Consider the following 144,179-nt stretch of genomic DNA (forward strand, 5'->3'; position numbering starts at 1 on the left):
AAGGAAGTATACCTGTTGTGAGATGTCATCATCCATTAGAGGACTCCAATTCCCTTGGTCTGTCTTCTCACAGTATCGTCTATTATCTTCTTGTTCTCTTTTTGTTTGTAGGTCAGAGGTGGATTATTAGTAATTTCAATAGACAAGGGGTGCCCAGTCTTGTTCTTGAAGATCTACCTACCTACAGAGTTCAGTTCTAACCCTGCTCCAACACACCTGTCTGTAATTACCAAGTGCTCCTGAAGGTCACTGTGAAATCTGTGAGGGGAAATGTTTTGATATATTGAAATGACATGACTTCACCAGTTAAATTTAGCAGAGCAGTGGTAAATGTGTCTGGTAATCCTTTTTAACTTGTTTTATTAAAATGATCCGATTTATAATAGTAATTTGCTTGCAGATAGATAATATGGGCTCACAGGAAATACTGGTACACACTCTCAAGATGTAAGTAACTATCGGCACCTTAGATGATGTCTGACAAAACCACATTAGGCACGCTTTTTTCTGTTTTTTTTTTTTTTGTTTTTTTTAAGTTTTTTTTAAGTTTTTGTTCTAGTCACAGCCTTAGTCCTGTAGGATACTTCATAAGAAATCAGAAGTGTTCACATTGCTCTCCAAGACTCCTCTTCAGTTCTTATGAAAACATAAAGGCTTTCCTTATTAATATCATGGTGCCTGTTGCACAGGCAAAAAGAAATGGGACATGAATAATAGTTATTGAACTCAGCTGAAGTGATTTTACTTGGAACACTCTGCCTTTATTTAGTGAGTATTTGTGTTGGAGTGAGAGAGCCTCTACTGAAGGACTCAACTGGTCTATGGAGACATGACTGTTCCAGCAAGAGTACAACTGAACTTCAGAGTTTGACGCTCTGTTATTGTAACCTCTCTTTCTATGTTGCCACTCTGTTTTCTGACATGTCTCACCCTCCATAGTGACCTCTTCCCACCTTTGATTACCCTCACCACAATAATCTAATGTTCTGATGTGCAATTTCAAACTAACATTTGTAGATTCCCTTTCATGCCTCAATTGCTGCCATGATGAAACGCTTGGAGCGCATTTGTGGTCTAAACTTCTTTCTTCTCCAGGTTTTTGAAGCTTCAACCTCAGCGTAGCTGACACGTTAGCTAGTCAGCTAACTAGTGAGATACTGCTTTATTAATGCTTTATTAATGTAAAGTGATTCAGTCACGGTAACAAAAGTCATGTGAATTAAAAGTGCAAATGTTTATTGCATTTTTTTCTTCAATCAATGAAAGTGTATATTATAGGTGCTATGACTGGTTCCCTCCTCACTAGTTCCTAATTTAAAATAATTTTAGATGGCATTTGGCACATCACACTGCAGGGCATGTCAGCTTTCCAAAAGTATCTCATGTCCGCTATCCGATTTCTAACTACTGCAATTTGTAGTATGTCCTTGGGTAGTACAGACTGACTGGGACAGTTGATTTGCCCCTTCACAAGTCTGTCCTTCTGCCGCAAAACTGGAGACATGAACATCCTGTAATTTAAGCATTGCACTCTAATGGAAATCAATTTGTGTCCTCTGAATACTATGCATGGGAATTACCAACGGTGACACGATATGTAATGACATCAGAAGTTTGGCCATTTTTCCTGGTACAAAGAATCATGCTTTTGGCCCTGGATTCTGCCACGGCCCCATCTCGCCCTATCTCTCACCTCACGGTCTTTGCCATTGATGGATCAGGTATCCACTCCAGAATTGGCAACTGAAATACCCAGTAATGGAAAAGAGAGAGTGGTTGGAATGATAGTTTTTTTCATGTGGGATATAGTTACGTACAATTATGGCCGCTGACTCAAAGATATTGTACTCATTGCCAGTTTGAACTGAAAATCACATGTGGATGCTTCTCTTTCGAGGAAAAGCATTAATTCTTCAACAGAACTAGAGCTGTGTGATGAGTTTTAAATAATGTAACAAAAAACAGGACTGCGGAAATGGACTGAAAGATTTAAGCTGTGGGACAGATGAACCAAGCACTTTGTCAGGGAGCATCTCACGGGAACATTTAGTTCCTTTGTTTCTCATATCAGGGGGCACTGCTGTAAAGTGGTCAAATGCATCTTGTGGTCAACAGGGACGCTTGGCTATATGACATCACCAGTATCATCACCATATTCCCCACCGATGGCAAAAAGTCCAGGCATGGTCCTATTTTGTTACACACGTCATCACAAACCATACGTTTTCATTTTCCAAAGATGTTAAAACGTGGCTTTTGATCATCCTTTGGGAAACCAGGAGATTTTTCGGTCGCGATTCCAAGATGGTCTCCCCATTGATCAAGTTACCAGATTATTTTCTTTACTCGTCTGTTGTTTGATGGTGTAGTAAATGATGGGTTCAGGGCAAAAGGGGCCAATGGGGGCTCAAGCGGGACCATGGTGGACCAAGATGGGGTTGGCTTCTTTGTTACCCAGAGAACAGACCATGGTTTCCAGGAACAATGCAGCTGATGAGAAACTCTCCAAGGAAAATATGGGTCTGACATCATGGGTTCTTAAAGCTCGCAGCTAAGCCAACACTCTTGCCACAATCAGCTTCCAGTGAATTTCCACTGCTGAGGGAGGGAGTGATCTAGAGGTAGAGGGTGAAAGGGAGCATGTTGGGGCGTGGATGTCGCCTGTTACCTCTTGTACATGTGTAGTGTTGTATGATGACTGTATGTTGCATTTGGGGTATTACTGCAGGTCTATAGATATCTATAGATCGTATATAAAGAGTTAAGTTCTGTGAATTGTTCTCTTAATTAATAATACTTTGTCTTTTTAAAAGCATGAAATGGCTTTCACAGTTCATTTAATTTTAATGATGCAACAAGTTTCAGGGTCAACGGGATATGCAACATGAAATAATGTAGCACTTGATTTTATTCATCAGGATTTGATTTTGTTGTAAATGAATTTTTACATCACTAGTGGCACCAAATGCAACTGCAAATTGTTTTTACTGCAGGACTGTTTGTTGGTTGGATGAATGGATGGATGGATTGCTTTTGATCTTCCACTTGATTGGTTAGCAGAAAAGTCATTTCAAAGGCAGAAGAAAAATGGATGAATGTTTTATTTTATGTTTGTTTGGTGCATATATGAATCACACATACGATCAGGTGTGTATTAGGTAGTGCTATTTTAGTATTTATGTGTTATAGTATTAATATTTAGAACTTTACTCTTTCAATTTGTTTAATGTTGTTCATCTAATGTTTTATTTCATTTCAGCTTCATTTCAATGAACAAAAACAGTTTTAGTCTTAGTTAACAATAACAGCACTGGTACTGGAAAAATCAAGTAGATCGATTTCATGTTGTCATTTTAAATGTCAGGATATGTATTATGTACTGTATATAGGCTAAATAAATAGTAAGAGACACCATGGAGGAATGTGGGAGGATTGTTGTTGTTTTGAGGATTTCAATAGGCTGCCACCATTTATGCATTGTAGCCTACTAGCTGTCTGTTTACTAGTGCAAATCATCTTGTTTAACTTTCAATCACACAAGAACATCTGTTTTCCACATATTCATTGTCCTTTCATCAAAAGCACAGCTGCATTTGTTAGAAAGTGTTACAGCTTGTGTTTGATTGTGGAACTGGCAGTCTGTCACTACCAAACATCAGAAAGCGGTCAAGTTCCAGTACACACCTGAATCTGATTATGATTTCTGAACACATGGTGTTTGAAATGAATGTGATACGTTTCATCAATGGTTGTTCAAGCACGTATTGTAAAGCTGCCAGATGTTGCAGTGCACCTGTCCAGAACAAAAAAAAAAACTGTCAAGACAGTGTTTAAATACTTGCTGCACCCTAACGAATGCTTAATATAATTATTTATTATTGCAAATCTTCATGCACCGTCTGTTCCAGCAGGCTAACTCATACCTTGTATTCATTAGCGGAGAAAATATGGCTTTTTAGCCCTACATTAATTATTTTTCTTCTGAAACTACTGTGGGGAAGTTTGGGAAATGGTAAAAAGAACTGAATTAGACCACAAGGTCATTGAGAAGACAATAGCACACGTAAGTTGAATGGGCTCAGAGCTTCAGTTTCAGGGTTAGGTCCAGGAACCGTGTCCTTAGATGCACTCGGCACTCGGAGAGCTACTGTAGGCCCGGTCTGGGGAAAATACACAAGCTTGCTTTTTAACTAGAATCCCTCTAAAACTGACCAGCAGATGGGAAGCTGCTGCCTTCAAACAGCTGTCCTTGGTTACCATTGCTGGATGGCACATGGAATGGTGGTATTGGCGTGTCATGTGTGTAAGAAATGTGCATTGCTGTTGTCATAACAGAATAGAATGCCATTGCAAGATTTAATAGGAGTCAAAGTACACTGAGTGTTTTTGTGGAGTGTGGTTTGGAAGTGCATTATCTACTGATTGTTTGTTTTTGGCAGCCTTTTTTGTTTTCTTTACAACAAACGTACCTTAGGGAACACAAAAGGAGATGTTTTGAAGAATGTTCATGTAGATTGTTTTCTTAATAGAGAACAGTGGTGACCTAAAGCTCCTAAAATGTCAAAAAGCATTATAACAGTGGTTCAAATGAGATATAGAAACTATGGTTTTCTATAGTTTTGTGTTTGATAGTGATGCCAGAAGTCATTTTAGTATTATTTATACTGTATGCTATTGTAGTATTAATTATATTTTGAATTGGCTTTTATTTTGATATTTTCATTTTAAGTTAATTCTTTGTTTTAGTTATTTCATTAGTTTTTTTTTTTTATTCTGCTGTTTAGCTTTATTTTATTTTTGAAATAAATTTTATTTAATTTTTATATCAGTGTATAATGACTTAAATTGTATTTTTTGTTCAGACAAAGTTCAGGTTTGAATCATCTATTACAATTCTTAGAAAGGTTATTCAATGGTTTCTCAGGTTTTTCTGAGAATCCAAAATAATTTGCAGACTGTAATTTATTTAATTGGGCATAATTGATTTGGTATTACCAAGAAAAATGGATGAAAAAATATTCAAAATACCAAAAAGACAACGCTTGCCAGTTGCCTGTTCCACATTTCAAATTATGGCTGCTGAACCTAAGCCAGGTGGCCAATTTATCTATTAAAAGGCTTGATTGTTCCACTATATATCTATAAAAAATTGCTGACAGATTGCAAGAGCTTTGTCCCGTCACTGAGTACCTCCTAGAAAGAGCTGAATGTGCAGCCACAGCCTGATTTGTTTGTCTTGGCTGAACATTTAGGAAGTATCACTTTGTCGTGTGGTGAATAAGCATTAATGTACAGCTTGGTAAATGCTATACCTTAATTATCTTTTAGTATTCGAAGTGCTTTGCAAGGGGCAGAAACATTGCTTCTCTGCTTGAAAGACTGAGTTTTAGTCTGTGTGTTAGCTTTGAGTTTACAAAAAAAGTATTTTTCTTCTGGGTAAACAGATGAATAGATGACTCATCCTGCACTAACAGATTTTTGCCCAATCAAATGCTCTCAATAAGCAAAAAGCCCCTCCCCCTTGAAACTGGTAAATAATCAACAAATATTGGTTCATGGCTGTTATGTAACTAAAAAGTATAGTTCCTGTTATTGCAATAATCACTCATTGAGACGTCAGGTTTTGACAAGTGGTTTATTCAGCAGGAATGGTGAACAATCTGTCAGTATTTTCATATTTTGTACAGAAAGCAATTGAGCACCAGTAAAGCCTCACAATCAAAAGAATCCTTTAATGGTCAATGCCCAGAATCCTCTAATATTTGTTCTTCCATACTGTTTCTGTCTCTGGATTTATGTTCTGATGACAACTATCAAACTCAAGCAAAGTGTCGCAAATCTCCGCAGCAGTCTTGAATCCTACATTCAATTTAATGGAAACAGAACAACTTCAAAATAAGCACAATATTTCTATCTTTAGTGCTGCCCATATTTGCCATAACCAACAAACCTTAAATATTCAAAGTCTTTGGTAGTATGTGAGGACCTTTTGCTGGAGGTCTATTACATCAAACTTGTGCACATTATATAGACTTCTGGGTGGCTATTGCATGATTCTACATTAGTCTATTGTTTCTAAATTCAGATTGAGATGATATAAAACGCATACTGCCCAGTTCAAAAGTACAAACACTTAAAGACCCAAATTTAGGTTGTCCAGAAATGGATAGTTACCTTTCTGAAAATGTTATCCTTCTGCATCATCTTGTTTATAGATGATTTATCTTCGAATGGTTAATGTGCTGCTAGTTAAAACATAACCTTTCTTCATAACACTGATGGTGTAATTTACTTAATTTTGGTGCAATTTTCCTATTAAACCTCCCCAGATATATTGATAAGTATAAACATAGGCAAGTGAAAAAGAAAAACAATAGTCCTGAATAGAGTCGTACAGTGTTAGCCAAATTACACTGTTACTAACTGGTTGAATTGTACTGTAACTGTGTCTGTATTACATTGAAGACTGTTTTGCACCATTTCCTTGCCAGTTACAAATACTTGAGTTGTAGAATCAGTTCCAGGATGTCTAAATGAATGTAGTGCGCATGAAAAGCTACTTTGTGATGGTCAAAATCTTGGTAATGTTAGACATTTGCAGTTCACAGTACTCTGTCAAGTTTTTTGGCATAGGGACGTTATTGTTTCAAAAATAATAATTTAAAAACCAAAGTAAACAAAAACAGCAATTAACCATCTTGGGCCTTTTTCCATGCATTCACAGCTCTCACAAAAATACTTTAGCTCGCTTACACTGTAACCTTATTGAAATAGCTTAAAAATAAAAATAAAAGAATATTATTACAATGGTGGCCACAAGGCTGTGCAAAAGGGAAGACTTCCAACATAGAGCTTCATGTTTTCAGCCAACCCCTGCAAGTAACAAACTACAAAATAGCACCATTATACAGTGGGTTGATCTTTTATATGGTTCCGCTATATGATGGCATCACATACGATTATGGTTAGAGAATGCAAAGGTTAATATAGGTTGAGTATAGATACAGAGTAAACTGTGTGCGTTGATGTGATCCATTGGGGTCAGAAAAGAGGAAATCACCATGCAGAGGGACTGTGAAAACAGCCTAGGTGTAGAGGGATAGTTCACCCAAAAACAGATATTCTGTCATTATTTGCACCTTATGTCATTTTTATTAACCTGTGTTCTGGTATTTTTCTTTTTCAGATTGAGAAAAAAAAAAATTCTAATATTTTCTGTACAATCATAGTTTGTAGCGACCACATCTGTAAAGCTTCAAAAAGGACAGTAAATGCAAATAAAAGATAATTCCAAATGATCGGTGCTCTGCAATCCAGAAATTTAAATCAATATTCAGTGATAAATTTCACCTTTTTATAAACCCATTTCCGCTTCAGCGAATAAAACAAAATAAAAAAGATAGTTGTGTGATAGTTTAAAATAGTCACATATGAGCCATAAGGCTGTTTTATGCAAAATAAAGTCACAACTGCCTTTTACCCAGCAGAAACGAGCATCAGAAATGGACTGAAAAAGTCATAGTGTGAGTAAACCCATGAGAGGGTAAAGTAAAAATGAGTAAATGACACAATTTAAATTTTTGGGCGAAGTATCCTTTTAATACAGCTATTGAGTTGCAGTTATGTCACCAGTCTTTTGCTGTAAATATGCAAACCTGCAACTTCCTATTTGATAAACAGTAGCTGCTAAACCAGATTATGTTCTTCTTGATGGTATATGTTACAATAGCTAGTAATTTTTTGCATCTGTTGTGGTTTCTGTTGTCATCCCTCTGTCTTTCCTGTGCGTGCTGATACACTGGTGTAAATGCATGCGGATAACTGTTCGAGTGAATGGCTTTCACCTCCCATATTCTAAAGAAGGTAAAGCATGCAGTTAAAATTATTTTAAAAAAGAAGCAAAGATCCCTCACACACAATTTAAAAAAAAGCACACACAAGGTGTTTTGCAGGATGTAGGTCGTGTTCCATCAATCCTAAATGTGTTCTCTAGAGCACCTCAGCACATCTGCATAAGGCTTTTATATAATCCCCCTTGATCTGGTCTTGCACAACGATTCAACTACGAAAAGACTGATTTGTATTTTATACGTCATCTCTCTGTGCAGCCGTAGTTCGGTTTTGCAAGGGTTCCAAACGGTCTAGACAGCCTTTCTTGTCATCACGGTCTGTGATCTCACTCCTTTCTGTGCCCGCAAGCATTAATATTTTGCCACTATAAAAAGCTTTTGGCATCCATTAGGTGCAATCGTTCACACGAGGAGGATAAACAGTTATCATCTGACTTTTTTAGCAGCTAATTTAATATTTTCCCCCAGTATGGAATGGTGCAGTGTATGGAAATCATCAGATTTTGTTTGTCTTAACTTGGGACTTTAACAGTATCCAGTATCTTGTTGTTTTTTTAAATTGTATTTTTTAGTATTTTGTTGTTTTTTTGTGATGTTTTTTACAGTGGAGCACGTCCCTGGAAGACCAGTCTTTCTTTCCTCTTGTTTTCCGCTGTCCATCAGTTTCACTTGTCTCTCTCAGCCATTCGCCCTAATGTCCTCTACATGCGATAGTTTCTGCCCCCTGTATTTCCTCGGCTCGAGTTCTTCTGATGGACCTCCTGAAAATAAGAAAGAGAAAGGCAGTAAACTTAAGTTTAGATTATGAGAAGTAACGCAGAAAGCCGACCCAATGAGAGCGGAACGGCTGCTGCTGCCCATAACAACACAGCTGTTTGGTGAACGGAGTGTTATTTCATAATGCTGAGGAAATCTACTGTCAGAGCAACACCTCAAAGGTTTCACTGCAGCAAGATTAATAAGTGTAATTCACGAGCTGGGAATCAAACCGCATGCAAAGGCTGGTGTGAAGGGCCAGACTCTGAACTCAGCGTGCAGACATCTAAGGTGACCTTAGATTCGGCTTCCAACGCATGACGTATGGGTGCAGAAATATGTCTGTGGAGAGCACATGCAGGTCTACCACAAAAACCACTTAGGCAGTTCACTTGCTAATGGTTTTCTTTTTCGAGAGAGGACGACTGAGAGCACTTAAAAGGATGGCCCACATTTGGGCAGCGGGGGTTAGGGAAAAGCTGCTTTTTCCTTACGTATGTATCACAGCACAATGTACCAGCATTATTTGCTGAGCTCTGAGATGAGGTAAACGAACAGCTCACCCAAAAATGACAATTCTGTCATCATTTACTCATCCGTTTCAAGCCCATATGACTTTCTTTCTTGAGTGGAACACAAAAGGAGACATTTTGAAGAATGTGCCTGTCAGTTTTTACCATGCAATTGCAGTAAATGGGGAATGGAGCTGTCAAGCTTCAAAAAGAATGTGAAAGTAACTTAAAAGTGGTCCATATAATATGGACATCTATATTAAGAGTTAGGATGGATAAATAATGACTTTTTCACACAAATCTTTAGAAGCCCTTTAACAAAGAGTATGAGTTGTGGAAACCACTTTTATGGTTTGTTTTTGGTCCTTTTGGAGCTCAGAAATTTACCAGAAAGTCAGTCATACAGGTTTAAAAGTGAGTGAGTAAATGACTGAATTTTATGTTGTGAAGTATTACTTTAATACAAGTTCCATGTCAGAAAATGCGCTAATCTTGAATGCTATTATATAAACATTCAAGAATCATCATGTTAATTATGGCTCATTTTCAGACTGAGGGAAGACTTACCTTACAGGAAGAGTGGCTATGTCCACATGTAGGTTTCTGCAGGAGATAAAGTTCATATGACATTTTGTGAAATTGGTCAGCTGATACTGCAATCACCATTATGTATTCATAAACCATTATCCATCACGAGGCTTTACAGAAATGTACAATTGTGTCAAACATTCTATTGACCCTTCGCTAAGCCCCGCCTTAAAATTTTACTGACCAATGATACTTTAGCATCCGCCCACCATCTTTTTTTGCCCTTTCTATAGCGTAAGTTGGAAGAAATCCTGGGCTTTTGGAAAGTTCTAAGCAGAATTTTAATGAAAAATATGGTAAAAGTTGTTGCAATATTGACACCAGGAGCACAGAAAGAAAATATGGAGTGTTTTTTTTTCTCTCTTTTGCTAATCTTTGCATAAATCTTGATGAGACTGAAGTACACATTTTCTTCTATGTTGCTTCATAATATCAGCTTTTTAATGGAAAACAAGACAAAAAGACATTATTTTTTTGCAGTGCAAATGACATTAGCCGAGAGGGCGGATCTTAGCGAAGGGTTAGTTCTGACATCATCAGGATGGCTGCACACCTTTGCTGTCCTGGGACTGTCTGTGTGCCGTAGCGTTCGTAGGGATCGTGGAGATTTGCCGGGCTTTACGGGTGCACAGTACATCTCAAGGCGCCTTAGCTCACAGCTCTGAAAGCAGCATTCATCCACGATGCCGCGATTGTGCGACCGTCTCGAACTAGGCCCATATCCTGTCGGTTTGCCTGTTGGATGCATAGAAATAACATTCATAAATAACCATTTGGAGGGCAAGATACGCATGCGAAAAGTGAAAGCACTCCTAAATCACTGCTGTGGGGGAAGGCCAGCAATTAATTGCATGCTCAAATTTTGTCCGAAGGTACGTTAAATAAAGCCTGTCATCACATTGAGTTCAAGCCCTTTATCCATTTTATTCTTGGCATGGCACCAGCTCATGAAGAACAATTACAGCCTGCAAGGTCATGCTCTGAAACGCTAAATCTCTAAAACTTTCGGTAGTAACCTGTGGTCATGAGCGCTATAATAGCTTAGCGTAGCAGCCAGACCGTAGCTGTGATTCTTCAGATATATGGGCGAGTGAATGACATGAATTTCTTCAGCGTAAAATTTACAGGGTGTTGCTTTGCACAGAGCGGACCCTTCTTGGCAAGCCCCCCAGTTAAATGGAGGTCACACTGACCCGAAATGTTGAGAATGTCACATTTTGCAGTTTCAAACCTGATATCTTTAAACTTGATTGCTGGTTTGGGAGGCCAAATCCGGCCCTTGTGAGGGTCAAATTAACCTATGGAGAAAAACCCCCTGCTCTGTTGAGAAGAATGATGTTCCAGGATGAACCGTAAACTTTTCCCAGAGTGGTTGTTAATGCCGCTGCTAAACTAGGTGATAATTACCCATGTGAAAGAACATGAAACTGCCTCATGCATATCAATTTTGTGTTCTGTTAATGAAGTCAATGCACTATTATGTCCTAGACATAACGTTTAACAATGAGGTTGGACTACTTACATGTGTAGAATTCAGGATTTGGGATGTCTGATCCCAAACGGATTTGTGTTAAAGGTAGCGCTGAGACACCTCACTAAGTTAATGTTTCTTTCTCCATGTCGCCAATCTCCCGGTGGCCTTAAAAAAATATCCCACTCTCCATTTACAAGTCGCCACTCACCTAGAGCAATATAGCTCCGATAGGCTTTTCCCTGTTACCAAATGAAATAATAATAATTTAATATGGCATTTACAAGGAGGAAATGCCTTTCCCTTTCAGAGTTAATAGCTCTTGGCTCGCAGGGCTGCCAGTGCTGACAAAATGCATTAACTTCTGCCTTGCACTTGCTGCATTCTGACAGCGTTGTTTTGGAAAGAGAGGTGCTCTAATTCTGACAAACATGCTCCCCTGCAGACTGCATAACTCTTGGGTGCCGAACAGTTCTGGGAGATTAGGGGGCGCTGCTATCTTTCAATACAGTAGGGTCATTTTGAGAGTTTTATGTAGGACACTAATGGTAGAATTGTGTTCACACACTCATTTTTGGACACTTTTGATGGCCTTCAAATTGCCTCATTGAAAGAGTGACCTTATACTGTAGATTTGAGATTAATTAGAGATAATTTAGACTTTTGTGGCTTTTATTCCGTGTCTAAACCACCTGTAGTATATGCTAAAAAAAATATATGTTTTTCTCTGAATCACCATTTGTATTTGCCAAATAAATGCTGTTCAAATGACAAAAAACAAGAATTATTTTGCAGTAAACCAGTCAATCAGATTGTTACAACCCAGTCAGATTGTTTTCTGGATGATTTTCTAATCCGTTTCTACAAAAAAAGAAAGAAAAAGACAAAACAATCCTCCCAAAATTAAAATCTGCTGTTTTTGTCAAAATAGCTCTTATGACCCTTCATAAAATCCATTGAGTGGTGGCCCAAGAGGTGCAATATACAACAAAAGCACATCTTATAATGCAGTATAATCAGTTTAAATGGCTTTTCAGAGATTTGAAGTGCTGAATTTTAAGAGATCAAAGTTGTATTCCTAAAATAAGGTATTATTGTTAGATCATCTATGAACCAACACTGTTCTGCAGGCCTGTTTTCATGTTTTGTTCTTTTATCAGTAAAACAAGCATATTAGTAAGTACTTTGTGTTTTTCATTATCCATATAAATTGTCCACAGATTAGGTCATGTATTTATTGAAGATTGTAGCATTGTGGAATAGATTATCTATCAGCTCAGCTGGCAGTCTTCAATCCCCTCACCCAGAAAAACCATCAACCCATTCACAACATTGTGAGAGAGCTGTGAAAACTGAGCAGAGCAACACGGTGATCAAGATCAATGTGCCGTCTGCTTCAGTGTTGCAAAAACACAAACGTTAACACACAAGTGTGTCCTAACACCTTTGGGTAGACACCTTTGCTTCCAACTAAACATCATCATGCATCAGAACATGTACATTCCGATGAGGAACACCGCTGGAAAGAAGCTGAGTTTTATAGCCATGCTCAGGTTATTAAAGAACAGGGAGTTCTTGTAGCTGTTGCCATACGCTGCCTGCATAGTGTCAGGAAGTTTACTGTTCACTGGAGACTATGAAAGCTGCTATAGTCCTGGAAACTGCCTCTTTATCAATGGTACCACAAAGAGTTTATAGTAAGATGAAATGTCCTTCCAAGTTTTTTTTTTTTTTTTTTTTTTGTCTCCTGGCTCTTTTTGCCACTGTTCACTATGCAAAGAGATGTCGGCTCTTGCAACATTAACAATTGAATAGGAACTGTTAGTGGTGTTTAAAGGTTGTCAGCAGCCAAGTAATGGTTTGCTGTTTGTCACAATGTTTTGAAATTTTCAACCAAGGTGTTTTGCTGTTATACATTAATAGAAATTAATTTTTTTATATTTTTGTGTCTGTTTGATAGATATAGATTTTAAAAATACTTTTATATATCTATTTAAAATTATCTATATATCCAGAGTTATCTTTATACATAGATAAAGATTTAATTTTTAAATATATTTATTGTATCTATTTAAAAGATTTATATAGGTTATGATTTATAACTTGAACGTTATATTAAAGGGGTCATGAACTGAGAAACCAAAATTCCCTTGGTCTTTTGACATATAAGAGGTCACTGTACTATAAAAACATCCTGTAAGTTTCAGAACTCAAGACTTTTTTGTTAGTATAAAAACAACTTATATTGAAGCCAAAAACGGCAGCTTTTGGAGTGTTCTACTCTATGATGTAATAGTGTGGATAAGCACTGCCTCCACAGAAGAAGATCAATGCCTGCTTCTACATCGCTACCTGTTTAGCCCCGCCCACCGACACCCAAACATGTAGTGTTTACGAGAGAGGCAAATGCACAGGTCTAAGTACGCAGAAACCAAATGATAAAGATGGCTCAGAAGACAAGAAGACACTGTGCAGTGCCAAGTTGTGGAAAACAGCATTTGGATTGCCTTCTCTCTGATCCCAATGTTAGGAAAGAGTAGATGAACTTTAGATTTAATGAAGTTCCAGACCGCGTTAAGAAGAACTAGGTACTTTGTTCACTTCATTTCAACGCAGATTCGTTTACAAACAAGACACAATGCAGGATTTTCAGAGAGACTGAAACTGAAAGACGATGCTGTGCCGACTATATTGGATCCGACAGTAATGTTGCAACACACAAGTGTGAGTAACAGAGCGTTCTGATGAGGGGGGTTAAAAACGGGACAGAAAATAGCCTGTTACTTCTAATTTATGTTTTTGTGAGGTAAAAATCTTGATAACATAAGTGGACAGAGAACAGTACAAAATAACAAATGGAGGCAGTTAAAGTCCCCTTTAAAAATAATAGCAATTTTTCTCCAAAGGTCATGTGAGTTTCAAGCAACAGGAGGGTGGGAATATGATGACAGAAGTTTCCTTTTAGACCAAATGATCTACAGGTACAATTTAATTGGATTGACCAAAAAATGTGAATGGGAAAGATTGATTCTTGCACTTGGCTCAAAAATCCAAATAGGCACGTTTCTCTAGATGAAGTCTTGGTTCATGCTTGGATTTAGTGAGAAGTCTTATTGTCTGCGTGTCTTGTAATTCAGACAGCCAATGCTTATATATTAGGCCTTGTGGTTAAAAAACACTTTCTTCTCACTAGAAAAGTGTTGAACCCAGAATACCCAGTGCCCTCTGCAACGTGTTTGTGTCCAGTAGAACAACGGTACGGGAGGGTGCATCCTGATCATCCTGTAATCCCCTATAATCCGGTGCTGCTCTAGGACAAGGGCCAAGCCTGACTGTGTGCTGTTGATGTGTTCTTCTCTCCAGCTGCTTCAAACATAATGAAACCAGACGAACGGAATTGAAAAGTAGTCCTATCAGTGATGTTTGTGACAGAACTTCCATTCTGTTTTGCGGTCTTAGCTACTGAGAGGAGATGACCTGCAATCTTTTCATCACCGATTGATTAATAAAACTACTTAGTAATGTTGGAAGTATATATTTGCAAGTTGATGGCATATGAACAGCATGATAGCATATGTGATTTGCCAGACTTTCTAAGTTGAGCTGATATCAATTAAAGAATTATGGACAAAAAATCTTTGGTACTGATCATACCATATCATAATTAAATGCGGTGGTACAATTTACCACCGCATTTAATAGGCATTTTGTGCTCTGTTGATGAAAATTAGCAATAAAGCTGTCCAGAAATGCTATATATTCAGCTGCAATATTTGCACTAAAAAGCTTCCTGTTTTGTCAGAAAGTGAAAAAGATATATGAAATAGTCCATAAAGTACATTTTATTCTGACCAAAATCACTTGAAAGCACAGCATGTCCAGACATGACTAGAATGCAACATAATTGCTTTCAGGATTCACATAATTCTATGAGGCAACCTTCAGCAGATGTTCACCTGTCATCCTGAAGTGCCAGATCACTAGAGGTCCTTCCAAATGTGTGAGAGGATACTTGCACCCACCTCTGGACAAATTGTGTTTTTACAGCGCATACTGAGCCAAAACTTTCCGCATTCCTGGTATGTTTGTGTCTGGGGAATGGGAATGCATCCTGAGGTGCATGTTGAGCCTGTTGGTAGACGTCAGAGGTGATTTGCAGGAAAAGACTACACAACCATGGAGGGAAAGGGCAGCTCTGTGTCAACACAAACACTCCTGGCCACAAGGTGTTCTTTGTAAAAAAAAAAATGAATTATGTGCTTAGATCTGCATCAATCTTTTCGGAGCCCCCTTCCTTTCCAATAACCCAAGACAATGTGGGATATGGCTGACACTGAGGCATTTCAAAGACAACTGAGGAATTCTAGGTCAGGCTAACAATTGGGAAAAAAATGACTGCACTGTCAGTTTCTTCTTCTGTGTCGTCCTCTTCACTGTGTCTTTAAAAAGCCACATTTTGTTTCAATAAATTTCCACCGAGTAATATTTTCCAATTCGTTGGCCATTCTATCAAGATAATGAAATCTGAAGTTTTGAAATATGAGAGGAGTTCCACTGGCAGTAAGGGCACTGACGAGATGGGCTGCATTGCAGCTGTCACTGAACACAATGCCTAATTGTCACATAATCCAGTTTATTTATTATTGAATTCACGTGTTTGAGCAAAAACCCCCAACAAAAACAGGTTTTTGTACAACAAAACAAACAAAAACAACAACAAAAACACAGGTTTAGAATGACAAATGCAAAATAATATTAATGATTATATACAGTATAATAAGAGTTAAAATGATGGGGTTGTACAGTATGTACCCCGGTTTTTATACTACATACTAGGTCAAAGTCAAATGATCTGTATAAAATCATCTATTTGCTCTTCACCGAATCCGTCATGCTGATGCAATAATTTCATGGAAAGTTCAGATTAGCATAAACGTATTTATTTTGGGCTCTGTACTGACAAAACAAACACTTGGCCATTGACAGCCATGAGCGATCCAGCCAGATCCTTTGTGACCACTAAAAGCTCAAATGTTGTTGACTGGAAACTTAAAATGTCAACTTTAACTTGAAGTTCAATCTCGCTTCGCTTTTAAAGTAAGTGAATAAAATGTGTCTCCACAGAATCAGTGGGTTCTGTCCACTTGTCAAAATAAACACTTCATACGTCATCATCACGAGACTCTCATGCTTCCTTGAGCCATTTGCACAACATAAATATCTCATTGGGTAATTCAAACAGATAACTATATATGTGCAACATTTAAACCATCATAGCTGCACATGGTGATGTAACTAGTCTCATTTGGTACACTGAAATCGGATGTCATAGACAGGACAATTGATTTTACGAATAGTCTAAGATTAGAAACTTTTTGATCTAGTTACTACTTAGTAGACATTGCAAAATAGTTATGCAGTTTGAGTTTTCAAACTACTTGTCCTTAAAGATACAGTTCACTCAAAAATCTCACCCATGTTGTTTGGAACTAATATGCTATTCTACATTTTGCTGTTAAAATGTGGCTGAAGTAATGTCAGTGGTAGAACCATTCAGCATGAAACTTTTTAAATGTACAAATCATCATTTGAGATGAGCAGTTTGCACATTCTGCTAAATATTTTACTTTGTGTGAAATGGAAAAAAAGTGACCTGTGGGTCATTAAATAATGACAGAATCTTCATTTTTGGGTGAAAAGTCACTTTAAGCCAATGTTTCATGAATTGATAAATTGATTGGTTGATTGATTGATTGATTTCAAAATAAATACGAGAAAAATAAATTAAAAACTATTTATTTTATTATTTTATTAGTACGCAAATAGATCACCCTGTTAGATAAATTGACAAATAAACATTACAGAATAAATTTCAATTAGCTGCATGCTCAAGATAGGAAAAGTGAGTCCACAAAGTGTATGGACAAAGTGTAAAAAGCAAGTCCCATCAAGGTCTAGAACTCCTGAATCTCTCCTACTGCTGATTGGGACAACCCAAGACTCAGCAGTTCTCATGGCTTGTGGAAAAAGAGAGATTTAAGTCTAGGATTCAAAATGGTTTTCTTTGGGTAGTCCCCAGTATTCAGTTGGATGTACACTACATTTATTTGCCCTGCCTACTTGTGTCCGCCAAATTCCAGCAACCTCATTCTGGGAGCAAAGCAGCTGGCTGATCTTCTTTAAATGTAATACACGAGCATCAGTCACAGCATTTTTTTCAGCTGCCTCTTCGGCATTGCAAGTGCTCACCTTACAATAATCTAAAGTGAAGTGGAATTCACAACCTATTTTACTTCCATAATGACATCTTTTCAGGCTTTATCTTTTTTTGGGGGGGTCTTTGAAAAGTGATTGGATCATGAAAAGTGGGCATTATATACGGTACCAGAATGGACCCCTGTGGTTTGAAAAGTGAGGGATTTGTGAATAAGTCATATTCGAAGCATGTTCATATATACAAAGGTTTTTTTTTATTAAAGCATATAAACATTTATATTTGGTATAACATGCACTAATGAATCATGCATAATATGTCTAAAAACATGCATTGACAATGCAATGCAAAACAAGTAGTTTTTGGCATCAGTAGATTACTTGAATTGTAAACTTTCTATCCAGTATAACTGAGACAAAGCAAAAGCAGAACGGAGGGAAAATTTTGGAAAATTGGACAGCAAGACATGAAAACTGATGCTTTTCTTATTTATGAGTGGCGCATTAGTGCATGGGGAAAGAGAAAGAGAGGAAGAGAGAGAGAGAGAGAGAGAGAGAAAAAACAGCAGTTGATGAATAAATAAAATGTGCACTTACTGAAATAAAAGCCCCTGTCTCCACACACAAACTGCAGCGTGTCTACAAGCTCCGCCCCGCACAGCGTCTCCGGCCCCGCCTCCAGTGTCGCGGGAGTCAATGCGAGGACGCACAGCACCAGTGAGAGGGTGTGGGTGCACGAGAGACAGCGCATGGCACACTGCATCTCAGAGAAAGGGAAACCAGAAATACATTACATTTATGCACTGAAACACTAACGACAATGTACATTTTTATTTACCTTATTTATTTATTGTCTTTATTTGTTGATTTCTTTCTTGTATTCTACCTTCTTTGCTTGTGTTTTCTATCTATCTATCTATCTATCTATCTATCTATCTATCTATCTATCTATCTATCTATCTATCTATCTATCTATCTATCTATCTATCTATCTATCTGCCCAGATGCTACTTATCTTTCATGTTTCTAACATCTTTTGAATATCAAACAGCCTGCAGAGACAGGTGCCTGGATATTGAGGTACTTCTAAAAGCAAAAAACGATAAAATGCTATCAAAAGTTAAACCGTTCTATGCACCTGTCTTTTGCGCGCGTGCATTTACTTAAATATTTACTCCCATTCAGATGTATAACTCTGTTTCTGTGGTGGCTTTACAAGTCAGTGTCCTACCTCTATCCGCACGCAATCTCGCTAAACCAGAGCACGTTATTTCGAGGCACTTCTCCACAAATGCGCGCGGAAATGTCTCCAGCGCGCGCTTTGAAGCGCCTAGTACTCCCCCGTGCCAATAGGATACTGCTGCTTGAACTCAGTGTCCGGTAAAAGAAGAGCGCTTTTGTAAACCATGCATTTTTTTGGGTTGCTTGGATAAAACATTGTGGTTCACCTACAGTTACGTGAGGTGGAACTGGAAAGCTGCAAAGCCGCCAAACCCAAATAGGAAGCACTTTACATAATAAAGAGAATATAATGCGCAACCACACAACGCACAAGTATGCTGCAAAACCTTCTGCCCGAGCCCTTAATCGTGTCAACTCAGCAATATTTACTTTTAAGGGTCGTGATATACAAGTTGGTGACTTGTGCACTGCGCAAATGAACTCCCTAGTGCATCATGATATGACTCACCATGCACATCATGAAATCTGTCGTAAGTCTCAAAAGTTTGCCATATTACAGCTGTCAGATCTTTAATGTGACATACTTTTGCATGCACAGTCTAATGTCATGCAAAGATGCAGATTGTTCATTGATTAAAATTATTTTGAAATTGAGTGCAAATTTTCTTTAAAATATCATTCAGTCCCTATATGATCTATATTATAGTCTATTGCTTCAGTCAGAAATCAATAATGGTTAGTCCAAGGTACCTATTTGCTTTGATAGGAAATAGGTTAAGTTACCTTAAAGACATCACAATGCCCCTGGAAGAAATGACCGCTAGACATCCCCTTGGGTCTCCAGCAAAAGACCAGCAAAAAAGAACTTGTTTGAAGTCATTAAAAAGCGAGAAAGAGGATGAGATGCGGGCAATGTCACATCTCAATATTCCGACTTTGTTCCATTGCGCAGGCTCGTTGTGGAGAAGTGAGATTTAGCGAACAGGAGACGGATTTGGAGAGAAAATCCCTCACATTTATCTACATTACAGAGACATTTTCAACAGGAAACAGCTGGGGCAGCATTTGCCTTCTCTTCTTTCTAAGTTACTCATTAAGGATTTTGGGCACCCTGTCAAATAACGTCATCTGCTTCTTAGAACAGGCTCGAATTTGGATCTTTCTAGGACTTACTAACAGAACAGAAAATATTGCATTGTAGAATGAAAACGAATAAGAGAGTTAGAGAAAGTGGTGAGTTTTTAGAAAGGGACAGAAGTTGAATTCAGAGACACTCCCATGCGTAATTTGCACGGTGTCTTTGTCATCTCTGTATTCTCAGCCGACGTTTAACTTTTTAAATCAATTTTTATAGTATATTAATTGCGAGGCGCAATTAATTGGGATAGCTAAGTGTTAACCAAAATATTTTAAAGCTGAAAGTTCTTGTATATATTATGTGTGTGTGTGTGTGTGTGTGTGTAGGCTATATATATATATATATATATATATATATATATATATATATACGGCCTATATCTGTATGTGTGTGTGTGTGTGTATGTATATATATATATATATATATATATATATATAGATAGATAGATATAGAAATAGAAATAGATATATACATTTTATGGCACAATGTGCATGTTCAACTGAAGACAGCAGGTAATGTTAAAGCTCCTTATTTAATACTCAAATCAAACATGGAAATAAATTAATAAATGAACACACACACATATTGATTTATTAGCCTATTATGTCGAGAAGCAAAAATAAAACTATATTTAATAAATTAATTTTGCATATTGTGCAAATAGTTGCAAGTTTATTAATGCATTTTCATATTTGTTTAGTGTATTAAATAAGGAGCTTTAACATAAACTGTTGTTTTCTGTTGAACGTGCAAATTATGCCATAAAGTAGCCAAGTTTAGATTAGATATTGATAAAACAATATATCACTTCAAACCGATTATCGGTCTATATTCTGTGTAGTGCGAGTATATTGTGCATATAGTGTACAATATATGTACAATATATTTTTACTGTGCGCATATTACGTTGCATATTGTGGTTTGATATCTGTCACTACACCGCTGCATTGTTTTTGGAATACGCACCCAAGACTTTCATCCATCATCGCTGTATATGGTGACGTGACAATAAAATGATCTGATTTGATTTAGAAACCGAACCACATTATTCACACTCATCAGCGCATACATGTGTAAAACACTGCAATAACATAATCCATGGAAAAGGGGTTGTCGAGTATTTATTTGATATAATTCCTGTCTAGATGATTGATGCTTAGCCTGGCTTCATGGGTAAGTTTTGTCAAAATACGGTCTGGCTGACCTCAGAGGAATGAGCTCTCTCATTGCTTCGATGAACAGACAGTGCATTCACTGAGACTTGGGAGAAGATTTCCCTCCACTAATACCATCTTGTAGTTTGCAAGATGGGCCAATAGGAGTGCTTGCATAGTAGTCTCTCTCACACACTCACAGAAAAGTAGTTAGAGGGGACACAGTAGTCAATGTGAAGGGACATGGCCAGTATAACTGGTTCTGGAAGCTTTTAGAAACCACCCAACAACCTCCTGCTGTGTGTGGTCAATGTTCACTGGGCAAAAGAGTGAGACTGGCACAGACATTGCTGAAATGTTTTTCTCATGTTTTCATCAAAACAACAATGTTCACTGATGATGCCAGCAATGGGTCGGCCAGCAGGATGAGGATTTGTTCAATGGTTAGCGGCGTTGTTGAAAAACCATTGCTACAATATGCACATGGAGAGTTAATCTGACCCTTGCAAAATTGATTTAACCATACACTTTTCACTGTAAAAATATTGTTCAGATAACAAATTATAATGTATTAACGTAAGAAAATGGGTTTAATCAATCATTATGTAATGCCAGTATACTAATAAGTTTATATAAATAGTTATAATGCTGAGTCGACCTGTTATTTGCAGTAAAATAAAATCTATATTTGCTGAGCAACAGTGGACAATGAATCTAATTAGTATGTACAGGATGAAAAGAACATTGCAAAACTCTTACTGATCTGCAAAGCCAAATGAATGGTGAGTTCCTTAAAGGTCTTTTCAGTTAAGGTGACATTAGTGACATTTTAGTACCATGGTGTTCCTGTAGATTAACTTGAACAGCATGGCCTAGCAAACTTCAAGGTCATGATTTCAAATCCCACCCTTGTGAAAAGAAGTGCAAAGAATAGTAATGAAGAGAGTGTATTATATTTGCAACACGCTTAAGTACTTTATTTAAAATTACATAATACATTTTTAATGTTTTAATAATCTTTTGTCATTTTTATAGTATAGTACACTGACTGTAATGGGATGAACAGCAAACTGAAGCACATATACTTGATTATAATTTTCACTGCAGTGTTATTTGATATGGTATTAAAGGATAATATATTTTAAATGTACTAATTTGCAACTTCATATTTTAAAAAATGTGTAATTGCAGATAAAAATACATGACATACAAGTTTTGGTTGAAATAGTATTAAAATATATTTTAGTTGACCATAAATGCATTGTGAGTACATGTGATTATATATAATTTAATTTATATTAATGTTGAACTTAAGAGTGCTTTTTTATGTACTTAAGTAGGAAAACACTCTTAAGTTTAACTAAATGCATTTTATAAAATAAGTTTTTAAAAAGTTTCGAAAATCTTTTACATGTATATAAATATATAGTACTTTTAAATAATATATATTTTTAAATCATACACATTAACATATCAACAGTCTTATCTATAACCATAAAAGCTGTTTCATTTTACACAGAGTGGGTTACCTCATAGAGGCCGCCATTTTGAAATCACATGCCCAGCTGGATACTATTTGCATTATCTCTGTGTGTGATCTTTTGTTATTATCTGCTTTCTATCACAAAATAGATAATTTGGTGCTGCCTTTATATACAGCATTTCTACAATGACTGCTACATTCAGTATCAAGTAGGCCTAAGTCCAGGTGCACGTAATGAGTGCACAGCCAACTAGAAATTTCAGATGGACTCAATCACTGAACATTTTTTAGTTGGAGAGATATTGTTTTTTTAGTAATGTAGGCCTACTTTATATGCACAGCCATGTATCATATGAGAGAAGTCATGCAATCACTTCTGATGCGTGTAAGTACTTAAGGATAAACCCTTTGACTGTGTTTCTTCTCCACAACAGCTGTGAATGGAGAGTAACAGTAAGCTGAGTTCAAACCACAAGATCGTGTTTACAGAATGAATGAATTAACCCACCAAGTGTCGTGAGACGGCTAGATGTAAAGTAATACAGTGGGTTTTGTGCTGATGCCTCGCTGTGTGTTTGAGCGAGTCTGATGCAGTGGGCTGACCTTCTCTCTCTCCTTTCTCCACATTGGGCAGCACTTAGATTCATTGTACCTCTGCCAACTTGCTCTTCTTTGGAGCCGTCTGCCTGCCTGTCTGTGTGAACCCACTGACCAGGAAAAAAGGGTTTTTCACCCTCTCCAGACTCTAGAGAGACAATGTCTGACAGTGTTATCTGTCTGGCGCGACCTGCTATGCCTGCTGACTCTGAGACAGTGGTTCTTGCTTCATTCAGGGACAATATCAAATGGTCTGAAGAGGATTTCATGTTGGCCCTGAACCATTTGGATGGTTTAGACACAATAATATGTTGATTCATGCTGGTACCATGGTGCAGTGGGTGCTTGCAACATATAAGCATCATAAGCTCAAGCAGAAGCAGGTTTGAGTCTGTCTTGCATCATATCAGTTTTTTTTACTTTTAAATGTTTACAAAATTCACTTTTTAAATGTTAAGTTTACATTATGTTAATGACTCATCCTGTACTACACACATTTTATCCAATGAAATGTTTTCTAGAATGAGAATGTCCCACCCACTAAAACCCTCTGCAACCAATAGCAAGAAGCAAATAATAGATAATGGCTGTAATGTAACCAAATCTTATCGATTTTTACAAAATAGGGGATGAGCCCTTTGAAATGCCCCACCCTAACTTCCTGTTTAAACAGGAACTACATAAACACAGGAAAGAAAACTGTCTTGAACAAGTGATTCATATGAGGTAATTATATATTTTGGTATGAACTGTTACAACACTTAATGCCTGTAATGTCAGGTGAATTTCTTTTAGTTTTACTTTTTTTAAGATACATGTGGACATAATACAATTGTTTAAAAAAAATATTTAGAATGCATAGATTGCTAATTAAATGGATTCTTCCTGTAATATCTATTAAATGTCTTTCCAGGCATCACACACGCACAACAAAAAAGACCTTTCTGATTAAGTAACTTAATACCATCCACTTCCATAGTGCATTGATATTTGTGGAAACACGGTCCTTCATTCTGTCAGCTACCATTAATAATGACTGGACACAATGCTTCCTGCTGGAATTTCATAAACTGGATATTGTATGCCTCTGAGTGGGTGAGACAGAGAGCAAGAGAGTTTGTGTCTGTGTGCTATATGTGAATGCACACGTGTTTGTTCACCCTGATGTGTTATCAAACCATCATCAGTCAAATGTTAAGTTTTGCCATTCATTGTTGCTATGTGGTATCAAGTTTTGCCTCTGTTTAAATATCCTCCTCTGATTGACGTTCATGTCGGGTGAAAGTGGTGAAATCAAAGGTTTATGGGAAACCATCACCATTATTTCATACATCAAGAACAAAGTCATGGTGGGTCCCGCCACTGGGAATGTCATCTGTGTAAAACATTTGACTTGTTTTCCCACATCCAGCTTAATGTTGATGTGTGTGAAAAAGAAAATGAGAAAAACTCCCCTGATACTAACTGCAAAATAGGCCACAGGTCTGTTCTGACAGAACCATCAGGGGAAAAACAGTGTTAAATGTAAAAATAAATCAATAAATATATTTTTTAATATATTCAGATATCACAAGATATTTAAATATGTTTATTATTATATTAATATAATTAATATTTCAGTACATTTAATTCGACTTGAACATTTTTGTTCTATTTGTAAGATAGAAAAACAACTTGATGTCCTACAGTACTAAAGCTGTACAACCTCTTCTAGTTTTTATTTTAATTAAGGCAACAAGAAAGTACATGCTGTTATGACAAACCCATGCCAGCTTGTTAGGTGCAATGAAAGTACAAAATCATCAATGGACTGAAAGTTTCAGCTTTCAGCATTGCCAAATTCTTGCCCTTTATCAGATGAGTAAATGTTCAGTGAACCTGCAAACAGGGAAGCCTCTGCTGTAATTGAAGATGAGGCAGGGTTGGGGATGCTCTCCCCTCTTGCTGGCACAGGGAATTGGGTGGGGTGCTTCTCTACCCGCTGCCTGGCACTGGGCATTTCCAGGAGTATGTCTTTGCCAGGCCTCAATTACGGGGGAGTCATCCAGAACATATTGAAGCAATTACAGCTCCATATAAATCAATATGCTTCTGCTTAAAAAAGTGATCTGATCCCAGCACGCTCTGGATCCAGTCTCCCTCAGGTCCATTTTGATTTCTCTCCCCTTTTCTCAAGGCAAGAGCATTATTTCACTGTTCAGGAGTGATTTAGGTCACTTTAGGTCACTAGCTCTGGATGGGGCTGACATTCAGTCAGTTTCACATTTTTTCATGTAACCATTAACCTGAGCCTTATTAAGTCATGTTGGGGGTTAGCGGGGGCTATACATATAGTCAAGTTTATTGGCAAACAAGAATTTGTTCTTAATTCATTAATAATTTAATTTGGGCTTGAAAATTAAAATCATTTTTTATTCATTTTTTGTTTTGACACTGACAGTGCATTTTGCACTTTTTCGTTTAATTTCAGTTCAGAATAATGCAGAAAAAAGTATTGGAGTGATTCAAATCCAAGCTATTATTTCAGTGATTCAAATCTATTCAGACCGGTCATTAGCTCTTTACATCATTTGTTATATTTCGCCATCTTGTGTAAAAAGGTGGTACTGCATCTTCAAAACAGTAGTAAGAACGGAAGAAAAGCTTGATTAGATTAACAAAAGAGTACAAAAACATCGAGGAAAAAGTACTGTCCCCAGCCGTGGTGTAGTTGACAGTGATGTACACCTGAATAATGACACTGAGAAATGTGAATGCCCAATGAGCTCAAAGTAAATGTCCAACAGCAAGTAAATGAATAAATACCAAAACCATTCACGACTAGCCATTTACATACACCCAGACAGCTAAGATACCACCATTTCTGCTTATTTCACGTGTTTTATATAAACAAACACACACACACACACACACACACACACACACACATGTTGGTTTTTGTGGTTTATGGGGACTCTACATAGGCGTAATGGTTTTTATACTGAACAAACTGTGTGTGCTATTGCCCTACACCAACCCTACACCTAAACTTAGCCCTCACAGGAAACTTTGTGCATTTTTAGATTTTTAAAAAAACACCATTTAGTATGTTTTTTAAGCCTTTTGAATTATGGGGACATAGGCAGTGTCCTCATAAACCACCTTCATATTGTAATACCTCTGTCATACCCATGTCATTATACAAATTTGTGTCCTCATAAACCACATAAACATGCACACACACACACACACACACATGCACACATACATTCTGAAATTTAAGTGAGAGAATTTTTACTTTTTTACTTAGAGGACATTTTTATGTTGTGTGTACAGTATTTGTTTGGAGGAGAGGCATGAATGAATTAATGATGTCTAAAGTAAGTAGGGCATGTTCTAATGATGAATGTGCGTAAAGTGTGTTCATAGGACAGCGGAGCAGGAAGTAAATGTGAGGGAGTGGAGTTCAAACCCTCTCATATATCATTACAATACACAGTCCCAGCACACCTCTCCCTCATCTATGTGTGCTCTATCCCTTCAGTACACATATACACTAACACACTTCCTTAGGAAAAAATGTTGTGAGCTGAAAACAAACCAATAGAATATGGGCAAACTTAAAGGAATAGTTTGCCTAAAAATTTAAATTCTGTCATCATTTACTGAATTTCCTCATGCTGTTCCAAATGAATTTCTTTCTTCTTTTAAACATAGAAGAAATGATCCCTAGTGACTTCCATTGTATTTTCTTCCATAGTCAGTGGGACCAACAACTGTTTCCAACTGCAACTGCATCAACTTGAGCATACTGAGTAAATGATGACAGAATTGGGTGCACTATTTGTTTAAAAAAGTGCTCCACCCCATGACAGCAAATACATATTTATCATAAATATTTTATTAAGTTATTATGAATATTATACACGATTAAAATATTATCATGTATGTTAAGTAGATAAAGAAAGTGTGATTGTTTATTATTTTTATTTTCTTTTTTAAATCACATCACAAAATACTCAGAACATCATTAAAATACTTTGGCAATTAACAATAATAGTATTACATATCTCTAAATCTATAATATTTTTTTGTGCTTTTGTAACTGTTATAATCTTATTCCTAGCAACAAATGTCTACAAGAAATGACGGATCAGTTCAATCGTACAAACATCTTTAAACAAATATATTTTAAGGTTCCCTTTGGGTGCAAAAAGGATCTCCACGTCAACTATAACTCTGAGTTTGTGCATTTGGAATGGAAGTATTTAAAAAAAAAAACATCTGTAACCACTATTATCAGCTGAAAGTAAACATTACAACATTACATTTTTTTTAGATGTTAAACATGTTAAACATTAAACATTAACACTTTCTATCAAAATGTTATAACATTAAAATGCAGAAAAAATGTTTTAAAAAATAAAATTCTACACACAAAAACATACTACCTTATGTTATATATCTATATCTATAAATGTCTTTCATATGTTTAAGGAGCTTGTGCAATATGACAGTAATTGCATATTATTACCAGCATCAATAATAAGTTAATTTATAGTTCCACTGAGAGTTGAATCTAACTATACAGTGAGGAAATATCTCATATACTTCATACAACAGCAATATCAACTAGTTTTAATGAAACCAACTGTGATCTGCTGGTTACTGATAATTAGAATAAACTGTGACCATAAGGAGGCATCTGAGTGGTTTAGTATGCTAAAGAGCAACATTTTATTGCTAGACTAGGTTTAAGTTAGCTGGTAAAATTTGTACAAAAAACATACATAAACGTGGCAAGTAATTATTCCATGGAGCCACAAATAAAGCTTTTTTTATATGGTGTGCATGTTTTAAATGTGTTGAAGAGCTTGTGTACTTTGACATAGGTGAGGTTTCTTTATACGATGCAAGACCAGTCACTGGGGGTCCGTCCATACTGCAAAAAAGCAAAAATGTTACAAAGATGAAAACAAAATGACACAATATGATTGTTCTGTTTGTCCAATGTGGTTTGGGATGGAAAGGTGGAGGTAAAATGGATTTTGTTCTTGTTGAGGAGTAGCCAGAATACAATTATTTTATTGTAAACTCCATACGACAAGTAAAACATTGAAACACCAAAAGAAAAATCCTAATTCTTCCATTTCATCGCTTGAGGGCCCAATTTTTAGGCCCCCTTTTGTTAACTTAACCACATCAATCACCAAAAATCTCTCTAATATTACCTAAACAAGTGTTCCACCATGACAGAAAATAAAATAAAACAATTATTTTATTAAATATTATTAATATTATATAAATTAAATATTAAAAGTTATATTAAGCCGAATGAATGAATGAATAAACTACAAACTACAGGAAAAAAACAAAACAAAAATTTCCATGACAGTAAAATTACTGAAAATAATTCCAGATACAATTTCAAATCTAACATAGTATGAATGTATTTGTTTGCAATTTAATATAACGCTGAATAACACCCAGTATATTTAGCTTTATTTCAGTTTTTTTAAGTGCATTTAATTGCACATTCAATGATGTCACTATAAGCTATGTTAAAGAAAGTGTTATCAACCAGCTTAAGACTTAATCAGATAGGAGTTTTACTTGTTTTAACAGCATCATGAAATATTTGTTACATTCTAAACACTGTTTCAAATACATTATATAGGGCTATAAAATATGTCATGCGGTGTGTTGTGTGTGTGTGGTGTCTTACCTGAATATCTGTGAGCTCTTTTAGCAGTCTGGAGGCAAGTGGAGGAAAGCTTCCTTCACATGGAATATGTAGATTCTATACAGCAAAAGATCAGTATAAGAAAAACATTGTTGAAAGGATTTTTGAAAATTTGTTAAGTGCAAAAAAACTGGCTAAAATGTTGACCAAGAGGCAGATATCTGTTGGTTCGCTAGTATGTTTTGATACTGAATCAGTGTGCGGTGCTCTAACCATCCAAAACAAACTAACTCACCTCTCCCTGATACAAGATCCTGCCAACTGGACTAACAACACAAGCGGTTCCAGAACCAAACATCTCCCTCACTCGGTTTTCCTCCAGAGCCTGCCGCAGGTCAGCCATGGTCAAATAGCGCTCGGATACTTTGAACTCACCCTGTTAGATAAAATGAAACTTTGAACCAAACACTAAGAATAAATGTATAAAAATGTCACTGGGGCAATGCCCTTTTAAAAGAGACAACATTTTACCTTATTTACCCCTAAAAGGTTCAAAGTAGTCTGTTTTAATTTACTCATGTCACTCCATACCTGTATGACTGTTTTTCTTCTGTGGAACACAATAGATGATATTTTGAAGAATGTTGGTAACTCGACAGTGTCGGTTCCCATTGACTTGTATTGTATGGACAAAAAAGTAAACGGGAACTGAAGATGTTTAGTTAGGAACATTCTTCAAAATATCTTCTTTTGTGTTCCACGAAAGAAAGAGAGTCATACAGGTTTTGGAACAAACAGGGTGAAAGTGACAAGCTGTTGTACTCATAAAGATCATTTTTTGCACTTTTATTCCTGACAGTATGGTTTAGACAGTTTTTACCCATTTGTGAGCAAGTTCTAGGATGCTTTGTCGTGTGACGCCCGGCAAAATAATGCCATCTAAAGGTGGTGTTGCAAGCTCCTCCTCTGGAAGGAAAAAACATTTTTTTCAAATACTATTTCTGTCTCTAAAGAAGAAATTACAACTTTGCTGTGAACAAACATTTTTTTTAGACCACTAGAGGTCTGTCGTAGGAAAGCTTATGTCCGTCATGGAATCAAGAATAAATAAAAAGGTAACTTGTGTGACTTTAGATCTCACAATTGTGACTTTTTTCTTGTAAATAAGAATTATTAGATATAAACTTGAAATTGCAAGATATAAACTTGCACTTCAGATTTCTGGAAAAAACATCAGTAAAGTTAGAATTTTAACACAATTCAGAGTTTATATCTTACAATTCACAGAAAACCTCAATTACCTTTTTTATTCTTTGGCAGAAATTAGCTTCCATGAGAATCTAAATCATTGATCGTAGCCTTCTGAAGGTCCTGCAAATTTACTTTGAAACTCCATAAACTTTGACTTCCACATAATCTGTATTTTCTGTTAAAGTAAATATACATAACCAAAATACTTTATCTATCAAAACAGAGTGAAAGAGTGTCTTTTTATAAATGTAAACAGCAATCACCTCCTTTCTCATTGATCCAGTAGAGGAAAAGGTTCATGGTGCCGACCTCTGTCATCTGATGGTCGTCCCCGTACAGCCACAAAACCTGCTGACAGCCGTAATCCACTGCCTCATTCTGGGCATAGATAGATGCACCATAGTTCCTAAAAAATAGAGGTTTCACACATTGTATCTTCCTCACAATCATAGATCTGTCTTAGTCCTGAAAAACCCCATTGTCTTGTGTCATTATCATTCCTTCCGAAATTGATTCAGTACTGACTGCTTTGCTGAGATGTTCTGCATATAATTCTACTCTCATGTGAGATGTTTTAAGCAAGATTGCACATATTTAAAACACGGCTGTTGGCATACACAAATCCAAAAGTTTACTATGAGGCTTTGGTATTAAACCAAGCTCGTACACATTTGTATCAAGACTAAGAATGTGGTAATAATCTTGCAACAATGCTCCTCATTCATTTAGTGTTTAGTGTAAAATATTGAAATCTCTCTCATTCATTCACTCACCCTCCCATCTTGCAGTCTCCTGTCCCTCCTCTCCAAGCTCTGATGTATTTGGAGTCGGCCCACAGAGACACTGGTTTAGCACCCGTGCTGAAGTATGAGCCCACAGGACTAAGGATGACAAAAAGCAATGCCTTGCTGGGCTTCTTGACACCAAGGGTGGGCTGCTCACACAGGCATATGTAAAGAAAACACAACATGTTTATGTAATGCAAAAGTTTTTTTTTTTTATCTATAGCTATCATGGATTTACATCTGTGATGTTTTCATAGAGTTATAGTGTATTTTTTACATTATAATATTAGAATGCTAATTTACCAGCTTTTATTGCCAATTAAAATATTAAAATCATTATATGTAATAAATTCTTATTTTTAATTAAATATTGTTTAAATTATGTATTTAGGTAAAATAAATGCTTTACTTTTTTTCTGATGCATAAAAATATGTTTCTAATAAATGTGTTTTAATATAAAAAATATATATACACGTATATATATAAAAAATATTGTCAGGGCAAGTAAAAGCCTGACCTAAAAGCCAGGGAAGGAAGGATAGAATGAATGAATAAATGAATGGGAAAACTTAAACAAGACCACTATGAAAGAAAAAATTAAATAAGATATACATGTTAAAAAAAAACATTATGAAGATGAATGAATAAATAAATAATCTTGTATATCTGATGTTGTTATAAAATTATATGAACACCCCATTTTCATTTGGAATTCCAGTTTAAATAGACAAAGTCATAAATGCACGTTCAGACAGAATCAAAGACCCACATTTGTATGTAGTTGTTAATCGCAAGTTATGAAAAGCTAAAAATAGTCAAAATAAGATTATTGTGAGAATGAGTGTTTGTGTAGCTCTAACCTCTGTGCCCAGGAAGGTGGGACGGATGTACAAACTGGCAGAGTCTGAGTGAGGAACCCAATCCTGATCCACCTCCACCAACTTCCTGATGCACTCCAATAACTCTGCACAATCAAAACTCTACAGAAAAACAGAGAAAATGAGAAACAGACATGCAGTTTTGTCTGTATCTTGATCAAATACTGAATGCGGATGCAGTAAAGAGGTGAGAAACATCAGTCTTACAGGCAGACAGGCCCTGTGGGCGGACTTCAGCATCCGCTTCATGTTTATCATGGGTCTGAAGAGATGCACTTTGTTTTCTGGACCCCGGTACGCCTTCATACCCTCAAAAAGCTGCACACATAACGTGTTTACATTTAAACATAAATAAATGCCATTTATTAACTGTGGAATTCAAATGATTTTATATGCTTCCTAACCACACAGATGAAACTCCAGATGGTGAAGACAGACCTGTACAGCGTAATGCAGGGCAGAACAGCCTGGATGTATGGACAGGTTCCCAAAAGGCTGGATGTGCGGCTTCTGCCAGCCTTCCTCAAGACTCCACTCAATCGTCAGCATGTGGTCAGTAAAGACCGTCCCAAACACCAGGCCATTCGCGTCAGGTTTCGTTTTATGGGTCTGTGCTAACTTTATCACTGTGTCTGCGGCCTAAACAGAACACAGCCAAACATACTCAGCATCAGATGGCATAATACACCAGCCAAAAGATGTTTACAGTCACAGAAAAGGGTCAGTCTGTGAAAACCATCTCTCTAGTCCTCTATTTAGTTCTACGGATCTCTCTGCCTGACAGAAATGCACTCAAACTCTGAGATTACACTCTCACAGATTACATGTTCCTTCAGTAGCCCTATGTAATCCCAGATTATGGTGGAAAGGTGAGCACCACATTGGCCTCAGCGTTTATTAGCAAACCCTGATAAGATGCATACATCTCAGAGAAATCTATTTGAAGTGCATGTTTACATCTGGAAGACGTATTTTTTTTGGAGTGTTTGCTCATCGGCAATAATTAACGTCAAATAGACATTTAGAAAATATCTTTAGGCATCTTCTGTCTTTGTCTTCTGACATCTTTAAGACCTTTATCAGATGTTGGTACACAGCAGATGCTTTCCAGATAAAGCGATCTTTAACAGACATCTTGCAGACGTATGTGTGCTATCAGGGAAAGGTTTGTTTAACTGCAGCACAGGCAGAGACCTTCAGGAGAATAAACCTTGATTAATAAATAAAAACAATTAAGCATTAATTTCAATTAAATTATTTATATTTCATACATATTATACATATTTTGTCTGCAAATATATATATACACACACACACACACACACATACAAAAATACACACACACACACAGATAATTTAAGGTTATTTATTTATTTATTGAAAATAAATGGAACTATAAGCAACTATGTAAATATGCAAAGATATTATATTCGTAAGTGTCTCTAAAGTGTTCCAAAATGTTGTTTTGTCCTGCTGGTCATCAGCCTATCTGTCTTCATTCATGGATTGTCAATTAAAATAATATCAGCTCTTTGAGACAATATTTATGGTGCTACATTTTCAGGTGCTGGCTCATAAAGCAGCACGAATCTGAGGACCTCAGTTTACGAGTGCTTGGTGAGTACCTGACTATAAATATGCTAGATCCAATTGAACAACCGTCTGTAATCTGTTAGTCTAGGTAGCTATCATGTTGGCGGATTTACAGTGATGGTCAACAGGTGTACTATTATTGTTGATGATGGTGTTTTCAGTTCTTTAGTTAGTTTGCTAATTAGTACTCTTACATAGTATAAAGAATGACTGGATACAGTGCTTTCTTAGAAAGCTATAATTTTGTTGAGTTTTCACTGTAATGAGAGCTGCTTTGTGGCCATCGCCAAGTCATTGCCGTGTGTGACCTCATATAGTCCCTTCAAGAAGCTTAAATGTGATTATCCTCATCAATAGACAAACATGCATGCCACGATGAACCCAAAAATAATAACACATCTGCAAAAAGCCTTATTTTAGTAGCACCTCACATGTTTCTGCCTTTTTATCTGAGACTTTATTAATAAAGGATTAGAAAGTATGTTGGATGTCCATTAATGTTCAAATGATCAAATTGGAACACAAAAAGAGACATTTTGCAGAATGTACTTGGCGCTCTTTCCCATGCAATTATATTATATATAATACTATGTTTACTTTAACTTTGGCGTCTCAATATCTGGTTGTCCTCTATAAATGTTCTCTAAATATAACAGACACACCACATGAAACTAAAGGCAGCCGTTATTTTCATCTTGAAAGTGGCAAAAACGTTTTGCGTCTGTCAGTTTGAACTTTATGTTTGATTCGCCGTCAGTCTGATTTTGACAGGTTGGTTTGCTTTTTTGCTTGTCTGTTTTTGATGGTTTTGGTTGTATATATAAAATGAGACTTTAAGAATATTTTGAGATAAAAGTGTGAGGTTTTCACTTCTATCATTATTTTTTCACGTCATCCATATAAGCTAATAATTCAGTGACTGTTTAAACATGTAACTTAATGGGCTTTTATATTGTAACATGTTTTCTGTCTTTTTATTTACAAGCACTGTGTGTTTAAAACATATCTACGGTATCTAAACTATGTATAATTAATTACACGTGTGATATAATTAATTGAACATTTTGAGATCGACCTGCTAAATACTATTCTCTCTGTCTAAGGGCCTCATTTATAAAATGTGACCCTGGACCACAAAACCAGTCATAAGGGTCAGCTTTTTTTCATTGAGATTTATACATCATGCTAAAGCTGAATAAATAAGCTTTCCATTGATGTATGTTTTGTTTGGACAATATTGCACAATATTTGCCCGACCTACAACTATTTGAAAATCTGGAATCTGAGGGTGCAAAAAAATCAAAATGCTGAGAAAATCACCTTCAAAGTTGTCCAAATGAAGTCCTTAGGAATGCATGCTGCTAATCAAAAATTAAATTGTGATATTTACGGTAGGAAATTTACAATATATCTTCATGGAACATGATCTTTACTTAATATGCTAATGATTTTTGGCATAAAAGAAAAATCTATAATTTTGACCAATGTATTGTTGGTTATTGCTATAAATATACCCGTGATTTACGACTGGTTTTGTGGTCCAGGGTCACAAATGTTGCACAGAAACCATCCTAAATTTGATCTTATGATCATCTCTCAAATATGCGTATGTGTGATTCATAGAATGAACGTACGCAAAAAAAGGCACGTACACTTCTCTTTCACATGTGACTCACAAATGATCTTGAACTTGCGTTCAACTGAATGGTTGCAGCTCTCTGCCTTGCATCTCTCAAATATGCGTGTGTGTCGCAATGGTGTGATTTTTGCCTGTGTTGAAAGACCTCAGGCGTAATCAACACCTGAGTCAGAGAAAGATAGAGAGAGACAGAGAGCATGCCCAAAGCCAAGCCAAGCTTGATTAACAGGGCTTACAGTGATCTGAGAGACTGGATTCTCTTTTACTCAGCTCAGGACATCTTGGAAGAGCTAGGACCTTTCTGCTAACCGCCAGAAAGAGGGGTCCAAGGTCACATTTCGGAGTCATGGAGGTCAAAATATGCTAAGGGAAAAGGGGTCTACCATGAGTCGACTCGAGACATTAAGACACAACTAGGACTATATAGCCACTCAAAATGCGTTAGATATGCTATATATTTTGGAAACAGTGTGTGGACACTGAGACAACCATAAGAAAAGTGGATTTATTGAATTTATGGGAGAAATAATCACGTTTTGACTGAGGAGGAGCTTTTCTAATTGACTGTGTATCAATCAAACGTCAGAATGATGCCACTGGACATTTCGCTAAAGGTAAGTGCTGTTTAGTACACTATATATATGTATATAAATATCATAATAAATAACCTGTCATAAATTATATATGAATATATATATATATATATTTGTATTATGTGTATATAATATGCCTTACCTTAAAGCTAGAGGCATTGCCAGCCACATCATTATTCTCAAGTACCTAAAAGGGAACAAAATTACAACATATAATATAATGGGCATCAGCATATTTTAAATTGGATTATACAATCAGATCACTTAATTTCCTTTTTTATACATTTCTAAAATTCTCTGGCATTTTAAGTACCTTAAAAAGTGAAGGAATGTTACTTAGAGTGCTAATGCTTTCCCCTGATTTCCTTTAATATTCATTACTGCTGCTCTAAAAGAATAAGCAATGTTGATCTTAAATTTCTATGCCCTTAACAATGTCTTCCCTTACAAAATATCTAGTATATCACTTAATTCTTAGGCTAAACCGAGTCCTCTTCATGTCTTATTATATGAAGATGAAATAGCTGAGCTATAAAAAGAAGAAATACATTTTTAAGTATAGATACTGTTAAAATGTATCTCTCATTAAAAATCCAAGAATCTAGTCAAAAACATACATACTTGAGTGAAAGTAAAACCCTTTAGAAACTAACTGAAGAAATCAAGATGCAAAAAATAAAATAAAAATACAATTTACACTAAGTCTGTCTCATTTGTTACAGAACATGAGCATCACAGGGTTGTAATCTTGGTGGACAAAAAAAATTAAACATTTAAGTCATGGTGATCTGTGAAAAACAGACTTTGTACTTTGGAGGGTTAAATGAAGGAGTAAAAGTGTAAAAGTATTATTTTGCCTAAGAAATGTAACTTGAGCAAGAGAGCAAGCATTCAGCTCCAATAACACTCAAGTAAAGTGCAAATTATCCAAAATAAAACGCAAGTATATGACGACCTTATAATTATGACCTTTATACTTTGGAGATCTAAATGAAACTGTAAGGAGCAAAAATGCAATTACTGTCATTTTCAATTGCCATAGACCCCTACTCAGTGAAACCCCCTAAAAAATTATATTTTAATAAGTATAGCAAAGAAGTACTTCACCCCTAATGAACTCACCCACTTAGACATCATCACGTTCGGTCATGAAATGAACTTGAAGTGACTTGAAGCATGAAATGATATGTGAGTGAGCTGGTTTTTAGTAACCAATCAGCTAGGTTGAATTAAAGGCACACCTCCAAATAGTGACCTTCATTACACTTGCAATGTTTACAGCAGTTTACACTTTGAGGTCACAGTGAGCTAGAAGTGTAACCTCACAGCGCACTCACTGTGAGTTCATCACGTGAGACCATTGTGATATTACTGTGTTGAATTCTAATTCCATTATTTTAGTGTGAATTCACTGTAGTGCTGGGAGATATACGGGTTGAATTAAGCACACGGTATGACCCCCCCCCCAAATAAAATAAAATCAGCATGGTGGATTGAGAGGAGATCTCTGTTAACCACACTTCTGACTAATATAGTTTATATTTTATTTCCATCAACAAAGTATTAATATATATATATATATATATATATTGTTTATTTTCTATTCTTTTTTTAGCCTGGTGTTGGCATTTGACCTGCTCAATATTTTTAATTCACAATGAGCTCACGGTGTGATGCCACTGTGTTGACCAGGAGAAGAATTGTTACCTAATGGAACCATTAAAAATAATAGCCATAACAAACAATAGCCAAAGAACAATTAGTAATAATAAATACTTTCATGTAGCTCGTATACAGTATATCAAACACAGTAAAACTGTGAAAAACCTAATCATATTTAGATTTAATAAGCAATAGTTATATATAAAAAATAAATAAATAAATAAACATTAGCTTCTTGCTGTTAGCGTAAGCGTGGAAATCTGGAAAGCATGTAACCATTAAATGCAACTGGAACTTTATTTTACTGACTAAATAAAAACCTGACAGCCTCCCTATTTCATTAGTCCAGTGACGTATGTGTATCAGTAACCTACATCATGATGTGCGTAACTCACAACGTGCTTTAGAGATAATATACACGTTATATAACATGCGACATAGTTCCAATTTAATACAATACATCGTCTACGTTGCTGTCCATTTCAAAACAATATAGAATAATGCGTTCAAAAATGTGAAAACCAATGCGCCACTACAGAGATATTTCGTTAATCTCCGTCTTAACGCACACACGACCACCGAGCGCGCACGTGCCGACATACGCGGTTTTATGAAATAATATGACAGGGTTTAACTACATTTATCAGACACAAAGGTTGAAACCATCACTAAACGCTATGAATGCTATGCGCGCGCCTTTACCTCTTGAGATGATGGGGCGCTCGCGGCTGATGCAACGCTCGCCATGATGAAATGTGCGCCGTCTGTAAACCTCTTACAGATTACAACATATCAAAGCCAATGTGCTAAAACAAACAAAGCATGTTTGAAAGTGTGCTATGATGGAAATACACGTTTTGTGCAATCATTACTGATTGTGTTAATGAATAAAAGGAAAAGAAAAGAAAAAAAACTGGTACTTTAGAAATTATGGGATGGATATCATATTGGTACTTGGCATGGATGTAAATTTTTTTAAACAACAGTTTAAGATATATTTAAAATGATAATGCCCCCGTGATAGTGGGCTCTTTTTAAATGTTATTTCTCCCAAGACACTAAACATTTTCTTCCAAGGCAAGTAACACCACAGCAATTTCTCATCTTTTAGTTTTTATGCATAGCATTGGCAGAGAAGGGAAATACAGAATGTCTGAATTGCAATACACAATATCCAAAGACCTTTATGTTTTATTTTATCTTATTTTATTTTTTATTTATTTACAATATATGCACGTGGTCACAAAAGTTATTTTTGAGTTTATTTAGTGCATTTACTTGAGACATTTTTAAATAATATGCGCCCTGATTTGTATGGAGGGCCAAATTACTCATAAGTAAATCGTTAAATAAATGTTGAAATATATAAATAAATAAATAAATATTTATGCATTTCTACATTTATTTATTTATTAAATGATTTAATTATGTTTTAAACGATTTATTTATTGAAAATGTGAGGAATCAATGAATCACGCGCCCTCTGTCAGTTGCAGTTCCATCATTGGACGCACGGTGTCAGTGCGCCGCGGGCCTTCGAGCAGCTGTTTGGCGCTTCACGCGCTAGTGTTTGTGAACCGACCGCGACGGCAACATTTGAACAGATTCTGGTGTGTTTGTTTTTCCCAACCTTGGCGTCTCAATATCTGGTTGTCTTCTATAAATGTTCTCTAAATATAACAGACACACCACATGAAACTAAAGGCAGCTGTTATTTTCATCTTGAAAGTGGCAAAAACGTTTTGCGTCTGTCAGTTTGAACTTTATGTTTGATTCGCCGTCAGTCTGATTTTGACAGGTTGGTTTGCTTTTTTGCTTGTCTGATTTTGATGGTTTTGGTTGTATATATAAAATGAGACTTTAAGAATATTTTGAGATAAAAGTGTGAGGTTTTCACTTCTATCATTATTTTTTCACGTCATCCATATAAGCTAATAATTCAGTGACTGTTTAAACATGTAACTTAATGGGCTTTTATATTGTAACATGTTTTCTGTCTTTTTATTTACAAGCACTGTGTGTTTAAAACATATCTACGGTATCTAAACTATGTATAATTAATTACACGTGTGATATAATTAATTGAACATTTTGAGATCGACCTGCTAAATACTATTCTCTCTGTCTAAGGGCCTCATTTATAAAATGTGACCCTGGACCACAAAACCAGTCATAAGGGTCAGCTTTTTTTAATTGAGTTTTATACATCATGCTAAAGCTGAATAAATAAGCTTTCCATTGATGTATGTTTTGTTTGGACAATATTGCACAATATTTGCCCGACCTACAACTATTTGAAAATCTGGAATCTGAGGGTGCAAAAAAATCAAAATGCTGAGAAAATCACCTTCAAAGTTGTCCAAATGAAGTCCTTAGGAATGCATGCTGCTAATCAAAAATTAAATTGTGATATTTACGGTAGGAAATTTACAATATATCTTCATGGAACATGATCTTTACTTAATATGCTAATGATTTTTGGCATAAAAGAAAAATCTATAATTTTGACCAATGTATTGTTGGTTATTGCTATAAATATACCCGTGATTTACGACTGGTTTTGTGGTCCAGGGTCACAAATGTTGCACAGAAACCATCCTAAATTTGATCTTATGATCATCTCTCAAATATGCGTATGTGTGATTCATAGAATGAACGTACGCAAAAAAAGGCACGTATACTTCTCTTTCACATGTGAATCACAAATGATCTTGAACTTGCGTTCGACTGAATGGTTGCAGCTCTCTGCCTTGTAAATGACTCCTAATTAATGTCATTAACAAATAAAAGATCACCAGTCATCGTCCAAATCTTTTAATTTACAACAGCTTACATTTTCAAAAACCTGCAGTACTCCGACAAGAAAAAGCTAAGCACTTTTCCACGTCAAAGGCAGTTTTTACAAATATGAGCATTGGCGTGGATTCAAGCATACGCACACTCTTAGATCAAATCTGTGTGTATGCATGCTTTATAAATAAGGCCCTTAGACTTTAAACACATTAACTTGTGTCTCTTCTGTAGTTCGAGGCTTTCTCTCTTTGCTCGCTCCAACATGGATGTCGGAGTGACCCAGAGACGGCACAACCCCGTGGACAGCATCTGCCGCAAGCTGCAGACCATCCAGCGGCGAGATCAAGAGGTTAACTCGCCCTTTCAGATCCCTAAGTTCCAGTCCAGCAGCTACGACAGCCCTCACTCGGGTCTGCACCTCAACCTGGAGGCCATCCTGAAGAAGCGTACCGTCCGAACTGACGGAGACTCTGACTGCGATTCTTCAGCGAGCATGCTGACCCCCACAGCTTCCCCAGGACCGGGGTCTGCCGCCAACACCCCTCGTGCTTCCATAATACCCGGCAATGCCACCTATACCATTACCAGTACGCTGAGCACGTTAGGGGAGAGGAGAAATGCATCAACCTACAGCCTGCCGTTTCGGCGTAACTGCTCCACCCCAGCAGCCCAGACTGGGGACAATTACTTTAACTTTACCCCACGCTACTCCACACAAACACTGCTGGAGGGGCCCGACACAGAGGTGAAGACCTCGAAAATCCCAGCTACTGGCTTGTTCTCGTATAACTTGAACTTCTCCTCAGATATTTCTAATATGGACAGCGAACTCGCCTACCCGGCCCTTGTAGTCAAGAGACTTTCACAGGGCGATGGTAATGAATCATCTCTTTTTAGTTATCTTTTTAACATTATAATTGTTTTGCTAAAACCAGTGACTACATGGTTTTTGTTTTTCTTGGGTTTTGAATAGGATCTCTGTTTCCCTCTGAGCCCAAGAAAGAGAGCATGGCTGAGGTCAGTTTGATTTGCGAGGAAGACCTGTTGGACACTATTTTTCAGGCCTGTGACACACAGTGCAGAGGTACATGCATCACCCTCTCATTGCTTTTATGCTGTGTATTTTTCAGTCATATTGTGCACTTTAACAAACTTCTAACCCTAAAAGTAAAACTTTCTTATCACTCTGTACCGTAGAACGTAAAAAAAGATGGTCGATGCGTCTCCACTTCCTTCCATTATAGAAAAGTGAAGCCAAAACATCCCAGTATGGCCACTGTCATCTTGCGAAAATGAAATTATTTGTTTTTTTTTTAAGGCAATGGCTAAGCTTATTCTTAAAATATTTCCTGGTGTTTATCAGCCAATTTAAACTTTAGATTAATTACATATTAGTGATATGAGTAAAAATGTAAGATCATCTAAATTTTTGTTTTGCTTAAGGTTTGCTAAGACAAGCCATTTTTTTATAGAATAACATGTACTGATAATGTGTAGACAATAAAGGTGCAGTCACATTAACATTTGTTTGGCAATTTTTTGTGGGCAAAGTCTGGTCATTTCAATAGGTGTCCACACAATGCATGAGGACGAAGGATTTACCTTTGCAGATTTTGCAAGAGTTTCAAGTTGGTTTGAAAGTAACTTCAATGTGAGCTGTGTTTCATATATTGCTATACTATTGACAATGGATCTTTTCAGCTCAGGAAATTTCACTAATGTGACTGCATCTTAAGACCAGGAATGTGCGTTACAATCAATCAGATTTTGATATCTTGTAGATTATAACTGCTCCTTTCCCACTTAGATTCGCAGATGTTATTCCTTGGCAGGTTGTGAAGCTAACTAATATTACAATACTTGTGTTTTTATTTGGTTAAACTGAAGTAACCTCTAAGAGCATCTGAGAACATTGACTCATTCAAACCCAGCAGCAGAGATGCTTCTTAGCATTCAAACCTAGAGGCAAACATCATCTGATTTGTCCTCAATGAAGTCCTGCTCTCTCCTCCTGATGTCTCTGACCTGATGTGCTTTCTGTGGTGACCAGACCACTAAGCTAACAGGAGACAAAACTGCTTTCATTTATAGCCATTCTTCTTATATGAAGACAACAGCAATTTAGGTGAATGAAAAATGTGTTTTTCAAGCATGATGAAAGAGATTATAGCAGCAGACTTTAACATTTATATATATATATACTGCCTCGATATGCACAGACACACGGTCATGGTGATTCAGAACAAGTAGGTGTTGCTTTGCAAACTTTCTGTTTGACTTTATTGTTGGCATGGTATCTGACGAGACTCAGGTCCTCTATGACTTTAGCCACTGTAACCATAGTGACACATTCCTCTGTTGCAGGTAAAGTTTATGTATCGCACATTGTGGACTTCTTGAGACACACCACTTGCCGCAGTTCAGAGGACAGTGGCCTAGAGGAACTCTGCAATATGCTAGACCCAGAGCACAAGAACATCTCCATAGACCTGGACACATACCATGCTATCATGAAAGAGTGGATCGATGATTGCCGGAACCAGGGGTATGAAGACATATACCCTATGCTTTAGAACAGTGATTACCATTGATGCACTTTAATAAAGGCCTTTTTAGTTTGGGAAATAGTGCACAGGACAAAAAAAGAAATCTGATGGTTGTTTAACTCCTGATAATTTTGCAGTATGTCTTTTGGATGTATTTTGATGTTGCCAACCCAACCAAAGACACATTGCAGATTTTCATCAGTCTGCTATCAATCCGCAATCAGTTTTGATCACAATGCCTTTCTGTCCAACATTTTCCAAATCAAATTTCCCCTTTTTCCCTTAGAAAGGACTCAAAGAATGACACCCAACACGAATCATTCAAACTGCGGGACAGTTTATCAGGTGAGATCTTCTTAGGAGTATGCCAGAATGAAAAGCTCAGTGTTTTCAAAAGCTCAGTGTTGTCAAAAGCTCAGTGTTTTCTTTGTTGTTAATGTTATAATTTTGTATACAATCACTTCTTGTGTCCTTTAGCAAGAAGATCTGCTCTATTAAATATGACCTCAGGTAGTCTTGAAGCATTCGGAGGGGAAGCCTCCAGAGCTGACCTGTAAGTTTGTTTGTGATAGATAAACAGTTAACAGTAGTGGAAGTGTGGCTGTATCAAGTGTGTGACTGTATCAATTCTATCTATCAATCAAAACTTTGGAAAAAGTTGTCTCAGTTTGTTTCTTATGATCCTAAAAAATATTTTGATCTAAATGTTTATGCTTGGATGCTTTTGAAAAATAATTTCCGCCATTTTTACACAACTTAAAAAAAAAAAAAACTGCAATCAGTATGTTATTGCAAAATGATTTACTGTGTGTGTGTGTATATGTGTCTGTACAGGGAGACATCAGATCTGGTCTTCTGTGTGGCAGATCTACAACTTAATAACCAAAAGCTGCACGAGGAGGTTCGTAAACTTAAGCAGGCGGTGGAAAGCATGGAAGACACCAACCAGAAACTCATTGAGGAAAATGAAGAGCTCAAAGCACAAGCTAAAATGTACAGACTTGTATTACATTCTCTCACCTGTCTTCTTCCTTAACCTCTGAACCCACAAATCCCTTAATCATTATGTGCATAACATGATGCCTTAACACTCTCCTCTCGTCACTCCCTATACTCATCCTGCAGAGGGCAGCAGTTATTACAGAAGGAGAAGATGCTTAAAGAGGAAGTTGAGGAGATGAAGTTGAGCCTGACCTCTTCAGAAGAGAGTCGAGCTCAGGCCTCAGCTCAAAGAAAGCAGATGGTGAGGCACAAACCTCATTGATGGCTGTTCTGATGTTAATAAGCCATAATATGAGACTCCGGTCTCATAAACTAATGCAAACAGATAACATGTGGTATGTTCATATTGAGATGGGTAGTAATATTACATAAACCAGAGTAAACAAATCTGGTTGCCAGATAAACACCATCACACTGGTGTTTATTGACCACATATTGACATATACATTATTAAAACAAACATGAACACTTCTATAATTTTTTTATTCTGGTTTCCTACAGGAACGGGAAAACCAGAGTCTTATATCCAAAATTGCTGCTCTACAAGAGGAGGTATGGCTCTATCCATTTACACACCCATCCAGTGTCAGACATGTTCACTTAATGGTTCTCATTCATCATACTTATTACATTTTCTTTGTCCTCCTTCCACTTTTCTCCTTCATCACATATTAAGAACATGAAAGTCACACTGGAGGCAGAAGAGCTTCAGAAAAAGATCAATGACCTTTGTGACCTTAATGCTGACCTTCAGGTAGGGATTAATTTAGTTTACTCATTAATGATTGGTCTTTTATGCAAAAACAAAAAAACATTTAGCTCTGTCATTGGTGAATGTTTTCTTGCAAACTTAGGTCCAAGTTCATTCATTTGATGCCATTCTGGCTGACAAGGAGTCGATAATTCAGGAGGTCAGTCCATCTTGTGTATCACCGAGACAATGATTTGATATGAAAACTTGAGTTGAGTTGTTTATAAAACTTTACAGAAGAATTTAGCTTTTCTTTAGTTGTTACTAAAATCATTCAGTGTTATCATTATTCATTTGGTATGTTTATAGAATCAGCAATCATGTTAAATTATATTTGTCCAGTATCATAACAGAAACTGCTCTCTTTCTTCTCCAGAAAAATAAACAGATAGATGAACTGAAGGTGGCCATTGTGGAGTATTCCTCAGTTACAGAGGTGAACTACAATTCTCTTTTTCTCTCTTTGTCTCTAATATCAGTAATCTGTCGTTTTTACCACAGCGCTGTTTTTAATGCTGCTTTTCAAAAACTGCTTGGCTGTTAAGTTGTTCCAGGGTGACCACATTTTATTTAGATATCATATTGCTATGTCTGTCAAAACTTTTGAAGTTTTACATAAACAGATCTTCAAAGAGCCATACAGCCTACTACAAAGAACTCGACAGTAAAGATTTATCCTTTGGCAGACAAGTATCTATGATTTCACAATCGCTTTTTATTTTTATACCAATATATATTTTTTATTTTATAGAAATATTTCATTAAACATTTCTGATTTGTTTTTAGCTGATGCTTCCAAGACTACCACAAGCTATTTTTGCAATCTGCTTACCAACTAGGTGACAGTATTTTTGTGCCAGATAAGATACATTTGCAACAGCAATTTAAAATCCTTCACAGAAAACCAAATGTTTAAGTTTGCAAGGCTTAAAAATGGATGTATCGTACTAAAACTTTCAGTGGCAACACAGCACTTCCCAAAAAGCTGCTCACACTGCCCCTGAGCCATTATCAAAGAATCCTGGAAAGATATGTTTCCACAAAGATATTAAGCAGCACATCATCATTAATGATAAGAATAAGAAGAAATGTTTCTTATTCACCAAATCAGCATTGATTCTTAAGGATCATGTGACATTGAAGACTGGAGTAAAATATATTAAAATTGTTTAAAAACATTTATTTTAAATTGCAATATTATTTCATGATTTTACCATTTTTCAAAACCAAAAAATTCTTACGACCCTTTGAATAATAGTGTATATGCAGTTTCTTTGGAAACTCAGAAATATGAATGTGGTGACTGTCTATGAGAAAATACCAGTGTATAATAATATGGCAAATCATGTATTTGGCTGAGAGCCACAGCAGACAACTTTCTCTCTTTCACTCTCTCACTCAGAATGCTGAATCAGTGGCGTAAGAAAGTTCTACAAATGTTCTAGGAACTAAAGCCTGAAAAATTATTGTAGATAAGCAAGTGTACATGTGATAACCGTGGAATAAGTAAAATTTACTCCAGAGTGTTTAATTATTGTGTATGTGTTAATTTTGCTTGCTTCAGCTGTTGAGAGCGGACAAGAACAAACTGGAGAGTCAAATGCAGATGATGCAGCCTGATATGACAATGTAAGAGCTCTATGTAATGCACTTAACATAGCAATGAAAATATTAGCTGATTAACTGACCTTATTAATGGGAAGCATAATACTAGCACAAACATCAGAAATTACTTCATGTTCTTCTGTGTATGTATGTGTTTGCAGCCCAGGTCTCTCTCTCTCTGTGGCCTACAGACTAAATCAGATGAGTTCAGGTTCTCTTCAGACGGAGTTGGCTCTGGCACAGAATCCCCTGGAGGTTTGCAGTGTGTTTTGTGTGTGTTTGCAATTCACTTGTCTGTCTTTGTCCCGTCCATGATTTGGAGTGTCTCTTTCTCTCCACTCTAACCAACACTCGTGTGCTGTTCTCTGTCCGCCCACTCTCTCTCCCACTCCACTGCCATAGAGTGCACTCAGTAATCCACACCCTCTCGGTGCTTTACACCAAACTTTAGGCATTACAATGAGCCTGACTACATGTGGTTTATTTCACTTTTTTTTGCTGTGGGAGATTCCATTGTCGTAGCTGGTAATAACTACATACTGGGTGCACTAGGGTTGGGCCTGCTTTTGCCTTCAAAACTGCCTTAATTCTTCATGGAATCACACAGTTACTGCAGATTTGTCAGCTACACATCCATGATGTGAATCTCCTTTTCCACCTCATACCAAAGGTGCTCTATTGGATTGAGATTGGTGATTCTGGACACCATTTGAGTATAGTCAACTCATTGTCATGTTCAAGAAACCGGTTTGAGATGATTTGAGCTTTGTGACATGGCATGTTATCCTGATGGAATTAGCTATCACAAGATAGGTACACTGTGGTCATAAAGGGATGGACATGGTTAGCAGCAATACTCATGCAGGCTGTGGCATTTAAACCATGCCAAATTGGTACTAAAGGGCACAAATTGTGCCAAGAAAATGTCTCCCACATCATTACACCACCAGCAACCTGAACTGTTGATACATTGCAGGATGGATCCATGCTTTCATGTTTATGCCAAATTCTGACCCTACCATTTGAATGTCATAGCAGAAATCGAGTCTCATCCAATCTGTTGTCCAATTTTGGTGCAAATTGTAGCCTCAGTTTCCTGTTCTTTGCTGACTGGAGTAGCACCCAGTCCAATCTTTTGCTTCTACAGCCCGTCTGCTTAAAGGTTCAACGTGTTGGGCTTTCAAAGATAATCTTCTGCATACCTCAGTTGTAACGTGTGGTTATTTGAGTTACTATTGCCTTTCTATCAGCTTGAACCAGTCTGGCCATTTTCCTCTAACCTCTTACATCAAAAAGACATTTTCGCCCACAGAACTGCTGCTCACTGGATATTTCTCTCTTTTTGACCATTCTCTGAAAACCCTAGAGATGATTGTGCGTGAAAATCCCAGTAGATCAACAGTTTCAGAAATACTTAGACCAGCCTGTTTTGCACCAACATCCACAGCACATTCAAAATCACTTACTGTAAATCACCTTCCTTCACCATTTTGGTGCCTGTTGTAAACTTCAGCAGATGGTCTTGAACGTCTATATGCATGAATGGAACGAGTTGCTGCCATGTGATAGGTTGGTTAGATATTTGCTTTACCAATCAGTTGAACTGGTGTACCTAATAAAGTGTTAATATGTATGTTTAAGTGTGTGTGTGATCTGTCTGTCTATCTATCAATCTTATCTATAATTAAGTATAAATACAAAATATAAAATGTAGTTATTTATAAAATATATTTTAAATATTGTAAATGTTTTAATATTATAAAATATTGATAGAAATTGGTTTTACGTTGCTTAAACATTATCATACATAATGCATGTCTGTGTTTTTTTTTTAGGGTTTGGAGCATCTGTCCTCCTCTGTTTGTTTTGCATCTTCTTTGGATGAGACTCTAGATCGTGAGGTTCTTCTGCTCCTTCAAGGTCCGACTCCAGAGCAGCTTTCTCTGGAGTTTAAAACTCTGATCAGCAGACTGGTAACCAACTAACTCACAGTTTAAGCAAACTTCATCTGTACAGTTAGTCTGAGGTTAATTTTGCCAGCTTTCCATCTTTAGACACCTGAATGCTGGTTTTGTATGATGCTGGTCCATTATGTTTTAGTGTTCACAAGTGTGTCAAACATGAATTGTTCCAGAAAAGGGAGTTTAAGGAAGATGGCATTACCTGTCTCACAGCATTCAGAGGCCTTACAGGGAACAGTGAAACTCAGGAGATCAACGCCGACCTCAAGATACAGGTAAGATAGTTTCTTCAACTAAGTCAAATCATAAAGTATCAATCAACAGTTATGCAAATTTTTGCACATATGTAAATAACCAATTATGATAATTACACACATGGGCAAAAATTACCGTATATAAGAACTCTCCCCTTATCTGAAGTTTTATCTACCACATTGCATAATTGCCTGGCTGGACATGGTCATTCTTATTGTGTGTATTCAGTGGACCACATCAGTACGTGCGGTCTTCCCCGGTGGTAAACTATACAGGCCTATATTTCTCTCACTCCAATTCCCACGATGTACAGGGGCAGTGTGTCGGGTCAGAGTAACTCTGTGACTCTCCTTAAGATAGTTTTTGATTAAACTTTTTGATCTTATCACATTCAGTAAGATTTAGCTGGTATTAATGGCTTACTGGTGCACTGTGTGTTGTATTTAGTCATTGAGCCTCATTGTTGATCTTGTGAACTCCGGCAGGGCCTGGAGGTGCAGCTCGAGCAGAAGAGGAGTGACTGGACCCGCAGTCTGGAGCAGTTGGACCAGTACACAGACTCTCTGGAGAGGGAGCTTCTAAAGATGGCTAGCAACATGCGACATTCTCGTACTGAGATCCTGCACCTGTCTGTCAAGTAGGTGGACCGATATGGTAGCAGAAATGTTATTGTATGATTTTTGATTGCAGTTTGAGAACTTTTTTTTTTTTCTTCTATTTTCCAGTCACATTTACCATTGTGTGGAAATCCACATCATTAGGAATATATACGTATTCAGGAATTTCATGTGAGGTCTTGCAAATCTGTGGAATTGACTAACAGAAAGCTGCTAGTTCAGTGGTCTCAAACTCAATTCCTGGAGAGCTGCAGCTCTGCAGAGTTTAGCTTCAACCAACTCCAAATCACACCTGCTTGGAAGTTTCTAGTAATCCTGAAAACCTTGATTAGCTGGATCACGTGTGTTTGATAAGGGTTGGAGTTAAACTGTGCAGAGCTGTGGCCCTCCAGGAATTTGAATTTGAGACCAATGTGCTAGGTGCTTCATACATCGCTACACTACTTGACAATAGATAATGACCCGTTTTCGCCAACTAATTTTCACCAAAATGTGACCATAAAGCTTAAAAAGACTTATCATCTTAGCTGTAGTAAATGCCCCAAGACTAATTCTGTGATGTGAATAGCAGCAAGTTCTCATGCCTCCCTGAGAAAGTCATTGGCAAAACAGCTACTTTATTATAATGAAATATTTTCATGTGTTGCTAGAAACTTTTTCATGATTATTTCTATTATATTCATGTATCCAGATACTTGTGGTATTTTATAAGTTAAATTTATTTAAACATAGTTACTTAATTTAGAGTTTGATCTTAGTAGTAGATATTGTTAGTACGCATGGCCATTCAGTTAACTTTTTCTTTTTTAATACTAGAGTATATTAATTTTAAAATGTCACCCCTTTCAAAGCAGTGGAAGGTTTATGGGGAGAGGCCTTACCAATTTAGTCCATGTCTGTGTGAATGTCTCTAGAAGCATTTGTCAAGGGGCTGTTCCGGTTGACCCCCTCAAGCTGTTTTTGGTTCACTGAAGAGGTGTCTCTAATCTGACATAACACTGTTTTCAAGGCTACGGTACTCAGCGCACTGTAGATAAAAGGCAAAGGCTGTTGAGAGAAGCCAGGGAAGTTAAGGGGTTTCACCATCCAGTGGTGCTATAAGATTTGGGTGAAGGCGCAATGGGACATTGCTTGGGCCTGCGGATTGGGTATAGTATGTCCAACTTTTGCTTTTGTCGCACTTGTGAACAGTTCAGACATCTGCTGAGGATGTATGGGGATTGAGTTTGTTAGAATGTGTTTTCTGTGTAAATCTTCAGGTACCCCACTAACAGGTTTTGATTGAAGTCATGATTCGATTCTTGATGCATTTCAGATTTTTATCAACAGTGCAGGGGCATTGTCTCATGTGTAATGCTTTTCAATAACCAGGATGATTGTTTTTGTAGATTTATCTATCGAGTCATTTGGGGGAGGAAAAAAAAAAATCACAATTCATCAGTGAATAAATTCGCATTCACCTTTTGCACAAGTTGTGTTATAGCGAGTTTGCGCAAAAGGTTTAGGCGGAGAGAAACTGTCTTTTAGAATTTTGTGAGTTCATTGGTTACCGTTTAAATTTCTTAGGGTACAACAGCAGGAGAATCAAAAGCAGGAGTTGCAAGAGGAACTTGACCGGCTAAAGGCTCCGCTGGACAACAGAGAGGCCAGCAGCCAAACACCGGATCACCTTCAGCAGGTATTGAACCTTACTAAACACTTGCTTTCACTGCCTGCACATGCTTCAGCATATGTGGGCTTTAAAACTCCTGACAGATTTAGATTCAGCCTTGGGCAAAACCGAAATAAAGATTTTTATGAGCTTCTGCAGATCACAGATGGATACTTTTACAGTCTCATTACAAGATGCTGAGAGCTGTGTGTGTAGGAGGCAAGTGTGGTTTGTGAGCCAGTTTGAAACATGACTTCATCTTGAACTCTTCTCTAGAGATTAGACGCCGTTGACCGATTACTCCACAATGTTCTTATGCTCAGAACTTGGCTCATGTCTTAGTTTGATTAACTTTTATTATTTTCCTATTAAATTTATTTGTATATATTACTATGCATATTGTTCCAAAATCTCCAAAAGCTTGCCAAAAATGTTCAAGTAAATGAAGAAACCTTTTGTAAAACTAGTAGTTAGCAGGGGAAGCCCATAAACTTTTAATATAGTGTTTATGTAGAGCTGCTGTAAACTTTTGAAGAACTACAGTAGGAGTCAGCCGGGGAAGCCCATATACCATTAATACAGTGTTTATGTGAAGCTACTGTCACTGACTGTTGACATGCGACTGGTGTGATTGTGTACCTTCAGATTGTGGAAGAGCTGGATGGCCCCTCTCTTGAATGGGATGAGGAATATGTATTGTCTGAGCCTCCACCTTTACAAGAACTCAGGCCTGACCAGGAGATGCTTCAGGAGCTCTGTTGTGATGAAGAGGAACTACAGGCCCTGAAACAGGAGGAAGAGGAGGAGGTGGAACACACAGAGACTGTGAGGGACAAGGAGAAGATCCCGGAAAGGACTGAGGGAGAAGGTGAAGCAACACAGGATTCTGGAGTAGAGACCGAGGAGCTACACAGAGACTCCACCCTCTCTCAGACGCCTCTACCAGACGACACCACTGACGGAGAATCACAAGGTGAGAAATTAATTGATTAGTAAGGCTTATTTTTCCGAAGTGGAATTCAGTTTAGATCGCAAACAAGATTCTGAAGTAGTTTCAAAGTTAGTGTCTGAAATTGCAAGATGGAGAAGGTTTTATAAGTGGTAAAATGGAAGAACTAGCTTAAATGGTGTGTTTTTTTCTCTCTAAAGTAGAACCTTTTTGGATGTGAATAAATCTTGTTTCAAGTCTAATGGGGGTGTGCGATTTGAGATGAAGTTGTCTGGTGTAAATGGTCACACCTAGAGGACACGGGCCTTATATGGCCTGACTCAGATTCCTCAGGCCTTATATGGCCTGTGTCAGATTCCTCAGGCCATATAATCCTTCCTTGACCTTTAGTGGCACAGGGCAGGCAGCCATCCCTGAAGCTTAAACACAAGCTGGAAAAGCAGGTTCATTCTAGCTTCAAAACTTTTTTGGCTTTCCTTCCACCATTGTTCTGCCATCTTTGGTCAGTATGTAAGGTTAACCTTTATCCTCTGTCCCCATCCTTGACCGCATGACTGCCAATAACATCAGAGGCTTGTCACTTACGCTCCTTTGTGTGATCATAACAACTGGACATGACATTGAGGCATTAAAAAAAATTTAAATGCGAAGTACGAATAGGCTGATTTTTTTTTTTTTTACATCTATGAAAACTGGGACAATTAAATTTCTTAATAGCACAGATTTTGTATTATAAATATTTCTAAAATGTTAATGTTTGTAATCTTTCATGAAAATGTAGTTATTTTTTCTGCTTCTGAAATGTTTGGTTAACAATACCTAGGCTAAGCTATTTAGGCTTTGCTATACAAATAACACATTGTTTATGGGATGCACAGTATATTGGTACCATATTGGTTATTGGCAGATATTTAGTTTGCTTAAAATGTGAAATGTTAAAATGTACATTACAAACAACTGCCATTCAATTTTATAATAATTGATTTTAACATATTTTAGATTTTTCACAAAATAGTATAGAATTTTAATATTACTTAAACCTTATAGGTGAATCCCTTTCTTATTCTCTGCTTTATACTGCTTTGCTTTAAACTGCATTTCAGGAACACTGTTTGTGGGAGAGGGAGGTATGCAGAGGCCTTGCACAGCTCTAAAGGTATGTTTCAGTATATCTAATCTAAATTTCCCGTAATACCCCTCTATCAGCTACCTCTAACTATCAGCTAACAAATCAATTAATAATTGTGTAAATGTTATCATTCTTGTGGTCTATCTGATGATGCTGTGGCGCAAAAGCAACTGTTTTATGCACATTGATGTAGTGAAGTTCAAAGAGTTTTTAAATGCAAGCGGAGTGGCTGACCATGAAATTCAAAAACACATTTTTTTTTAGTGACCTTGTCATGTGTTAGGCATGCCAAGCCACATCGTTCTTTTTGCTGTCATGGAAATTTAATGTTTGGCTTGGTAGGTGGATCCATGTGACTACCAACCTGCTGCCAGGTTGGTAGTTTTACTAGAGAATGCTACTTCCTGAATGCTAGCGGGAATTTGGATGACCCTTATAACCAGTGTACACACACAAACACTCATTGAGAGGGTGTTGCACATCACACCTGAATGAACTTGCCACCATTTGCATTGCAAATGTCTGGAGTGTGGATTTGCACCCAATCATCTTTCAAAAGTAGCCAATATGTCGTGTTTGGGGAGACGTCTTCTCTGGCAGAGTAGAGGTTCATTTATGCTGCCCTTCTGAAACTTTTCCTGGCCACTGCAGGAGGAAGACAAACTCCCAGAATGCACTGAGCCTGAGGACGCCCACGAGCAGGCTGCTCCTCTGCCTCACACCCACAGTCAGTGTGCTGGTAAAAGCTCTTCCTCTAATGATTTAGTAACATACAGTATTAGACTAAAATACATTTCATTTCTTAGTTAAATATAAGATGATTTTAATAACACAAAATTAAAGTTTAAATGTTCCTGTTAAGAAATATGTTTTATTTCAATGTGAATTTATTTAATCACTCTTTGTCTGAACACACCTCCCCACTCACTCTCCAGATGCATTTTTGAGCTCCGAGACGCCCCATAAACAGGTGACCTCAGTCAAACACCTTATTTCATCTACTGAACCTTCCTCCCTTGTGAACTCAGAGATGGTATCTCCCTCCGCGGGCCTGCCTGAAGTTGGTGATTCCATTACAGGAAGGTACAATTTCCATATATCAGCATTTGCTTGTGGATTTTCTCTGGCTCACTGATATAAAGTGCTAGTTAATGATTCACCGAAAATAAATTATGGTCTGCTTTCATTCGAAATGCCTACCACACACCCAAAGATCACATTTGCAAGTCAAATGTGTGTCATCTCTTCCTGTGTTTGGCTGTTTTGTGTAGACATATTAAGGAGTTATTACTACTGACAGAGCCTCGCTTTGCATGCACACCATGCACTTGTGTGGCCAGGCTCGGACAGACGCCCCATCCATGCTCTGCTGGAGCACACGAACCATCGTTACACTTACTGAGAGCAGCTGCATCCTGAAACATCAGAAAAACAAACCAACAATAAAGTGACAAACTTTCTCTTTTCTCCCTGGTCAGGATCCAGCAGCCCACTGCCGCAAACGGAGGATCTGAGGGAGAGCGTGCGGCTGCCACAGCTGACATGAGTGACTCGCAGGTCAGTTTGAGGAAGCTGAGGAAACCAAAGGGAAGCTTGTTGCGTTTGTAGCACCGCTTGCCATTTCTTCCTCTTCCCCTTTTTTGTTTCTGTTTCTTTCTAGTTCTGCCCTTCTCTCTTACTATGTTCTATTGCAAAAAAAAAAACTTCCTGTTTGGTGGCCCTGTGTTGTGAGAGAGTAGCTGTCTTTTCTGTTGTGCCGTAAAGAGGAGACTGCAGTTGGCTGTTTTAGAGCGTTCTGGATGGCGGTAAGCAAGAATGATTGCTCGTGAGAGGATGTGCCTACCCTCTTATCGATGTGATGTGCCTGGGCTTTTGCTGTTTAGAGTTGCTTTGTGCTGCTTTGCAACATTATATAAGCACCTGACATCTGACAGCCTGGTTTTGTAAGTGGAATTTGGCCGTTTGTTTGTCCAGAATCAGATATTAACGGTTTTATTAATCTGTGAAGCCAAGGGTTATTCTGACATATGCACTGTGATAATTGCCTTATTGTTGACTCTCTCTCGTGAATGTTGTTAACTTAAAAAAAGATGGGAGATATTCAGGTGAACTTGGAGTGCAACCAAAATAAACTGCACTTCATCTGAGGGCTTTTCTGCACTTCAATTCAAAGGGAGTGGGCAGTGTTACAGTATGTAGCATATTACTAGACATCGGTGTAGGTAAGGGATAAATCAACTGTCCTATAGCATGTATTAGTTTTAAAGAAATGCTTCATATTGGGGTCCAGCCTAAATGCAGAAAAGCTAGTTTACACCGCCATTCAAAGTTTGGGGTCAGTAAGATGTATATGATATAGTAGTCAACATTTGAAGTGGATCAAAACCTTTCATCAAAGTTGTCCTAAAACCAAAATGCGTTCTTGTCTTAGGACAACTTTGATTAACTTTTTTGATCCACTTCAAATGTTGACCTCTCTCTCTCTCTCTCTCTCTCTCTCTCTCTCTCTCTCTCTCTAAACGTTTTATTAGTCTAAGATATTAATATTAAATATTAAGAAGCACAAGTGTTTTCAACATTGATAATAAGAATGTGTCTTGAACACCAAATCAGCATATTAGAATGGTTTCTGTAGTATCATGTAACACTGAAGACTGGAATAATGGCTACTGAAAAGTCTGCTTTGCATCACAGGAATAAATTACATTTTAAAATATATTCAAATAGAAACAAAATATTTTAAATTGTGGTAATATTTCACAATATTACTACAGTTTTTGCCGTATTTTTGATCAAATAAATGCAGACTTGTTTTGAAAACATGAAAAATCGTAACACTTAACTGGTTTAGTACCCATATTTTGTACTGGACATCAAGTGCAATAAATGTTGCGATCTGCCTAATTTGGCTAGCTTCTATCAAATGATAGAAGGGCTCTCAGCCTTTGATGTCAACAGAAAATATAGGATGCTTTTCATAAGTCTATTTATTTTGCTATCCCCTGGTGACTGTGACTCAATCGGAACAGACCTGCAACTGTTTTTGATGTTATTTGTTGGTTGTTTAATTGTTATTTTCCTTGTTTTTTTTTTGGTGATAAAATATGTTGCTCAGGCTGTGTGTGTGTGGTTTTTCATCAGTATGTTTGGAATAAGTATAGCACTTTTTCACTCCCACTTCAATGAACTCTGCCAGTACAAGTGCTCTCCCCCTCCAGCCCTCCCCCACTCTTACTGTCACTCCCTCTCTCTCTCTTCCTGTCTTTATCATCCTCTCTCTCTTTCTGCCAGCTGTAGAGCTCTCACACACATTATGTAAGTATTTAGCACTTCTCTCTCTGTAAAGCAGAGCGTAGCTCTTATATTTCATCTGCAATGTCATGGGACAGGTATGGAAATGCATGTGTGTGTGATGCTTATTTGCATATGTAGGTAGTTTACACAAATGTATATGAGTTGCTGTTGAGAGTGTCACTTGGTCATAATGCCATTCTGTTGTCTGCTTTAGAGACTGAGTGAGGGACAGCTTTCTAAAGTGTCTGCAAAATCAGACAAGTGAGTATTTCTCCTCTTTGTGCAACTGATTATTTGAATGTATTTATTACACCGGGGCTGCTGGACTTAGTGTGTTAGTGTTGTAATGTTTGTATCTTAAAGGGTTGCTGTACATTATTGTTAATTATTTGTTTAGGAGTCCTTTGTTGCCAGTAGCAGAGGAAGAGGAGGCCATGCCAGAGGAGGCGGAGGTGACATCAACTGGGGTGAACTCACCAGGTAGGAGGAAATACTCATGAGGATGTTCCCTGTTGACCTTTGAAATAGGGATGTCAAATGTACTGCTCTGACGACTGCAGTTGAATACACTTCTTTGTCAAAATGAAGTTGATTCATGGAAACGCAGATTTGCCAGTTTTTTTTTTTTTTTTTTACGTTAAAATTGATCTATGAACAATATTAACAGGAAAGAGAGAAAACCAGGAACTGTTGTTCATTTATTTGTTTTAATTTCTGACTGATTATTTGAATATTTACATAAGAAAACTTGAAGCAATGTGTACAGAATTGACAAAAAATTTGAAGGCTGCATGCCATTGTTCTAATTTAATTTAATATTTATATTCGTATTTTACTTTTTAAATGAGTGTGTTCAATAGCAATTTGGCTTTTGCTATGGTTTTGAAATTGATAGTGAGAATAATGAAATCTCACTGGAATTGCTATTGGTTACTAACATTTTGATATTGTGACAAACCCTCAGCATTAGCCATCAATAACTGTAGCTCAATTCTAAAGCCTAGAGATCTGCAGTGTTGTCATTAACTAAAATTATCAAATAGTTTTTATTTCAAATAAAATAAAATGTAAATAAAAGATGACAACTTAAATGAAAATTAGAAATATTGCTTTGGCAGCTTAACTGAAATGAAAAATGGAAGGGCTAAAATGACTAAAAATTAAATAAATATAAATTAAAGATAAATATAAATATTTACAAGGAAACTTAAGAAAAATACAAAAACTTAAAATTACTAAAACATTAAAATAATACAAGCTAATTAAAAATATGAATAAACACTACAGTATAATTCTGGTGAGCTGCATTGCTATCTGCAACCTACAGTATATAAGGAGCATCCTAACTAAAATGCAAATTAATAACTGATTTATAGCCCTACCTTTGGTGCATAATTTGTATACCATTACCAATAGCAGTGCATGAGACTTTAGTCACAATTTATTTCAACAGAGAGTGTTAGCATGCTGCTAAAGATAGCTGTGCATTACTCCAAAAAATGTATAGCACACAAATATTAGGGGAAATCCATTTTTATTTATTGCAACAAACTATTTTTTTTTTTTAATTATACAATTTATTAGTAGTGAATTAAATAAGTCTACATCAACATTTCTCTCACCTTGTCTGCTTGGCAGCTTACTAGGTTTTGGAACAAAGTTGCTCTCTAAGTGTCTCTTCTTTCTTTATTTTCCTTTTTAGACAAAGACAAGTCAGACAGCAAAAAGACAGTGGTCACTTCTGATTCAAACTCAGCTGACTCTTTGAAGGATCCTTCTGAAAAAGCAAAGGACATGACCTTTGACCCCACTGTCAGTGAGGGTAATCTTCCAACAGTCCCTGCTGTGCAAGGCTCCAAAAAAGACCCTCTGAATCTGAGGAACAAGCTCAAGAAGGTAAGAGCCACTTTCACTAAAGTCTATGAACTAAACCAATACAACAAAAGCCTGGAGAATCTGGTCCTACCTGCTTTGCCAAATATTTTTTTTTTTAATTACACAAGGTGATTGTGTTCTTATTAATAAACATTCATAACATTCCATCTAATGCCCAGTGTAAACTATTGTAATATGCTGATTAAGTTTACATACCTGTTTTGTACATTTAAAAAGAAATGGTCTTCCTACAGGAAATGAGCAGTATGGAAGCCATTGAGGAGCAAAAAGCTCAGGAGGACAGCGATCCTTCAGTGGCCACAGAAAAAGAAGGTAGATAAACGGTCTCTTCTGTCCTTGTCTGTTTCTCTTTCTCATCTAGCTCTGCTTGTTTCCTCAATGTCGGTGTTCTCTTCCTCCCTCAGGTGACACATCTGTCATCTCTGAAAATGCCAGCGATTCCACCAAAGATGACAAGAACAGGTTATAATGCTTTGTGTATTGAATTTATATCCATAAATTTTAATCTGATTCAAGCATGCCTTCACATGACTCGCTTGACATTCATGTACCCATTAATCTGAAATGTGCATTTCATCTGCAGCCTGTCGCCAAGTGACAAAGAGATAGAGGTAAGTGTTTTTTTTTTTTTTTTTCCATTCAGTCCAATTTCAATATAGAGTGTAACTATATTTGATAAATAATAATAATAATAATTGTCTTCATATGATATGGTAGGGTTATGCATCTGCATTTTCATAATAATTAGTAAATTACAAAGAATTCTGCAGAATTTGTATAAAGATGTTACAGACCTGAATTAGATTCTGAACTAGTGAATAAGCTGAAATATTTACAAATGTGTATCCGTTTTCTCAGTGATGTTTCTAGAGTGTTTACCATGTGCTCTCCTGCCAGGCGGAGTTCCACCGGCTCTCTCTGGGCTTCAAATGTGACATTTTCACCCTGGAGAAGAGGTTACGCCTTGAGGAACGCTCGCGGGACCTGGCTGAGGAGAACGTCCGGAAGGAAGTGAACGGTTGTAAAGGTCTGCTGCAGGTCAGTGTCATTTTATGCACTTTCTGCTGGCATAAAATAAAAAAATACATGAACGTGTATTTTATCAGTGCAAGGAAGTAGTACTTTGTTCTGGACAATGTATTTTAATAAAATTCTTACTGAAAATTTCTTCCAAAATTTGACTTGAATTTCTCTCTTTGAACAAGTAGCTTTAATATAACACTGTTTTGTTTTAATAGGCCCTGATTCCACGATGTGAGGAAGATAACCAGTCCATGGAGATCATCCATCGTCTGCAGAAGAACCTGGAAGTCCTCATTCAATCCATGACCAGAGTGTCCAGCCGTTCAGAGATGCTTGGGGCCATTCATCAGGTTTGTGTGTTGACTCATGCCCTTCAGAGTGCTGAAATGGCCCTCTAAAGCCAAAATTAACAAAGAAGCCTGCTTGTTTACATCTCAGTTTCCTTGCATGTGTAGGAGACTAGAGTGGGTAAAACGGTGGAGGTGATGATTCAGCATGTGGAGAACTTGAGGAGGATGTACACAAAGGAGCACGCAGAGCTGTTGGAGCTCAGAGAGAACCTCACGCCGAATGAGAGGTCCTTTGGGTCCCATACTGAAAGGGGTAAGTTGATATTATAAAAAAAAAAATCAGTCTCTTTGTCAATCACATGGCTTTTCTTTTGTGATTTGCAGATGATTTTAGAAACAAGAAGCAGTCAACCGCAAACATTTTTAAAGTGAGTTAAGGCAGAAAATGCACCACTTCAAGATCGTGACTTCAGCTTGCTGAGTTAATTTTTACTAATTTTTTGTGCGTTCTCTCCAAAGACCACTAGCCGACGCATTAGTATAGCTACCATTCCCCGCAGCAGTGGAGGACAGACCCATTTTGACATGGTGAGGGGTCCAGTTTCTTCTTACAGATGATTTTGGTATAAAAGAAGTGGAGCGAGCAACTGAATAAACTGTGGTTTCTAATTCACAGCCCAAAGACATGGCGGAAAGTGAGGTAGAGAGACTCTCCCGCCGATCACCATGGTAAGTGTACTGATGCTGTTTTGAGATTGCATGGTCCACAAAATACACCTGCAGCCCTGCCTGTCAGGATTAGTCCACCAAAAAATGGGATAGTGTGACCCAAAACGTATCAGAACAAAATTTATTCACTTTATTCAACCAATTTCCAATTATACACTTACCAGTAGGTTCTCTGGAAATGGAACCCATGACTTCGGCGTTGCTAGCGCCGTGCTTTATTGGAGTCACACATGCCAGTTGTTTTTATAATACTGCATGTCTTTGCACTGCGAGAAAGGATGTCATAGTTGTGTGTTGACCGCTTTACAGGAACATGGCAACCAAGAGGCCACCACTAAAGCGCTTCATTAGCTCTGGTACTTGGGCTGACATTGACGAGCCCACTCTGATGAATAGGTAAGGTCACGCGTGAGGATCAGTTGTGTACCTTTCATCTTTGGAACCAATTTCATGCCAAAACCATAAAGCGCATGTGCCATCAAAGCGTCATGTAATGCAGAACCACAGCAGAGGCCTTGAGCTTAGATGGTAAACATTGAAGTGTAAACTTTGCACAGGTATGGATGTGACACAGACTCCCACTCGGAGGAGGAGAGGAAAGAGGAACCAGAGGAAAGAAGGACTAGCTTAACAGAATTAGGCATCAAAATCACCTCCTTCATAATGCCAACTAAGACGTCAGTGTACCTCCCGCCTCCATTATTCTCTGCTATAGCATTCAGGCATTATCTACTACAAATCAAGGGTTTTCTGTCAATAATGTCGCTGCCTTTTGCTACTGCAGCTAAGCTAAGAAAATCTAACTTTAAGTAATGTTCTGTTTGGACATGGACACCCACAAAGTTCATGAGCTTTGCTTTTTTTCTTCAGTGGAAAAATTAAACCAGTGCTGACACACTGCATGTCTTCTGCTTCGGTTTGCAGCAAATAAGCTAAGCAGCCCATCTGTGGTTTCAGAGAGAAGACAAAGTTCTGTTTTTTAATTTTATCTATATTTCCCCACATTGGTGGACAGTTTGGGCATTTGGCAATGTACTCTGATCCCACAGTTGTGTGCTATTCTGATGTTCTCTGTGGGATTTACTTAAACAGGATAAGTAGTAGACTGATAAATAGGATGGAGATGAAAGCAGGATGGAGATCTATACTACTGTTCAAAAGTTTGGAATCAAAAAATGGATTTTTAAAAATTATTCAGCGAGGATGCATTAAAAACACAGTAAAACATTTCAAATGTTACTTCAAATAAATGCTGTTCTTTTGGACTTTTCCTTCAAAGAATACTGAAAAAAAAAAAAAAAGTTTCAAGGTTTCCAGCAAAACCTTTTTTTAATATTGATCATAAGAAAAGTTTCTTATTGCATCAAATCAGCATATTAGAAGGCCGACAATAAAAGCAATTCCCAAAGAGAGGAATGAATTACATTTTAGAATGTATTAAAATAAAAAAATGCTTAAAGTTGTAATAATATTTTACAATAATACTGTATTTTATAGATCAAATAAATGTAGTCTTGGAGAGCATAAGACTTCTTTTAAAAACATAAAAATCTTACAGACTCCATGCTTTTGAATGGTGGTGTGTGTGTGTATGTAATTTAAAAAATAAAAGGCAATAAAATGGGCAGAATGGCTGCTTCTGTTAATTGGCCAATCAGTTATCGGCAGACCGCAAAATGGTCATATATTGCAACTACTCTATCTGACCAATATACTGTATATCAGTCTATCACAGACCTACTGTTTGTCTTGTTGAAACATTGAAACATTCCTGTTTGTCTTGTTTATCGTGTAATTTTCAGCTTTCAGTTTTCTCTTCAGGTCGCCTCAGCTGTCTCGCCTATTCAGACTGATTTTTATTTATTTAAAAAATAAATTATTTGTGCTTTTTATGACCTGCTATTTTCTATCGAAAATAGGGCCCAGAACATATTCTACACAAGTATGCCAGTGTCATCGATTCTAAAGGAATGCATGTTAAATATGTACAATGAAACCATACTGTTGCGTTTGCTGGCTTGAACAGAGTATGTTTCTGGGCTAAGGATATATCAAGTGTTCATCTGCAGCTCATTACAATAACGTGAACATTTTACTTGCTCCTTCCCTATTTAGCATAACAGAACGCCTTGCTTCCTGCTGCTGAAGGTATTGTACTTGTACTTTCCTTTTTAAACGTTTCTTTTACTTTCCATCCCAGTCCCAGCCCCAGCCCAACAGATCACGCTCCACCCAGTCTGATGGATGGGAGGCCTGCAGTTTCCAGAGGCACCAGGGGCATTTGGATTTGGGTGGCCTTGCTTGTAGTTCTAGCTGTTCTGCTGGCCCTGCTGGCGAGCCTGATGTTACAGCCTGCAGTAGATGCAGCACCTGTGGGCACCGGGGACTCCTGGATGACCATCCAGCAGCTTCTGTGGCCCTATACTGGGCTGAGGCACAACGGCCAGCCCCCTGTGTAACACCTGGAGGTCGGCAAGTCTGCAGTGGCCGGTTCTAACAAAAACTCTGGCTACAAGAGCTGTGATGCAACACTGCTGCCTGTCCTTCTAACAGAACACTTTGACCATTTCTTACCGAAGGTAAAAAGAAATGAGCATCTCTCGAGAGATGTGCTGAAAACTGCAGACTGCTTGGATGCTGTGTACACAAACCGTCGGGTTGGCCACGCATGTAATAAGCACTTTTATGAGACAGCCAGTGCCAGCCAATAACACGGTGGATATTTGGATTGGAGTGAGATGAGCACACTGCAACAGTGTGAATGTCAAACATCAAATATCGGTTGCCCGAAAAGGCTGCCATTTTTTAACATTTTGAAATTGATCAGTGTATTTTTATGGGCAGTTTGAAAGAGTGTTGAGGAGACCTTTTTAAAAAAATGTTTTTTCTTTTTGTTAACTAATTTTACAGTTTTATGCAGTAATGTTTTTCTCAATATTATTAATTATTACAAACACATGGTTTTTATCCTCGTAAACCTGTTGGTTTGGTGTTCATTGTAAGAAGTTCATAAACTTTTGTATGTTCCAAAGAGGGGGGGGGGAGAAACTTTGCACAATAAAAGAAACTGATCCAACTCATCTCACTATTTACTGTGCAAAACAAGCTAAATGGATCACAAAGCTTCAGTCAATGTGTTTAATACTCATGCTTGGGCGTGTTCTTATTTGAGTTGTTCAACCAAAGCTGGTGGTATAAAATTAAGTAAATGAACCATCGCCAAGTAGCAACAAATTCAACATGAGTATAACAACCTATAAATCGAGGAGAATCTCACCAAAACATGTCATATTTCAGCTACAAAAACAATGATTTTGTATTTATTTGTAATATATTAATAGAATTTATAATAAAATCAAATTATTTATTTATTTTTTAGAATTAAATACACTTGCGAGTTTCTATAATATTCTGGCATTTAAGAGCAATTTCTCCAAGAAAGATTTGGTGCACATGCTCTCATTTCTTTTGTGGTTGTATCTATCTATTGTGAATATATCTATATTTATTGCTTATGTTAAAAATAATCATTCAAGAGAATAATTTGGGTCCACCTGCTTATAAAGAATTTTACAGGGTGTTATTACATCTCAGCATATCATCAAGATGTAGCAATGACTGTTCAAAACGGGTTTTCAAGTGTTTTAGATATTAGTGTGTATGCATGTAGTCTTTCTGGATGTGTATGCTTTCTCTTCTCAGGAATATGTGAGGACACGTGTTGCACACAGGAGCCTCTGTATAGTGTCTGTGTAGAGATAGTGAGACTGATGGACTCTGGCTTGGCCCTCGGTGCTCAAGTCTTGTCTGAGCATGTGCAGAAAGGTGGAGTGGAACTCGCTGCCCTCGGCCAGCTCAGTAGAGAAGCTGTCGTCATGCTCCTTCATCTTCAGATGCTGGTTCCTCTGAGCGCCCAGCAGGTAAAGCGACCATGCCTCCTCAGCCACAGGCCGGGCCTTTAGCTGTTCGCCGGCCTACAGTGTCAAAAAGTTAAAGGTCAGAGGTACTGCTGTGTATACAGGAGTTCAATAGTGCTTCAGCCAGTCAGAGTGTATGACACACCTGAAGAACAAGGTGCTCTTGTCCGCATTGTGTGTTCCAGCGACTCCAGGAAAAAGCCACGGCTGAGGACATTAGAGCCATTTGTTCATACACTGTGTGCTCTATTAATGGGTCCTAGAAATGGGAAAAAACATGGATAAAAATATTGTTACATCATGGGTTTGTATAACTGGTCTATTTAAAAAGGAATTAGTGATAGAACTCTACACTCTCAAATAAGGGTTCCAAAAGGAGGCTTCCACATTGACCTTTTTCCACTATGAAGAACCCTTAACCCGCAATAGACCGTTTACGGTACTTCATATTAAAGGTTCATGGAACCATCTATGCCAATACAGAAAATGATTTTGAGAGTGTAAGGCAATTCAGCCCCTTGGTTACCTTTGGGTTGATGCTGACGTACTTGTCTGAATACTCATTCACAAATATATTGATTCCAGCTCTCCGCATGGCCTTCTGCAAATCTGAGGGTCTCATCCACTTCCCTAGAAGATGATCTAGGTTATTTGTTTCCTCCATGTGCAGCATACATTGCTTACCCTGAGAAACAAAAAGCTATCGATCAGTACTGGTGATGCAAACAGAGAGAAAACCATTATTTTGTAGCCTTCGATATGTATGGAAAACAGCCTGGCCTTGAATTGATACCATACTGTTTGTCTTAGATAAATAAAATTGCTTTTGGATGCTTTTTTTTTTCATTGATTAATTTATTCAGAAATATATTAAAAATGCAGTTCAAGCATGCAATAATTTGAGTGCATCTAGTCTGTGATATATTAACGTTTTGGTCACACTTTATTTTAAGGTCCAATTCTCGCTATTAACAAACCATTAACTGAGACTTTTGCCTAAAACTCCTAATGTGTTAATTTTAGGTATTGGGTAGGATTTGGGATGTAGAATATGGTCATGCAGAATATGTGCTTTATAAGTACTAATAAACAGCCAATATGTTAATAATAGGCATGCTAATAAGCAACTAGTTAATTGTAAGAATTGGTCCCTATACTAAAATGTTACCAACTTCTGTTTTGTAAAATGTCATGGTGCGAAATTTCTGATAATCATTAAGTAATTCATTATATTTGTAACTTATTTACCTTTAAAATTTGTGTATTTATAAAATATAGTTTTCAAAACCTTTATATGAAACCAACATGAATACAGAAAAGTTCTACATTTCTATGTTTTATAGTAGACATTTAAAAGATTTTTCAGATTTGTGTATTTTTTGGACAGGGCCTCTCTTGCCTTGACAGTGATGCTGACTTCAATAAGAGCTCCAGTGATTGTGAACAAAGCCGAGTCTTGGCCCAGAGGCCTCAGCTCCCATGACTGGAAAGGCATGTTAGTGTATGACTCCTGCAGTAATGTGAAGGCATAGAATGTGTTCATCTTAAAAGAGATGCTGCGGGTCTCTGCGTCATAGGATGCCTCAGAAATGCAGTCTGCCCGCCAGTGCTGACCTGCAGAAACGGTGTACCATCAACAGGCATGCAGTAAAATACTGAGAAATGAAAATAACAGGCAGGCTTTAAAGTAGAGGCTGTATATACAATGCACAATCTGATGCTACATATGTGTGGTGTGAATTGCTCACCGATAGGATCCCAACATGCCACATGCGGATCCTCCAGAAACAATATTGAGTCAGGCAGAGCTACAGTGACCCCTACAGGCAATGAGGCAACAGTGCTACTGTGTTCATCCAGCCTCACTGAGGTAGAGCTCTGAGCACGAGATTGCTCTGTGGGATAGGGGAAGACCTGGAGACCAGTTTCTAACAGCTATGATGAGGCACAACATTAAATGACAATTAATGCACATTATTCTCTTTGAGCTTTGCAGACTGTCCCAGATTACATCCAAAAATGTACCTCTCTCATTTCCCAGCCCTTCACTATGTGAGACTGGGGCGGTAGATGGAACACATCTAAGTAGAAGACTCCCCCCAGGGGTGTGAACTGCTGCAGGTCCACTATATGTACGTCAGCACTGTCAATCACAGGTTCAGCTGGTGATGAGTCAGAACCAATTTGATCTAGAGACAAGTTAATTAAGTTATAAGAAGCTAGCAATTACAGTAATACTACTAGTGATGCATAATATATCACTTGATATTCATTATATTTTTTTATTTAATCAATATTGAGCAGTGTTGCTATTATTACCCAAAACTATTAAAATAAAGCTGATATAAAATAAATATTTGATGAAAGCTTAGAAAAATTAAATTAAAAATAAATAAATATTGCCTTTGCAATAAAATTACTAAAAATAAATTTGTTATAAATCTTTAGCAGATTTTAAAATGAAAACCAGTTTTTCATATTTTGTTATAATGTGATGCCTACATTATGCCAAGCAACATAGCAACTATATATTAATACAGATCTCAGTTCGGTTTTGGTTTTGAATTGGAAGTCTTATTAAAGCAATAAGCCAGGAGCCATGAGGCTGTATGTTATAGTAAATTTACCACAGTTCAGGAGCATAATGTGAAGTGCTGTGATCCTTCAGTATTGATATTGTATTCAGTATTGACAGTGTATTGATTTTATAAAAAACCACTGGCTCAGGTAACCCCACTGATCAAAAAACCTACATTAAACACTTCTCTTTTAGATAACTACAGACCTGTCTCTCTCCTTCCATTCGTAGGGAAAACACTTGAACGAGTTGTCTTCAACCAGCTCTCACGGTTTCTTTCACAGTACAACAAACTGGATGCTAAACAGTCAGGTTTCAGGAGTGGCCATTCAACAGAGACTGCGCTACTCTCAGTCACTGAAGCCCTGCGAACTGCAAAGGCTGATTCCAAATCATCAGTCCTCATTCTGCTGGATCTTTCTGCTGCTTTTGACACTGTCAATCATCAGATTCTCCTGTCTACCCTCTCATCACTGGGATTCCACTTCGCTGGTTTGAATCCTATCTCACCGGTAGATCTTTCAGGGTGGCCTGGGGAGGGGAGGTATCCAAACCACATCAACTGATCACTGGAGTTCCTCCATCGGTTCTTGGACCCCTCCTCTTCTCCACATACACTACATCGCTAGGTCCCATCATACATGCACATGGCTTCTCCTATCACTGCTACACCGATGACACGCAGCTCTATCTCTCTTTTCAACCAGATGACCAACGGTAGCTGCACGGATCTCAGGCTGCCTGGCGGACATCTCGGCATGGATGAAAGAACATCACCTACAACTCAACCTGGCAAAGACGGAACTTCTTGTCTTCCCTGCCACTCCGACTCTACAGCATGACTTCACGATTCAGTTAGGCTCATCAATGATTACCCCATCAACTTCGGTCAGAAATCTTGGTGTAATCTTTGATGACCAGCTGACCTTCAAAGAGCACATTGCAAAGACTGCTCGATCCTGCAGGTTTGCACTACACAACATCAGAAAGATCAGGCCCTTTCTGACAGAGCATGCTGCACAACTTCTTGTCCAGGCTCTTGTCGTTTCTAGACTGGACTACTGCAATGCTCTTCTGGCTGGTCTGCCATCAAACACAATCAAACCTCTACAAATGATTCAGAATGCAGCGGCACGACTGATCTTCAACGAGCCCAAAAGAGCGCATCTTACACCTCTCTTCATCTCCTTGCACTGGCTACCAGTGGCAGCTCGCATCAAGTTCAAGACACTGATGCTTGCGTACAGAACTACCACAGGCTCAGCACCCTCCTACTTCCACTCACTATTACGAACCTACATCCCCTCCAGAAGTCTGAGATCTGCTAGTGAGCGACGCCTTGTGGTACCATCACAGAGAGGCTCAAAATCACTCTCCAGAACATTCTCGTTCACCATTCCTGGCTGGTGGAATAATCTTCCCACCCCTATCCGGAACGCCGGATCCCTGGCAATCTTCAAGCAACAACTGAAAACTCATCTCTTTCGGCAGTACTTGACTTCATCCTAAACTCAAAAAAAAAAAAAAAAACCTCTTTCCCTCTATCTTTCTCTCCGCTTACTAGCTTGTACTTATTTGAACAATGACTGAGACTTGGTGTTACGAGCACTTCCTCTGTCTGATTGCCTCTTCTAGATGAATCGCTTTTTGTATTCCCCAATTGTAAGTCGCTTTGGATAAAAGCGTCTGCCAAATGACAAATGAAATGATGTAAATGTAAATAAAATCGTGGCAGCAGATTAAAACACCAGCGTTAATTAAAATGAATAATAACCACAATAAATAATTGCTCTGCCAAATAATTGGCCTATCTGATAATATTAAACATTGGATTTGGCTCATTAATATGATATTATAATTCAACTGATGTGAATATTTTGCCTATGAGCTTCAAAAGTAGATTTCAGAGATGAGACAATCCATTTTATAATTACAAACCAAATTTAGGAAATGTTGGGATGTTTTTTTAAATTTGAATAAAATGAGAACTAAAAGACTTTCAAATCACATGAGCCAATATTTTATTCACAATAGAACATAGAGAACATAAATGTTTAAACGGAGGAATTTTACACTTTTATCCACTAAATGAGCTCATTTTAAATTTGATGCCTGTGACAGGTCTCAAAAAAGTTGGCAAGGGGGCAACAAAGGGCTGAAAAAGCAAGAAATTTAGAAAAGATTCAGTTGGGAGAACATCTAGCTACTAATTAAGTTAATTGACATCAGGTCTGTAACATGATTAGCTATAAAAGGGATGTCTTAGAGAGGCAGAGTCTCTCAAAAGTTAAGATGGGCAGAGGCTCTCCAATCTGTGAAAGAGTACGTAAAAAGATAGTGGAAAACTTTAAAAACAACCTTCCTCAACATCAAATTGAAAAGGTTTTGCAAATCTCATCATCTACAGTGCATAACATCATCAAAAGGTTCAGAGAAACTGGAGAAATCTCTGTAAGTAAGGGACAAGGCCCTCAGACGACACTGCATCACTCATTGACATGATTCTGCCATTGACATTACTAAATGGGCCCAGGAATACTTCCAGAAACCACTGTCGGTAAACACAATCTGCCGTGCCATCTGCAGATGCCAACTAAAGCTCTATCATGCAAAAATGAAGCCAAATGTGAACATGGTCCAGAAGCACCGTCGTGTCCTGTGGGCCAAGGCTCATTTAAAATGGATTGTTTCAAAGTGGAAAAGTGTTCTACCGTAAGGCGAGTCCAAATTTGACATTCTTGTTGGAAATCATGGATGCTGTGTCCTCCGGGCAAAAGAGGAGGGAGAACTTTGGATAAAAGCGTCTGCTAAATGACTAAATAAATAAACTTCCCACGTGTTGTCAGCGTTCAGTTCAAAAGCCAGCATCTCTGATGGTGTGGGGGTGCATAAGTGCATACGGTATGGGCAGCGTGCATGTTTTGGAAGGCACTATGAATGCTGAAAGGTATATAAAGGTTGTAGAGCAACATATGCTCCCCTCCAGACAACGTCTATTTCAGGGAAGGTCTTGTGTATTTCAGCAGAACAATGCAAAACCACATACTGCAGCTATTACAACAGCATGTCTTCGTAGTAGAAGCGTCCGGGTGCTGAATGGGCCTGCCTGCAGTTCAGATTTTTCACCTATAGAGAACATTTGGCGCATCATTAAACGAAAAATACGTCAAAGAGGACCATGAACTCTTCAGCAGCTGGAAACCAATCTCAGGCAAGAATGGGACCAAATTCCAACACCAAAACTCCAGAAACTCATAACCTCGATGCCCAGACGTCTTCAAACTGTTTTGAAAAGAAAAGGAGATGCTACACCATGGTAAACATGCCCCCCGTCCCAACTATTTTGAGACCTGTAGCAGGCATCAAATTTGAAATGAGCTCATTTTGTGCATAAAATTGTAAACATTTCTGTTTAGATTTGTTATGTTCTCTATGTTCTATTGTGAATAAAATATTGTCTCGTGATTTGAAATTCTTTTCTTTTTATTCAAATTTTAAAAACGTCCCAACATTTCCGGAATTCGGGTTGTATTTAAATCATCGGTAGTATTCTACATATGGTTATAGTTAACTAAAACATTATTTTTATGTGATGATAAATTCAACCTCATCTAATTTTATTTAAAATAAGGAAAAAGAAGAAATTGGGAAAATCAGGAAGTGAAAACGAAAAGTCCAAACCAGCTTCTAATGCTGTTGTGATTTCCTCCATCTGACTTTCTCCTTCCTCTAACGGCTTGACTGAAGAGCTCTTCCTCCCCTCCTTAGCTGAGATCACACTCACAGCACTCTGACACATGGAAACACACTGATATTAAGAGCCACAGAACACACTAGAAAACAAGTACATACACAAGATCAAAGCCTCACTCACCCTCTTTCTGCTGTCTGATCCGACCGAACGACTGTCTTCCTCCACTAGCTTTGAGCTTTCTCTCTCATCCCCCTCTCCCTCCATCTTCTCATCCTGCACCACTGCAATGCTCTCAATTGGTGGAGTGAGAACGGCCTCTATCATGGATCTCCTTCTCTGTAACTGTTCTCGCTCGCTGTGATGGGACAGGTGATCATATTGTGTATGAAGGATCCGAACAGCGACATCAATCACAGCAAGTGGCTTTGGCAACTCAAAACCCAGACCCACCTCCTCAAACCGGAAGCCTTTAAACCTGGAAACATGGATTGTCAAGTTTTTCCTTTATCCCACAATAGGGCCTAATATTAACCATGAAGACACACAAACCTTGGGTTTTTGTTGAGGTTCGCCCACAGACAAAGAGTGATATTTTCATCTTGGACTACAGTCTGCATGTTGCCGGTCTCAATGTCAGAATGAGAACTTGCGGACTGAATGGAGAGCAAAAAACACACACTCACCTTATATGCGTTGAAATAGAAGTGAGTTTCATAGGAACATCTCAGCATAGCTCTTACCTTCAAAAGCTCCTCGGTGACCTGGTTGAGTTTGCAGTGGATAAAACTCTGTAGACACAGGAGTGTTTCTTGATACTGCTGAGCAACATTGGGGTCGGGACCCTCACTCAAGAGAAAGTCCAGTTCATTTGTCAACTGTCCAAGAGAAATAGTTAAGGTCTATTCACACCAAGAGCGAGAACTATATTGGCATAACTGACTTGAATAGACTATGAAAACAGCAGATCCAGAGTGTTGGTCTCACCTGGAGAGCCAGAGCACAGTTCTCCAAGACCTGCTGGATTTGGGTTTCTGAGTCTTCTCTCCACAAACTGATGAAGGAGTTGATTTCCGGCTGCACCGATGGATCTGGGCTGCCGTCGCAACGCATGTAACGCTCCCACTATAAAGACCAGAGACCAAATCAGCACTTAAAGTGGCCCCAGTATTAGCCAGAGGCATCTGAATAGAGTTTCATGGTTCTTGTACCTTAGCTTTGTCCCTGCATTCAGATTCCCACTCAGTGACAGCAGAGTGATTCTCATCTAGAACGTGCCGCAGTTCATTCAGCTCGTCCTCTCTGCGCTCTCTGTCCTGTGGATGTTGACAGGTGTCAATCAATCATCACATTAAAACTCGTCACACGCAATCCATCAGTACGACAGCTGCATATGCACTAAATCCTGCAGGAAAATGTCTGCAACACAACTGTGAATGTTCAAATGGAACTTCATCAGACCTTTAACTCTAGTTGCTCTTGTTTCTCTTGTTCTATTCGCTCCCTCTCCAGCCGTTCATTCTCCTCGCACTCAGCAATGACACGAGCTTCTTCTACAAGACAGAAACACAGTATACAGATTTATTATAAATTAAAAACTGATTTAAAATTATTTGAATTAAAATTGCAGATGCACCTTCCTCTCTCCGTCTTTGTTCATCTGCCTCTCTTTGCAGTCTCTCCCTCTCAGCCTTGCTGATGTTTCCTCCTTTGTTTTTTGCAGACTGGATTCAAAATGCTAAGTATTTATAGTGTGCAAACTGAGGTGATTATTTTTCTTTTAATTTTTTTTTTTTTTAAATCTTGATTTAAAGTTTGAAGTTGTTTTACAAATATTCGACAAAGTATATATACACACACATACACACACACACACACGCACACACACACATATATATATATATATATATATATATATATATATATATATATATATATATATTCAGACACCTTCAACTTTTCTCACATTATCAGTTTATTCTCTATAGTTTAGAAAATGGGAATAAAATATGACAATAACTCAGAGTTAAACTCTGTCAGAACTAATTCATCTTGATAATGTCAGATAACTTTGATAGAATGGTATGTAATGGATTACAATCAACCAAAAATTATTCGATTTTTTATTATTTAATTAATTATATAGTGAAGAGATGTTCTTCAAACGTTATTTTACTGACAAAAGTTGGATTTTATTTTTTAAATTAAAACTGAACAACAAACATTAATAATTTTAATACAATTAAAGCCAATTTTAAGTTGAAAGCTGTTTACAAACATACTCGCATCAAGCAACACACCTTTCCATCCTTTGGTGGCTGTTAAAGAAGATACAAATAAACTAATTAAGGGGGAAAATTTACAGAAAAAAAGTAACGTTAAATAATAAATCAGACAAACATCGCTAACAAACCCAGGATGATCAGTTAAACATAACATTTGGGCTCGGGACTTTTACTGCTTATGTTTCATTAAATATGAAGCCAGAAGTCACACGAAGACAGATTGATTGATTATATATGCATATTTGTTCGTACTATCACTAATATTTTTCTTTTAAACATTGTTAAAACTTGACTCACCATGTTCACGAGCTCTCTCAGGCAGTAGGCGGGCGTCCTCCTGTCACTATGGCGACGACGCACGCGAGATAGAAAACAATCAGCGCTAGGCGGAGCACGGTTATCAGGAAACGTCCCCAAAAGAAAATATGCTGAAATGCATTAAAGGTTCAATATTGCCATCTCCTGGTCACGCTTTATAACGCTTTAACGGCTGCAGCAATAGATTAATCGTCTTCGTTTTTTCAGCCCAAAGTGTGTTTTTATCTTCACTACATATCATTTGACGCTAAACTGTTTGGATTTCTGATTAGGTAAACTAAAACTAATTTATTCCGAGGTGAGGCAATAACGTTACTCTCATTCCTACTGCAAATTGTAAACCGAAATTATTTGGAAATGCAGTAACGTTATTATCCAAATTTAGCTACGTTTCTCATACGATTTCTGTTTCTCATACCATCTCATCACACTAGACAGTTATAACTGGTTATGGTAAAGGTTATTTACAAAAAGCATGACACGTTCTAGTCATAATGAAGTTTTGAGAGTGTCTGAGTTATAAGAGTGTCTATTTGTTAATGTAATATTGAACTGAATCCTCATTTTTTCCCCAGAGGCAGCTCAAGGTGGTCTCATGTTCTGCAACACTGCACCAGTGTCCCTAATTGCATTCCAGCCAGTTGCAAAGTGAGTAAACCTGGAGGGGTGATGTTAAAAGTGTGTAAAGACATTGCCCTAAAATCATCTGCTGATCAAAGGTAATATGCACTTCATATGTGTGACAGTCCTCACTCGTCTTGAGGAAGGAAGCCACACATCCAGCCTTTTGGGAACCTGTCCACACACCCAGACTGTTCTTCCATGCATTACGCTGTAAAGGTCTGTCCTCACCATCTGGAGTTTCATCTGTGTGCTTTTACACACCACATGTCTATCCAGACACTGAAATAGGAGCGTGACATTGTCATGACAAATGCAGCCACGTGTTACATAGACAGACAATAACATCATTACATTTGTTTGGATCATTGATATTGTCTGTAAATATGATCTATCTATCTATCTATCTATCTATCTATCTATCTATCTATCTATCTATCTATCTATCTATCTATCTATCTATCTACAGTGGTGTGAAAAAGTGTTGGCCCCCTTCCTGATTTTTTTATTTTTATGCATGTTTGTCACACTTTAATGTTTAAGATCATCAAACAAATGTAAATATTAATCAAAGATAACACAAGTAAACACAACATGCAGTTTTTAAATGAAGGGTTTTTTTCTGAAGGGAAAACAAAATCCAAACCCACATGGCCTCAAATCCAAACCCACAAACCCACCCACCCAGGCCTGATTATTGCCACACCCGTTCGCAATCAAGAAATCACTTAAATAGGACCTGCCTGACAAAGTGAAGTAGACCAAAAGATCCTCAAAAGCTACACATCATGTTGAGATCCAAAGAAATTCAGGAACAAATGAGAAAGAAAGTAATTGAGATCTATCAGTCTGGAAAAGGTTATAAAGCCATTTCTAAAGCTTTGGGACTCCAGCGAACCACAGTGAGAGCCATTATCCACAAATGGAGAAAACATGGAACAGTGGTGAACCTTCCCAGGAGTGGCCGGCTGACCAAAATTACTCCAAGAGCGCAGCGACGACTCATCCAAGAGGTCACAAAAGACCCCACAACAACATCTAAAGAACTGCAGGCCTCACTTGCCTCAGTTAAGGTCAGTGTTCATGACTCCACCATAAGAAAGAGGCTGGGCAAAAATAGCCTGCATGGCAGAGTTCCAAGACGAAAACCGCTGCTGAGCAAAAAGAACATAAAGGCTTGTCTCAGTTTTGCCAGAAAACATCTTGATGATCCCCAAGACTTTTGGGAAAATACTCTGTGGACTGACGAGACAAAAGTTTAACTTTTTGGTAGGTGTGTGTCCCATTACATCTGGCGTAAAAGTAAAACAGCATTTCAGAAAAATAGCATCATACCAGCAGTAAAATATGGTGGTGGTAGTGTGATGGTCTGGGGCTGTTTTGCTGCTTCAGGACCTGGAAGACTTGCTGTGATAAATGGAACCATGAATTCAGCTGTCTACCAAAAAATCCTGAAGGACAACGTCCGGCCATCTGTTCGTGACCTCAAGCTGAAGCGAACTTGGGTTCTGCAGCAGGACAATGATCCAAAACACACCAGCAAATTCAGCTCTGAATGGCTGAAGAAAAACAAAATGAAGACTTTGGAGTGGCCTAGTCAAAGTCCTGACCTGAATCCTATTGAGATGCTGTGGCATGACCTTAAAAAGGCGATTCATGCTCAAAACCCCTCCAATGTGGCTGAATTACAACAATTCTGCCAAGATGAGTGGGCTAAAATTCCTCCACAGCGCTGTAACAGACTCATTGCAAGTTATAACGCTTGATTGCAGTTGTTGCTGCTAAGGGTGGCCCAACCAGGTATTAGGTTTAGGGGGCAAGCACTTTTTCACACAGGGCCATGTGGGTTTGGATTTTGTTTTCCCTTCATAATAAAAAACTTCAATCAAAAACTGCATGTTGTGTTATCTTTGATTAATATTTAAATTTGTTTGATGATCTGAAACATTAAAGTGTGACAAACATGCAAAAAATTAAAAATCAGGAAGAGGGCCAACATTTTTTCACACCACTGTATCTATCTATCTATCTATCTATCTACCTATCTATCTATCTATCTATCTATCTATCTATCTATCTATCTATCTATCTATCTATCTATCTGTCTATCTGTCTATCTGTCTATCTGTCTGTCTGTCTGTCTGTGTATTTAAGACTTTATAATAATATTCAATTGTCCAATATTTTTATGAAAATTAACTAACACATTTTTATTTGCTGTGTAGTATGATCTACACTCTACGCAGTGGAATCAGCTCTTGTCTACAGCCTGCTAAAGGAGCTTGCAGATGTTCAGGTGCAGAACAGGAGTTGCTCACATGCTCATTGACACACAGCATGGAGTGTCTGGGGTATTTATAAAGCTAATCGAAAAAGGTGTTTTCTTGTCAAAACGAGAAAAAAAAAACACACTGTGTACCGTGTGCTTAGCTTGAGCTGAAAAACAGCAAACTAGATATTGCTGGTTTAGGCTTGTATGAGGCCGGCCTTCTGCTTTATAGTTCTTTGATGAAGTTAGATAATTACTACAGAAGCTTTTATTTGCATCACTACTGACTTTTAGCATGGATAGATGACCTTTTTCCTTTCTCATTATTATTGTTGTTTAGGGTCTAGTGCAGGCGGCTTGCTGACACTGACAGGATATAAACCTCAGTGTTTTACATAGCAGCTGGAGCGATCTGACCTCTCCCCACATCTTTGATATCGCATTCGGCATTTGTGTGTGACCTGGTTAGGGTCATCTGATCATACCATCTTTCTCAAAGCCGTTGTTTAGAGTGACAGTGCAGGGCTAATATGGGATTAATGGTTATCCGGAGAGAGGCAGTGAGCAGATAGGGCCAGACATTTCCCTTCAACTCTTTCATTATGCTCAGTTCGTAATTACACTAAACCTAATTATTGTCCCGGGCTTTTGTGATCTTCAAAGCCAAGATGTGACAAATAAAGCCGCTTGAGCGCAAGCAATGCAAAGAAAAAAAAAAACGCTTAATGAACAATAAAATTGACAAAACGCTCCAGAAAAAAAAAAAAAACGAGATTGGAGCCGATGTTAAATCTGTTGACATTTAATTTGCCGGCGAAACGGAAACACGCTTCCCTCTAAAAGACAACATTCGGGCACAAACAAATGTGCCGGCTATGAGGAGAGGAGAAGGATGAAAGATGGGTTTACTAACACGTTTCTCTTTCATGTTAATTAGAAATCGCATCCCTTTGTTTCCTTTTGCAGGCACTTATTTATTTTCCTATTCCATCCATTAGAACAAATTTGCAACATGAGACACAAATAATTGGATTTGTCTTCATGGCTGTCGTGGACGGGGGATGTTTTGTTTTAGTTTTTTTTTATTTCCTGTTTGCAGATTTGCCTTTGGATATTTTGTCATTTTGCAGACACGAAGAGCAGATTGCAGATACCTTATCCTCAGCTCAGTGACATTCCATTTTGATTCTCACCAAAGCTGTATTTATTTGATCAAATATACAGTAAAAACCATAATAATGTGAAATATTACAATTTGAAACAACTTTATTTCAGTTTGAAACAATATTATTCCAGTTTTCAGTGTCACATGATCCTTCAGAAATCATTCTGATATGCTAATTTGGTGCTTAAGAAACTTTATTATTATTATCCATGATGAAAACATTTGTGTTAAGTAATATTTTCCTGTGGTTAATTTTTTTCAAGATTCTTTGATGTATAGAAAGTTAGAAAGAACATTAAAAATAGAAATCTCTAACATTATATACATGTATTATATATGTGTATATAAGTATATGGTATGTTTTGAGTATTCCTTTCAGCTTCACCAGAATATTGTAAAAACAGCTTATTACACATTATATACATTATATTTTGCATTTAGAATGAAACCTCAGTTCACATACACACATTTATAGAAATAGCTCCTTCAATCAAAAGTGAAAATTGTCATGCTGTTCCAAGCTCATATGACTGTCTTCTGTGGAACTCAAATGGATTTATTAAGCAGAACGTCCCAGATGCTGTTTTCCATACAATAAAGGTGCATGGAGACAGGTGCCTTCAAGCTCCATATCTAACAAATAGCACCATAAGTGATCCATACAACAGTTCTCTGAAGCCATGCAATAGCACTTTGTGAAGAACTCATTATTCACTAAAAATATTCCTCTAAAATTCCTTTGTTGTGCATTTTTGGACATTGCACCTGGGACTCTCTGCTAAACTTTTCACATTCCAGGGAAAAAAGAAAGTCAGGCTTGGAACGACATGTAGGGTATATGATGTCATTTGTGATTAAACTATCCATTTAAGTTTGGTTATGCTTTAGTTTCAGGCCTATAACATTTTAAAGCATCTTGTAGAAAATGTGCTTGAATGCTGAAGGGGGAGCGAAAGCACATAGGAATGAGGGAGAGGAGTGCTGGGACTGTGTATTGTGATGATATATGAGAGGGTTTGTTGGAGAGCGTCTCTTAGAGTTTAGAAGCTGCAGGGCTGAAGCTGAGCTCCACTCGCTCACACTTACTTCCTGCTCCGCTGTCCTATGAACATACTTTATACACATTCATCATTATAACATGCCCTACTTTAGACATCATTAATTCATTCATGCCTCTCTTCCAAACACACACACATACACATACACGCGTAGGATCCCAGGAAGGAAGAGAAGCACACCTCCTCTTACTTAAATTTCCACAGACAAAGGTGTTCTCTGGCACGCTCGAGGAGAGAATGTGAACTAGAATTGGTGTGAACAACCCGCTTTTGGACTCGGATCAGGTGTGACTGAGTGACAAAGTGTCGGTGTGCTCACCAGCGCTGGTGATGGAGTCGGCTGCCAGCTCACTGTGTGAGTGTGAAGCCACTGAAGGCTCTGGAAACGAGTCAAACTCATCAGCATAATAGATCAGATTAAAGCTGCAAACGCTTGACAGCGCCAAGCCAGCGGGCACTCGCCGTCTAAACGTTCCTGTAAATCTCGGTTTAACCAATGTAACATGGAAAGCATCCAGAAACTTGTGTTTTGTTGTGCTCGCTCCTTTCAGGCATCGGACGTCAGAATGTTTGTTGTCTCTATCTACAATGGCCTTGAAATGTATTTGGACACTTTAAAAAAATGTACGTCAGTGCGTAATATAATAAAATTAAAGAAATGTAGCTCAAACACAGTTTCTAATGTTTCAAATGACAAAAAAAAAAATAGATATAATCTACAAAAATGCAACAGAAAATATCTGGTTGTCAAACATCATAGTTTCTCCTTTTCCGCCTATAAGAAACAATTGTGAGTTTAAAATAAGAAATCAAGTCAGATTGTAAAATATAAAGTGGAATTACAACATATATAAATAAATTGTAAGAAAAGAGTTATTTGAATAGACAATTGTATAAAGTCTCTTTTAAAGATACAGTCATGGCCAAAAATATCGGCACCCTTGGTAAATGTGATCAAAGAAGGCTGTGAAAGTTAATCTCCATTGGTTAATCCTTTTAATCTGTTATTTAAAAAATTCACAAAAATCTAACCTTTCATTGGATAATGAAATTTCTCGTTTGGCTCTCAGCGAAGGCGGTCGCATTTTCTTCCTCTCCCTACCCTTATCTCCCCTGCTTGCTCTCTCGTCTTGTCCTTGTCTAACACTTAAGAGACTCTCTCTGCACTATTCTACAAAACCGAAATTATGGATCTGATCACCTGGTCTCTTAACGCAATTGACATCATCTTCTCGACTAGAAGTTTGGGATCGGGAGAACCCAAGTGTCCTGCTGGGACTTTCGCAGCTGGCTACACGATGGACGTATGGGAGAGGTGGCGGGTCGTGTGTCTGGCGGCTCTTTCCGTGGAGGACATTGAAGACATCTACCTATTCGGAACCATGATAACTGGGTTTCTGCTGATTGGATTAGGCTTTGCCCTGGGTTATCGGAGAATTCAGGAGACGGGAACAGCTGTCCAAAACCTCACAAGGCTGCCCGTCATGATTGAAGCAGTGGGCAGAGCGGTCGGCTCTGAGACAGAGACTATTAAGCACAATATGGATTCGATCACGGCTAAGCTCTCGGCTTTGGAAAGGAAAATTGATGGACAAGGAGATCAGAATGGACAATGAGAATAGCTGTGAAATTAGAAGGCAGCTGTTCGCCCAAAGATCAAACAATCTTATCTCTTTTCGGCTTCCCAAAACAACAGACAGCTTGGCAAGGTTGCTCTGGAATCTAACTCCCCGGATGAATGCTGCAGGGAGACGCTCTTTCTTCCCTCCCCCCTCAACAGACACCTTGTGATTGTCGAGCGTTTGGGTTCCGGCCAAGGTCGTTTCCATGGCAATTGCTATGTCGCACCACAAATCTGCGGACTGAAACAACTTGCTTGGAGTGCCAGCGCGGCGGATCTCTAGGCACACGAACTTACACATACACACACCCATACGCTCATACATACATACAGATATTCATTCACCTCCCATTACCCCCCATCCCTTTGCCGCTTCTTCCCGTCAGTCTGATAAACGGGTCTGTGTTGGCGCTGTAATGGCTGCAGACCGGATGGCTGTTCGTCTGAACTAGATTACTCTCACCCTACTGCAAGTTGTGTGTTCCTGTATTGATTGTGCTCTATGCTGAGGTTTTTGTCTGTTCTCACACTGTACTCCCGTTTAGGAGCATAGTGTGAGGATAATTTTTTTCTCCTTTCTTTCCTCATGTTATGCTGTATTCTTCTTCTCTATTGCATTTCGTTGCCTTGTACCTACATGTGCAATGACAATAAATTGAATCCAATCCAATAATAAGAAATTAAAATGGGGGGAAATATTATTATGAAATAAATGTTTTTCTCTTAATACACATTGGCCAAAATTAACGGCACCCTTTTTTATTCAATGCATTTTTAAAAATTTGCCAGTTTAACAGCTCTAAATTTTCTCTCCCTTTAGGTTCCCAGCTCCATGTTGGTGCTTCTTCTCTTCAGTTCACCTCACTCATTTTCTAGGGTTCAGGTCAGAGGACTGGAATGGCCATAGCAGAAGCTTGGTTTTGTGCTCAGTGACCCATTTTTGTGTTGTTTTTGAGGTTTGTGTTTGGATTATTGCACGGTTGGAAGATAAAAACATGGCCCATTATAAGATTTCTAACAAAGTTAGTCACTTTTTAGCTTTTTTTTTTCACAACGTTAGCCACAGATTTTTTATCTGTTGGTATTTGATAGAATCCATGATGCAATGTGTCTAAACAAGATGTCCAGGACCTCCAGCAGAAATATCGGCCCACAACATCAAAAATACAGCAGTATATTTCATTGTACACATGGGGTACTTTCTATCCCTGTGTTCACCAAACCCATCTTGAGTGTTTGCTGCTAAAAAAGCAAATTTTTCAGTTTCATCTGACCATAGAAGCCAGTCCCATTTGAAGTTCCAGTCGTGTCTGTCAACTGAATATGCTGGAGTTTGTTTTTGGATGAGCTAGGGGAATTTTTCTTGAAACCCTCCCAAACAACATGTGGTGATGTAGGTGCTGTTTGACAAATTGTTTTGAAGGTTTTCTGACCCTGAGACTCAACTATTTTCTGCAATTCTCCAGCTGTGTTCCTTGGAGAGTCTTTAGCCACTCAAACTGTCCTTCTCACCGTGCATTAGAACGATATAGACACACGTCCTCTTCCAGGCAGTTTCGTAACATTTTCTGTTGATTGGAAATTCTTAATTATTGCTCTGATGGTGGAAATGGGAATTTTCACTGCTCTAGCTCTTTTCTTAAAGCCACTTCACTCATTTGTGAAGCTCAATTATCTTTTGCTGCACATCAGAAGTATATTCTGTGGTTTTAACTCATTTTGATGGATGATTAAGGGAATTTGGACTTTGTTTTCCCTCCTATTTATATTTCTGTCAAACAGGAAGCCATGGCTGGATAATTTCATGTTCATAATCACCTGAGTGCTCAAAATTGTGAATATGAATGGGAATATACTTCAGAGATATTTTACTCTTAAGAATTTCTAGGGGTGCCAATAATTTTGTCCAACGTGTATTTGAGAAAAAAACATTTATTTCATAATAATATTTCCCCCCATTTTAAATTCTTATTATCCAATGAAAGGATTTTTTTTTTTTAATAAAAGATCATCAGGATTACCAATGCAGATTAATTTTCACAGCCTTCTTTAATCATATTTACCAAGGGTGCCGATATTTTTGGCCATGACTGTATATAGTCACAGGTATGATAAATTAACAAAATATGTAATTGTGAGATCGGCTATAAAGTCAAAATTGGGAGATATTATAGAAGTAATGTCACAAATAAGTCATTTATTTAAACAGAAATGGGCTTCCATCTGCCTTGACACCAGAAAATCAGCTCAGAAAAGTGAAGTTATTTCAGAGAAAGGTTTTGGCATCCATTGGCTTGCAGATCCCTCTTGTTTTAATATTTAGATATTTCATTCAATGACATTCTGAATTTTTTTTACAATGTCCAAATACTTTCAGGAGTCTATGTAATACAGATATTGTATGTTTATGTGCTTGTCTGTGCCAAGGTCTCTAGAATAACTGTATTTTTCTCTGTAAAGGCAATAGGCCTAGACTTGATGCCCCTTTGTTCTCATCCTATCCAGTCGACGACCTCTGTTCTACTTTAAAGAGTTTGGATAAATCTGAAATGGATCCTTCATTGGCTGTGCTCCGAAACTTTGTTCTCTGTTGGGTGGGGGTCTGGATCTTTGTGCCCTCACTGAGGCCAGGCTAGTTTGGCTTCATCTCCCTCAGTGCTGCAGCTGTCTACTGACTGACCTGGTATCCTGCCCAAACAACTTATTTTTCTCTACTGTGTCCCACACACAGAGTCAAATCCATATCCCTTTCTCAAGCTTTCTTTTTCTGTAAGCAGTGGTGTGGAAATTTATTTTTACGTTTATTCATTCAGATTCTTTTATCAGAATTGACTGATATGTGACAATAATGAAAGCAGAACCGGTTCATAAAATGTAAAACATTATAAATAACTATATCATACCACATTTCTCTAATACGTGAGTAGGACAATGCTAAAACAGAGGTGGATGTGCAGGAAAGTGCTCCCAGAAGAGGTTTTTAATTATTATTTATTATTTTGGTTCCAGTCCAGTTTTCTGTTGATTCCATTATTGATTCTTATAATATATTTGGAGAAAAGAAATTAAATTCTATTGATATTTAATTTTGATAGTACATTTAAAACAATTCTTGCTAAAAGGTATGTTTACACAGACATTTTAACAGCTTTTTACATCCTTTTTTAGAGGTGCCATAAAATAACTAGAGAGAAAGAGAGAGAGAAGTTTAACCTTTATTAAACAATACTAACAGTCTAAAAATATGGTAACATTTTATTGATTTATAACTTTTTATAAAACACATGATCATAAACATTATCATATGTACCAGTGTTATTTTTGGTTTATTTATATGCTGTAGTATTTATTAACATCAAGCTTTTATTTTTATATTTTCAGCTTTAGAAATTTCATATGCTTTTCTAAATTTTTATTAGTTATTTTCTATATTTCTATTTTGCTATTTCTGTTTTTTGCTTTTTTAAATTTCAGTTTTAGTTGTAGTAATTTTAGTACTTAAACCTATGTCATTTTAGTTAGTTGCCAAGACGCCATGTCTAATTTTCGTTTCTTAAGTTTCTTTTCATCTTCTTAAGTTTTCCATATAATATTTATGTTTATTTCTTTTATTTCAGCTGCCTTTCAATTAACACAAACAAGTTTGAATTGTTTTACAGTAGTTTTAGTTAACAAAAGCAACACTGATAATAATAACTAGTCTAGTAACTACACAGGTTTAAATCTCAGCTGTTTGATTCACTAAAATGAGCTGTCATTAGTTTAGGAATCAGACTACATCTACGCAGTAGATTCAGTTGTTTTTCAGGGCTGCTGAATAGTAATATAAAAAACATTGTAAGTGCATTTTAGTACAGTGTTTCACACACAGGCATGGTCAAGAGCAATTAATGAAACGAAAGTTATTTTTTTCCAGTATTTTTTTAAAGGTACTTGATTCCCAACCCTTTTGACTGATTGAAGATGTGCTTTGTGAAATTGGCTTGACTCAGCTAAACCTTAGAAATCATCTTTCTCGCCTTCACTCTCTCTTTATTCACCCCACAGCATCTAATGTAGCACACAGTCAATCTAGTCCTTAATATTCTCCCTCCTTTCCCTTAAAGACACATTTTCAGCCCTCACATTTTCCTTCACTGACCCTCCAGTTCCCTAAGAGCATGTGTTACTCTGTCTTACCCACTAGTGCTGGACCTGAGGACAGCCATCATCACTTTAACCCCTGATTCCATGCCCGAGGAGCAGATCAGACAGTTGCTGTGGCCTCTCACCTCGCTAGCTCCGGCCCTGTGGTGAGCTAGCCTTGCCAGCACATCTTGATTTGGAGCGCCTTAAGAGAATGTTTTAATTGTCACTTCTCATTTAGGGGGAGAGTGACATCTCGGGGCGGACAGGCGGGAAAAAGGCGGGCTGCAGTAATCAGAGGCGATGAAGACGGCTTACACGCTGCAGTAATCGCACACACACTTACGCTCATACACGCATATACACACACAGTCCCCAGGAAGCTGTTTGCGATGAGCTGTTCTTTTGGCTCCAAGCACCGGGAGGTACTCCGCTCTGCTAGGCCATGATCTGATTTGACAAGCGCGCTGCTGTCATCTCAAGTTTGTCCGATTTTAAATTCTAATTAATGAACTTGCAGCCACTTTTGTGTTTCCTTTTGCATTTGCCCCCCCCTTCATTGCTCAAGTTGCTGTTTATTTCCTTTGCAGGATTCGTCTTCTATTTGTCTTTTCCTCATCCTTCTAAGTCTCCTTTGTTCTCTCGACTAATTGACTCCTGAGCCCCAGCGTGTTTTAGCATGTGACCGTTCCCGCCACAACGCTGATGTTATCAGGGACAGCAGAAGGAGGGTCATGCTCTTGTAATTAAACCTTGCATAAGGCAAAGCGTAATGACTTGAGATCGCTAAAGTTGATGGCTTCAAGAAGAGCGAGTCAGCACTGAAGATTTGATCATTAAATAATAGTTCCCTCACTTCCTCAACAGGCCTCATTTTGATTATTCGAGCAGTGCAAGAATGTCCATGCTCTGAATGTGCGACTAGATGTTGGTCTGGACATTTACTCACCCTCGTGTTGCTCCTAATCCAGATGACTTTCTTTCTTCAATGGAAAACAAACTTCTGAAGAATCTTCACACAGGTTTCCAGACAAGAAAACAGTTTGGCTACAGTCAAAAAACGCCAAAAAGGTATAAGAGAAATGCAATTTTTAACATAAGAGGTCATTTTGAACATTGGAAGTGCAAGGCTTCCCGTGTCAGCTGCTTATTTTAGCTGTACAAAAACAAACCATAATACTCTTTGATGTTGCTAACTGGCATTTGTTATCATATCATTTTAGTTTATCGTAATTATAAACACTGGTGTGTGCACAAAGTTTTACCATTTACTGTACTTTATTCTTCCAGTTATTTACCTACTGAATAGTAGCTAATGAATTGGAAGTTTTGCACATTTACAGAAAATATGGTGGAATTTTCCAAGACTTCTGACAACATAGCTTTGTGTGAGAAACAAACTGAAATATGACGTATTATTAACAGATAATCTTCACTTCCAATGAGCTGTTAACTCAAGAACCGCTGTGACTTGGATCATTGAATCAGTGAGCTGAACCCACATTAACTAATCATTCCGTTCCATATGTGAACTCGATCATTCTGTTTACTATATACTGACTGAAAAGAATGATTTATTGACTCGTCTGGTTTTCAACTTAAACTCGTTGACTTTTAAGCTTCACAGACATGTTCACTATAAACTTATTTAGGAATTATAAATTCTTTTTTTGTGTGTTCCCCAGAAAAATAACAGGTTTTGAAAGCTCATGAGGGTGAATAAATAGTGACAGAAATACATTTTTATTTTGAACTACTCTTGCAAGCCAGTCGCTTTTGGGTATATATGTCTGTCACCACCAGCAGGTGGCGGTAGTGCTCTTACTGGTGCTCTTCAGGTCACTTGTGCTCCATCTGTCACAGCCCGCCTCATTGTTCATATTTCCATCTCTGAGCTTTTTGGGTCTCTGCCAGTCAGAGAGAAAATGGATGTAGAACTAATCTATTTCCACGGACATCTTAATCCCCTAATACAGTGATGGAATCATTAAATCGCAAATCATCATCATCTCCTGCCTCTCCCCTCCACTGTTGCGTTAAATGTTTAAATAACAGGGTTTGATGAAGAGCGGCTTTGGGCCCTTGATGCGTTTTTGTGCCGCGTTGTTGTGACATTAGATCTGCGTTTATCCGCTCTTCTCTCATATTATCTGCCTTTGCTGAAGTTTTAGCCCATATTTTCACACTCAAAGGCTTAACGCGGCCTTGTGGTAATGTAGGAAAAGAATCACGCCTCACTCATTTTCCATAAACTCTTGTCAGGGACAGCAACTTAACGTTTCCAGCTACATTTAAGGATTTTTTCCCCACCCTTTTCACTATTTTACTCCGTCCATACACAAAATTACCTTAAATGTTTTTTGGATTGCAGATCAGAAATTGGTCTGAAAGCATCCGTCAGTACTGCTTGGCTACTTGGAAGTGTTTACAAACATGAAAATTCACCATCGCAACTTGTTCCTTGGGTTTTCGAAACCACTCAAGCCACCCACTGGTACCATAATTACATTTACGTCATTACAAAAGTCTTTTCTCTTAAACGTACTGTATAGTGATTTTCCAATACCCTCCCGACGCATATTTGCAGCTGGAAAGTAGTGTCTTGAAACAGTAGGGCTCCTTATGGGGCGTAGAGACCTCAGTCTGTGACCCGCATGACTCTAATATCAGGCCCAGTTGCTAGATTGCTAACAGATGACTTGGTTGCGGCTCTGCATCCCTGGCCCTTCCTGAGAGTCTAGCGGTTTCACCGTCTTCCCAATCACCTCCATCAACAGGGGCCTTGTCTGAGCACGGGGGCCCGATATGGTTCAGGAGCAGAAGAGAGAAAGGGGGGCCTCTGCTTGTGATCTGGCTGAACGAATGAGAGAGGAGTCTCACTGGTGAGTAAGTTTCTTCGGGGCTTTGGCGCGGCCACTTTTGCTGCAGGTGGGTGTGTAAGCAGCAGGCATGTGTGTCGGTCTCTCTCTTTTTGTGTGACTCAGATTGGCCATCTCTGTGCCAGCTCAGCCATCCAGCAAACCATCGCTATGTCAGTCAAGGAGCCATGGGGCATTTCAACCAGCGGGCATTATCGCGCGCCAGGACATGCCAGCGCAGAAGCAAGATCCCATTCTCTTGCTGTACAGAAGAGCTAATGGCCAAACGGCATGCTTGCTAGTGCTAATTGCTAATGCTAAGCACTAGAGCTGCACCGTGACACTGAATATTCACACTCTAAGATTGGATTTGAAGGAGTGTAGTTGCAGTTGAACAAATGTACATTGTCTGTTGTGGTGAACCATTGAGGCCTGTTTGTTTTTGGAGGGAAATGAGAGAATAAGAAGCTCAGTTTCACATTATGGCTTTCCCCAAACTGTTCCCACAAAGATGGAAGCATAGCAAAATACTTTGGTATGCTAAAACATTAAGCTTTCCCATCACTGTATGTAAGGGGCCTGCTCTAAACCCTAAAAAAACAGTCCCATACCATTATCCTCCACAAAATTTTACAGTTGGCACAATGTAGTCGGGCAGAGAACATTCTTCCTGCATCCATCAAACCTAGACTTGCCCATCAGACTGCAAATAGAAAAGTGTGATTCGGCACTTCACAGAACACGTTTCTACTGCTCCAGAGTCCAGCGGAGGGATGCTTTACACCATTCCATCCACACTAATCCCCTCGGCCTTGGAAACCCATTCCATGAAGCTCCCATCACATAGTTTTTGTGTTGGTATTAAAGGTGCCATAGAATGGAAAACTGTCTTTACCTTGGCATAGTTAAATAATAAGAGTTTTGTACATGGAAATGACATACCGTGAGCCTCAAACACCACTGTTTTCTCCTCCTTATGTAAATCCCAGTTTCAATGTCCAGCATATTAATAGCGGCTCCCTGATGCCCGCATTTTATTTACAGTATAATTACCCAACGATATAACTACGAGAGAAAGTATTGAAATATATATTTTCCCTGTGTTTTCTTCCTGTGAGCTACTGAAATGAGCCGCGCTGTGAAACAGCCAATCAGAGCAGAGCTCAACATTGAGCCACACTGTGAAACAGCCAATCAGAGCAGAGCTCAACATTATTATTCATGACCCTTTCAAATAAGCCAATAACAGACCGTTTCATTCTGGGGAGAAATATTAGGGTTGTAAATTGGCATGTAAAACTATTTCTGGAGCATTTTTGCCCTTACCTAAGCCACATACCTTCTATGTAGATATCAGAGAACAATTTAAAATATTGTATCAATGCATTCTATGGCAATATATATTTGGAAATCTTCAGCTATGGAATCAGCAGAGCATTGGTGACTATAACGCATGTGCTAAGCACTTTGTGACCCCGCTCTGTGACTTTACATGGCCTTCCAGTTCTGTGCTGCTATTCAATATACATTTTTAATGGTCTGGGTTATTTTTATTTTTTTCCCACTTTCTGGTTTTGTTCCACAGACCCAGAATTATGGAAAAAAAATCCCAAAGTTGTCTCACTCTCAGCAGAGAACATGATTTGATGAAGTCCACAGTTTCAAGTCTACCATAAATCAGACAGAAAAACAGAAAGAGAGACAGAAAAATTGACAGAGGTATGTATTTCCCTGCTGAAAAGACCACCAGCATATGCTGTGTTTTGGATGCTGGTGTACTTGTTTTCCCTCCAGGCTTGTTGACTAGCTTAACCAACAATTTTTCCCTGCACAAGCAACTTCACCAGTTACTTTAAAGGGATAATTCACCCAAAAATTCTTCAAACCAAATGAGTTTCATTCATCCACAGAACACAAGAGAAACGTTTTGTTCACTTGTATTGCATCATTTTTTCCCAATACAAAAGTAAATGGTGACTAACATTTTCAGAACAGAACGTGTCCTGTGTGAACAACTGCTGGAGTCATGTGTTTTTGCCACTTACCAGATGCATGTTTAATGCATGCAAAGACAAAACAATAAACAACCAAACTTTTATTAAGAAGAATTCTGTTCTTGCTTTCTTCATTTTTCTGCATTGTTGCCTATAAAGGTTACAGAGGGAGAGGCATAGATAGAGGTCTGAGATTGGAGTCCCAGGTGCTCTGTGTGTGTGAGGTCTCTCATCCCCTCCATCAATTTTGCACAGTGCCCCGAGGCAGCCATGGGACTTTGTGTTGCCTTCCTCCTCCTCTCCCTCCATCCCACCTCTTTTCTTCTCCTCTCCTCAATTTGCTCATCCACCAGTCATTCTCCCTCTTGCTTTCCATATTCAAGACTTCATCTCAAAACTTTTTCCACCCTCATTGCTTTGCCTTATTTCTCTTTTTTTTTTTGTTCTTCACAGAAATCTCCAATAACTCTTGTAGAGTAAAATGACTCCATTTTTTCATAGGTTGAGTAATTGCCTTCTGCATATCTTGTTGCCACGATATTTTGATTTGATGTTTCTTAGTTGGATAATAGCAGCAGTTTCTAAAGAATCAGTATATGCTACTCTAATATATAGCAAATGTTTCCATAATTGGCATTTCTTTGAAATTAATGAGACAAAAAAGCACTTAATTGCTTGAAGCATGACCTGTGTAACTCTGTTTCAGAAAGCCTACACTCGCGCAGCCTGGGATCCTGAGTCCTATTCATCTGGGAGAGAAGAGAGTTGAAGCTGCCGAGCACATAGACAGTGAACACAGGGGGGAACAGGTCAAGGCCACAGCTAGGACAGAGGGAGAAAGAGGTGGGTTTTTTTCTTCAATCACCAGACCCTGTCTGTATGATGCTTCTAGGGTTGCTTCCCACATAGATATGCCACTTTTGTCAAATCCAGTGTGGACTCACTCAAGGGTGTCAAGGGGTTTCTTTTCGTGACTTTTTAAGCTTCTTGCTTCCTTTTGAGCATTTTCATTGTTCGTCTTTGAACGTCATCAGTTGTCAGCCCCCTTTAGTGTTGTTCTCAGTGGCATATCGCAAATCTGTTATCCATCCCCCACCAACCATGAACCAGGCCCCGCCTCCACTAGCAGTGATGTCATATATTAGTTTTTATTATTGATAAAAAAAATTATAAAAATCTTAATTGATAGGCATTTGTTAAAAGCTTTGTTCGAAAAAATAAAAACAAAGTATTCCATCAAGATACATGACTTATCTTATACTTATATTTTGTTTTTTTCATAATATATTTTTAATAGCAAGCAACATTACAATATCATTCAAAAATTTGGCGTAAGATATGTTAATGTTGCTGAAAAAGTCTCTTATGCTCAAGGCAGCATTTATTTGATCAAAAATACAGTGAAAACCATAGTACTGTTGCAATAATGTTGCAATTTAAAATCTTTTCTGTTTTAATACATTTTAAAATGTACTTTATTCTTTTGTTTCCATGGCTGAATTTTCAGCAGACATTACTCCAGTCTTCAGTGTCACATGGTCCTTCAGAAATCATTCTAATATGTAGATTTCTTATGAGCAATAAGAAATAGTGTAGTTACAACATCTGCCAGCAGGGGCTAAAGAGGCCATGTTAATTTTAAACCTATCAGTAAACACTTGACCATGACATCCAGTATACAAGAGCAAAGTGATTCCACAGCAAAAAAATAAAAATGCGTCGTTACAAATTGAAGATTTTCGAGAAGAACCGCAAGTGCTTAGTGCAGTGTTTGAGACAGGGCCTTATTTTCAATCCCACTGTACACTCTAATCAAACATCAACATCTGCATGTGATCCACTGCTTCCTATATTGTGAATCCGTGCAAATACATTTATGCCGCATCTGTGCATCTCTGTAAACATGTGATATATTTACACTGATGTGGCTTCCATGCAGTATAAAAACAGCTCTAGACGTATTCAGCCATAGTACAATTGGCTCACAATGGTTGTTCTCTTTCCCCAACTTTCTTTTTCCTCTCTTTCACCGGCTTGCTCTGGATTGGCAGAGTGTTAATCCGAGGGTCTGGATCTGCTGTTCTAATCCCTGATGGAGTATCAGAGGGAGTCTCTCTTTAAGCTTGTGAGAGGCGTCTGTGTGTTTGTGAGTGGGTGGATAGGTTTTAAACCCTCCCTAGCGTTTCCTGATCTTTAAATTAAGACTGCATACCTATCTTCCATGTCACTAAAACAACAGCCTGTCATCGTGGTTGGATTTATGAAAAGCAGGATCTAACGAAAGAGCCGGGGAAATGAAGAAAGAGAAAAGGAGCTGTAGAAGGACATAAACAAGCCATTGTGTGTCTGTGTTTTGCTAAACTATAGCTGCTGGGTTAACGATTTCGCTCTGTCTTTCTCCATCCCCCTCTCCCTGTGTTAAGTTTGATTAGGTGACCACAGTTACATATTCCCCATTGGAGACGAAAAAGGGCAGCCGTTTCCTGTGAAAATAGAGCGGGATACAAAGAGGTCTTTCAGGGCCTGGGCGGCCCACTGCAGAAGCTCTTCCATGCCCCCAACACCAGCCTGCCTGACTCACAGAGACCCAGCACACCCAAACACACAACATTTCCACATCCTCCCAGCTTCTTACGCTCACTGACACAAACTATTAATACACTGAGGCAAAGTGCAGCTATTGCTTATTCAGAACAGATGCGTGGCAAAGTTGCTGAGTTTACATCAGGTATAATATGAAACACATTCGATTAAATTTTGGCATGTAATTTATTCAATACTGTTTGTACATTACATATGCTACTGATGTGAATGATGCATCAGAAATGGTGTAGTTTTGGGGCCTTTTTTTTTTTAAATGAAAAGTTTCTGTCTGGCAGACACTAAAACGGGCAATGGAAGACCCAAAGCCAAATATAGTGACCAGAATACATTTGTATGGCCAGAATACATTGTTGATGCCCTGGAGAATCGATATAACAGATCTTGAACAGGGTAGTTTGTAAGGTGTTTGATTAATAAAAAAATAAAAATAAATAAATATATATATATATATATATATATATATATATATACACTATATACATCTCTTTTAATTAATTTGATTCTTTTTTTATTTTGTCTATAGACGTCAATAACTACATAGCAACCAACCTAATCACCCTAGCAACGCCCTGTCAACCTTCGCAGCAAATTTTGTATGAGTAAACCGCACTGCTACAACTTACTTCAGAAACTGTAGAAATCTTGTTAAATAGTACTCCGTGTGCATCATCCTGGATCAAAAAAGACTGGAAGGATGACAACACCAGAATAATAGTCTTTTTTGTTTGTCAGAACTTCGCATGAACGTTCTCTTCCCAAACATCCTGTAGAAAAAGTGAGGTTTCAACTGAGCATTTTTTTCCCACCTAAACACAGTTGCAACAAACCAAGCAGAGCCGGATAGATCTTTACGAAGAGTTTCATGCCTTTAAACAAATGCTCATCACCATTCAGAGACCAGTTTAGAAATCTCAGCATTTATCAAATCATGCTTATTAACTGCGTTAAGGCTCTCTTCAATGAATCACACCCATTGTATGTTAATATGCCCATAACTGAATTACTGTGACAGCAGCCATCCATATTTAGTTCCCTGCGCTTGGTAGTTGTCCCAAAGGGAGAAGAAGGACAGTCTGCCTCATTTGAGCTCTCCCCCATTTAGACTAGAGGTATTACAAACAAACCCAATGGATGTTTACGCTAGGAAACCTCAGATGCAATACTATATATAGTCAAAGCTGAGTGACTCATGACAAATCAACAGATGTGGATGCTTTTGACTGATAAATATTCCGTTCTTTGTGTCCAATGAATCAGCCAAATGGCTATTTTTCATCAGTGGATGGCGGCGGTAGGGTAAAATGTTTCCCACATAAGGCATTTGTCAGACTAATACGTCTACTTTAGTTTTTTTAGCAAAGGGCCTGATTCCTCTCATTAAGATTGCGCTCTTATAGAGAACAAACGGTTGTCAATATGGCCACACTTGAGCGTCAGATCTCCTGCGCCGAATATCAGTTGGTCTGGTGAACCGAATCTGGGTTGGAGGAGTTTTAAAGGCACAAGGAATGTTTGAGTGGCGTATAAAAGCGCTCTCTCTCTCTGTTTCTCTCTCGCCTTGATCTTTTACTGTAACACACCATCTGCACATCTGTCGCACGACGTTAACACTGCCCGCCAACACGGTCTGTTTGTCCTATTCTCTATATCCTCTTCCATTCTTTAAAGGTTAATAGAAAAATGCTTGCCACAAAAGGTGCTGTTGTGAAGAATCGGGCCTCGCTGTAGGAATGAGAGTAAATATGTCTCCGAGCCCTTCGGGATGGCTTTGGACAGGGGGGTTATTGCAGAAAATTCCTAGGCATTTGTTCTTGAGTGGATCTGCTGATCAACCACATGTTGCAGCTAATGTGGGTGTGAAAGCTGCAATCTGCCAACAAAAAACAGTTTTTGTGGGTTAAAGCCTTTCGGCATTTGAGAACGCACTTTAACGGTCAAAGGGTCTCGTTGGTGAGGAATGTTGCTTTATTATGGGTCAAAATATTGTGAAATTTCTTCGAAAGGAATGATCAAAGTTTTCTTATAGCATAGATAAAAGAAAGAACACACAAATCTAGAGGTGTTAACAGGTTGACCTTAATAGCGACGTATACAAATACTGTTTGCATGCCTATATAAAATCTTGTAGAGGAAAAATGTCTCCGTCTGGACGCTTTCATGTTTGTGTTTTTGTTTGTCTCTCTCTGTTTGTGTCACTCTAGGAGACTACATTGGTTTCGATGGGACTGTATTCAGCTCTATATTAAGGCTGTGGGACTGGGCCGCTTTGGTGGAAAACACACGTTCCCGAGGGACTGACGTTACCATGAGATCCTACCTGGAACAATGTGATTGGCCACGGGACTGCCTGGCTGCCACTCCGCCCCCGTCCAACCCTAGGTATCAGCCCCAGGAAGCCCCACATAGCCACTTCCTGTTGAGCGCACAAACAATGGCCATTGTCGCTGGCTGATATGGTGTGACCTCAGCTCCGTCTGCCATGCCTTGCTAACCATAAATCGTCCACCTTTAAACAGCTTGAATGGTGAAAGATTGACGAGACCTTGGCGCCGAGGAGCACAAACAAAAACAGAATGGGACAAAAAGCCCAGCTCGCTCAGAACGTGTCCAGGTCGTAAACAGGGTTGTTTATCCGGGGGTTTTCACTTTATCACACGGGGTGGAAGTTATCAGATGGCTACAGAATCACAATGTGTTTGAGTTGTTCTATTGTCATGTGCAAGTTCGTTTCATTGCTGGGGTTTGGCGGATTTTACATTGAGACTGGATTGGGCATGAAAGATTTTGAGTCACTGCATGTTATCTCGCTGTGAACGAGAGGTTATAGATGGTATGGTCCAGTAAATTCTTCACATAGATGTATATCCCACTGTTCACAGTGTGTTGCAACTTTGGGGGTCAAGGCAAGATCACATAACATAGAGTGGGTTCTAAAAGTCTGAAATCACATTAAAAATCGATTTTAAAAGTTAATCTAAACCTGGAAGCAGAAGGTTTCAGGATTTTGAAAAATATAAAAGAATTAAGTAATGTAATATATGAAATATGAATTTCATATATATATATATATATATATATATATACTGTATATATATCATATGAAACCATATGATTTTCTTTTCATAAGATTTTTAGTTTATTCATTTTATTTATTTTCAAAGAGGTCTTTCAGGGCCTGGGCGGCCCACTGCAGAAGCTCTTCCATAATTTTCATATTTAGTTTTTTTTTCTTTCTTTAATAGTCTGAATGATTGTGAAGTTTCTTTATTTTTATTATTATTATTATTATTATTCTACTGGAGAAGCAGCATAAGAGATCTTGAACAGGACCATTTGGAAGGTCTTTTTTCTAAACAAACATAAATAAATAAATGTATTACATATATTTAAAATTATTTACTTAATTATTGAATCAGTTGATTATTTAATTGTTTGATTTGATTGATTGATGCCCTGGAGAAGTTGCATAATGGATCTTGAACAGAACTGTTTGCTTCAGTTATTTTTTAGTAATATTTGATTTCATTATTATGGGTGAAATTATAATGAAATTACTTTGAAAGAAATTATTAAAGTTTTCTTATAGCATAGATAAAAGAAAATGCAAATGCAGAAGTGTCAACAGGTTGACCTTAACAGTGACAAATACAAATACTGTTTGTATGTATTATTTTAAATACATAATGAATAAAACAGTAATGAATAAGACACCTTTGTTTTCATAAAACACGTTTTGGTAACACTTTATTTTTAGGTGTCCTTGTTACACATGTTGCTTGTACTTCCTATTATAATACAAATAAATTATGCATAATTACATGCAAGTAACCCTAAGCCAAACCCTAACCATAAAGTAAGTACATGTAGTTAAATACTTAAATATATAATTACACTGTAACAAGGACACCTTAAAATAAAATGTAACCCAAGTTTTATTTTTGCATTTTTAATAGCACTCAGGCTTTTGGGACAATTATAATTTGTTGTTATTTGAAAAAAACTTTATTACATTTAAAAGAAGCATTTTCACTAGCACTCTCAGACTTTTGGGACTATAAGAATAAGAATAAAAATAAGAGTAATATTAGTTGTAATAAAACAGCTTTATTCAATTTAAAATAATTTACCAAGAACTCTCAGACTTTAGGAAATGTGTTCTTATTATAATTAATGATTTGAAATAAGCATTTTCACTAGTTTTCTCAGACTTTTGGACATTCTTCTGTATGTTCACAACAGGACTAGATGCTGGAGAAGAGTGTGTATCTCTTTTGCAAACTGCGAACCCCCTGCCCACCCCCCCAAGTCCCTCTTTCTGTACACGGCAGCTGCTGCCTTGATGCTTATGGGGATTAGACACAACTCTCACACAATCTGTCTCTCTGTCTCTGCTGCTCCCTAATGCAGCACACTGGGTTGTGGGGCTGCTGTTTTACCTGGAGAGGTGAGGTATCGTTTTAGTGGTGGCATTCGCTTTTCGCACGGCATTAATAGTTCATTCCTAAGCCGTTAACGACAGTAGTGGCTAAATACCGGACACTGCATGAGAAAATGTGAGATTGTTGTGGCTCTGTTCACCTTAAGTTTGCATGCACTTGTGTGTGTTGCATGTGTGCGTGTGTAATTTTGTCTAACAGAAGACGGTTTAGGTTGATTGAGTTTTATCCCACCGCCAGCAAGAATATGTCACATTTTGACTTCTCTGTTGTGTGCACAGAGCGATCTTGTCACTTGCCCTGTGTGTGTGCGAGAGAGAAAGCACATTTTTACGCTCCCTGTCGGCTTTAGTTATTAGTCACTCACTCTATCAAGAGATGCTTTCTCCCCCCTCCAAATGATTCTTTAGTAATAAAGCTTTAAGCAGACAGCTGTAAGCTGGAGACCAAATACACCCATATATTAAACATCTCCCAGGCTGTTTGATATGGGCTGATGAGAGACTGTCTGCATTTGTATCCTCCTCTCTAAATCCCTTCAGCATTAATCACTGTGCCTATAACACAGATAGGCTATTTAGATATAGAAGAAAAGCAGACTAAAATTACCAAATTCTCATCTTATCTTCTGTGAAGACAAATGGGGGTCCCAAAACTCGCAAGATTTTAAACTACAACAAATAATATGGAGAATCCAATAATGAACCCCCAAAATGAACATTGCAGCTAGGGCATTTATAACAATGTGAGACAAATATTGTTCATTTCCTGAATTCACTTACTAGGAGAGCCTGAACTGGCTGCCTTTGTGCTGGGATGGTTGTTTCATTTTAATAAAGCCGTTCAGTGACATCATGAGCAGATTTATTATGGGAAATATAATCAAATGCATCGAATAAGACAGCTGACTATCTTGACTGTCTTTCATGAATTGATCTCCTCTCTGAAGAATTGTCTTACAGTATAACTTATTTAAGATAATAGTAAAAATTTGGCAGCTGTCGTAGCTAGAACTTTACAGGAAAATTTTTACAATTGTGATAACTGTATATGTCGTGTTAATGTACCAACCTATTTGAGCTATTACTGCAATGTAACGACTGCCTAATAAATTAAACAATTCATAATTTTCACTCAAACTTCATTTGAACAATATTTTTACAGTAAACGTATGCACATTGCTCTGTTAAATATACATTTTCTTTTACAATTTTAAGCTAATTCATTAATTTGGACTTTTGTCTCCCCCACAGTATTTTACTGTAAAATTAAATTTTTTAATATATATGAATATAAAATGTTATAATATATTGTAAGGGAATATGGTAATTTAGTTAACCAGTTAACATTATTTGTTCATTACAATTAATATTTTTTGTATAAGGCTGACATTTATCACTTATCTATAGTTATATTTTCACATAGGCCTCACTCTCATAAAAAAATGACAAAAGCTGTCACTGGGGCAGTACCCTTTCAAAAGGTACACTTTTGTACCTTATTTACATCTAAAGGGTATGGTATACATATTAATCCCTTCTCAAAGGGTTCGTCCCTAGTGACAGCTTTTGTATCTTTTTTTTCTGAGAGTGAGAACTTAGTATAAATAAACCTATATAAAACTGGAGAAAATCTATTCTTCCCTAAAAATTTAAGATCATACTTTTATTAATCAAATTAGTTTTATTTTTTATTTATTTTATGTATTTTCTCTCTTTTTTTTTTAAACAACACCATGTGGTATTTTTTATTTTATTATAATTATTTATAACAATTGATGGCTTTATGTAAGGTGAAGTAGCATAGTTTATTACAGCCTGTCACATGAGAAAGTAAAATGAATCCGAACAGTTTATCGAGGGTGTCACTGACTGCAAGAAATTGAAGGATTAGTTCTGGGCAGTTTCTCGGATGGAAAGCGCAGATATGGTTTGGCTTGAACAGGACGCAGGATGCATAACTTCGCGTGTCTTTTTAAACTGTTTCCTTCATTCTTTTGCTTGGAATAGAACAGACGGATCCGTGTTTCCGACGTGGCAATGAGCTATACATGACTGTGCATGAGAAAGAGAGAGAGAGTCCTTCTCTCAATGAACAATTCACCAACTGCCTGCAATAAAGCTTATCCACCGCTAGAGGTCAGCTATGACTATTTCTGAGCACTAGTCTGTGGAAAAAAAAAATCCTCTCAAGCCGCTCAATGTGATTTACATGCTGTACCTACATGACATGTTATAAATACACATGCATGTATCATACAATTTTATATGCACCAGATTAGATAGGCTATGGCTTATTAATGGTGCAAGACAAAATGGCCTTAAATTTGCAGGAAAATAGTCTACGCACAATAAACGTTTATCCAGATTTAAAAGCTTCTTTATTATTAAGAGTTATAATTGTCTAACAAAAAGTCGTAATTGTCTGATAGCCTATATTTACTTATATTATGTATTTATTACTAAATGCGTGAAGAGCCTACCTTTGCTGCTTAGAACTGCGCACGCGTGAGGCGCCAGCCAAACTTCTGCCAAAACTTACTTCAAACTCAGGTAAGCATTTCCAGGTAGTTAAAAGTCAGTCACAAAGGGCGAAAGTCACATTGTCAACTCCTCAAATAATATAATGAAGTTAAAAAAAAGTGTCATTTTAATCACTGAATAAACCTGAGCAAAAGCTCCATGAAATGTAGGCTAATGTTTCACTCAAATAATAAATTGCATTAAATGCAGACCTTATTAAATAATCCACGGATGTTTGTTTGGATAGATGAAATCAAATCGGTAGTAAATTTCATTTTAGGAATCAAACGTGCAGATTTGTCTCTGGGTTCATGGCTAATTCTGAAAATAGCTAGGCTATTGTGATTTGCTTCCTTTTAAATGGAGCCTGTATAGTTTTCTATTAAATAATCAGTCATTTTAAATATGAATACTTGCATATTTATATAAACAAATTTTAAGTACAGCTGAAAATATTTGCTTACACAAGCGTGTAGTGTAACAGAGATGCCCGGCGCGTGACTTGACAGGTGAATTAAAACAAACAGTGCGCGTGTGGGAAACTGCTACTGCACGAGGCGCGCGATGAACACCTGTGCGCAGGTATAAAGCATTTACCCACCTCCTGACAGTAATTTCAGCCAGTATTACAGAGGTAGCCAAATGATGGTTATTGACATTTTTTAAAGCGCTCCCCCTGCGTTTGCGCCTTGAAATAAGGAACCTGGAGAGGCTCACGCTGATTAGACCCCAGTAAAGAGGCGTTCAAGAGCGGTTGAGGACAACTGTGAATTAATAACAAACTGTGTCAAAACTGACCTAAACGCTCACTCACGTTTAGACATCCCAAATTCAGTTTGGGATATGACTTACAGCCTGCGTTTAGACTGGAATATTTGACATGACCTGAACGAGAAACTCTATTCTAAAGCTCGTGAAGTAAGCTACAAACGTCTCAGGTAGAGCGCGCGAACTGCAGTGTGTTGGATTTAAATGGTCCAGTTTTGACACATTTGCTTTGCTCAACTGAGTATCGGCGCTAAGGTAACCACTCTTGGCTCAGAGCCTGTTGTTTAGAACACGAAACAACCTGACTTCTCCTCCCCGAAGTCTTTGCCTTTTGTAATATGCTCTGGCGTTGTTGTTTGTGTGTGACCAGCCCTGGGATTTCACCTCGTCCTTGAGAGAGACCAGCGCAAATCAACCCAAATAAAACATCCCGACCCTGTTCACCTCTCCCAGAGGGTCGTTTTCCTTGGAGACACGTGGACGAAGCCGTACACCGCATTAGGTGAGTGGATTGAGACCGCATTGAACTTTAACTTGTGATATGTGCGTGTGTTTTCGTGTTCGGTATGAGCGCGCACGGAGCCGCTGCTCGCGTGACTGCCTGTTGTTGAGCGGCGTTAACGGGAAGGAGCTCAGCGATCTCTCCCTCTCTCTCAGCCCGCTATTGCGATCTTTCCCGTTTCTATACTCACAGTAATCCAGCTGGGATTAGAGCGCGTTTCCCTCCAATCATCAGCAACTCGATCATTCCTGCCTCAAACCGCAGCAGATTTCAATCCAAATGCTGTCAGTTTTCACTATTCCAATCAGCTCAGAATTGATTACTTTTCATTTAGCTACTGTGCGTATGTGCACACATGCATTTATTAAGCTAATATATTTGATGCTTCCCCCCCAAATTCACATTTGTCACTTTGAAGAGTTAGTGAAATATGTTTTCTGCAAGCCCACAGGCTATTCATTATTTTGGAAACAACATAAAGTAGAATAAATACATGTAAAATAATAATACATTTGTAATGTAATTCTATATTTATAGGGCAGAATATAAAACTGTATCGCTCTGTTGAAAAATTAAACTGGTAGAACACAGATATGCAGTGGTCAGTAGATAAGCACTTATGGTAAGTTAGTGGTAAACAAAGTGGTTTATGTGTATTTGTAGTGAATTTTGAAAAATAAATTAATGTGTATTCTCTTAGGAAAACGATTATATCCACAAATGCATCTCTGAATTGTGGGTTTGGAAATCACTTAATCATAATTTGGGGAACTATAATTTGAGCATAAAAGGCTCTGTGACATTTAAATGAGACATGAATATTATTTGACTTATAAAATGAAACTTCTCTCGAAACAGGACTTTGAGATGTGCATGCTCAAATTAAGTTACACCCACCATCATTTTATAATGATGTCCTGTACAATCTGTCGTTCTATGTACAGTTTTTTTGCACTCACAAATTTGACTTACACAGAAAACATATGATTTTTAAATGTTTCAATGGCTCTTAATGGTGTAAAACAGATCGCAGCGAACTCCATAAAATCCAGCTGTTGAATTCACACATAAATCTAATGAAAAATTAACGCTGACTTGTGTAGAGAGGAGAGAAGTAATTTGCTCGAGTAAGTCATATATTACATGTTGGCTCTAATGCGTTGGTGATTGATTTCAGTGTTCACAAATTCATAAACGTTGTGATAAAGTAGTCAGATAATCAACTGGTGTGATTTCTATAATTTATTATAGGAATGAAATGTAATGTAATAGGAAGACAAGGCCTCAACGAGCAAAAGGGGAAAGGTTCCTATAAATTCTGATGGAAATCCACAATGCTTTTTGTTGTTTTGTCATTGAATTAAGCTTTTCTTTTTAGTGAGGTTATGTTGAATGCACCAAGGCTGTTCCTTTTTTGGCAAATGTTTATTAACACTTTACTTGGAGTGAGTTTTGGCTATTACCCACAAAGCCTTGCCTCATAATTCCGTCATAATTTGCATAATGAGTCTTTTTCCCCTCATTTTTCTCCTTTCTCATGCACTTATGAGAGTCTCTTTTAAGAGAGAATTTGTGTTTCTTCATTCAAAACCCACTTACTTTATTCTGAATGAATTCTTCTCTGATAAGTACGTAATCAGACATTAGATCTTGGAGGTTGCTGTTTTTAATACCAGAACGCCAACAGAAACTCCCATTGGAAAAAAAACACTCGTTGAAAATATCATGCTGTAAGAGTTATTTTAGGCCATGTTAGTCGCAGAGTTTCTCCATATCTCCACACAGAATCAGGGATTGGTTTCCGATTGCAGGGAGGGAGAGAAAAATCACTGTGCATGTGCGCTCTCTCTCTCTCTCTCATTTATTCCGTCATTCAGATAGATAAATTCACATTGCTCTTCAGATTATCACTTAACCGGTTCTGTGAATACATCACTTTTGCACGACAGTATTATAGACCAGGTATGGTCCTTATCCCTAAGGCCATATCTGAACTGACACTCAATAAACAGTCATGATTGTTTGAGTGACTGAGTGAGTGTAACTCAATAATGAAAAGGAAAGCAGACAGAACAAGAAAAGTTTTGAGTGCTTCCTAGGGGGAGTTTCTACAAGCCAGAACTTAAATTTCTGTTAGTTTTTTTTTTTCCAATCACTTACCCTCATTTAGTTTCAAACCACGTACATTTTTTGTTCAAATGTAAATCTTAATAAGTGAAGTTTTGAATAATGTGCCAGCTGCTCTTTTCCATGCATTTATAATTATCAGGGAAGGAAAACTTGTTTGACTGTTTGACTGCTGCGATTGCATCTTTTGCAGAGTCTCACAAACTCATGTCATTTTAAAAACATGACTCTCAGGTTACAAAAGAAGTTCAAGTTCTAGAAAAATCTATCTTTATAACTTGCATTTTTTAGTATGAATAACCCATATAAGTGGTTTGTTTTCTGAAGTTATTTGATGGTGAAAAATATTTTTGTTTTGGAGTGAACTGTCCCTTTAAAGGTATGTTGACCCTCAGGAACACAAGAATAGATCAGAATCCTTTTCGCCCACCGCATCTCCTCTGTTGTCCGTTTGAACTGTGTGTTGATCACAGGACAGGAAACGGTAAACAAATTCTTCAACATGTGGCGGCCTGCTAGAGCATACTTTGCCTTTTCCATTTCTCTCTCTCTTCAGCATGAGCGAAAAGCTTGCACTTCCTCCCACCTCTCTTACTTACTCTCTTTCCCTCTCTATCCCGCTCCAACAAGCCAGCAGGAAGATAGTGCTAGCAGATCTTGGACTACGCTGAATAGCATTTGCCAAAACATATGAATTATAAGGCTAATGGGCTTAAAAGGCTTGTCTTAACATTGTCTCTACTTAACCATGCAGAAGCTGGCTTATAGAACAGCAGAAATAGATTGGGAACCAAAATACCCCAATTTTGAGGTCAGGATTAGAATGGATGAAAGACACTAAGTTTCTTTACGAAACCATAAAATATTCAATTGTTGGCAAATTGAGAAATATCTCTCCCCTCTGCTCTCCTCTGGCGAGCCGTCTGCCAAGTGCATTGTGATTGTGTTTTGACACACAACTGATGTGATTCTTCTCATAACCACAGAATCTGGGACAGGTCGACATTATCATGAGGGCTGGGGGAAAAAAATGCAGCGAGAACAAAGTAACTAAGTTTCTGGGCTCAGATTGTGCAGGCAGCCCAGCAGCGAAGCACTGGCCATGTGTTCGGGCCGTCGCTCTGGTGACTTTGGGCCGGACATCCACACAGCTGCCTGTGACCTGTGATGCTCTCGCTCCCTGCCCCAGTTCGGGGCTCGTACGGGTCTCTGATTGGATGCGCGTGCATCTGTGCCGTGTGCTTATTGGTTCTAAGCGCTTGCTGAACTCTTTCTAGTGGGGTCCAGTGTTTGAGTTTAGTTGGATGGGATCTGAGGATCATTCCTGGCAGTTCCAGTTGTGTGGCAGGTCAGCTGCTTGCCCCCCTCCCCTGCCCTCTCTCAGCACTTCTGAGTAAATGAGCTATTCTGGGACATGCAAATATCAAGAAAGCTGGACAAGTCTGTGGAATATGTTCAGTGAACGTTTTTTTTATTATGACGAGTTTGGGTCTCTTTCACTAACCTTGTGTGTGAACCGATTTGTGTGTTAACCTTGTGCAGATGTTGTAATTATTCATCAGTAAGTTTACATTTGTGTGTTTTTTCTTCTAAATTTAGGATAAACCGTGGGCCACAGTGAGTGAGTGGGTGTCACCCCTTTAATATATCCATCTGTGAAATGAAAATATTAATAATGTGCAACAAAAGTTTGCATTTATTTCAATTTTAGTATATTTTAAAATGTAATTTATTCCTGTAATGGCAAAGCTGAATTCTCAGCAGCATTACTCAACTCTTCAGTGACTCATGATATAGAAATAGAAATTGTAATATCATAAATGACTTTTACTGTCACTTTTAATCAGTTTAATTATGAATAAAAGTGTTACTTTCTTGAATTTTATCCAGTGGTCCAACTTATCCCTTTTGACACAGCTTAATATGGAGCACACAAAGTTGTGTCACTGGAGCACTTTCTTTCTCTGAAATAAAGGCATTTTTCTTTTTAAATCTCTTTGATTAGAGGAAAAATGACAAAGTTGTTTAAAAGTAATAATAATTGAATAATAGAATGATGGACTTGTGGTCGCCTTAGAAACATGACATGTGTTAAGATGGATTTTTATGTATGCTATTATTAGAAACTTGAATAGGTAAGTGACCTTACAACAGTGACCTTTTTTTCTTTTTTTTGCATGTGCTCGCATGTTTTAAATCCTGAAGAAAGTGTGAGAACTTTTTCTGCCCACATACTGTACGGTAAAAAACATACACAATTATCAATTACTAATGAATGACACCTACTTTCTCAGGAACTGCCGTTATGTTTTGTCATTTCTGTGAAATTATTTGAGGATATACATAATTTTCTACTAATTTTTTTCATGTTCATGTTTATGTATTTATTTCAGATAATCCTGCCCTTAAGTGAAACACAAAACAAACTATAGCTAGTTGCTTTAAATGTCGGTCAGATGTTCTCTTCCTGTCTAAGCGAATGGCCAGAATAAACAGTAATGTGGACCGGACCTTATGCAAGAGTGTTTGTCATTTGATTGGTTATCAATAGTAAACTCCAAGCTCTATGTGAGTCTGCTTCTGCTAAAATGTTTGCGGTAGACAGCGTTTGGTGACAGTGCTCCTCTATCACGCAGAAACACTTGAAAGGTCCTCTGTTGAAAGTGGATGTGTGTGAGGCCTGGGTTGCCTTGACACTTTGATCAATCACGAATAAATGAGAGGGCACACTTCTATCACACAGAATAATAATGATGAGCATTTGTCGTTTGAAAGCTACAAGCAAGTGTTCCTGAATGCACGTCAAGAGTTGATGCTCTTCATCACAAAGGCCAGGAACATTTGAAAAATTTCACAAAGACTTTGTTTACTTAACTGATTTGTTTGCTTATTTATTTCACCTCCGTTTTGTGGTGTCAGATTTGCGACACTGGAGCATATGCTCAAAAGGGTTTGCTGAATGCAGCTCATCTCATTGTGCCTTTTCAAAACCGATTGTTCTCGTGGTCTTGTGGGATTTCAAGGTTTCTGCGTTCCTCCTCTAATCTTTGTCCTTAACCACCACACTCGGAGTCTTCTCGCTGCATAACTCAACTATTTCGTTTAGGGAAATTAGTACGTTCCCGCCGACCCTGTCTTTCATCGTTTGCCGTGGTGCATATTTAAGTCCGTTCCTGGGCTTATTTTCCTAATTGGTGGCCTGTACTTGCTCAACACCGATTGCCTTTGATCATCTCAGATCATTACGTTTACCTCATTAATTTGCTCAATCCAGTTTTTTCCCCCCTCCCCTGTTGAGCCAAATTTAAGGGCCCATGTAAAAATTGGATTAATAATACATTTTATGAGCCAAGAGAAAAATCAGCTCCCTTTGTGGTCTCTCTCCGTCTCCCTTGTCTTTTTTCTTACCCGCTGATTGTGTTTCCCTAGTGTGAAAGACACAAGCCAAACAATGCCTAATGAAAGGACATTCTCTGCGTTTGTTGCTGTTGACCTGAATCTAGTCTGAAAGGAAGCCACGGACAGGGTGGAGAGGAATGAAGATACAGGGAGGAACGGTATGGTGCTGTTTGCTACGTGTGCTTGAGAAAGTTGCTGATTAGATCCCTAGTGCTGGTGGTGTCCATCGCTGTGATCATGTTGAGGGAGGATCTGTGTACCCTATGTGTTGAAGACGCTTTGTGATCTGTCTGACCCTGCGCTCTGACCCTTGTCTCCGGCTCTGTGTGGATATGTCTTTTAAATGGATGTGCTGAGTTCATAGTCAACATCAAATAAAATTTGACACTATTTACTTTCGTAACACATGTTCTAGGTGTTATTTTGCATTCATGTGTGTGTATATGTGTGTGTGTGTGTGTGTGTGTATATATGTGTATGTATGTATATACCCCAAATGTCAGTGTCTGCACTTGCTTGGCCATTTGTTGTGAAAAAATAAGGAGAGCGTGTTCAAGCGCCAGCAGAAAACAGTTTATACTCTTTGAGAGAAGCAGTTGTTATCAGCGGAAGTTAAAAGCAGCTCCTAAGTGTATGTACTTGTCTTATTAGTGTTTAGCGCAGTTGTTGTTGCTAAGAAACGTTTGTTTTGTTTACTGTGTGGAGATATCACATTTGGTCTCGTTCTGTCTCGTGTATCTTGTCAGTGTCGGCGCTTGCTTGGCCATTTGTTGTGAAAAAATAAGGAAAGTGTGTTCAGCTAAATTCAATTAGTATTTTGTTAGATGGGTATAAAAAAGCTTAGTTTACCGTGGCAGCGGTCGCGTGAAGTCCTCCTCGTGTGAAGACCGAAGAGTGTAAAGACCATCGACTCTACCGTGCGACTCCACCGGGCTGGGACACCGGCAAAGGATATAAGTATCGCTTTTGATTTTTATTTTATTTATTTATTTTTCCCCTTTTTATGTTTACTATTGAAATGTTGTTGTATGCATTTGTCAATTTTATTTAATTTCTGTATTTTCTTAAATGGGTGTGTATAGATTATTTACAGAGTATTAACTTGTAGTTTTAGTTACTTTTTCTTATTTGTAAGTCGCTTTGGATAAAAGTGTCTGCTAAATGACTAAAATTAAGTAAGTAAAGTAAGTTGGAATCACTTCCAAAACGATTTTTTTCCAGCTGATGAACGCTAAAATCATTGACGGCCAATCTGAATCCATCCTGCTGTAATGAGCTTGAGAATTAAAGCGGCAGACCAGCGTGCGCTTACAATAAACAGACAATATCGTTTGCTGGTGTGGACGCTAATATCGTTGTCTTTATAGTTATCTTTATAGTAATCGTTGTTGTTGTGAACGGGGCTTTAGACTGGTTTTGTGGTCCAGGGTCAAATATGTAAAAAATCTTACTGACTTGACTACAAACTGAACAGTAGTGTGTACATTGTGCGTCTTTATGTGTTTACCTTAGCCATTTTTCATCATAATGAAATAACTAATTCTCTCAGTTGTTCCTTTTCAAGTGCCATCAACAGTTCTTTATTTTTCAGCATTCATCTCCAGAACCTTTGCTCCATCTTGGTTTATAATGCCAACTTTCTTGATGAATAAAATGAAGTTTCGGCCTTGTTGAAAATGCCATTTCATGACTTTAACAAGCAGTGTTGGAGAACACATTGTAGAAATAAGTTTGATATTTCATCACTCTCTGTCTTTGTCTACCACCTCTTCATCTTTATCTCCTGTTGCTTATCCTCTTTTGTGTGTTGTCTTTATCTTCATTGTAGTCTTCTATCCATGTTCTCGTCTTGAAATGTGTGCATTTGCCTCCCACACTTCTACCTTAAAAAGCCTCAGGCCTAACACTTTTGACAAAGATACATGTAGACTTTAAAAGCAAATAATTCATCATATTTATTGTCTCGCTGCCAAATAGGGCACAAATAATCCACTCCAATTAGGTGTTTGTGGCATGAAAATTGGATTTTCTCTCTCTTATGAAAACGCATATTTCAGAACACCATTGTTGATTCTGAATTCCAGCAACAACAAGAGAACAACATGCCAGGTTGATTTCACACAACCATCTGCATATAGAGGCCGTAGGTAAATATAGATCTGTATCTTCAGTGCACACTTTGTTTTTACTGTATTGAGGCCGTCATTGTCCTTCCCATGTGCCCGTATACATATAATGTGACTGAATCACACAATCCATGAACTGATGTCTCAGCCAGCGTACAAAGGAGAACGGCTGTCTTTGTCGAGAGGCGTTTATTGCCTTCCAACCTAGAACAAGCAAACAAACAAAGTCGTGAGGCGTCTATTGAGCAGATTGCAGCGCATATGATTTAGTCTCAAGGCTTTGGGCTTTTATGTCCACGTGATTGTGTGCATCTTCATATTGTTTGGTTTCAGACATCTTCCATTATCATATAGATAACTGAACATTGTTACTTGGATATGAGAAGCTGCGGCTAATGTAATGTCATCTCTTGGTGTGCGAGTCACTTTTTCCTCGCTTTTATGATCCTGTCTTTCTACTTTATGGGAAGATTGGAGACCAGAGAAAAGGGGAAAAATACTATGGATTTTTGCACTCAATAAATCAATGACCTACTTTGGTATTTTGCGAAACCTTGCTTGTTTTTCACATGCCCATGGGGGTCGTTCTGTTTATTTTGCTCTCTGTGTGTGTGTGTTTCTGTGAGTGTGTATGCCATTGTTCAGGTCCCAAGAGAACATTTCGGATCTATACTCATTGGCCGGTTGCAGCGGTCGAGCTCGAGTTCAGATCTGATAGCGAGTGTCTCTTGACCACTGATCTGAGACCATCGCTGCTGTTGATGCTAAATGATTTCGATCAGGATTCGGATTTTGTACTGGTCTTGGGTCAGTGTAACGGGATGATCTACAGTTTACCCTGAAAGTCCTCCAAGTGTGTAAAAGCACTCACTGCCCCCCCCCCCCCCCAGTGTTTGGTAACAGTTTTGCTCTCTGACCCCAGTGTATCCAAAAACAATAGCAAAGTGCTTAATGAAATGCTGCTTATTTTTTTTTAGATCAATTCATGGATCTATTAGTTTAATTTGTTAATTAAAAAATAAAATTGCCGTACATACCTATTAATGTTTTTTTTCTGAGTTGATAAAGTTCTCCTGAAGAAAACACCCTCAATAAAATACTAAAATAATGTCATTAAGTATTTTAATAATTAGATAATTTGACCTTTCTACTACAGTTCAGACTGCAAAACGGTGTGTGAAAAATGCTATATTGTATTTTTTATTTGGTAGTATGTTTTTTATATATTTATTTTCAATGTTTTAATAATTAATAAATTATAATTAATATTTTTTACAATTATATGCTAAATATAATAAATCATATTATAAATATATATTTATACAAATACATTTATATTATTAAAATATATTAATAAATGTAATAATATATTTGAATAAATATAAAATAAATTTGTACAAAATATATATATTTTTATACATTAAAAAAATATATATATTTTTTCCTTTTCTTTATTGTGGACATTACTATTTGTTATTGACCCAAAGAAACTCCTTCCATTAAAACTGAAAAGTGTAAATTCTGTCCCACTTGCGTAACCAAATTTTACAAAAACAAATTGAAACAGGTTTCCCCGAATTCTCCCTCCATCTGGCATTTTTCATCAAACCTGCACCAAACTCACACCATTAGTTTAACCATTGTTGCTATGTCAGGATTGGTCAGGATGTTCAAACTGAGAAATGCTTTGATTTCAACCTACGAATGTTTTTCCTCTAGCAGTTATCTGCATATTAAGCTGCCTATATTGGAGGAAGTATTTTAATATCGCAAAAAAAATCAGCACAGAATCAAGCCTTTGTTCTGTGATACAGTAGAAATGTGAAACCCCTTGATAAATATGTGCTCGGCTTTGTCTTGCACTGTAAGGGACTTCTCTGTAGCTTATGGAGCGCATGATGATCCATTCCATGAAGTTTGATCATACATTCTTTTAGCGGTTACTGATATAATACATGGAAGTATTTGCTTATACGTGTGTGTTTGTGCATGTTCTTTGTCTGTGGCTTTATCGAGCTGGTGTGTGTGTTTGTGTGTGTGTATGTATGTGTGTAAGTGCACAAGAGCCCCTCTGCCTGAGAGCGTCCCTCTGATCTTCCCTGTGCGTTCTCTCACTTTCAACATCTTCCCTTTCTTATGGAAAAGAGCCAATTAGAGTTGTGTCTGTTTGTTTAAAACAAAATGGCTTTTAATTAGTCTGATCAAAACCTCACTTCTGTAGGCCCCGGGATCCACTTTGTAGTTCCCCTCTAGATTGCAGATGGTTTTGATGCTGGCTGATAGGACAGGAAGACAATCTGATGGCTTTTAATGAATGCTCTTACTTTTGTCTGCCTGTACCTTTCTCTTTTTCCTTTTTCTTTTATTGTATTGTTCCTGCCCCCCCTCCCCCAATCCTCCCGCCCCATGTTCTGTCGTTTTCAGAAAGGCCACTGCTCGTTGCGGTCCCACCCGGTGTCCTGCAGCTGGGGATTGTGGGCAAATGTGGATGTGACCTCATCCTCAGGTGGTGCCTGTGGGGCCTACTGCTCCTTATAGTCCTGCTCTTCTGTCCTTAAGAGACTTCATGCAGACATAATACAGGCTTTCATTAAAGGGCGTTTGGGCCAAGGGCGAATCTGCTTCTCGGAGGCTTCTGTCAAAGGAACCTTATCTATTATGAGAGAGTCTTTATCTTACACATTTTCTCTGGTGCCCTCTGTACTCTTCGAGTGGAACAAAAGAGCTTTTTGCTTGAGAAAGTGAATTTATTTCTGACATTGTGGTCATTGAACTCAGCCCTCTGTGAATTAAATTGCCCCGGTTTTGCTCGAGGGATCGTCTCCGTGTTCAACGTGGCCTTGTCACCAACTGGGATGTTTGTTATATTGGATTGTGAACCAGTGATATTTGGACATTTTTTTGATTATTGACATCAGCCGATAACCTGTGTTGGGGAGTAACTAGTTACATGCAACGTAATTACGTAATTTAATTACAAAATAAAAGTAACTGTAATCAGTTACAGTTACTGTAATTAAATTAGTTACTTATGAAAATGTTAAAGATTACTAAGGGGGTTACATTTGATATTGATTTTATTTTTACACACACACACACACACACACACACACACACACACACACACACACTCCCACATACAGATTTAATTGATTTCTTTCATAAATTGCAATGAGTGCTCTAAAATATGAAATACCAATGTTTCAGGAATTCATAACATGCTTATTTGATAACTCTTTATTTCGTATATGGGTTTATGTAAATGCTTTATTTTTTTAAGATTAACTGTTTTTTTTTTTTTTGTTAGATTCCAGTGTTTCCTGTCATAGCTATGAAAATATTTGATTTCAAAAACAGTATCATATCTATTAAACTATTTCTTGTTATGATTTAAATATGTATTTAACCTCAGAAATTCTGAGTCAGGATGATCTCAAAGTAAGTCTGATTTTGTAGTGGCTGTGCTTCAAAGGGGATATCGGATGCCCATTTTCCACAAGTTGATGATTTAGGGTCTTTTTGAAATGGTCTCAGTGGTCGTGTAAAACAACACCCTTTTCACCTTGTCAAAATCATTTCGGTGCATATCTCTTCACGTGATAATGAGTTCTGCTCACCCCCCCCCCCCCCCCCCCCTCTCTTCCGTCGAAGAGCAAAGGTGATTAGCAAATAATAATTAAAAAATATATGTAAATTGTGAGACTTGCTACTTCTGGAAGTGTATCTGGATCATGAACAATGGGTACTTATCCATCCTTGAGTTTTAACTTTTTAACAAAACCTGCCTTGAATGTCCCTCATTCAGAAAGAAAAGGAGTAAAATGATTTGTGCAGACAAACGAATTTAGGTGTATTCGTTGGTGCATTACGATCAATATCAAAGGCTAATACACTGCGTCTTCAGTGGTTCTGATGTTTGGAGAAAATTAGGACTTCTATATTCTCCTACATTTGTGAAATCAACATGGCGATATTTTTGTACATCTTCGTCACGTCTACCTGTCTTTAAGCGTGCATACAGTCGTGAGTTTCTGCTCGATGTCGGCAGAATCACATTTTTAGAGTTAAACTGGAAGAGCTGCGGGACCTCGGTCTGCTCCGAAAGCCTACTCCATCACCGACCCCCACTACTGCATCTCGCCCACAGTGGAGGCGCTACAAGCGGCGTGAGGGGAAGCAGAAGAGGGGTAAGCGCGGAGGTATCCGAGCTAGGCTAGCGGCCAACCCACACAAGCCAGCTATCCTCACCATTGTACTGGCGAACGTACGCTCTTTGGACAATAAACTGGACTACATCCGACTACTTCGCTCTACTCAGAGGACTGTAAGAGACTGTTTAGTTTTTGTGTTTACGGAAACATGGCTTAACAACAACGTACCAGACTGCGCCATACAGCTCGACCAGCTAACATGCTATCGAGCTGACAGAGCTCTCGTCGAGGGAGGTAAGATCCACGGCGGCGGGCTTTGTGTTTACATCAATGATGCATGGTGCCGCGACGCTGTTGTGGTCTGCAAACACTGCTCACCCTTGGTGCAGTCTATGATTATTAAGTGCCGGCCATTCTATCTACTGAGGGAATATACAGCTATACTGCTCGTTACTGTATACATCCTTCCCAGCTCCAACAACAACAACAGGAGTGAAGCACTAAATGATCTGTACCAGCACACCAGTGAGCAGCAGACAGCCCACCCAGATGCTTTTCTCATCTTGGCTGGGGATTTCAACCACGCAGACTTAAAGAATGTGTTCCCAAAAATACATCAACACATAGACTTCCCAACAAGGGGAAAAAATACTCTGGACTTTGTTTACACCACCCAGAGAGGAGCTTACAAGGCCCACCCCCACCCCCACCTCGGAGCCTCAGACCACATCACTGTCATGCTAATGCCTACATACAGACCGCTCGTTAAAGTCATCAAACCAATACACAAACAGATACAAGTGTGGTCGGAAGGGTCATCAGAGGCACTTCAAGACTGTTTTGACACCACTGACTGGAATATGTTTAAACAGGCTGCCACATACAACAACACTACAGACCTCCAAGAGTACTCAGCGACTGTCACTGCCTACATCACCAAGTGCATTGATGATGTAACAGTCACAAAGCCCATCACTGTCAGGGCCAACCAGAAGCCGTGGATGACAGGGGAGGTCTACAGACTTCTGAAGGCTCGGAACGCTGCCTTTAGAGCTGGAGATGAGGAGGGCCTAAAGACAGCTAGGGCCAACCTTTCCCGCGGCATCAGAGAGGCCAAGAGACAGTACTCCAGGAGGATAGCCCATTGCTTCAGCGACAGCAGAGACACTCGGAGCCTGTGGCAGGGGATACAGACCATTACGGACTACAAGCCCCCACCACAGACCTGTGATAGCACCATCCTCCTGCTGAACGAGCTGAACGCTTCTTTGCTCGCTTTGAGGCACAAAACAGCACTACTGCACAGAAGACTACACCTCCTCCCGGCGACCAGGTGATGACACTGTCCCCGGACAGTGTGAGGAGATCCCTCAGCAGGATCAATGCACGCAAAGCTCCGGGTCCTGACAACATTCCTGGGCGTGTACTGACAGACTGTGCAGTGGAACTCACTGATGTCTTCACAGACATCTTCAGCATCTCGCTAAATCAGGCCGTTGTCCCCACATGCTTCAAAGCTACCACCATCATTCCCGTCCCGAAGGAGTCATCTCCATCCTGCTTCAATGACTACCATCCAATCGCACTTACTCCTATCCTCATGAAGTGCTTTGAATGGCTAGTCATGCACCACATCAAGTCTGCCCCCCCCCCTCCCTGGACCCCTTCAGTTTGCATACAGGTCCAACCGCTCGACCGATGATGCCATCGCCACTGCCCTCCACCCAGCCCTCACACATCTGGACAAAAAAAGACTCATATGTCAGGATGCTGTTCATAGACTTCAGTTCAGCATTCAACACAATCATCCCTCAACAGCTCACTCACAAACTGGTCCAGCTGGGGCTCAACACCTCTCTGTGCAACTGGCTGTTGGACTTCCTGACCGGGAGACCTCAGGCAGTACGGGTTGGCACTAACACATCCAGCACCATCACACTGAACACTGGGGCCCCCCAAGGATGTGTGCTGAGCCCCCTCCTCTTCACTCTGCTGACCCACGACTGCACACCGTCACACAACTCCAACCTTTTCATTAAGTTTGCGGATGACACGACTGTGGTGGGTCTCATTAGCAACAGAGATGAGACAAACTACAGGAGCGAGGTGAGCCACCTGGTCCGGGTGGTGCAGTGACAACAATCTCTCTCTAAATGTGGAGAAGACGAAGGAGATTGTTGTTGACTTCAGGAGAGTACACACTCAGCATGCCCCTCTGACCATCAACGGTGCGACTGTGGAGAGAGTTAACAGCACCAAGTTCCTGGGTGTGCACATCACAGAGGACCTCTCCTAGACTAAAAACACTGTAGCACTGGCCAAGAAAGCACAGCAGCGTCTCTACTTCCTCCGCAAACTTCGAAGAGCCAGAGCCCCGGCCCCCATCATGTACACCTTCTACAGAGGCAACATCGAGGGCATCCTAACTAGCTTCATCACTGTGTGGTATGGCGCGTGCAACGCATCCTGCCGCAAGTCACTTCAACGCATAGTGAGAGCAGCTGAGAAGATTGTTGGTGTCTCTCTCCCCTCCCTCCAGGACATCTACAGCACCCGTCTCACCCGCAAAGCCCTCTGCATTGCAGGTGATCCCACCCACTCGACACACAGCTTCTTCAGTCTGCTGCCATCAGGGAGGAGACTGCGGAGTCTCCAGTCAAGGACCAGCAGACTGAAGGACAGCTTCATACATCAGGCTGTCAGGAAGCTGAACTCCCTCCCGTCCTTGCCCTCCCTCCCCTCTTTTACCCCATGCAACACTGAACACTGATACTGCGACCTCCCCCCAGGACCTTCCACCCCCCCACTTAAAAAACTGTGACCAGCACCTGTCACTTGTGCAGCATTGGACTGAGCACTACCTCATCCAGCATTGACTGCAAACTACCTCTTCGGATAGTCTGATAAAAGACTGTTCTCTTGTCACTTTAACAGACTAATAAGCTCTTCTTGCACTACACATATATCTGCACAGTTTTGTTTTATTTAACTGGTTTGCACTCTATCTGCCATGTGCCTTATGCCACTTTATCTATCTCTTTTTTTATTTTTCTACAATGTCCTCAGACTGATAAGCTCCTCTTGCACTATATATATACACTCTATACACATATATCTGCACAGTTTTGTTTTATTCAACTGGTTTGCACTATCTATTCTGCCATGTGCCTTATGCCACTTTATCTATCTCTTTTTTTATTTTTCTACAATGTCCTCAGACTGATAAGCTCCTCTTGCACTATATATATACACACTATACACATATATCTGCACAGTTTTGTTTTATTTAACTGGTTTGCACTCTATCTGCCATGTGCCTTATGCCACTTTATCCATCTCTCTCTTTTTTTTTCTACAATGTCCTCATTTGTATATCTGTATAGTTGTATGTACATATGTTTAAACTGTATTTATCTGTATTTGAACATCTACTGTCAGTGTTTAATGATAACTGTATGCACCAAGGGTCTGAGAGTAACGCAATTTCAATTCTCTGTATGTATGTGCTGTACATGTGGAAGAATTGACAAAAAAGCAGACTTGACTTGACTTGACTTGACATCTAACAACAAAACACCTGCATTGAACGAGCTGAACGCTTCTTTGCTCGCTTTGAGGCACAAAACAGCACTACTGCACAGAAGACTACACCTCCTCCCGGCGACCAGGTGATGACACTGTCCCCGGACAGTGTGAGGAGATCCCTCAGCAGGATCAATGCACGCAAAGCTCCGGGTCCTGACAACATTCCTGGGCGTGTACTGACAGACTGTGCAGTGGAACTCACTGATGTCTTCACAGACATCTTCAGCATCTCGCTAAATCAGGCCGTTGTCCCCACATGCTTCAAAGCTACCACCATCATTCCCGTCCCGAAGGAGTCATCTCCATCCTGCTTCAATGACTACCATCCAATCGCACTTACTCCTATCCTCATGAAGTGCTTTGAATGGCTAGTCATGCACCACATCAAGTCTGCCCCCCCCCTCCCTGGACCCCTTCAGTTTGCATACAGGTCCAACCGCTCGACCGATGATGCCATCGCCACTGCCCTCCACCCAGCCCTCACACATCTGGACAAAAAAAGACTCATATGTCAGGATGCTGTTCATAGACTTCAGTTCAGCATTCAACACAATCATCCCTCAACAGCTCACTCACAAACTGGTCCAGCTGGGGCTCAACACCTCTCTGTGCAACTGGCTGTTGGACTTCCTGACCGGGAGACCTCAGGCAGTACGGGTTGGCACTAACACATCCAGCACCATCACACTGAACACTGGGGCCCCCCAAGGATGTGTACTGAGCCCCCTCCTCTTCACTCTGCTGACCCACGACTGCACACCGTCACACAACTCCAACCTTTTCATTAAGTTTGCGGATGACACGACTGTGGTGGGTCTCATTAGCAACAGAGATGAGACAAACTACAGGAGCGAGGTGAGCCACCTGGTCCGGGTGGTGCAGTGACAACAATCTCTCTCTAAATGTGGAGAAGACGAAGGAGATTGTTGTTGACTTCAGGAGAGTACACACTCAGCATGCCCCTCTGACCATCAACGGTGCGACTGTGGAGAGAGTTAACAGCACCAACAAAACACCTGCATTGCTTACAAGACATTGTTGTCGCTACAGCTGCTCAAGCGCGTAGAAAATGACGGACTTCGTACAACTGGCTGAGGGCGGAAATATGCTAATACAGGACAATACGTCAGAGGTCGTGGGAGGGGCCTGAGCAATATTACATCATAATGGCTTGATAACTGTTTAGGTTTTGGGGGGATTAAAAAAATGGATTTGTATCATTGCGTGATAAAGGGTAGTTGTGTCTACGCACTACCAAGACACATTTATATTCAAATGAAGATATTTTGCCTGCAATCTTAATTCAAGTGATCAAGGATTTTGAAAGTCTGACAGTAATCAGTGTTCAGTACTACTGTAAGGTTAACCCTGCCTTGTTTACATTAGTGATGGGAAGTTCGGATCATTTTACCGACTCGGACCTTTGAGTCTCGTTCAGCAAAATGAACGAATCTTTTTTCGAGTCATTTCGTTCATTTCAACGAAAGACTCAAACCCGAAGACTCGGGAGATGAACTAATCAATTCTCTTTCCGGCTCAGATTGCATTGGTTAAGCGTATGGGGCTGTCACGTGATGAACGAAAGACTCAAACCCGAAGACTCGGGAGGTGAACTAATTCCAGTACAGGACCCATAGAATGTTGTGCAATGCGCATGCGCGACTGAACGAATCACTCCCCGAGACGACTCGTCGTTCTTCCCGAGTCACATTAAAGATTCGTTCAAAATGAACGAATCTTTCAAGAACGACCCATCACTAGTTTACATGTTTAAAAAAATTACCAGTTGAAAACACTGAAATTTCAAAAAGTAATCAAATGTAATCAGTTACATTACTTTAATAAAGTAATTGAAAAGTTACACTACTTATTACATTTTAAGTAGGGTAACTTGTAATCTGTAATCTGTAACCTATTACATTTTCAAAGTAACCTTCCCAACACTGCCGATAACCATGTATGATTATCATATTAACAGAAGTGTTAACTACCTTCTTGCTGAAAAAAAGTTAAATTAAAAAAATTAAAAATGTACAAACAGGCTTTATAGGTGAACTAAGAAATCCACTGACTGCACTGCTTCCACATACAAGGCAAATGCATACAAGCAGATATCAGTAATCAATATCAGTATCAGTACTTTTTTAAAATGCAATGTAGTCAATCAAAATAGATGACTAATAAAGTATAACAGAAGAAACAGAAATTGTTTATCAATTATACAACATAATACATTTGTTTATTCTTTTATTCTATAGTTGAATATTGAATATTTTATTTTTTTAATTATTTTATCTTGTATAGTGCACAAATGTCCTAACTACCTGAAGATACAATGTAATGGATAATAAACAATTTTACACATTGTTATTTTCGGACTCAATGTTTTTTGTTTTTTTTACACAAAATGTCCCAACTACTTGAAAGATTCAACATAATGGGTAATAAACCATTTCTGTTTAAAGTATTGTCATTTTTATTTTATTTCTATTTTTTCTTTCTTGCACAGAATATTTTATTTACCAGTTATCTAAAAGATTACTTAAGTTTGTGTCACTTAAATGGGTGTCTGTCTGCCAATGAGTCATTTTGAGCATTCATATTTGCAGAAATCGATTTGGATGGCAGAGTTTTATGTAAGCATGTCTGCAGTTAAAGTTATAGTAGCAAAACAACTGAAAACATTTACAGCAGTTTTAACAGGTACCTTACATATAGTACATATCAGCAATTGGCCTTCATGTTTTCTAGATATCAGTATCGCCAAAACTGAAACCCGCAAAGGTCGATCTCTAGTACAAGCATTGTTCTTGATGGATGTTGTTTGCTTAGGTGAGTGGGGCAGGTGTGCTATCTCTTCAGAAGTAGGGTTTGGATCAAACTGACATTCAGGGTGCAAACATGAGGCATCTAATCAGTGTTGCTCAGGTCAAACTGGGCTTGTAATTGACATGCCGCATACGTGTGTGTGTGTAACGAGAATCCAAGACGGGTTACACTGACAGCTGTCAGTATGAAGTTAGATGCCCAGTTCTTGTTACCTTAGGATGCAGACATAGGTATCTGCAGCAGCTTTGCTTACCTACATCCCTACTCTTTCACTCACTACTCCCTCCCGTCTCTCTGCAATTGGATGCAGTGGGATTTCTTTAGCAGTGAGAGACACTGAAGGAAGTTTGACATGCATTCCTTCAAAGTGAGACACTCTTTCCGTAGCGCAAGTTTGGGCCTGAGGGTCTGGTACCCTTGAGCCGGACTTTCAGACTACTTCTGTTTCTGTTCATGCAACTTGTTCATTTTCTCTTGTAGCACACCAGGACCGTCTGTTAATTTTTTTTTTCAATCCCATTTGGTGTGTCAGTATTTGGTCTGACAGGCCGTTTTCAATCAGGCAAATTGAGATGGAGTCAGACGTTTACAGGCTGCTTTCTTCCCGTCATACGCGATTTATTTTATGAGTCTGACCTGACCCAGTGATCTTTTTTTATGCCCATGAGACAGAGACACTGAACAATCAGAATGTTTGATAGCACTCTTTTATAAGCTTTATGAATATTTCATGTATTTTGGCCCTGCATGTGGATTTTGAAGCGAGACAAAGAAAAACAGTGTGAAAAAGAGAACATCTCTTGTTCTCTCAGTGTGTGTGTGTGTGTGTGTGTGTGAGAGACGGAGAACACATGCTCGATTCTGCAATTCCTCAGTGCTTGTTTAAAGTCACCTTTACTTTTTTTCCTCTTGTTTTACAGGATGTTACATGGGCTCAGTGTTACTATATGGCAGCCGAATATGGTTGTCAGTCTTGCGTTAGAGAACAAAATACTCTTATATTTAATAGGGTATGCAGTAAGACCAGAATCTATAACCATCTATAATCAGTAAAACTACAAGTAATTTAATACTAAATACAAGTAATTTAATTTAATATAGTAATCTATATAACAATATAGTTATTTTGCTGGAAATTCAATCCCATAAAGTGGTATATGTTACGTAATTGTTTCTATTCAATTTTCTATTCTATTGACATTTAATTGACATTCAATATTCTATTCTATTGACATTTTCTATTCTATTGACATTAATGTTCTATTGACTTTAATATGTTTTAAATATAAAAATGTATTTTGTATTTTTGTAACATTTTGTATGTTACAAAATATTTTTACTAGACTAAAGTTACTATATTGTATACTGTGTGTGAATATAGCCTATATGAAAAATGATAAGGACTGTTTCCTGTGCATGGCGGCCAACATGTGTGCGATGAGTCCTGTGTGTCTGACCTGTGTTAATACGGGTGGCACTTAATGTAGTCCTGCCGTTTGCCTCCATTTCCACCTAATTTGATTTGGCCCTAAATGTCACTTCCATTGCATTGATTAAACCTCAGCGCTGCCACCGAGCCAGCCCGGGAAGGTTAAGGAGACAGGATGGAAGCTGTCACAAGAGCACAGCTGACCCATCAATAGAGACACACGTGCACACAAACGCATATGGCTAAACACTGACCCCAGCATGCTCTGGACAGTATGATTAACTCAGAGCAAATCATAATATTGATGCTGTTTGCAAATACAGCATTATCTGTCTAACTATCGTTCTAACTATCATTCTATTATTTGTGCATATAGTCCATATGTGCATGTAGTATTTTTTTCTACTATGCTGGTCAATGGGTTCGCCCAGAAAGTTTTACTCAACATGAACAAAATTAGATTGAACATTGCCTATGAACCATACAGAACCAACAATTAACAAATTACCCTTCTATTAATTACATATTGATGACTCATTTATGAGAAATCAATTACTCATTAAGGGTAACCTCATTAAGGGTAACCAGGCACTGTCATCCACATTAGCTTTTGAGGGTGTATGTCTGTGTGCTATTTATGTTTGTGTTATTTATTAGCGAGAATGGACTCCAGCCGGTATTATATTGCTGACAGATGAAGCTGGTGTGAGCACTTTGGCTGAGCACACCTCTGTTGTTCTTGCTAACCTGTGTAGTGTTAGTGACAGAATCGGAGCAGTCTGACTTAGACTCCTGTTTTCCTGGATCACTGAAATTTCTCCTCTAATTTATGATTTGCTGTAATCCAGCCAACGAGTTATAGGAGCAGCAGGCGAATCTGCCCTATATAAGGTGTTGAGTGCGTTTTCATGCTGTTCATGAGCTGTACCAGAGCTTTGGATGAAACACACACATACATATGTACAGTACACACATTGTCTTGCATATTATACCTCTTGTATTGCTTTAACTCTTTTCTCCCACGGTTAATCTCTTCCTTATTCTCACAATTTTCCCTTCAGTGGTCCAAACATCCATGTCCACCTGACAATGGATATCGTGCATATGAGAGGAATTTGGGTAGGGGAGAGCGGGTCACAAAGTAACACTTTTTGACTTTCTCAAATTGTGTGAATCCACTTCGTGTTCAGAGTATAACTTTTTTATCCACAGTAATTTCACACTTGTCTAGTACAAATATGTCGCTTTGTTTCATAAATACAGTGTATATGTCTTTCTTTATTTACCCTCAAAAATTGGAAGTGAAATGTGACAACATGCCCCGTAGGTGGGGTACATTGTAACAGCTGAGGGACACGTTGTAACATGACCATATGACATCCTAAAATGTTATCTGATCTCATGAAAAAAATATACAAGACAAACTAAAATGTTTTGTCAATAAAATAAAATGATTATTTATTTTAAATAAAATAATGGCGTTTTTTAATAATTAAAAGTAATCTGATTTTTGAGTTTGACAATGAACATATTGCAACCATGCCTGGGACGGCCCATATAACCGAGCCAAAATGCTTTCCATATCTTGAAATAATATTTTCTGAACATTAAACAATGATTGTCAGTCTTTGTTCACCTGTTTCTCATTGTTTCTCATTAAAATGTATTAAAGTAAATAGTGTGAATAACATAGCTAATGTCATAGAATAGCACGGCAGGGCAGATTGTTATGCAGTGTTACAACTTACCCCATCTGCACAACTTTAATTTAAAACCGGTTAGTGTCTTCTGCTAGTTATCGAAGCATTAAAAAAAACTATCTAAACTTATAAATAACAGATTGGAGATTAAAATAACAGCAGATTTCTCTTATTTTAAATTAGTGATAAAAACTGAGATGAAAAATTTACTTAAGCCAGAAATATAATTTTACTATGGTAAAATAAATGTTCAGCGATATCTTCAAAAGACTTTTGAATTTTGGCGCACTTTTTTTTCTCTATATAATGTTGATATGGTAACTAGTAAATACTGTAAATTTGGATATGCTAACATGTGCGGAAATATTTAAAAAACATGTGTTACAACTAACCTTGCGTTACTTTGTGCCCCGCTCTCCCCTACCACCTTATTTTAAGGTGTCATAACGTAATTACCTAATTAAGTACTTAGTTGTAGCCGTTGTACTTAAATCAAACAAAATATACTTACCATGTAACTAAGTTATTGTAACGGGGTGAACGAGATGTGATAAACAGAGTCCGGAACGGTGAGACAAGGGTAAATCCACGATACAAGGGTGGGAAACAGGAAACGAGAATATAAACTAAGAAAACTAAACTTAGACTTAGAAAACACAGAATGGCTCTGTAAGGCAGCTAACACTAGGAGAGTATTATACGTAGAACCAGACTCAGAGCTAGACATGAACACAGAAGGCTCGGTAAGGCAGCTAACACTAGGAGAGTATTATACGCAGAATAATACTCGGCAAAGACAGAGAAAAAGTTCAAGGCTTATAAAGCGTGTGTAATCAGTGCAATCAGCTGTGTGATCAGAGCAATGTGATATTGGTGACAGCTGTGTGTCATCAGTGCAATGGATGATAGGAATTGTAGTTCGTGGGTTAAGTGCAACAGTAGTGTGGTGCAAAAGTCAATGTGATGGAGGAGTGACCTCTGGTGGTGAGTAAACGGAAGTCCACAGACCAGATTCGTGACTGTTATGGAACAGCCTGTAATTACAGTTTGTAATTATGTAGATGTAATAGGCAGCTACTGTTACATATATGTAACAGGCCGAGTCTGTTACACAGCTACTTGTACACTTAAGTACAATCTTGATGCACTTTATTTTAAGTAGCTTATGCCTGTGTAATATTCTGTAATTTTAATGCAATTAGAAAGGTATTACATGTATTTTAGCTGTGTATTGGTGGGTTAACTCAAACTAAGGTGCATCTGGATAAGGTGTACAGTATATACATAAGTACAGTCTTGATACACTTTATTTTAAGTAGCTTATTTCTGTGTACTTACATTTATAATTACATTGTATAAAGTCTGCAAAGACTCGGTCTGATATATATGTGCAACAGTCACTGCCTATTATATGTACATAATACAAACTGTAAGTACAGGCTGTTCCATAACTTAGTTACATGGTAAGTACATTTTGTTTCATGTAAGTACAACGGCTACTACCAAGTACTTAACTAGGTAATTACTCTGTATTGTGGACACCTTAAAATAAAATGTTACGAAATTTGCATATGTCAGTAATTTTATATGCAGTGTGGTTCAAAGAGCCTAAATTTAATATTTTTTTTAATTCAATACCATTTTCCATTACAAATTATATTATCAGCATAACGACTTGAGTTTCATGAAATTTCTCATGACCAATTCGTACGTATTTTATGAGGTAGCGAATTCGTATGCCTTCACCCATACAATTTTTACGATTTGTCTAGACCCCAGAGATGGGTTGGTCATTCATAAGAATTCATACGAATTGGGGAACTCATAAAACACAGCAAAAGTCATACTAATTCGTACGAGAGAGGTTGTATATATTCGTACTAATTAGGGATGAGAATCCGCGGAATGCACCTTTGTAAATTGTTTCATGGTGCTTGTTGTTTTATTTTAAAACATCGTCGCAATGTTTGTAATTGACATTATCGGGATTTAAAATAAAATGATCCCAAACAAACGCAAGTACGGCACGTTAGGGCTGTGACGTGGAGTCAGTGATCCGTTTCCAAAACCACCGGCGTTGCAACGGCAAAACACACTGTTACCCATTTGAAACATTTTTAATGTGAGTATTATGGTACAAGTGAGGTACAAAGCTTTGTTAATAAGAGAAATAATTGGTTAGCAGGCAAATGTTACATCGCGACCATGCTTTTGGATTCATGCCGTTCAAGCGCATACATTTAAATCAAGCTATATGCGGCATTGTGTTCTGTTTTGCTAGATGGTCACGAATTTAATATTATTTATTGTTTCTTTTCCCAAATCCTCACTGTCTCACCCTCTAGATTCGCAGGCTTATTTGATTGTTGTTTTAATCGCATCTCTTACTGTGGTAAACATGTGGGGGGAAATGAAAGATTTCGTGGCCATGAATTAAGAATTCGTTACTATGACTTAAATTGCTCCCGCATTTAAATTCAAGGGTGTTCTAGGGAACAAATTAATGAAACCTGGACAGTGGCCACAAATTAATATGTCGTAGGAATGAATTAACAAGTTGTATGAATGAATAGCCTATAGTATCTGTCCTGCTCGTGTGCGCGCAGCCCTGTCAAAGCGAAGTGCCCGATATGCAACAACTATCTAGGGAAATTATAATTGAACATGACTTATTACTACATTTCAATACAAAATAACTTTTGTATTGTATCTGTTTTAATGTACTTTTAAAGTTATGTCACATTAAAAGCGTAGTTTGTACATTAGTAAATTATTTTCGTGTAAGATCCAGCCCCTTCACCGTCACTCACAGACGTTTGCATGGGTTTTGCGCATGAGACGCACGCACCCCAAAATGAAACTGCTTAATCGACCATCGATAGCTTTTAGCGATTACATCGCTTATCGACAATTAATCGATCGTCGATTAATCGCTGACATCCCTATTCCCTAGTACGAATTAGCCACCTCGTAAAATATGTACGAATATAATTGCGAATATTTAATTAATTTCATGAGTTCACACAATCAGTGTCACAAATTTACTGTCATTAGTTGTCACTAGTGTAGATTATGAAATAACATGCATTATCTGTTTCAAAATTTGTAAAATCCTTTTTTTTTTTTAGGTTTAAAGTAAAAGAATGAATACATACTGTACATACATACATGCCAGATTTGACTTTTGGACCTCACTATATGAATTAACCAGATACAAAGAACAGCAACTTATCCAAACATTGCAACTGCCATTTCTCCAGTGAATGAGATAGATGTTTAGTCACTTTGCACACTTAACCTGTTAAACAATGATCAGGGTTAGCATTCTGTTGCTCAGGGCTGAGTCACATGATCATACAGCATCATGTCAATACAAGACTTAAAAAAAAACACTTTCACATCTCCACTATCTTTTCGAATGCACAGTACTTGCAAAGCATCAGTGTCAATATCAAGGCTTAAAGCAGTATGAATGCTTAAAGAACAAAATCTAGTCTTATTTACCCATGTTGTCTTGTGTATGTATAAGAAAGGAAAAATATATCTTCAGGCCCTGCACCAACAGGTTTATCAAACAGCCTGGTAGTGCAGTTATTTTTCTAAGGAAGTTCCTCAGAGTGTTTTAGGGGCTTCAGGACGGACAGTGTCAGTTGTGAACTTTGTAATAGTGTTTAAGGATGGAAAAGTGTTTATGTTTGATTTTTTTCTACAGATTAGAGAAAAACAGACTGTATAGGCCAGTGCTTCTCAAAGTCCGGACTGGACCGGATCCGGACCCTGAGGGAATTCAATCCGGACCCGCTTCTATTTCATATTTCAAGAACACTAATTATATTTCCTACTTTGATAAACGCACGTTAAACTTGTAAATCATTTGTTTATTTATTCTTATTTTTTTATGTCTTTTTGGAGAAGGTCCGAAATTGCAGGCGAGATATTGAAACTTTTCCTTCATGACATTTGTTGTCATCATGACATCCAGTGAGCGTATGACGTTTGACGTAATCGGGCGACATTTCACCGCTAATATTTAATTTTTTTTCTTTGTTTTGCTATCACTTATATTATGGCAATTTGTCTTATAGCAGTGCCCAGTGTATACATTTATTTGTGGCGGCTTGTCACAATATCAAAACTGACCGCTACAAATAGATTTTCCAAAAGGCTTATACTTCGTTTTTATATGAATGTATCTTTTAAAAGAACCGTCCGTTTTCTTCAGAAAAGCTTTGATGCCAATTTTCATTTGGTCTTTCCTGTAATGGCTGATAAAGTAGCGCTTATTTGATTACAGTCGTTACCGGGGAAACGGCTATATATCACGCTCCAACAGCGCCTCCTGCTGGCAGAGAATCAACTTGCATTTGCTAGTCTGCGGGAAACACTGGTGTCTGTCAGCAAACATAAACAAAAAAGCATGCTTCAGAACTGTTTTGAGAAGGTGCTTAAGTTTTGAGCCGTGTATTATTACTATGAATTAGGCTACTACTACTACTATTACTATCTTGTGCCCTGCAATAACCATTTACGCAAACTCTCTTTTGATATAAAGGGAAAAAAAGAGAAAATCGGCCCAAAAAATCAGCATCATATATCGGCCATAGGCTGCCCTGATTTCTAAATATCGGCATTGGCCAGAGAAAAAACATTATAGGTCGACTTCTACTGCTGACACTTAAATTAATTGTTTTGCCAGTTTTGCACTTGTTATTAAAGTATTTTGAATGCAAAGGGAACCTTTTTTTTTTTTAATTAGTGTTTATTTGTTATATGTTATGTATGTTTATTAAAAACACGTTTTGTAATAACCAATTGTTCCGGACCTTTGACACTGATGAAAATTCAGATTTGGACCTTTGAATGTAGACTTTGAGAACCCCTGGTATAGGCCATCACAGGTGTTTAAATATGAAAACTCTGTTGTTTACTTTCCCACATTTCATTGCAAACCAAATAAAGTAGCCAAATCTTCAACAAAAAAAAGTGCCATAAAAGTAAGCCCTCTGAATTTGCAGATGAATGAACAACAATTGAGAGCTATAGGATTATATACAATACAGCACACAAGTCATATGGCTCACTTTCATGGTCTTTTGTTGACCTTTTTGGAGCTTGACGGCCTCTGAACACCGATTTTGTTATATTGTAAAGAGCAGCGTAAACATTCTTCTAAGCATCTCCTTTGGTCTTATACAGATGAAAAGGTTCAGAATAACGTGAGGGTAAGTAAATCATGACCACACTTTCATTTTTGCTGAACTATTACTTTAACTCTGTGACAGGACACACAAATGCACACATACTTTGTGCTCACCATCATCTCCACAGCATGAGGTCTCATTGTCGCCATGATACTAATGTTACAAACAGCTAGTTCACAGGACAAAGGCGGAGTTGTGTCTTTAACAGTGTGGAGTTAAATATTTCATCCGCACTGTTTGGCTGTCGGAGCCAATTGCCTGTGCCACTAAAGAGGCAAAGTAACACAAGCTGACAGCAGCAGTCAGTGTAATGTGCTTTAGAAAGACGAGCAACAGCCTTTAACATAAACACTGTCTCCGGTGCAGTCAGAAGACCTCCACATTAGTGTTTCTGTGCCCCTGGAACATAAACACAAGATCTCTAACCTGTCTTGCGAGCAAACCCCTACAGCCTCGGGATCACGGTAACCCTCAAGTTAAGTTAGTTGTCAAGGCAGTAATTTTTATTAACAAAAATTATTTATTAGTTTTGGTTAACAATGCAACTAAATATATATTAACTGAAATGTATAAATATCAGCTTTATTTCAGTTAATGAAATTCATAATTGTCCATCATGCGTAAATATGCTAAGATTTCTGCACTTAATAAATGGCATTTTATGTAATCATATTTTCTAATTTAATATTTTAAGTCTGTAATTATTTATTTTCAAATTTAATATTTTCATTTATTTAAATTGCTTAGAATCTTCATAAATCTTTTCATTGTAATTAGGAGATTTTATATGCAGTTCAATTCTTAAATCTAGATTAAGAAATATTTATTAAGCAAATGATTCAGTGAATTGACTCTCACAGGTTGCCACTTACTGGTGTTAGTATCTGAGTGGATCTTTTTCGTGAACGCAATCAAAAGAGTCAAGTCATTGGGATAATTCCACACACACAAACTCCACACTCTTCCAATGATGGTGTCGTGGTGAGTCGATGGAAAAGAAAATGTTAAGAGTAAAAAGGATGAGATGAATAGAAGGAAAGTGAAAAATATAGGGGAGAGGAAAGAAAGAAAGAGAGGGAGAGAGAAAGAAAACGAGCAGATTTCTTCCCCTCCCATCCTCTTGTTTGGTTCTCAGTGTGTGTAAATGGCCAGGGGGAAAATTGAGGGGGTAGAAACGCTCTCTTGTTAAACTGCTGGCAGATGACAGAAAAATTAGAGGCATTTTGCTCTTGACAGGTTGTTGTGTTTCTTTTCTGCTTCAAATGGTTTGTGTCAGTTTGTTTTCAGTCAAGCTGTCTCTCCCTCACAATGCACGCGGTGTACAGGTTTTTGTTCCGTTGGGGAAAAGGATCTGATATATCTAATGCCTTTCACTTTGAAAAGAACAGTGGAGGGAAACACACTCACTGCTGTGTCTGCTAATTACAGTGGCAGACTTTGATTACTTGTTTGAAAACACTTTTCAAACATGTGTAATGATAACAATTAGTTACCGCTACATTTTCTCAGTGTGCTCAGTATCTCTCTCTCTCTCTGTGTCTTGACAGCGTATCTTTCTTTCAGAGTTTGTGCGATGCAGAATGAACATTTGTCTGGATTCGGTCACATATGTCGATGTTAGCACAGTCTGCTGTGTGAACGAGTCTATTTAAAGTTGCAGTTCACTCAAAAATGAAAAGTCTGTCATCATTTTCTCACACTTCCATTGTCCCACACCCATGCAACTGACTTTCTTCTGTTAAACGAGAAAGGATAAATTTTGTACAATGTTTATGCTGCTCTTTTCTTTACAGCGAAACTGTCGGTGCTCCAAAAATGGCACCAAAAGCTTCATTCTAAAATATTTTATTGTATGAAAAAAGAATAGCTTATATAACTTATTTTCCACAGATGAAAGAAAGTCATATGAGTTTTGGAAGACATGAGAGCAAATAAATGGTAACCGAAATCATTTTTGGGTGAACTGTCCCAAACTAATTGAGATGATAAAGTCTGACTGGAAAAAGCTGCACAAAACCAACCGTTGCAGGTCTGAGATAATATTGTTTTCTTTTTCCTTTTGGTATTCTGACCTGTTTCTGTTCAGTTTAGGAATAACGAACTGAGGTGATACATAATGAATTACGTTTTCACCGTAATACAGAGGAAACTGTACATCCTGATTGTGTTTTCTATAAGAGAGTAAGGGATTTAATCCCGGAGCCTCTCTCTCAAACCGTGAAATCTGACAGACACGATGGAAAGCTAACTTCGTGTGACAGGAAACTTTCCATTTGTGCCGGATAGGCCTTCTTCTTGATTTGATTATTTCTGCCTGGCTTGTGCATTCCCTCACTCATCCGGGGATGGGGCCTGACATGAGGCAGGAGGTCTTTATTTGATTACTTGAGCTTTGTATGTTTTTCTGCTGAGTGGGTGGGATTTAAAGAGGTGTGGTGGCCTATTCCTGAGAAAAGATTTCATAAAATGTCATAATATTTGTTTCTACTCAAATAAATGCAGCCTTGGTGAGCATTAGATACTTTTATCAAAAACATTTTTTGATAAACATACTTTTATCAAAAACAACAACCCTAAACTTTTTAGTTGCTAATGTATCTTGAACTGTTTTTTTTTTTTTTTTTTTTTTTTTAATCCAGAAAAAATACTGTTTATTAAGCAAACCCTGATCGGCATACCTGCGTTTTTGCCAGTCACTCTAATTATTTTATCAGCTTTGTGTTGCATTGTGCACATTTTGTCCTGCAAACCCCCCAAAAAGCTAATTTCTAAATCCTGTAAAACCGTTTTCTTTATTAGCACTTATTATAAGCTGATTTTTGATAATTATTAAGATTGAAAACAAACTTAAGCCGTGTTATGGAACTGGCTCGTGCTCATGTATGTACAAACTCAGTCTTTGCATTTGCATTATTTCACTCTTATCTTTCAGCTAACTGCCGTAATTGATTTAGAGATGGACTTTCCCCCTTTTGAAATGACAGAGCTTTGTGTAACACTTCAGAACGCGAGTACCGAATCGACTGCGCAGCTGAACTCGGGAGACTTACACTTGTTCTTGTAATGTCACAAACAGACACGTTTAGCCTGTGACAGTCGAGATAAGCCGCTGGCATTTGAAAAATGGCCCTCTAACCTGAGGAACCGATCTCACAGGGGCCGACACTCACTTTTCCTCCCTGAGATTTTTCACACTATCTTCAGACACATACTGGAGAAAATAGCCCAGATGTGCCAGTACCGCTACCACATTAACAGTGCAACACCACGAAAGCTGTGTGTCACAGCCTCTCATACACACATCTAAAAGCAGTGTGTCAATAGCAGCAACTGTCATCCGACTTCCCATTTTGTGGGTCAGTGTTGTTGTTGTCGTCCTCCCAATGTCAATGAAGACAAAGAGGCTAAACCGACGCCAGCTGTTCCTAATACTACTGTGCACGTTCTCTCTCTCACACACTCCTCTACATGTGTTACACCTGGATTAGCTTTCTGTTCCCCAGGATCAAATGCACACCATCTATCCCTTTACGTGATTATTTTCTCTTTCTTTCCCTCGCTCTCTCTCTTTCATTATCTAATATGGAGCGTAATCCTCTTGTGGAATTAATCTGCTTTAACGAGTGTTTGTTACCATGCTGAGATGGAATTAAAATTAGTTTTAGGGAGAGAAGGGGTCGGTGGGATTCGGCACTGCTGAAATGTTTGTTCTTGTCCAACCTACCTTATTCTCCCGTGGTAAACACGAGAGACACCTGCACACAGCCTAATAGAGCAGAGGTTGAGATTCAAACACGGAGAGTTTGAACATCACCATTGTGCCCTTGATCAAGTTGTTACTCCAATGAGATTAACCCTCTAATAAATGTACTATAAACAGGTCCACACAGAATTTGCTAAAAAAAAGCTACAGATTTTTGCAGCTTTGGGGAGCCTGTCATTCATAAAGCTGTATGTATTAAATGATTTTAGAATGGTTTTAGAATATTTAAAACAATTCTACAAAATTCTATTTTTTTAAATCACCAGAGAAATTCCAAAAGATTTGATCTTTACCTGCCTATAATATTCCATGATTCTTTTAAAGATTTTTTTGTTATTATTCCAAACACTTGGGAGAAGCACTTTTAAAAAAAATATATATTTTGCTCACCAAGGCTGCATGCATTTGATCAAAAATATAGTAGTTCAAGTTCAAGTTAATTTTATTTGTGTAGCACATTTACAACAGCCACCAGGCTGACCAAAGTGCTTTACAGACAAGCAAGATTATACCACATACACAGAAAACAGACCAGACAAAATTTAATACATCCCGTTTAAAAATTAAAAATGGCTATATCACAGTAGTCAATACACTAAGGAAAACAAATACGTTTTTAGCAGGGACTTAAAAACAGACAGAGAAGGGGCCATTCTAATCTCTAGAGGCAGGGTATTCCAAAATCGAGGCCCTGCTATGAGCCTGGTCACAGGATCGTAGGCTTCTGGATGGAGTGTAGAGATGAAGAAGTTCAGAGAGGTAGACAGGGGCTAGGTTGTGTAGGGATTTATATACAAAGAGGAGAATTTTAAAGTCTATTCTCTGACAAACTGGCAACCAGTGTAAGGATTTAAGTACTGGAGTGATGTGTTCATGTTTACGACACTTTAAAAGAAGTCTGGCCGCAGCATTTTGAACAAGCTGAAGACGCGCATTTTGAGACTTAGATAAATATGAAGAATTGCAGTAATCTAGACAAGACGTAACAAAAGCGTGAACAGCCATTTTGAGAGTTTTAGGAGTGAGAAAATATTTAATTTTGGACAGTAAGCGAAGCTGATAGAAACTGGATCCGATAACAGAAGAGATATGTTTATCAAATTTTAAATGCTGGTCAGCAAGAACTCCTAGGTTCCGCACCCGCGAGGATCTAAAAACGGATAAACTTTCTAACTCAGGGCTTATACACTGTTCTCATTTGGACCGAAAACAATTACCTCGGTCTTTTTTAAATTTTTTCAGAAATTTTGGGCTAGCCATGATTTAACCTCCTCTAAACATTGCAGAAGAGAAGTAATCACAGTGGAATTGTTTCTTTTGATTGGTAAATAGATTTGAGTATCATCTGCGTAGAAATGAAAAGACATGCCATGTTTACGTAGAATAGAGCCCAGAGGAAGCATGTATAGAGAAAATAGAGAGGGAGCTAAAATAGAGCCTTGTGGAAGCCCACATGTCAGAGGTGCAGAAGAAGTAAAATTACCCAGCTTCACTAAAAACCTTCTGTCAGACAGGTATGACTGAAACCATTTTAGGACGTTAGCTTTTAGACTTTCCCAAGACTCCAATCTAGATAATAGTGAGGAGTGGTCTACGGTATCAAAAGCGGCCGATAAATCTAAAATAATAAGAACCACAGAGTCTCTGGAATCGGTAGAGAGGTAAATATCATTTAACACTCTCAACAGGGCAGACTCAATGCTGTGAGCAGACTTAAAACCAGATTGAAAAACCTCATAAATACAATTACTTGACAGAAAACATTGAAATTGATTCAGCACAATTTTCTCCAAAACCTTTGAAATGAAAGGCAAGACAGAAATTGGCCAAAGATTTTTTAGGACATAGGAATCCAGTGAAGGCTTCTTGAGCAGAGGAGTGACCGTAGCAACTTTAAGATTGGCAGAAACAGAGCCAGTTCGGAGAAACTTATTAATAAGAGACACCAAACCTGGCCCAATGGAATTGATAATTCATTTTAAAAATCTCGGGTGAATGATATCGCTAGAACAGAATGAAGGTTTAAGCTTGCCAATCACCTCCTTCAATTCCTGGAGATTGATGGGTTCAAAAGCATCAAAAAGAGCAGAGGCAGATGACATTATTGGAGATTGTTAAAGTTAAAGTGGGACAGACGCTAAGTCTTAAGTTAGTAATTCTGTCACTGAAATATCTCAAGAAGCTTTTACAGAGGCAACAAGCAAAGTGTTAACAGAAGGATTTGTAACAGATTGAATAATTGAAAACAATACCTTAGGTTTAGAGTGATTAGTTTCAATTAGATTAGAAAAATATGCAGCTTTCTCAGACTTAGCTGCAATCTGGTAATATGTAAGAGAGTCTCTGAACATTTGAAGGGAGATATGCAGCCTGTCCTTTTTCCATTTTCGTTCTGCCTTTCTACAATTTTGTCTTAGGAGACGGGTGTCAGAGTTATGCCACAGTTCAGATTTTGGTTTGTACTTGTGAGGCTTAAGGGGAGCAGTTGCATTTGCTACCTTAAGCCAGGCAGAATTCATGAGGCTAAGATGTTGATCAGCATCCAAGTCAGATAATGGTTGATCCAAGTGCAACTGAGAGCAATATGCAGCAAAGCACAAGTTGAAATTTGTGCTAAACTGAGGAGAGTAGAACCGAGACAGAGTTACAGGTGTAATAGAAAAATGAGAGCGATCTGGAAGAGTCAGTGAAAATAGTATGGGCTTATGGTCCGAGATCATAAAATCTGAGAGCACAATATCAGTCACATGAAGCCCATATAACAGTACAAGATCCAACGTATGGCCCTGAATATGAGTAGAGTCACTGATCCACTGAGATAGATTAAAAGCGTCAATAAGATTAAGAAAGTCATGTGATAGGGGGTTTGACGGACAGCAGACATGGATATTAAAATCACCCACCAATAGAAAGCGATCGTAATTAGTAGCAATATTGCCGATCAGTTCAGTGAAATGCTGTACAAAGTCCTTAGAAGAGTGAGGAGGACGGTAAATCACCCCTAAACATACAGGACCGTTCCAGTCTAATTGAAGAAACTGAGCTTCAAAACTGGAAAAAGCCGTTACAGGGACCAATCGACAGCATGCAGAGAACTAGTTCTTTAAAATTGTTACTATCCCACCCCCGCGTCCACTCGGACGAGGAGAGTTAAAAAATGTACAGTCAGTAGGGATCAGATCAGCAAAAGGAGTTAGAACACCGACCTTTATCCAGGATTCCGTGATGAACATGAAATCCAAGTTGTGAGATAAGTAGAAGTTGTTTAATAAAAAGGTCTTATTAACCAAGGAGCGGGCATTTCATAATGCCATCTTCGGTGAAGAAGTAATAACAGGGGATGAGGACGCTCTTTTCAGTGAGCGCAGATTTCTGAGAGTTACTCCCCGTCGTCGAGAGCCGAGGCTGATTCGGTGGAGACCGGCACGAGAAATAGGACTCGGGTACAGGGGGAGAACAGGACGAAGCCACCGGTAAGTCAAGTCCAGCGGGCGCCAGGTAGCAGAGCCACCGTAAAACGATTCATAGGAAGGATCCGAGAGAAAGCCAGCCCGCAGATGAGCTTTCAGCTTCACGATGTATCCTCCGCAGTTGCCTCGTTTCCTCCTTCGCTTTCTCCGCAGGATTTTGAGGGGCCACCGGCGGATACAATCCGGGATAACCATTCGGAACGACTCATTCGTATTGTCAGAGGAGCAGTCCACATCCGAAGTGTAACAGTTCGTGAATGTGTCCACAACAGAGTTGCGGATATCCAAGAGTGCTTGATGGTTGTAGATTAAAAGCGTGCAGCAGTTTAGAGACAGAGCAGACAACCAGACAAGCAAACATGAGAGCAGCAGATGGCATGCCAGATACACAGGCGCCATCTTGGATCACCCATCATAGTAAATGTTTTTACAATTTAAAATAAATTTTCTGTTGTAATATATATTAAAATGTAATTTATTCCTGTGATGGCAAAGCTGAATTTTTTAGTAGCCATTACTCTAGTCTTCAATGTCACATGATCCTTCATAAATTGATCTGTATACTGATTTGGTGTTCAAGAAACATTATTATCTATGTTATCTATGTTGAAAACAGTTGTGCTGCTTAATATTTTTGTGGAAACTGAGACTTTTTTCAGGATTCTTTGAAATAGAAATCTTTTGTCATATATGAAATGTCTTTACTCTCACTGAATGCAACCTTGCTGAATAAAAGATGATTTCTTAAAAAAATTTAAATAATTATGACCCCAAACATTTGTACATCAAACTGTATTTGGTTTAGTTTATACCAGAAATAATAAATAAATAAAAAATCGGGCTGCAGATTCACTGGCCTACTGCTTATGAAACTAAAAAGTGATCATTCCTCATACTTGTTCAACTGTGTTGTGAGTAGATTTGAATTGGTCTAAGTAGAATTTTGGACTTTTGAGGGTCGCACACAGTTAAAAGAAAATAAATCCATAAACCAGACCAAAGAAGTGTATGAAAACCTTGCTTCCATTCTCTCAAGCATTCTCCACCACAGAGCGAGTCAGTTACCTGAATCCATTGACGTCACCGCGTCTTTCAAAAAAAGGAATATTCACCTCAAAAGGTTTTGATTTCAGCCACAAAGAGGAGGCGCTGGTATTGATCAGAGTCGCTGTCTGTCTGTTCTTTTCTCTACCAGGGACCGAAGAGACGCAGCCTCTATAGAGGGACTCAGACAGGGTGGGAGGAGATCCCAGCAGGTAAAAGGACCCACCGCAGGTCACGACCACAAACAGCATATCAGCTGGCTATTTCTAAACAGGCCATTGTGCCTGATTTCTGTCCACACAGACACACACATACACACATACACGTGTCCTTTACACCTGGTTGTACTGTAGGTCCTGCTTAACGCTGTGTAAGGCCAAGGGGAATTTACATTCAAAATACAAATAATTCAAGAAGGTTTATGTGAGGGTTATATTAGGGGATTATTTTTATTCGACATTTTATAACCTGACCCTGGATAAAGGTCACTTCAGCACACAGACCTCATATTATCTGTGTGCATGTTTGCGAATATGGGGCAGAGATGTATTTTCACCCTCTGGTTTTTTTAAGGTCAGGAATGTTAAAATTTTTTATGTCTATTCCAATTATATTTAGCTTTTTTTATTCCTCGGAGAGAGTCATTTGGAAGCTTTTATCTCATTTTGACATCAATAACAACATCTGCTACTTAAATTCAGCACAATAAGCAGCATTGTAAAGCTTCCTGAAGAACTCCGAACACCACATTCCAGCCATGTTTGTTTGCCATCGTTGTTTTTCACGAGTTTCTGATCTTCTCATTCCTTTTACAGACCTTTTTTGAATGTGTGTGTTGTGGGGTTTAGCTTATACTGTGGGGACATAACTGTTCTCAGAACAGAGCCAAATCTAACAAAACCTCCCTGGGGCAGTCGTGGCTTAATGGATAGAGAGTTGGACTTGTAACCTGAAGGTCGTGGGTTTGAGTCTCAGGTCCGGCAGGGATTGTAGGTGGGGGGAGTGAATAACCAACACTCTCTCCACCCTCAATACCACAACTGAGGTGAGACCCTTGAGCAAGGCACCAAACCCCCAACTGCTCCCCGGGTGCCGCAGCAGTGGCTGCCCACTGCTCCGGTGTATGTTCACTACTGTGTGTACACTTGGATGGGTTAAATGCAGAGCACAAATTCCGAGTATGGGTCACCATACTTGGCCAGACACCACTTCCCTTTTGGGATGTCCTGATAAGTAAAAAGGATTCATACATATTTATGATTAAGCACTCTTTATAGTTTTTTAACCGTTTTATGTAATGTCCTAACCAAAGTGTTGTGATGAAGCAAATCTGGAACAGGACATTTTGTTGATTGCTTTGTTTTTATTCTTTGCCATATGTTTATTTTTTATTTAAATTTTTTTTTTTAGGTCAGGAATGTAATTACTAGTCATTTTATTTAGCATTAAGCAGAACAATTATTTTCAAAATTGATAATTAGAAATCGTATACCAAATCAGCGTATTAGAATAATTTCTAAACAATCATGTGACACTGAAAAGTGGAATAATGGCTTCTGAAAATTCATATTTTAAATTGTAATATTTTTACATTATTATTTTTACATTATTATTATTATTTATCAAATAAATGTAGCCTTGATAAGACTTTTAATGAGAGAAAACGTTTCTTTAAAAATAAAAATCTTAACGACCCCAAAATTATATGGTGATTCAGTGAGAGAGAACATTTATATTTCTCTTTCTAAGTCAAACACTCACTTACTTACAAATAGAAAGAGAAAGAGAAAGAGAAATGGGGGGGGGGGGGGGGGGGGATAGAATGTCATACTTCAGCATCCTGACTGCAATTCATAATGTTAAACGGATGTCAGCTCACGGAAAGTCAGCGCTGTACTCACATGCACCATCACACAGACAGGAGAGGGGAAAAACAAGAGAGAATGGGAAGAACATAATCTTTTAGTTACACAAAAGGAGGAAGAATGGAGATGGTGAGAAGATAAAGGAACGGAGAAAGGAAGGAGAAGTAGATGTGAGGAGGAGGCCAGCGAGAAAAAATAAAGTCAGAAGAAAAGAGAAATAGCAGAGGAGATGAGATTGATAGAAAGAAAGAATATATAAGACGAGAAACTCTTTCAGCAGACAGAGGAAGTGAAATATTTATGAGGATTAAGATCTTGACAGAAAGATGAATGCATGCATAAGGACATTCTTGGTTTCAGTTTAATTGAGCTTGACAAAAAGACACTATTTTTAAGTGTTTGCGTTCTTTTATCCTGTCACTGAGCCTCGTGGCATCTGTATTGACAGCTCACATCCATGTGTAGACAAGATGTAAGTTGTCCCATGCCAGTTGTGCTCTACGTTTTTGTCTTGTCTTCTAGCTTCTTGCCTCCTCCTCACCTCTGCTTCTCATTCCTTCCTACAAAGTCTTATTTAAAATCTGCCAATTGTCCCTAAATGTACAATAAAAATATTCTCACATTGAATTGGAGGTAGAATCTACAGACCAGACTATATAAAGACTTAAGGGTGGACTGTTTTAACTTAAACCAGTAATCAACCACCCAGAATACCACAGAAACCAGATAGCAACACCATGAGGTTTGTGTGGTTAAATCTAGAAGCATCTTTGAGGAGAAGAAATTGTAATCTTGGGTGGTTTGTGTCCTTCCTGGCTTGGTCATTACATCACTGATGCTTTTGAGCTGTTTACCAGGGTCAAGTTGAAAGTGATTGGAGCACAAATACGGCAATAGGAAGCCAACAAGTGTGTTGCAGGGGTTTGTAAGATTTTTTGTTGTTGTTGTTCTTGCAGTACTTAAAGGAATAGTTCACCCAAAGATGAAAATTTTGTCGTCATTTGCTCACCCTCATGTCGTTCCAAACCTGTGTAAGTTTCTTTCTTATGTTGAACACAAAAGAAGATATTATGAAAAATTTTAAAGAACCAAACAGTAGTTTGTCCCCGTTGACTTCCATAGTAGGGAAAGAAATACTATGGAAGTCAATGGGGACCATCAACGGTTTGATTTACCAGCATTCTTCAAAATATCTTCATTTATGTTCAACATAAGAAAGGAACTCATACAGGTTTGGAACGACATGAGGGTGATGACAATTTTCATTTTTGGGTGAACTAGCCTATTCCTTTAAGTGTGTGTGTGTGTAAATGGAAAGCGTGTTTCATTAACTAATTAATGCTAAGATCATTTATATGAATGTGCATATTCATCGTAAGAACTTGTATATACAGTACACGATGCACATGGTCATGTACACAAAGATAAAAAACCACCAGGATAGCATGAAACACTAAAATAATGCAATAAAACAAATTAAATAATATGAAACATAATAAAACAAACACAAATTAAACAATAACTATATAATAGAAATTTTACATGAAACACTTTACTGTATATATACTAATAACAACAATAAAATAAAACAAAATTATTTATAGAAAATGTAATTGTCACACAGGAACTTCTGGGAATATCCTTTTACTTTTTTTTTTTTTTTTTTTTTTACTGAAAATTATATGGTAATTTGTAATTTTTACTTGCAAAAAACATATATTTCCATAGTATTTTACTGCAAAATTGCATGTAATGTGATGTTAAACCACAGTTTTAACTTAGTTAACCAGTTATCAGGTTTTTACTGTACTGTGTCATTTTTGCAGTCTACTATACAGTTATTTAGCAATTTATGTGTATTTTTTCACAGTGACCGGTGGGTACTACATACTGTATCTCTAGGTAGAAACTTTTATCTTTGATTGAGATAATAAGTGGTTCTGCCCACCGGTTACCAAGGCAGCAGGAATTAAACACCACCACATGACACATTAAACAGCAAGCTCGTTCTTATACTGTCTGCTTTGTATTACCAGTTGGTTTTAAAATCCATACTGTATAGTGAGAAACATCCTAATAATATTTATAATTTAGCTAACTTTAGTTGCCTGCACATTTAAAGAGTGTCAGTTTTAGTGTGAAGATTCATCAGTGATAATCAACCGCTGCTGTGTTCGAAATGGGCAGGTTGACTAACACCCCTCACCTCCCCTACCCAAGACTAAACATCATCATCATGCAGGAAGGAACGGCCTGTTGCTAAATTACATGATCCGTCGTCTACATCCCAGCAGATAAATATTTACCCCTGTGCTGTTGCCCGCCTTGTGATTAGCCACCTCCCCTCACACAGTACTGGGACCACCTCGGTGAACAATGGCTCTTTCATAAGCACTGTGTCATTCCTCCATTCCCTCCTATATGAATCCTGGGGAGTGGGACAGGAAGTCGCCTTCGAAGCCTCAGACCGGGTAAGGGATTCTAGAGGAAGGGGGTGGAGGTGCTCAGGTAACTGAACCCTGAAGGTCTGGGGCACTCCAGCCGTCTAACTTTTGGTAACCACTATGTTTTTTGTTTTTTTTGGTATGCGTACCTCAATCTTGGTTGATTTCAGTGCTTAGATCAGCGTAACCCACTTTACTCCTGTAATGTGATGTATTTTCAAATGAAATAGCATATTAAGTGATGATGAAGTAAGTGTACTATACCAGAATGGACTACCAGAATTGTTTAGTCAAAATTGACCAAATTGACTTTTTAAATGTATATTTCTGGTCTCAATGATTTGTTGCAAATAAAAATGTATCTGCCTCTGAAATGCAGTTGTTAAAAAAAAATCTAATTCTTAAGTTTTGTCTTTAGAACAATCTTAAGAAAAAAGATTCTTATGAAACATTTTCTTAACTTTATTTTAACATATTTTTTAAATTCCATCCTACTTTTTTTCTGCTTTTATGTTGTGCTTTACTCAGAAATGCACAATATTACAGAAGTAAAATGGTTTTGGTAAAGATGTTTTATGCTATCATAATCCAATAACCTGCATGGCCTAGGTGATGTCATCAGAAAAATAAAGTCATTTCAGAGTTAAGGGGATGATATGATATTTAACTGTGAAAGAATACTAATACATTTAGTTTTCTTCAGGATAAGTATTAATTGTGCACCATAAGACCAAAATTGTATATTAAGTAAATTTTGACAAGGTCGATATTGATTTCACATTGCCTTTAAGCCTGAAGACCTAGAACAGGTTGGAGCCAGTGGAGGGACAGATGTCGCCAAATCTGCCCATCTTGATTTTCATTACCAGATGTTTCAGGGCTATTATTGCATTAGAGCTGAAATGAATAGGCAGATGTGTGTGTGCATTATTAGCAGAGCTGAATTGTGCTGGTCTTATGATCGCAGTGATTATAGAGAGTCGAAGCGGAGCACAACCGCAGGCTGGCGGCGAGTAATCCTCTTCTTTCCCTAAATAAGCCCCCCTGTCATCCGCTATGTCTGATACAAATGCTTTCACAATCCCCCATTCTACCCTTTAATTCTCTCTCTCTCTCTCAATCTCAGTATGATGTTAGCCGGGCACTTTATCAGAGCCATTGTGTTTATCTGATCCTATTAAACACTAGAGGAACAGAGGAGCTGCGCTTTCGGTCTGTCTCGTCCCTGATCTCTGTCTGAGTGAGACAATAATGGCATTGTGATGTCCCGAAAGATCCTGCCTTGCCAAACAGATCTGTTTATTTGCGTAGCAGTGTGTGCATGCATGTTACTGCTCTCACTGACATAGAGATCCTCTGTGACACCAAGGGAAAAATAGGACAGGCAGCTTCCAGGTGTTTCTGCTGATGAACAGGTGTGCGTGCATGTGTGCGCGCCCGTGTATTTTTATATTCAATCTCTCTGTCAAACACACAGACACACACACACACAGACATGTACATGTTCATCCGGCATATCCCTGGCTGCCTCCGTCATCAAATTCATCATTATTTAAAAAGCAAAACCACTAAATGCCCCTCTAAACCCTTAATCACAACGCTGCTGCTAATTCAATAATACTCCTGTAGCTGTCTGGTGATGCCTGCATTGTTTTGGCTCTGCCCAGGTGATGGTGGCTTCATTCAGGGAGCCTGGCGTTGTCTCAGGGGCACGGTGCCCTGTTACGGGTGCCCATTGTGCATCTATTGTGCGCCTATTGTGGCAACCCTGAGAGAGCTAGAGGAAAACAAAGGCACCAGCGTTGCAGAGTGCCCGCGCTGATTTCGCATGCACCTGGCATCGCCACAGACGCGGGACATTATTAATTGCTAATACATATTTATGTGGCACAAATTTGCCATTTGTTTATGCATAAAATTATCAATAGACACAGGGCGCTTAGCCAGAGAAAATGGTGACCTTTTTAAACAGGAGTGAATGGAGCCCCGTTTGCTGGTTAAGACTTTGTGCACTTTGTCTAGTGTACATTTGCTTTGTGTGAATCATGAGTGTGCTTAATAGAGAGCATCTTGTTTGCACATGCTTGATGCTGTTTGTCTGTCTGAGTGAAGTTTACGTGACAGTGAGATAAAGGCAGAGAGACTGTGAAAGTGTGTAGTGTGACTAGCAGATACTTGGTACCATGGTATTGCTGCGGATTTTTGGACATGGGCCATAGTAAATTCTTTGTTGAGTGCAATGTAAATACCTTGAAATATGAAAACCGTTATGGCTAGTTGACATCTCAAAATCTTTATTATGCAAGCAGTTTGTATGGCGATTTAATATTTTTATATTTAAAAATTTATTTGCCACACCACAGGTTCATTTAATAATTATTATATATAGAAAAAAAATATTTATTTTAAAAATAAAAACTGTTGAGGGTAAGCAGTGACTAAAATGGAAAAGAGTGAATAGTCACATAAAAAAATAAATTCTTTCCTTAATAGATTCATAACCTAAAAGCTTGGTGTTGTTAAAAACCGGAGTTCATCTTAAATCAAATCTAGTAAAGGGGGCCTAATGGATAGAGTGTCGGACTTGTAACCCGAGGTTGCGGGTTTGAGTCTCGGGTTCGGCAGGAATTGTCGGTGGGGGAAGTGAATAACAGGCACTCTCTCCACCTTCAATACTATGACTGAGGTGAGACCCTTGAGCAAGGCACCGAACCCCCAACTGCTCCCCGGGCGCTGCAGCATTGGCTGCCCACTGCTCCAGGTGTGTGTTCACTACTGTGTGTGTGCACTTGGATGGGTTAAATGCAGAGCACAAATTCCGAGTAAGGGCCACACATCACTTCAAAAATTTTAATAAAATTTCATAAGCAAAAAGGTCCATTGTCTGTTGTCAGTAGTGTAGTGATATGAAGCACAGTTCACAGTGACCAACTTGAACACAATGTTCCTGCAAAATCTGTGGAGGAAATCTTTCCCTCACAAAATTCCCGAATGTGTGGATTTCTATGCAATGACTGGATTTGACCCACAAAAATGTGAAAATGAGAAAACCGTGTGAAAGTAGTCACCATAATGGTAGGGTGTTTTGGGTGGTTGTCAAGTCTGATCAAAAGTAATAGCACACCTGTCCTCAAAGAACAGTTTGAGGTATCATTTGTATCTTGGCGTGTGTTCAAAAAAAAAAAATACAACTCTTTGCTACATATGAGGAGTCATATTGGGGATGCTTGCCTTAGCAAACACCAATAATTAATAGAAATGTTCAATCTGAATGACCCAAATTGTGTGTTACAAGTCGTATGTGTTTGTGTGATTTCTACTAGTGGAGAGGCTCACAAGCATCACCTAGCTTCACTTGACCCGGTGGCAACAAACACACACACACACACACACACACACACACACACACACACTCACATACCCTCAACTCAATAAGGAATTCATTAGTCCCATTTCAAGTGACTCTTCCCCTTTCTCAGCAAACACATTTACTTTCTATTAAAGCCTGATCTGCAGTACCGGCAGCCAAGTAGCCACCAGAGTTTATTACCATAAAGATTAGAACAGAGCTCTTAACACGCAGGTGAACACACGCACATGCACTCAACCCCCCCAAACACACGTGTGTATATTTGTGTGAGTGTGTTTTTGTGTGTGCACATACACTTCCTTTTCCCACCTGTCGAAGGGGTCTCTGTGGATTTATTTCAATCTGTTTCTGTATAGCTGTTCAATATTTAAAGAGAGGGTTCAACAAAATTTAAAAATACTGTCATAATATCTCATGCCTGTGTGATTTCTTTCTTCCATAGAACACACAATTTCCCACTGCTTTCCATACAAAGAGAGTGAAAGGGGACTCTAATCTGTTAAGCTCCTAAAAGGACAAAAAATACCATAAAGTATTGTAAAAAGTGGTCCATAATACTATTCCTTCTTATTTAAAGTAGTATTAAGTTATTCTGATAAATTGGTATCCAGAACAGACTGAAATGAAGATGTTATTTCATGAAAACCCAGATTGGCATCTGTGGTCTCCATCAACTTTTACTGTATGGAAAAGAGCAGCTTGGGCATTTTTCAAAATTTCTCCTTTTGTTTTTCATAGAAGAAAAAGTCATACAGGTTTTGAAAGAAAAGAAGGTGAGTAAATTTAGATTTTTCAGTTTCTTTACTGTTTTGCTCCTTTCTTTTTTTGTTCACCTCTCTCCTTTCCTCTGCTTCTCATCCCCAGGGTTCAGCTGCTCACCAATGGGTTTGTGGTCTGAAGACGAGCAGCACTCATCTCCTTCACATCCTTTGTAGGTCAGTTCCTATTTTTACTCGTTTTCTTCCCGTTTTTTTTTTTTTTTTGTGCAAGGACACCCCATTGTTGTCGGTCGACACAAGCAAAGACTGTCGTATTGGTAAACAAATCAATTACAGCTTCACAATGGCTGCGATGTGCTCATCAAAGACACATTATCGCTCTGTGCCGTATTGTTATCATCATGACACCTCTAATCATGGTTATCATGGGCTAGTAGTTTCCATGGCTACACTATAACAGTCAGCCAATGAAGCGCCCCATCCCAGTCCGGCAGAACAACCATCAGCCAATTGTAGCTCCCTAAGAGAAAACTAAGTGCCCAGTTCGGACCTTCACCACTGGGAGAGAGCAAAAGGTCATGTACAGTATATGCTACCATTAATGTTGACTGCTATTTATTATTGATATGTGAAAATAGCTAATACCAATCAGACTAAATGTTTTTTTTTCTTTCTAGTTTCTCTGTCACTTATCTCAATTTTGGGAATGACATGTGTTCTGTGCATTTAAATGGCATTTTCATCTTCAAAACTTTACAGTGTGTACATTCCCAAAAAGAAAGGAATGGTTGGCATTTTTTTTTAGTGTGAGGAGGTGAAGTGATGATACAGAGAGCAGGGTCGCATTTATCAGAACAAATGGAGAACAAGAGAAGCAGAAAGACAGAAAGAATGAGAGAGAGAGAGGACAGGGCCACAGGGAGGGGGCACGGGGCCAGCTGGAGGGCCAGGCTGTGTGCTTTGTGTGTTTGCAGCAACAATACAGGGCAGCTGAGAGTTGCCCCATGACCGTTTCTCTGAGGGCAGTCTGTACCCTGTCCACACACACACACACACATACACACACACACACGGGTCACTGCAGAGCTACTCAGCTGCCGATGCAGTCAACTGGAAACAGCCACACTCCTAAAATCAGACTGTTTTTTTTTTACTTTCCTGTCAAATACACTCAAGTGCATGCTTCACAGACCTTCATATTAAATGACATATGGGTTTGCTGTTGACACCGTCCAGGAAAGATAGCCAAGCATGAGGCTCGGAGAGTGACAAGAATGTTTGTGTCTTTTAAAGGGGCCATGTCATAAATTATATTATAATTTTATTATTTTTGATTCCCTGAGGTCTGCTTATATTGTTTGAAAAGGCTGAAAACAGTCACAAGTTTTGTTATAGTTTTATATGACCATTTTCTATCTTTCACCCTCCTTCTGACCTTTAGAGTTAAATGGCCTATGTTTTGCTGCTGTGCCTTTTAATATAAATGGCTGAATAATAGTGCTTTGCTGAACTGACTGGCCGCAGGTGTTAATTTATTTTATTTTTTGGATTTTATGTGAAGAAAATGATTACATTATATATTATTATATTATAAATGAATGCAATTAACAGAGCATCTGGTTTTTTTTCCTTTCCTGAAAAAGCTATAAATAGTTTTTTATATATGTTTCTAACATTGAGATCTGTCAGAAGGATATGCAGAGTCATAGGTGCTACACACATCGAGAAACAGCACAAGGTTTGGAGACTTTTATCTTTTCATTAGTTCTTATTGTTTTTAGGGCTGCCACTAACGATTAATTTCCCACAAAAAAATCAACAGTTTTACTTAAGTAAACTGTCTGTTGTGCTGCTGAGAGGTTTGCGTTTGTAGCTCTGCTTTTTTATTGAATCTTTACCTTACTTTCACTCTCTGTTGTTTAAAGTGATAATTTATAACTTAATTCCCACCATATTTCTGGTACTATCTATCAAACTAATCTAACTAATTTGATCGTTCACTTTTTAAAACCGCGAGTGCAGCGCATCAGCTGGTTAGCTTGTTACTCGCGGTTCCATTTGCGTTTCTATTCGTGCCTATTATCGTTTTCTTTTTTCTCGCTCCGTTTTCATTTCTCTCTCGCTCC

General features: G+C 38.3%; 4 protein-coding genes across 9 annotated transcripts; 1 reads left to right on the top strand and 3 right to left on the bottom strand.

The window, feature by feature from the left end:
* Positions 1-5,625: 5,625 nt before the first annotated feature.
* Positions 5,626-19,804, bottom strand: LOC306861592 (insulin-like growth factor 1, adult form). The gene is made up of 5 exons (XM_079403961.1): positions 19,356-19,804; positions 17,988-18,147; positions 10,260-10,441; positions 9,686-9,721; positions 5,626-8,611 (listed from the first exon to the last, which is right to left on the bottom strand). The coding sequence occupies exons 1-5, from the start codon at positions 19,398-19,400 to the stop codon at positions 8,552-8,554; spliced, it is 483 nt and encodes a 160-aa protein (XP_079260087.1). The 5' UTR covers positions 19,401-19,804; the 3' UTR covers positions 5,626-8,551.
* Positions 19,805-26,812: 7,008 nt separating this feature from the next.
* On the bottom strand, positions 26,813-38,097 carry LOC306861097 (branched-chain-amino-acid aminotransferase, cytosolic-like). 2 transcript variants are annotated; one of them, XM_079403183.1, is made up of 11 exons: positions 37,711-38,097; positions 35,489-35,533; positions 31,960-32,160; positions 31,729-31,839; positions 31,504-31,623; positions 30,631-30,791; positions 30,121-30,263; positions 29,487-29,572; positions 28,902-29,042; positions 28,649-28,723; positions 26,813-27,865 (listed from the first exon to the last, which is right to left on the bottom strand). In XM_079403183.1, the coding sequence occupies exons 1-11, from the start codon at positions 37,753-37,755 to the stop codon at positions 27,827-27,829; spliced, it is 1,167 nt and encodes a 388-aa protein (XP_079259309.1). In that variant the 5' UTR covers positions 37,756-38,097; the 3' UTR covers positions 26,813-27,826. The 2 variants fall into 2 exon arrangements, with proteins under 2 accessions (XP_079259309.1, XP_079259310.1); XM_079403184.1 differs by lacking the exon at positions 37,711-38,097 and adding an exon at positions 36,469-36,519 and having other exon boundaries at positions 26,924-27,865.
* On the top strand, positions 35,018-62,574 carry LOC306861096 (inositol 1,4,5-triphosphate receptor associated 2-like). 5 transcript variants are annotated; one of them, XM_079403178.1, is made up of 38 exons: positions 35,018-35,367; positions 40,033-40,676; positions 40,775-40,885; positions 42,166-42,346; positions 42,634-42,692; positions 42,825-42,900; positions 43,182-43,340; positions 43,473-43,590; positions 43,851-43,901; positions 44,026-44,103; positions 44,204-44,260; positions 44,477-44,536; positions 45,665-45,729; positions 45,867-45,960; positions 47,541-47,678; positions 47,840-47,941; positions 48,407-48,558; positions 50,105-50,216; positions 50,835-51,162; positions 52,242-52,294; positions 52,919-53,006; positions 53,203-53,350; positions 53,746-53,824; positions 55,776-55,822; positions 55,959-56,041; positions 57,264-57,457; positions 57,691-57,769; positions 57,862-57,919; positions 58,041-58,068; positions 58,355-58,495; positions 58,696-58,830; positions 58,936-59,083; positions 59,155-59,198; positions 59,290-59,358; positions 59,447-59,499; positions 59,809-59,895; positions 60,057-60,176; positions 61,700-62,573. In XM_079403178.1, the coding sequence occupies exons 2-38, from the start codon at positions 40,064-40,066 to the stop codon at positions 61,956-61,958; spliced, it is 4,467 nt and encodes a 1,488-aa protein (XP_079259304.1). In that variant the 5' UTR covers positions 35,018-35,367; positions 40,033-40,063; the 3' UTR covers positions 61,959-62,573. The 5 variants fall into 5 exon arrangements, with proteins under 5 accessions (XP_079259304.1, XP_079259305.1, XP_079259307.1 ...); XM_079403179.1 differs by lacking the exon at positions 60,057-60,176 and having other exon boundaries at positions 61,700-62,574; XM_079403180.1 differs by lacking the exons at positions 35,018-35,367; positions 60,057-60,176 and adding an exon at positions 38,567-38,806 and having other exon boundaries at positions 61,700-62,574.
* A 271-nt stretch (positions 62,575-62,845) lies between these two features.
* Positions 62,846-72,320, bottom strand: LOC306861384 (dynein axonemal intermediate chain 7-like). The gene is made up of 15 exons (XM_079403610.1): positions 72,268-72,320; positions 71,322-71,423; positions 71,147-71,238; positions 70,897-71,001; positions 70,673-70,810; positions 70,429-70,563; positions 70,238-70,341; positions 69,869-70,163; positions 69,676-69,784; positions 65,442-65,605; positions 65,165-65,351; positions 64,816-65,030; positions 63,943-64,101; positions 63,562-63,675; positions 62,846-63,473 (listed from the first exon to the last, which is right to left on the bottom strand). The coding sequence occupies exons 5-15, from the start codon at positions 70,796-70,798 to the stop codon at positions 63,198-63,200; spliced, it is 1,884 nt and encodes a 627-aa protein (XP_079259736.1). The 5' UTR covers positions 70,799-70,810; positions 70,897-71,001; positions 71,147-71,238; positions 71,322-71,423; positions 72,268-72,320; the 3' UTR covers positions 62,846-63,197.
* Positions 72,321-144,179: the final 71,859 nt, after the last annotated feature.

This window comes from Barbus barbus, assembly GCF_936440315.1.
Source record: "Barbus barbus genome assembly, chromosome: 42".
NCBI lineage: Eukaryota > Metazoa > Chordata > Actinopteri > Cypriniformes > Cyprinidae > Barbus > Barbus barbus.

Bases quoted from the DNA above. Each gene is read 5' to 3' on its own strand.
- LOC306861592 (XM_079403961.1), bottom strand. From the start codon at position 19,400: ATGTCTAGCGGTCATTTCTTCCAGGGGCATTGTGATGTCTTTAAG. The intron at 18,148-19,355 runs GTAACTTAACCT...TCTGAGATGCAG, and splicing joins GGCATTGTGATGTCTTTAAG to TGTGCCATGCGCTGTCTCTC. The intron at 9,722-10,259 runs GTGTGCAGCCAT...TATCTCCTGCAG, and splicing joins ACAGTCCCAGGACAGCAAAG to AAACCTACATGTGGACATAG.
- LOC306861097 (XM_079403183.1), bottom strand. From the start codon at position 37,755: ATGGCGAGCGTTGCATCAGCCGCGAGCGCCCCATCATCTCAAGAG. The intron at 35,534-37,710 runs GTAAAGGCGCGC...GTTCCCTTTTAG, and splicing joins GCGCCCCATCATCTCAAGAG to GTACTTGAGAATAATGATGT. The intron at 31,840-31,959 runs GTCTGTCTTCAC...TTATGTGTGCAG, and splicing joins CCCTGCATTACGCTGTACAG to CTTTTTGAGGGTATGAAGGC.
- LOC306861384 (XM_079403610.1), bottom strand. From the start codon at position 70,798: ATGCGTTGCGACGGCAGCCCAGATCCATCGGTGCAGCCGGAAATCAAC. The intron at 70,564-70,672 runs GTGAGACCAACA...TCTCTTGGACAG, and splicing joins ACTGTGCTCTGGCTCTCCAG to TTGACAAATGAACTGGACTT. The intron at 65,606-69,675 runs GTTTGGACTTTT...ACTTGTCTCTAG, and splicing joins CACAACAGCATTAGAAGCTG to ATCAAATTGGTTCTGACTCA.
- LOC306861096 (XM_079403178.1), top strand. From the start codon at position 40,064: ATGGATGTCGGAGTGACCCAGAGACGGCACAACCCCGTGGACAGCATC. The intron at 43,902-44,025 runs GTATGGCTCTAT...TCACATATTAAG, and splicing joins TTGCTGCTCTACAAGAGGAG to AACATGAAAGTCACACTGGA. The intron at 44,104-44,203 runs GTAGGGATTAAT...TTGCAAACTTAG, and splicing joins ACCTTAATGCTGACCTTCAG to GTCCAAGTTCATTCATTTGA.